Source organism: Anguilla anguilla, chromosome 19 (genome assembly GCF_013347855.1).
Source record: "Anguilla anguilla isolate fAngAng1 chromosome 19, fAngAng1.pri, whole genome shotgun sequence".
Lineage (NCBI taxonomy): Eukaryota > Metazoa > Chordata > Actinopteri > Anguilliformes > Anguillidae > Anguilla > Anguilla anguilla.
Genome location: NC_049219.1, coordinates 4,541,442 through 4,685,620, shown reverse-complemented (window position 1 = coordinate 4,685,620; position 144,179 = coordinate 4,541,442). Strand labels below are relative to the sequence as shown.

At 49.1% G+C, this 144,179-nt stretch overlaps 1 protein-coding gene across 1 annotated transcript; it reads right to left on the bottom strand.

The window, feature by feature from the left end:
* Nucleotides 1-40,729: 40,729 nt before the first annotated feature.
* LOC118219128 (semaphorin-3A-like) lies at nt 40,730-88,233 on the bottom strand. Its single transcript, XM_035402044.1, has 17 exons — nt 87,617-88,233; nt 69,961-70,121; nt 67,861-67,923; nt 63,249-63,368; nt 61,344-61,437; nt 59,411-59,530; nt 56,347-56,489; nt 54,338-54,452; nt 54,180-54,249; nt 52,412-52,556; nt 51,634-51,853; nt 50,587-50,678; nt 48,651-48,692; nt 47,213-47,370; nt 44,252-44,319; nt 42,625-42,770; nt 40,730-41,409 (listed from the first exon to the last, which is right to left on the bottom strand). Exons 1-17 carry the CDS (start codon nt 87,729-87,731, stop codon nt 40,939-40,941), a joined length of 2,343 nt encoding a protein of 780 aa, XP_035257935.1. The 5' UTR covers nt 87,732-88,233; the 3' UTR covers nt 40,730-40,938.
* Nucleotides 88,234-144,179: the final 55,946 nt, after the last annotated feature.

Genomic DNA, 144,179 nt, shown 5'->3' with positions numbered 1-144,179 from the left:
ATGCTACATGGTAATAATTACTGTTTGGACAAGAACTACACATAATATACTTACAGCTGCAAAGGACCAAGTTGTACAGATATAAAATGTTTACATTGGCCCCAGAAACAAAGCTCCACGAGAGGTCCTTCCCCAAAGATGCTTGCGGGAAACACTGAGCTCACCTGCTTACGGTTACGACGTATCATCTTTCATTAAAACAACTTTATTGAATTTCCTTCAATGAAATGAACAAAATAAATACGGGTAATCCATACCACCTGAGCGTACCGGCGCAGCGAGCGACCGAAACGCTCCCAAAGCATTCCCGGTCCCGGTAACGGCGGACCGTTTCCACGATGCGGAGATACGGAGTGTAGCACAGTGGGTAAGGAACTGGGCTTGTAACCGAAAGGTCACAGGTTCGATTCCCGGGTAAGGACACTGCCGTTGTACCCTTGAGCAAGGTACTTAACCTGCATTGCTTCAGTATATATCCAGCTGTATAAATGGATACAATGTAAAGTGCTATGTAAAAGTTGTGTAAGTCGCTCTGGATAAGAGCGTCTGCTAAATGCCTGTAATGTAATGTAATACGGGTGTGAGGCACGTGACCATCTCTAATCGGGCTTATTAAGCCTGGGGCTGCGGAATTTAAAGCCTGTGAGGTCACCGTGCGGCGGGGCGGAGTTTCGGAGGTTTTGGAGCGCGTGTGGGAAATGACCTGGGACGCCGCACAGCGGGTGACGACCTTTGACCTTTGATCTTTGACTTTGGCACGCCGGCAGCCCCGTCCTAGCTGCTGGGACCCCGACCCCCGGTCCCCAGCCTCCCTCATTAGCAGCGGCGATGGCAGCGATGGTGCTAATGGTGTTAACAGCGCTGATGGTGTTAACAGCGCTGATGGTGCTAACGGGCTAACAGCGCTGATGGTGCTAATGGTGCTAATAGTGCTGATGGTGCTAACGGGCTAACAGCGCTGACGGTGCTAACAGCGCTGATGGTGCTAATGGTGCTAACAGTGCTGATGGTGCTAACGGGCTAACAGCGCTGACGGTGCTAACAGCGCTGATGATGCTAATGGTGCTAACAGCGCTGACGGTGCTAACAGCGCTGATGATGCTAATGGTGCTAACAGTGCTGATGGTGCTAACGGGCTAACAGCGCTGACGGTGCTAACAGCGCTGATGATGCTAATGGTGCTAACAGCGCTGACGGTGCTAACAGCGCTGATGATGCTAACGGCGCTAATGGCGCTAAGGGTGCTAACAGGGCTCGCAGTCCCCTTCCCTTGCAGCTGTAATCACTGCGGTCGGTGTCCACAGTCACCATAGTGCAGCCATACCGTTATGATCACTGCCTGCACCCACACCATTATGATCACTGCCTGCACCCACACCATTATGATCACTGCCTGCACCCACACCATTATGATCACTGCCTGCACCCTCACCATTATGATCACTGCCTGCACCCACACCATTATGATCACTGCCTGCACCCGCACCATTATGATCACTGCCTGCACCCGCACCATTATGATCACTGCCTGCACCCGCACCATTATGATCACTGCCTGCACCCGCACCATTATGATCACTGCCTGCACCCGCACCATTATGATCACTGCCTGCACCCGCACCATTATGATCACTGCCCGCACCCACACCATTATGATCACTGCCTGCACCCACACCATTATGATCACTGCCTGCACCCTCACCATTATGATCACTGCCTGCACCCGCACCATTATGATCACTGCCTGCACCCGCACCATTATGATCACTGCCTGCACCCACACCATTATGATCACTGCCTGCACCCGCACCATTATGATCACTGCCTGCACCCTCACCATTATGATCACTGCCTGCACCCACACCATTATGATCACTGCCTGCACCCTCACCATTATGATCACTGCCTGCACCCTCACCATTACGATCACTGCCTGCACCCACACCATTACGATCACTGCCTGCACCCTCACCATTACGATCACTGCCTGCACTCTCACCATTACGATCACTGCCTGCACTCTCACCATTACGATCACTGCCTGCACCCACACCATTACGATCACTGCCTGCACCCTCACCATTACGATCACTGCCTGCACTTTCACCATTATGATCACTGCCTGCACTCTCACCATTATGATCACTGCCTGCACCCTCACCATTATGATCACTGCCTGCACCCACACCATTATGATCACTGCCTGCACTCTCACCATTATGATCACTGCCTGCACCCTCACCATTATGATCACTGCCTGCACCCTCACCATTATGATCACTGCCTGCACCCTCACCATTATGATCACTGCCTGCACCCACACCATTATGATCACTGCCTGCACCCTCACCATTATGATCACTGCCTGCACTCTCACCATTATGATCACTGCCTGCACTCTCACCATTATGATCACTGCCTGCACCCTCACCATTATGATCACTGCCTGCACCCACACCATTATGATCACTGCCTGCACCCTCACCATTATAATCACTGTCTGCACCACCAGCTCTCTGTTCCATACACACTGCGCAAAACAGCAATAGAAATATGGGCTACTTTCACACCATTTATGCAGAGGGAAAATGTCACAGGGGTTTGAAATAAATTACATTTTCAGCGAGGTCAGTATTTTGCAACACCGTCTACCCATACTTGGGATATTGTTTCGTAAGTGACTTAGGTGCATTAACTGTCTTAACGACTACCTGTATTTTTTCCATAGACTGCGTTGTTGCCGTTCTCGTTGTTAGTGTTAATCAGTTTAACCATCAGGGTCCAAGTTGAACTATGCGGTTGTTCCCTGCACTTGGACCGGTACTTCTCTCTAGGGTTTTCGACACACTTGTTCCTGGTTATGGTTATACACTTTGTTGTACGTCGCTCTGGATAAGAGCGTCTGCCAAATGCCTGTAATGTAAATGTAATGCAATGTAATATTGTTGGCCATAAGCGATATTAAAATACACATACGGTAAGGACCCCACCATGGCTTCATCATCAAAACCAGCTGCACTTCCCTTCAAACGCAGAGCAGAGACGTTGCGTCGGAACGGAAAAGGGGCTGAACGTGCTCGGGCTGACTCGCAGCAGGTGCAGTAATAACAGCGATCGAGTTTAAAAGCGCAGCCCTGGAGCCAGCGCCTGGGGGGAGCGGGAGCTGTCATCTGCTCCCAGGCGCATCTGGGAAGCGAAGATCTCTCCCTCTCCTCTTCCTCTTCACTCTCTTTCGCACGTCCTCCAGCGGTGCGCATCCAGACCTTTCCAGATAAAGCGAAGTACCGGTTGAAACAGCGCCGGTCGAATCCTGACATTTTCAGGCGCTAGTTTCGCATTTAAAAACTGCCGTACTTAAAAAGGTTTTTGAAAGGTTTTTGTTCATCGGCTATTTCGCGGTTATAATAACGCTAAATTAAACGGCGACGGAGAAGAGAGATGTCACGAGTCGGCAGAAGGCCTATGAAAGTTCCAGAAGGTTCCTTTTCCTGAGGACCTGATGGAAATGGATGCACTCAGATAAATTACAGGTTTTCCAGAAGCCATTTTCATGATGGTGGTATAATTAAATGGAGATTTCCTCAGACGCACATTCGCAATGAAATCTGAAATTATATATAGAAATACCTTTTCATACAAATTCTCATATGCACACACACTTATATATTACAGCACATTATTATTAAATTCTTACCACCTGTGATAAGACTCGTTTGATGTTTCCTACCTCCACAAGTTCTTTCATTTCAATGGTATGCTTGGCTGCAACAATTAAATTCTCCCTAGATACAACACTCGCTCACTACACTTCACACAGAACATCACTTTTCACATATAACCCTACTTTACACTTATAATCACAACAATCACACCAATACAATGGAGTTACTGTATATTTTGTATAATTGTGTATTTAATAGCTTTACATTTTATGAATATGCTTTAAAGCAGCCTGAAGTCAATCAACATTTGTCCTTTGATTAACAATGAAATACCACGTTTGTTCTACATGAACACAATCCACAGCAATCATCGAAATGAACTGGCCAAACTGTGATGCACTTATGAAGAACTGCACTTATTTATTTTTACATAAAAAAGTTAAAGGAAAATGTTGAATGAACTCAGGACGCTATATTTATTGCAGCCAAGTCCAGGTCAAAACATGAACATATTGCAAAAATGGCAATAATATATTATATAAATTAAAAAATGAGTACACACAGGATATATCATTTGAATTTCAGTATCACTTAAGGTGAACTTTGAAATATGACTTTGAAATATAAACACAAGAATGTCTTGACTTACAGTATAACAGTAAACTTTCATTTCATGAATTTCAGTGAGCATCACACCCAGTAAAATCTGACAAGCCAAGGGTGTGTAAGGACAAAGGAGCCCCATACTTGTTTCTGAACACACACACACACACACACACACATTGCTCAGAAAGAGAACTTCAAGCTTCATTAGCTCAAGAAAGCCCACATTGACATATGACCTATTTGGAATGTTCCCTCACAGCACTGAGTCAAGCCAACACCAGAACGCATCAGAAGGGTGTCTGCTTTCATAATCTGCTACGATTTAGCAAACTGATTTCGGTTAGATTGGAGTTTAGATGGAGATGCAGTGCGAACGTTAATATGGGAAAATTTAAAAAGTCATTCCCCAAAAGAGACGTGACAGCTGTTGTTATACATGAAGACAGCCTTATTTCAAGTAATAAAAAGATTTATTATTTACTTCTTTTATGTAAACTACTGTTTCCAGTGTTGGATGCTGAAATGGGGCCTTCTGTGGGAGGGTACCAGGCGTTTTCGCCACGCGCCCTTCTGTGAAAAACGAAACCGTGACGCGCCCCGTTTGCGTTCCAGAAGCGATCCCCGATCGCCCCCATCGCGTATTTTTCTAACTTGCAGCGTGGGTTCCCGCTTCTTTTTACTTTTTCTGGGAAATCGTCCTGAAATACAGGCCTTTTGCTTTCCGGCTGTTCTCAAAAGCAAACGTAAGCACGTTTGGACTGAGCGTTCACACACGTTACACCTAGGCTTACGGGATACCTCTGGTGCAGGAGGACCGAACGGCTCATTTTTACACGCCCCGGAGGGGAAAAATAAAGCGTGGCTTACTGACGCTCTGCGTCTCTGCGGATAACCATCTGGGTGTCAGGCACAAACATCGTCTTTAAGCTTGTGGTCACGGCCAGAGAGAGTGTGACTGCGGAGGTGATGAGGGCCAGCCGGGGGGGAGGCACACCAGCGCACCCTGTGCATCCATCAGGCCACTGATCATACTCTCACTACCTCTCACTAACTCTTACTAACTCACTCTAACTCTCACTAACTCTTACTAACTCTCACTGACTCACTCTAACTCTCACTAACTCTTACTAACTCACTCTAACGCTCACTAACTCACTCATACTCTCACTAACTCACTGCAGCTCTCACTGACTCACTCTAACTCTCACTAACTCTTACTAACTCACTCTAACTCTCACTACCTCTCGCTAACTCACTCTAACACTCACTAACTCACTCATACTCTCACTAACTCACTGCAACTCTCACTAACTCTCACTAACTCACTCTAACTCTCACTAACTCACTGCAACTCTCACTAACTCACCCGAACTCACTCTAACTCTCACTAACTCTCACTAACTCACTCTAACTCTCACTAATTCTCACTAACTCACTCTAACGCTCACTAACTCACTCATACTCTCACTAACTCACTGCAGCTCTCACTGACTCACTCCAACTCTCACTGACTCACTCTAACTCTCACTAACTCACTCTAACTCTCACTAACTCACTCTAACGCTCACTAACTCACTCATACTCTCACTAACTCACTGCAGCTCTCACTGACTCACTCTAACTCTCACTAACTCACTCTAACTCTCACTGACTCACTCTAACTCTCACTAACTCACTCTAACTCTCACTAACTCTTACTAACTCTTACTAACTCACTCTAACTCTCACTAACTCTCACTAACTCACTCTAACTCTCACTAACTCAGGGCAGCTCATACTGAACGGGACTCTCACTAACTCACTCTAACTCTCACTAACTCAGGGCAGCTCATACTGAACGGGACTCTCACTAACTCACTCTAACTCTCACTAACTCACTCTAACTCTCACTAACTCACTCTAACTCTCACTAACTCAGGGCAGCTCATACTGAACGGGACTCTCACTGACTCACTCTAACTCTCACTAACTCACACTAACTCACTCTAACTCTCAGTAACTCAGGGCAGCTCATACTGAACGGGACTCTCACTAACTCACTCTAACTCACACTAACTCACTCTAACTCTCACTAACTCAGGGCAGCTCATACTGAACGGGACTCACTCTAACTCTCACTAACTCACACTAACTCACTCTAACTCTCACTAACTCACTCTAACTCTCACTAACTCAGGGCAGCTCATACTGAACGGGACTCTCACTAACTCACTCTAACTCTCACTAACTCACTCTAACTCTCACTAACTCAGGGCAGCTCATACTGAACGGGACTCTCACTAACTCACTCTAACTCTCACTAACTCACTCTAACTCTCACTAACTCAGGGCAGCTCATACTGAACGGGACTCTCACTAACTCACTCTAACTCACACTAACTCACACTAACTCACTCTAACTCTCACTAACTCACTCTAACTCTCACTAACTCACTCTAACTCTCACTAACTCAGGGCAGCTCATACTGAACGGGACTCTCACTAACTCACTCTAACTCTCACTAACTCACTCTAACTCTCACTAACTCAGGGCAGCTCATACTGAACGGGACTCTCACTAACTCACTCTAACTCTCACTAACTCACTCTAACTCTCACTAACTCACTCTAACTCTCACTAACTCAGGGCAGCTCATACTGAACGGGACTCTCACTAACTCACTCTAACTCTCACTAACTCACTCTAACTCTCACTAACTCAGGGCAGCTCATACTGAACGGGACTCTCACTAACTCACTCTAACTCTCACTAACTCACTCTAACTCTCACTAACTCACTCTAACTCTCACTAACTCAGGGCAGCTCATACTGAACGGGACTCTCACTAACTCACTCTAACTCACACTAACTCACTCTAACTCTCAGTAACTCAGGGCAGCTCATACTGAATGGGACTCTCACTAACTCACTCTAACTCTCACTAACTCACTCTAACTCTCACTAACTCACTCTAACTCTCACTAACTCAGGGCAGCTCATACTGAACGGGACTCTCACTAACTCACTCTAACTCACACTAACTCACACTAACTCACTCTAACTCTCACTAACTCACTCTAACTCTCACTAACTCACTCTAACTCTCACTAACTCAGGGCAGCTCATACTGAACGGGACTCTCACTAACTCACTCTAACTCTCACTAACTCACTCTAACTCTCACTAACTCAGGGCAGCTCATACTGAACGGGACTCTCACTAACTCACTCTAACTCTCACTAACTCACTCTAACTCTCACTAACTCACACTAACTCACTCTAACTCTCAGTAACTCAGGGCAGCTCATACTGAACGGGACTCTCACTAACTCACTCTAACTCTCACTAACTCAGGGCAGCTCATACTGAACGGGACTCTCACTAACTCACTCTAACTCTCACTAACTCACTCTAACTCTCACTAACTCACTCTAACTCTCACTAACTCAGGGCAGCTCATACTGAACGGGACTCTCACTAACTCACTCTAACTCTCACTAACTCACTCTAACTCTCACTAACTCACTCTAACTCTCACTAACTCAGGGCAGCTCATACTGAACGGGACTCTCACTAACTCACTCTAACTCTCACTAACTCACTCTAACTCTCACTAACTCACTCTAACTCTCACTAACTCAGGGCAGCTCATACTGAACGGGACTCTCACTAACTCACTCTAACTCACACTAACTCACTCTAACTCTCAGTAACTCAGGGCAGCTCATACTGAATGGGACTCTCACTAACTCACTCTAACTCTCACTAACTCACTCTAACTCTCACTAACTCACTCTAACTCTCACTAACTCAGGGCAGCTCATACTGAACGGGACTCTCACTAACTCACTCTAACTCTCACTAACTCACTCTAACTCACTCTAACTCTCACTAACTCACTCTAACTCTCACTAACTCACTCTAACTCTCACTAACTCAGGGCAGCTCATACTGAACGGGACTCTCACTAACTCACTCTAACTCTCACTAACTCACACTAACTCACTCTAACTCTCAGTAACTCAGGGCAGCTCATACTGAACGGGACTCACTCTAACTCTCACTAACTCACACTAACTCACTCTAACTCTCACTAACTCACTCTAACTCTCACTAACTCAGGGCAGCTCATACTGAACGGGACTCTCACTAACTCACTCTAACTCTCACTAACTCACTCTAACTCTCACTAACTCACTCTAACTCTCACTAACTCAGGGCAGCTCATACTGAACGGGACTCTCACTAACTCACTCTAACTCACACTAACTCACTCTAACTCTCACTAACTCACTCTAACTCTCACTAACTCAGGGCAGCTCATACTGAACGGGACTCTCACTAACTCACTCTAACTCTCACTAACTCACTCTAACTCTCACTAACTCACTCTAACTCTCACTAACTCAGGGCAGCTCATACTGAACGGGACTCACTCTAACTCTCACTAACTCACACTAACTCACTCTAACTCTCACTAACTCACTCTAACTCTCACTAACTCAGGGCAGCTCATACTGAACGGGACTCACTCTAACTCACACTAACTCACTCTAACTCTCACTAACTCAGGGCAGCTCATACTGAACGGGACTCTCACTAACTCACTCTAACTCTCACTAACTCACACTAACTCACTCTAACTCTCAGTAACTCAGGGCAGCTCATACTGAATGGGACTCACTCTAACTCACACTAACTCACTCTAACTCTCACTAACTCAGGGCAGCTCATACTGAACAAAACTCCAAACGAAACTTGTGTTTCCTTCTTCTTTCTAGTTTCAGAGACTTTCTTTACAAACCTTCACTTACTGAGGGTAAAATCCTCAAAGACTTATTCTCAGCAAAACTAATCAATGGCCTATACCTTAAGTTATACATTCAGACACGTTATACATGAATTATTGCTCATATTGCATGCAGTGTACCTATACAATATGCATACACACTGTATATATACTACATATACTATATTACTGTATGCTACGTTATTATCACAAGAGGGATGCATGTACAGAAATGTCTCTGACACTTTTGTACATGCATGCACCGACACCGCTTCATTTGAAACGTTTTTTCAAGTTTTATTTTACGGTGTGTATTATATATATATATATCTTTACTTTTATTCCAAAGCAAAATTCAATACAATAATTCTGTGGCATTCCAAAATGGCATCTAAATAGACCTCACATGCATTACATTACAGGCATTTAGCAGATGCTCTTATCCAGAGCGACTTACACAACTTTTTAAATAGCATTTTTACATTGCATCCATTCATACAGCTGGATATATACTGAAGCAATGCAGGTTAAGTACCTTGCTCAAGGGTACAACGGCAGTGTCCTTACCCGGGAATCGAACCTGCGACCTTTCGGTTACAAGCGCAGTTCCTTACCCACTGTGCTACACTCCGTCCATGCATGAACAAACCAAAAACTTTGACGGTTGAAAAAAAAAAAACAAAAAAAAAAAGCGGGCTTGTCGAAGCTCAGCGAGAACCCTCAACGCCCACCGAGCCCACGATCCTCTCAGGTAAAAGGGGGCCACGCGGTCGCCACGCCGACCGCACACTTACGAGAAGGCGGGTTCCGGACAGGGGAAGGCGCCTTCGCTCCGCGAACAGCCCGAGGCGCTTGCTTACGGAACGGAGATGGCCTTGTGATGTCACAGTGGCCGAGAGGGCCGGACGGATTTGCTCTGACAGAGGCGCGGTTTAAAAGTGCAAACGTCAATTCTGTTAGGTTAAGGGAGCTGCCACTCAACCGTCGAGGGTTTTAGAAATATTCAGACCTTGTGAGGGGGCTGGCAGGAAGGCTGTCTGTTTGGCTGTACTTGTTGGGGTCTGTTTGGCTGTACAATTGCTCTGCAACCACTACGCACATTGATTTCCTATGCAATCACTGCAAGAGAGTGCGGTGCATTCATTTAACCTGGAATAATAAAGCCAAAATAAAATCCACTGAATGCATTAAACAAGCTTCAGAGAAGCATCCCATACAGGTGTAAGTGTACCGGAATGGTAGATACAGGTGAGTAAAGTGCACCCCATACCTACATACATCACAGCAGAGAGGGAAATAAAACAAATCCTTCACAGGCAAGACCAGAGCACCTTAAAATCACAGGAAATTAAAATATGTTCATTCTTATCTGACTTTTAGGGAATTGTTCTGTAAAATAGTGGTTTATAAACCCACCAACAGCGCTGCTTTACTTTTCATTTTTAAAAAGAGCTTCATTTTATGACTTAATTTCTGCTCTCGTTCGTTCCAGGAACGGGGCCCTTCCAGAATTTGTTGTGCGTAAGTATTCCCGAGTACCCAAAAAAACATGAAAGATGTTCATTTCAAGCTCCAAAAACTATGAAGTCAACTGTTTGGCCAGTAGTGTTGCCAAACAGCTGAGAAGCATTCTACTGGGCAGGGCTGGACTTACTAACAATGAACGGCTGTACTCCGCTTCTTCGCTCTACTCAATCGCTTCATTATCAAAGATACCAGTTAGAGGGCATATCGCCTTCCATTAAATTTAATTAAATTCAATAAAGCTCTGTGGCGCACTGTGATCGTAGCCTTTCCTAATTGGTTAAATGTGTCTTACGTTACCAAGGCACATTAAACAGCATCCGACAGAAGTGCGTTTGACCAAAGTCACTTCTTGTGACAAAATTTTTTAAAGTGTGTGAGAGTGTAAGAGTGTGAGAGTGTGAGAGTGTAAGAGTGTACCAGTGTGAGAGTGTACGAGTATAAGAGTGTAAGAGTGTGAGTGTGTGTGAGAGTGTACGAGTGTAAGAGTATGAGAGTGTATGAGTGTGAGAGTGTAAGAGTGTGAGAGTGTAAGTGTATAACAGTCGGAGAGTGTGAGAGTGTAAGAGTGTAACAGTCTGAGAGTGTAAGAGTGTGAGAGTGTACGAGTGTAACAGTCTGAGAGTGTGAGAGTGTAAGAGTGTAATAGTCTGAGAGTGTAAGAGTGAGAGTGTACGAGTGTGAGAGTGTAAGAGTGTAACAGTCTGAGAGTGTAAGAATGTGAGTGTGAGAGTGTAAGAGTGAGAGTGTACAAGTGTAAGAGTGTAATAGTCTGAGAGTGTAAGAGTGAGAGTGTACGAGTGTGAGAGTGTAAGAGTGTAAGAGTGAGAGTGTACGAGTATGAGAGTGTACGAGTGTAACAGTCTGAGCGTGTAAGAGTGAGAGTGTACGAGTGTAACAGTCTGAGAGTATAAGAGTGTAACAGTGTGAGAGTGTGAGAGTGTAAGAGTGTAACAGTCTGAGAGTGTAAGAATGTGAGAGTGTGAGAGTGTAAGAGTGTGAGTGGCTGCAGTTGTCCCCTAATGCAGAGGCCAGAGGGAGGCTGCCTTAGCAAACACAAGGCTTGGCAAAGAACAACCCAGAGACTCCTGTGTGTGAGCACCCACGCAAGCGCAGCAAACAGCTTTCCCAGGGGCTCATTCCAACCACTTCACTTATCCATCCTCATTTCCTCAGTCCTAGGAACTGACTGAAGCCCACCATCTTTGAAGACATTCCAGCCTGTCGAATGCTCCTCGAGTGCAGCCTTTCTTGGACGTCTGTTTTTGGAACGCGCGGTGCACAAACGACACACCTGCGGATCCACCCCTCCCCATCCGCCTCGTCCGCGATCCAGGCGGCTTCAGACGGACGCCGGGACGAACGAGGACGTCGAGTTTGCTTGACGTCGTCCGTTACTGCGTCCCGTTTGTCCTCGATTTGCGTGGAGCGAGGAAAGGACGCGAGGAAGAGACGTGAAGGAGTGAAAATGAGCGACCGGGGGGGAGAAAAAACCCCTCGTGAAACGCAAACCCTTTCTGTCGACGCAAAGCCTGGGGTCTGTCAACACTTGTCCTCAACGTTTTACCGACAATCCAATGCAAGTGTTAGCACTTACCGTTCACCGAAGTGCACCGAAATGAACCTGCCAGAATGTGCATTTGTGAATAAAAAATTAACCCTTTTGCTGTAAGTCAATCTTAAGGAGAAATGTTGATTGAAAACAGCGAGTTTCACAGAGTGAATAGAGATATCTATGCCCTGGAGAGTGGATGACATTGGCTGTGATGTCTAATGAAAAACAGCTTGCTTGCATCCTTAAAGTGCACATGATGTTGTGCAGAGCCTGTGCTTTGTGGCTTATCAGAGCAGCATGAGGAACCCGCCCTACTGCCGTTTCTTATGCTCTGTCAGAAACATTCCCTCACGCTCTCTGTACGCACAGCACCGCATACATTTCAGTCAATGGACCCGGGCCAAGACCTAAGCAATGAGCAGACCAAAGCAAACGATCTGATATGACCAATAATATGGTCCTCGTAAACAACCTCACAAAATACTGCACTTCCACATGTACTGCCTCTTATTAAAGCGTGGTATTGAGCACCATTGTAAGAAATATTTTTGAAATTATACAAATGGCTCTTCAAAAAAATCATAATTTTTCCATCCACTGGCTTATTTAAATGGGTATATTTCAAGCATTCTGCACATTCTTCCAATGCCACAGCACTTATTCATCCCGTTTTGAGCACTGGGTCTAAAGCCACAGCCATGCACAGAAACATCCTACTCTAATGAAAGCTCTGGCTCGAGTCCCTTTCACAAGGCTGGAAAGATGGCTGTAGTAATGTTAGGAGGACGGAGTGTGGCACAGTGGGTAAGGAACTGCGCTTGTAACCGAAAGGTCGCAGGTTCGATTCCCGGGTGAGGACACTGCCGTTGTATCCTTGAGCAAGGTACTTAACCTGCATTGCTTCAGTATATATCCATATATATACAATGTGACTTGTGCTATGTAAAAAGTTGTGTAAGTCGCTCTGGATAAGAGCGTCTGCTAAATGCCTGTAATGTAATGTAGCCTCGTTACAATAGTCCACCGTTCTTCCCTATCCCAGCGGTTCTTTAACTCTTCCCTGAGCTAATGGCTGAAACCAGACGCTGACAGGACAGACGCGCCCGGCAAGATGTTTACGCCGCAAAATAATCTGCTGAAGAAAACATTTTGTTTTGGCTTTCGGCTGCTTCGGTGTCGTGAGTGGAAGAAACGAAGGAATGCCTGAGAACAATGCTCAGCTCTGAATGGGTTCCAGCCTGCAGAGTGCTCAGCGCTCAGCTCTGAATGGGCCCCAGCCTGCAGAGTGCTCAGCGCTCAGCTCTGAATGGATTCCAGCCTGCAGAGTGCTCAGCGCTCAGCTCTGAATGGGCTCCAGCCTGCAGAGTTCTCAGCGCTCAGCTCTGAATGGGCCCCAGCCTGCAGATTTCTCAGCGCTCAGCTCTGAATGGATTCCAGCCTGCAGAGTGCTCAGCGCTCAGCTCTGAATGGGTTCCAGCCTGCAGAGTGCTCAGCGCTCAGCTCTGAATGGGCTCCAGCCTGCAGAGTGCTCAGCGCTCAGAATGGGCTCCAGTCTGCAGAGTGCTCAGCGCTCAGCTCTGAATGGGCTCCAACCTGCAGAGTGCTCAGCGCTCAGCTCTGAATGGGCTCCAGGCTGCAGAGTGCTCAGCGCTCAGCTCTGAATGGGCTCCAGCCTGCAGAGTGCTCAGCGCTCTGAATGGGCTCCAGTCTGCAGAGTGCTCAGCTCTGAATGGGCTCCAGTCTGCAGAGTGCTCAGCGCTCAGCTCTGAATGGGCCCCAGACTGCAGAGTGCTCAGCACTCAGCTCTGAATGGGCTCCAGCCTGCAGAGTGCTCAGCGCTCTGAATGGGCTCCAGCCTGCAGAGTGCTCAGCGCTCAGCTCTGAATGGGCTCCAGCCTGCAGAGTGCTCAGCGCTCTGAATGGGCTCCAGTCTGCAGAGTGCTTAGCGCTCTGAATGGGCTCCAGTCTGCAGAGTGCTCAGCGCTCAGAATGGGCTCCAGCCTGCAGAGTGCTCAGCACTCAGCTCTGAATGGGCTTCCACTAATCCACTGCTCTAACTAGCTGAATATTTCCTTGCCTGACGTGTTGGACTGAATGTGTGCCGTTGTCAGCTGGAGCTCCCATGCAGTACGCAAGGGGCAATCTCAAAGAATGTAAAAAAAAAAAACAAAGAACGTAAGCAGCCAGTTAAATGGCTCTGGGGGGGGGGGGTTGTTGCTCTCTGTTGACTGAGAAGGGATGGGAATTCAAATGTTTTGGATGGGCATTGGCGTGGAACATGTATTCAGTATTCATGTATTATAGCCTACCCCACTCACTCACTCTGTCTCTCACATACACACACTCACACACTCTCTCACACACACACACACATACACACACTCACACACTCTCACACACACACACACACACACACACACATACACACACACACTCACACACTCTCTCACACACACACACTCACACTCTCTCTCACATACACACTCACACACACTCACATACTTTCTCTCACAGACACACACATGCACACACACACACACACATGCACACACTCACTCACACTCTCTCTCACACACACATGCACACACACACACACACAGCTAATCCACTGCTCTAACTGGCTGAATATTTCCTTGCCTGACGTGTTGTGTGCTGTTGTCAGCTGGAGCTCCCATGCAGTACACAAGGGGCAATTGCAGTTCCATCACTCAAACATCAAATCCTGGAGCCACACAATATTTGGATGCCCTGTTAAAGGAGACGCCTGGTCCCTGGTGTGCAGTGACAGAGGCCTCTGCGTGCAGTTCGCATCTCCTGCTCCGCGTCTGGCTCATACATTACATTACAGGCATTTAGCAGACGCTCTTATCCAGAGCGACTTACACAACTTTTTTTTTACATGGCATTTTTACATTGTATCCATTTATACAGCTGGATATATACTGAAGCAATTTCGGTGAAGTACCTTGCTCAAGGGTACGACGGCAGTGTCCTTACCCGGGAATCGAACCTGCGACCTTTCGGTTACAAGTCTAGTTCCTTACCCGCTGTGCTACACTCTGCCATACGAACGCTATGTGGACTCATCAGTTGTCAAAGGGGATCACATCTAATCCACTCAGCTCAAGCACCTCGGGGCCTCCCGTAGAAGGAAAGGGGGCGCTTCGGAGGCCAGGACTTCAAAGATGCCTTGGGCCCGCCGCTGTCTGTGACCCCCCTGTCCGAGCCTCGCCCGAGTTCGCAAAGAGGTCGCCGTCTGAATTCGCCACCTCGAACGCGCCGCCGGCAACGTCTGGCGACCGCGACGGCTCAGCCGAGCCTCGAGACGCACAACTCAATGGAAGTCTATGTTTATTTTTACAGCGCGTCGCAGTCAGACGCGAAGCCCTCCCGCCAATTTTGTCGACCGAAGTCCCTGCTCGCGGTTTTCGGGTCAGCGTCGATTAATTTTGCGATTCGAAACAACGCCGTCGTTCGCGACGGATCGCAGAGGGGCGAAACGAATCTGACGGCCAAGCCCCGTAAAGGAAGACGGACTCTGACGTTTCCGCTGTAATTAAAACATTCCGCATTTGTCTTCAGCGTTCAATTACAGATCACCGCAATCGCGTCGTCTGGGAGAGAAGAAATTAAACTTCAGTCTTCTTTGCAGTCTGAACTCGCGATGCATTTCTGCGGCTTCCAGGGTTCTGTCGAACCCTCGCAGATAACATTTACAGATAGTTAGTCTCGGCTTTCAATTTCAAAAAGCGCTATGGAATTTTTAAATGGGGGGGGGTGGCTTGCCACAGTGAATGTCCTATGTTAGCGATCCGGTACTTATTTTTCCTGTCAAATAGAAGGAAAAGATGAAAGCCAGTCTACTTCGTTTCCATTTAAATGCTGGGTACGGCAGTATCTCCATAAACAAACGTTGTGGCCGCTGTGTTTAAAACGTAACCCTTATGCTAATGCGCCCTACCCCTCGAACTGAAGCCACAGAACAGAGGGGAGAGACTTTAAAGAATATCCAAAAGTAAAGTCCACGCGCTTTCAGCCAAGCTTTCAACGAAATGGACGTTTTTAGGTGCTCGACAGTAGAGGACGATATATATATTTAAAGAATATATTCTGGCGTACTGAGCCCATTTCCAAAAGCAGTTACTCTGACACAGTCCCAACGAGTTCGGCCGGAATTTGAAAAACAAACTTTACTGAGTTGAGAGAGAGAGAGAGAGAGCGACCTTTGACCCCAGGGATACCCTGGTGAGCAGCGCGGTCCGCCCCCCAGGGCGACGCCCGCGCCGGGGATTACGGGCGTGTTAAAGGCGGCGGTGAGACCCCCCCCCCCCCGTCCCATTACCCCCCCCCCCAACGCTACAGCCGCGCGCGGAGACTGAACGTGCGGTCGAAAGGACGCCCCGGCCTATAAACGCTCACGGCCCTTCTGTCGCCCTGCCGCGGCGCGACTCCTTCCGCTGTCTCGTTAAACCTTCGGTCTGGATAATTAAAAACCTTCAATTAGGAAGCGGCTTTGTACAGAGAGAACGGCTTCCAAATTCATAACAGGCTGCACTGAAACAATTCGACGTAGATATTACAAGCGGCAGGAATGCCATTAGGAAATAAAAGCAGAACGTCTCCAGGACCGCAAATATGCTAGTGAAACGAATCCATCGAATCCAATCCGTTTCACAAATGTGTCCGTGGCACATTTGAAATTGTTTCAAATGACGTGCAGGAGGAATTCACCCAGAAATGAAAAAGATGTTTTTTATAACTGCAGGCATTAATACGAACGCCCGTAGTACGATACTTGCGAGACCCTGTTTGGCAAAGTAGCACTCTTCAGACTAATTGCTCCTGATCACGCTGGGTGGAATACCTGCGCTCCTGTTTGGGTACAAAAAAGTGCACACAGGTGCAGCACTTGTCAAACTGTCAACGCACTTTTCCTACGTTTAAGCTTCATCCTGAAAGAGAACACTAGAGCTGCCATTTCTGAATTTCTCTGATATTTCATTGCAAAAGCCTTCATCTATGTCCGACTTGTTGCTGAAATACTTGAGTTGTATTACAATGCCAAGTTGGAAGACTTGATTTTGCACCGGAATAAAAAAAAAATAAATAAAATAAAATAAAAAACGTTTCATAATCTAAGAAAATGAATCATGCTCAACTTCAAAATTAATATGCACATGAAAGCACGGCTCTGTTCTGCAGCAGGGACGACAAAATTCTCAGGCTGCTATCACGCGCCTCATCTTTATTCTGCTTATTTATTTAAATTAACTCTTCATTTCTCTAATATGCACAACAGATGGGACGGCATTTGCTCTGAAACGCCAGGCGTCCTGTCATAAGGGGTGAGGGGGCTTCTTTTTCGATCGCCGCCCTCTCCGTGTTATTAATCAGATAAAACCCAGACTGTTTCTCTTGACGTCGCATATCTGAGTCGGCGCGCAATTAAGTCGCCGTGGTTACTCAAAGGACTGGGGTCGCGGGCTCCAGGCGTTTGCTAAGTCATGCTAAGTTGGTAAAGCTGTGTGCAATGAGGCAACGGCTCACGGTTTTGCATTGGAGTTGACTGCGGAGTGTGTGAGAGTGGAACTGCTACCGAGAGAGCAAAGTAACGTATCTTCTCCACCATTGCTCAGCCGCGCCGAGCCGAGCCGAATCAGTTTGAAACGGATTTGTGCGCTAACCAGACATTACATTACATTACATTTACTATTCACACACTCACCATAGAAAGTGCATGCGGAAAGCTATTCACACACTCACCATAGAAAGTGCATGCGGAAAGCTATTCACACACTCACCATAGAAAGTGCATGCGGAAAGCTATTCACACACTCACCATAGAAAGTGCATGCGGAAAGCTATTCACACACTCACCATAGAAAGTGCATGCGGAAAGCTATTCACACACTCACCATAGAAAGTGCATGCGGAAAGCTATTCACACACTCACCATAGAAAGTTCATGCAGAAAGCTATTCACACACACTCCATACAAAGTGCATACTCCATACTCCATACAAAGTGCATGCAGAAAGCTATTCACACACACTCCATACAAAGTGCAAGTGGAACGAACTCCCCGTCCCTCTCCGAACCTCCCCATCACTATCCATCTTCCGCCGTGGCCTGAAGACTCATCTCTTCAGACTATACCTAGAATAACCACCACCATGCTGTGTATATATATATATATATATTATAAAAAAAAAAAAAAAAAAAAAAAAAAAAAAAAAAAAAAAAAAACCTTTTTCCTTGTCACTTGTTACATGTTGCCCCATCCCTGCACTTCTTGGTAAATTGTATTTGTCCTAATACTCCAGCTTAATCTTCTGCCTAGTTTGGCTTTGCAGATGTTAGACCAGGATAGTGTTCATTGTTCTCAGCTAGAAATGGCTGTACAAAATAAGTAATTGTACCTTACTGAACCCGTGTTCAGCAGTTGTCTACGATCATGAAAATGCACTTCTTGTACGTCGCTTTGGATAAAAGCGTCTGCCAAATGAATGTAATGAATGAATAATGAATAATGCATGCAGAAAGCTATTCACACTCACCATAGAAAGTGCACGCAGAAGGAAAGGACATCCCTCTCTCATTACATTACATTACAGGCATTTGGCAGACACTCTTATCCAGAGCGACGTACAACAAAGTGTATAACCACAACCAGGAACAAGTGTGTCGAAAACCCTAGAGAGAAGTACCATTCCAAGTGCAGGGAACAACCGCATAGTTCAACTTGGACCCTGAAGGTTAAACTGATTAACACTAACACAAACGAGAACGGCAACGACGCAGTCTATGCAAAAATACAAGCAGTAGTTAAGACGAGTGCATTAACTAAGTCACCTACGAAACAGCTGCCTAGTTACAACCCTAAGCTTACAGTCATTTAAGAGACTACAGGGAGGTAGGGAGGGATGGGGAGAGGTGCAGCCTGAAGAGGTGAGTCTTCAGTCGTCACTTGAAGAGGGTCAGTGTCTCAGCTGTTCTGACCGGGGGCGACATAGCTCAGGAGGTAAGACCGATTGTCGAAGTGTCCTTGAGCAAGACACCTAACCCCTAACTGCTCTGGCGAATGAGAGGCATCAATTGTAAAGCGCTTTGGATAAAAGCGCTATATAAATGCAGTCCATTTACCATTTACCTCCACGGGGAGGTCATTCCACCATCGTGGGGCCAGAGCAGACAGGGGGAGTGTAAGACCACGTAAACCACGCCGCACCTGAGAACCCGCGAACCCCAAAGCGCACGGAGCCTCGAGCCAGGAAGGCGGCTTCGCTAGCAGAACGCGCGCCGCGCCACATAATGGATAAGAGCGTCTGCTAAATGCCTGTAATGTAATGTAATGTAATGTAATGTAATGTAATGTAATGTAATCTCTCGCTAACGTAAAGCGGGGAACGCCGAGCGCGCCGGCGGGCGCTAACGGAAATTAGCGCCGGCAGGGGAAATTCAGATAAATAGCCGCCCGTAAATATGCGCAACGGTTCCCTCGTTCGCCCGCCAACCCGCCGCATGAGTCACGTGACGACGACGGGGCACCAAACCGAACCGAACTTCTGAATGAGTAGACCCGTCTGATTTCTTTGTCTTTTTCGGGGGAAGGTTGATAAAAGCGTTTTCAAAATTGACCTTTTAAAATCGCTAGCGTTGGGGGATTTCACTTTGAAGACAAAGACTCTTTTCACAGGGGGTGAGGGTGACAGCGTCACTCAGAAAGCGGTCAACGGACGTCAGCTGTGACTCGAGTTCCCTCTCCGCGACGCCAGCCAATGCTCGTATGACGAACTTACGCTGCCTTCTCCGCGGCCTGCTTTCAACCTACACACAACCGGACGCACGTCAGAACGCTAAAACGTGACGTGCTCCAGAGAGCAACGTTCACGAAAAGTGCCGAGGGAGAGAAAATCGACTCAGTATCCGACGAAAAGAGCATTGGGCACTGAATCTTCAATATGGTAAATGGACTGCATTTATATAGCGCTTTTATCCAAAGCGCTTTACAATTGATGCCTCTCATTCGCCAGAGCAGTTAGGGGTTAGGTGTCTTGCTCAAGGACACTTCGACACGCCCAGAGCGGGGTTTGAACCGGCAACCCTCCGACTGCCAGACAATCGGTCTTACCTCCTGAGCTATGTCGCCAATAAGATTCGGATTTCGGCGTTTCCCTTCGCCCCCCGCGGCCGTTTCGCGTCCCGTCTCTTCCCTTCGGGTCACTCTGCCGAGAGGGGCGAGAGCGAGGATCGGACGCGCGGTCGGAAAGCGCCAGGGCGTTCTCTTCGAGAGCGCAGCTGCGGAAAGCCTGAAGCTCCAGCAAGGCACAACTCCTCCCGTACGCGTCTGCTCGTGATTAACGTTAGCCTAAAACAGGCGGCTTTACGTTAGCGAGAGATTACATTACATTACAGGCGTTTAGCAGACGCTCTTATCCAGAGCGACTTACACAACTTTTTACTTAGCATTTTACATTGTATCCTTTTATACAGCTGGATATGAACTGAAGCAATGCAGGTTAAGTACCTTGCTCAAGGGTACAACAGCAGCGTCCGCCCTACAAACTGCAGGGGAAAGCCGCCGTGATTGTCATAAAGCTGCTTCAAATCCCCAGTCGTTAAAATTTCCGTAATAATCCGCTAATGCGTATCGTGTGTAGCGCAGTCGTTCCAATGGCCTTCGGCAGGCGCTTATTCTACATCGCTTTTGGATAAAAAGTGTAGCACAGTGGGTAAGGAACTGGGCTTGTAACCGAAAGGTCGCAGGTTCGATTCCCGGGTAAGGACACTGCCGTTTGTACCCTTGAGCAAGGTACTTAACCTGCATTGCTTCAGTATATATCCAGCTGTATAAATGGATACAATGTAAAATGCTATGTAAAAAAAGTTGTGTAAGTCGCTCTGGATAAGAGCGTCTGCTAAATGCCTGTAGTGTGTGTGTGTGTGTGTAATACAAATGTGGTTACTGCACATGACTAATTACGATACATGAACCATTCCATCCACTGTATATTAGTATTTACATGGTGGCAGTACTTTTTTTAAAGGTTTATTCTACATTTGCCTTTCCTCTCTGAAATGTATTTTCTCTATAACGTTTGTGACAAACTATATGTAACAAACCCAAATAAATGCATACAAAAATGAGCCAAAATGGCGGCCGGTGTAAGCCTTTTCACAGGTGAACCAGAGGTGTAACTCGTACAAGAGGCAAGCACGCTGTATTGCGTGTGTATGACATGCTGCCCGCCCCGGCCCCACAGCCAGTTAGACTCCCTTCTACAGAAGCACACACAGACGCAGTCTGCTCAAGAACGCCATCCAGGTCAGCTCTGGGACGGCTTAGTTCTGCACCACGGGACGCATGAGCCAACAGTGCAGTGTCAGACACTCACCACTAGGGGGGGGGGGTGTGTGACCTGGTCCACACTCGGGCGGACCGCAGTGTGAAACGGAGAACTTAGCGAGACAGGAAAAAAAATCCCGCACCCCGTCAAAGTCAAGTTTCCCTCAAACGTCTAGTCTCGCGCCCGAACCTGGGCGGCTTTCCGTCCCGCGTTAAGCGCCCTTTCCGCTTCGCGGCAAAAGCCGAGCTGAAGCGCGGCGGCAGCCAGGTTAAACAGGGCTCGAACCCGCCCGTTATCAGGAGAGATGAGAGCAGTCGGTTCGTCGAACAGCGCTCGGACGCGCGGCGCCGCTTTCTCTGAGTGTGAGGCTGCGCGTTGGGGCTTGGCACTGCCGAACCGCACGCGTGCGGCGACGCTGAGCCTGCGCGCTGGGGAGAAGGCAGAGTGGTGGGCGTGGCCTGCAGCCGGGCCTCTGGAAGCCATTAAGAGCTCTTTCCTGCTTTATTTCATACCCTCCGAAGCGCTGGGGCTTTTGTGGGCTGGAGTCACGAGCCACCCCCCCGCCCCCCGCATCACGCCCCAAACTGGCGGGAATCCACGAGATGTCATTTTACCTAGGCGTATACTGAGCAAAACGCATCGACCCCCCAGCACCTCCACCCCCACCCCCCCACCCCCCGCCGCCGTTCCAGCGCAGAATGAAGGGCGGCCGGGGCGCGGAGTCACCGCGCGCGTGAAGGCCTGATAGCCGCTAGCGCCGAAGCTAACGCTCAGCCTCTAGGGCAACATAGCTCAGGAGGTAAGACCGATTGTCTGGCAGTCGGAGGGTTGCCAGTTCAAACCCCGCCCTGGGCGTGTCGAAGTGTCCTTGAGTAAGACACCTAATCCTTAACTGCTCTGGCGAATGAGAGGCATCAATTGTAAAGCGCTATATAAAATGCAGTCCATGCCTCTGGGCGCACAGCAGCCTGACCGCACGCGCTCGTTAACGGGCGCCCCTCTGGTGACACTGCGGCGGCGCGGACGCGTGAGAGAGCGCACAGGGATGAAAGGACATCGTCCGTCCCTTTTCCCACACTGCAAAAACGTTCGGTGTAAATTCAACTCAGAGTACAGTGGCGTGAAAAAGTCTTCGCCTGGGCCCCATCCTGATTTCTTCCGTTTTTGCATATTTGTCGCACCGAACGGTTTCAAAATATAATAGTCGACAAAAGGAACCTGAGTAAACACGAAACACATTTATTGAGTTATTATTTCATTTATTTAATGAAAAAAGGAATCAAACACGAACATCACCCGCGTGAAAACGTTAAAGCAAACACTTCTTCGCGGCGCTACATATGAGTCCAACATGTACTCTGTCGGAGTTGATTCGACACCGAAAGCTTTACTCTGCAAACAAACCAAACGTTCCCAAGCCACTTGGGGCGTGGCCCGCCTGATTGGCAGGGGGAATCCCGGGCTGCGGTTGGCCAGCGAGAGGCTTGGGCCAGAGCTCTGCCAGTCAGGGAAGAGCCCAGGATCTTCGCTCTCCGCCCCGCCCCCCCCCCGACGAATAAAGCATCGACTGCTGTCCGGCCAACGCGAGCACCCGTAACCGCCACCGTGTCCAGCGCCCGGGGGCAACAGCAGCCCCCCGCGTTCACAGCAAGGCCAGAACAACGGCTAAACGGAACTGCATTTATATAGCGCTTTCATCCAAAGCGCTTTGCAACTGATGTCTCTCATTCACCAGAGCAGTTAGGGGTTCGGTGTCTTGGTCAGGGACACTTCGACACGCCCCAGGGCGGGTGATCGAACCGGCAACCCCCCGACTGCCAGACGACACGGCTCTTACCCCCTGAGCCATGTCGCCCCACACGGCTCACGTTGTCCCATAAACCGGCCTCCCGAAACTCCGTAGCCGTTTGCTAGAAGACGACTACCGGAATTGTCCCGGGTACCGTTTTCACGGGGAGAAAAAAATGCGAGGCTATTTTCAATAACTTTCTTCCGGGACCAGTGTAAACGTCTCCGGCTCTAACCTCAGCTGCTGACGGATGCACGCAGACAAATATGCATTCGCGAAGCACAATCAGCAGGGTGGAAGTGCTGGATGCTTCGCAGTTGGCACATAGAGATGTAAACTACGCAAAAATGAGCAAACTGCAGGACATATGAAACGCATATGCGTGGAAATATAGATCAGAAAAACGTGTGTGATACGTGTGCTGGCCCATGCCTCGATATGTCCACCAAAATGACCAGAAACGTACGTGTTAAAAAGCAACACGCAAATACTTTCAGAATACTTGGCGGCCTCCCTTCAATAGTGCATGTTAATAACTGCATGTTTATTGCTTCAACTCATAACCATGGAAACCCTCTAAAATGTCTTGCATATTAAATAGCACTCCATTATGAGCTGAAGGCAATAGACGTGGAATATAAGATATGCAATGATGATTGGAGCATAACCTCAGAATAGTGACAGTACATTTAGGAGGATTTTAGCGCTGAAAATCTCAGCGGTTTGCACGCCTTCCAACACAAACAGCTGCCTTATGATGATCTGAGCAAGCCGTACAGACAGTTTAATTACCGACACTTAGACTGTGAAACATTTTAAAGGCACAAAAATATTCCCAGCAATGATGACTAACTGAGCTGATTTACAAATGAACAATCAGTGTCCTACAGCCAAAACAAAGGCCCATAGTCTATGAGCCATGCACTACAGCGCAAAACTGTGCTATAGGGTTGCAGTGTAGGGTTTTAGTGCGCTATAGGGTTTCACTGTATTATAGGGTTACAGTGTTCTATAGGGTTACAGTGTTCTATAGGGTTACAGTGTGCTATAGGGTTTCACTGTGCTATAAGGGTTACAGTGTACTATAGGGTTACAGTGTTCTATAGGGTTACAGTGTGCTATAGGGTTACAGTGTGCTATAGGGTTACAGTGTTCTATAGGGTTACAGTGTTCTATAGGGTTACACTGTGCTATAGGGTTACAGTGTTCTATAGGGTTACAGTGTGCTATAGGGTTTCACTGTGCTATAGGGTTACAGTGCACTATAGGGTTTCACTGTGCTATAGGGTTACAGTGTGCTATAGGGTTTCACTGTGCTATAGGGTTACAGTGTGCTATAAGGTTACAGTGTTCTATAGGGTTACAGTGTTCTATAGGGTTACAGTGTTCTATAGGGTTACAGTGTTCTATAGGGTTACAGTGCGCTATAGGGTTACACTGTGCTATAGGGTTACAGTGTTCTATAGGGTTACAGTGTGCTATAGGGTTTCACTGTGCTATAGGGTTACAGTGCACTATAGGGTTTCACTGTGCTATAGGGTTACAGTGTGCTATAGGGTTTCACTGTGCTATAGGGTTACAGTGCACTATAGGGTTTCACTGTGCTATAGGGTTACAGTGCACTATAGGGTTTCACTGTGCTATAGGGTTACAGTGCGCTATAGGGTTACAGTGTGCTATAGGGTTACAGTGTTCTATGGGGTTACAGTGTTCTATATGGGTTTAGTGCGCTATAGGGTTTCACTGTGCTATAGGGTTAGTGTGCTATAGGGTTACAGTGTTCTATAGGGTTACAGTGTTCTATAGGGTTTCACTGTGCTATAGGGTTTCACTGTGCTATAGGGTTACAGTGTGCTATAGGGTCACACTGTGCTATAGGGTTACAGTGTTCTATAGGGTTACAGTGCGCTATAGGGTTTCACTGTGCTATAGGGTTACAGTACAGAGGTGCATTCGGCAGTGAGGACCGATTAAAGCAGAAGCTGATTTATATTTTTACATTAAAAACCTCAGCAGTCAGCACTGTTTGATAACATCAATACTCACACAGTTCTACTGGATTTGTTTTCATTTAATTTATTGAGTTTACTGATTGCATAAATCCCTGAGATGCAAAGGATTTATAGATCAATGTGCTGGTCATTTCAATGAACCATATTAGGAAATGCCTTTGATTTGCCATGGTAACGCCCCGGAAATGACATTGATTTGCCATGGTAACACCCCGGAAATGACATTGATTTGCCATGGTAAATAATTACAGATTAAAAGCCACCGGCACCCAGCGGTGTCAGACAGAGTTCAGACTACCTGGGGTCTCACTTTGGAGCTCATCACGAGAGTCCTCGGCGTAGAGTAGACAATACACAGAGGCGTACGCGAGTTCACGTCAGGGATAGAGTCCTTCTGAAACATCCGACATTTTAGACAGCCAATGTCTGCAGAAGGGCAGAATCCAGATGTTCCGGACCAGAGACCCGTCTCTGCTTCCCCCCCCCACCGCTCTTCGAACAGACCCGTCGCCTGCAGCGGTCCGTTAAATCAGACGCGGGACGCGTGGCGCGCCTCGCCCCCGGCCCGGGGCTGGGAGCAGTCAGAGGCGTCCCTATAGTTACACGGTGATGAGCACCTGGAAACTATGTCTCCATCATTTTTCAAGTACTACGTGTGAGGACTTCCAGGGGTCTTTGAGGAGCACAAAGACATCCCATTGCAGGCACACGAAAGGGCCTCCAGGTTGTTCTGCACTGAACGCACTTACAGCAGCCTTCAGGGGTTCTCATAACCGGTCTCTATGCCTGGACCATCGGTCAGAGCAGACAAACCTGAAACTAGCTGAACGTGTCTGTTTCTCGCAGTACTGGGCCACACTAGGGCCAGCTCCCTTAAGAATGAAGACCCTCTCAGCATGGCATTAAAAAGCTTATATAATAATTAAGTAATGTGAAAGGTCAAAGGTGGAGGAGTTGTCGGGCCCGGCAGTCCAGCCAGCGCTGATCCGTGACCCTGAATAAGACACGCTTTGGGAGCGACCCCCCTGAATCGGACGCGCCTCAAAAGCGGCCTCCCTCCCCGGCAGCGGTACTTCCGGCTTGGTCAGACGTTCCTGCGAACACGATTGGCTGTGTTCGAGGGTGGGAAGCCGGTGAGGGGTATGAGTCCTGATCGCTGCATTAGCGACTCCCACTGGTTGGTCTGTACGCCTGTTCAGCAGGGAGGGGATCTGGGAGAGATAACGTGAACATGTGGTAGTCTACGCCCTCCCCAGACCAACAGGATAGCGCATCGACCAGGACTGTGATACACACAGGGAATTGGTATAATGACTAAATTGGGGAGAAAATGGGAGAAAAATGGCAAAACAATTTTTTTAAAAGAGCGGCCTCCCTGAAACGGACGCACCTCGAGAGCGGCCTCCCTGAAACAAACGCGCTTCGGCTCCCATCAGGCAGTTCACCAGTAGGAAGTTCACCCGCGCACGCAGTTCACCAGCAGGAAGCCGGTCCTGCGTTTCCCCATCCTGTCACCTGCTAATTTCCACGCATTACTGAGTGTCGGTTAATACGCACATGATTACAGTGCTGAGAGGGACACAGCTGAAACTTGAACGGTGCTAGAGATCCAGGTGTCTGGCAGCGTGAGTGAATGGGGCATATTTACATATCGAAATGATGCCACATTGTCGGTAAAATACTTGCAGTTCAGCTGTCAGCCGAGTCAGTGGCTCTCAAACTCGGTCCTGAGGGAAACCCTGTGCACGATTCGTTTTGGTTACAACTGCAACTGCAATCCCAGATTTTTAAGAAGCTGTTCAAGTTTACTTAATTAGACCTTTCCATGTTTTAAAGGGATTATTTACCTTCTCATGAAATAGCAGTGCACGCCACGAAGACCAAAAGTCCCATATTCACATTGTGTTTTACTGCAAATGCTGAACCACTGACTGAGGCGAATCAACAGGCTCCTAACTGGTGAAAGTGTGGACACCTGGCCACTGAAACTAACCATTTGGAAGATAATGAATAATTCAATGACAGAGCCACTGATAACAAGCCAAACCTGCATTGACTTAATAAGACTAAAGAAAATTTTTTTTGAAGAAACAGCCTAAACACTTGTGGTCAACACCCTTAATTGAGCGAGAAATTGGTCGTAACAATAGCCAGAATGCATAGGCGTCCCCCAGGACCGAGTTTGAGAAGTTACAGACTGGCAGTAAAAAAAAAAGCCATGCCTACATAGCACTGGGGTTTAGTGCCTTCCAAGCAGCAGTATACTGTATTACGCTTCCTTCACAATATTACTGGGGCTGCACTGATCCAGCTAAAACCTTCTATCCGTGTCCCCTACAGCCAGGGGTACCTGAAGCTGCGCGCTCAAGAGCATCTTAAATTCTGCCAGCAGGTCACTCCTGAAAAACTGCAGGGCAGGGCTGCCCAACCCTGTTTCTGGATATCTACGGTCCTGTAGGTTTTCACTCCAACCCTAATGAAGCACACCTGACTCTACTAATTAGCAGCTCAGTGAGATCTCCAGCTGTTGAATGAGGTGTGGCTTTGTTAGGGTTGGAGTGAAAACCTACAGGACAGTAGATCTCCAGTGACAGTAGCAGTGAAAACCTACAGGACAGTAGATCTCCAGTGACAGGGCCGGAGTGAAAACCTACAGGACAGTAGATCTCCAGTGACAGGGCTGGAGTGAAAACCTACAGGACAGTAGATCTCCAGTGACAGGGCTGGAGTGAAAACCTACAGGACAGTAGATCTCCAGTGACAGGGCTGGAGTGAAAACCTACAGGACAGTAGATCTCCAGTGACAGTAGCAGTGAAAACCTACAGGACAGTAGATCTCCAGTGACAGTAGCAGTGAAAACCTACAGGACAATAGATCTCCAGTGACAGTAGCAGTGAAAACCTACAGGACGGTAGATCTCCAGTGACAGTAGCAGTGAAAACCTACAGGACAGTAGATCTCCAGTGACAGTAGCAGTGAAAACCTACAGGACAGTAGATCTCCAGTGACAGGGTTGGGCAGCCCCATGGCAGAGGCACGCTAAGATGCTTGACGTGTGCTTGAATGGGAGATATCAGAGGGTAACCAGATCGTATGAAATTGTAATGATGGCCAGTAGGGGGCAGGTTTCTCTCACCCGACTGCCCCAGGAGGTGCTTTTGGAGTGCTGTAGAACCTGCCATGAGTTCCCCAGCTTGTTTAAATTAAGTCCTAGGGCCTCCAAGTGCATGCTGGGTTTTGTTCCTGCTGATTTATTTGTAAATTAGTGGGTTTTTTTCCTTCTTTTTCTTCAAAATAAATAGCATTCCCAAATTATTTTACTTAAATTGGTTTAACATAATGCATGCATGCCTCATTTCAATTTGCTTTGTCTTTGAAATGTAAAATGATTTAGATTCAGGGAACAGGTGTTAACACCCATTTCAACAAAGGTCCGCGCTGATTTTTCCTGTCGCACTATATTTTAATCGATTAATAATGTAACATCTTTATTAAGAAATCGTCAGCATATGTTTGAGAAGTGATCTAACATGCATTCTTCATGACATACGTAAAAGAGGGTAAACAATTCATCATTAGACATTTAAAGTGTCTAACTATGAACAATGAACAGCTCATTGCAATTAAGGAGTGGAATTTGGACTGAAAGCAATGCGGTTGCTCAAGAAGTTTAAAATCCCCTGCTCTAACCAAAGAAAATGTACTCAAAAAATGTTATTTTAGGTAACTGAATACTTGATGCCCAAATAATGTTACATCAAACGGCCACTAGAGGGAGCTACAGATTTGCACCTGGAAACTATCCCTCCAGATGTCACGGTATTTCTTCTTTTTGTAGCCTTCCTCATATTCCTCATAAGGGGGAATCAGGGCTGCTAAAATACTGCCTGAAAACAGACACAATCTACAAATCGAGGCTAAGAAAGGACAGGACCACACAGCCTTCATTTCTAATCGGAGAAACGCACAGGTCTTCTTCAAATGTCTTGGAAGAGTCCTACATTAACCAGAAGAGGGCAGTCATGTTCCATTCGGATTTTGCTGAGCAGACCACAGACAATATAACTGTAAAGGAGCCTAACAATCCCTGAAAAGAAAATATTTATGCTGGGTTGTCTTGCTATTTCTCATGTCCATATCCCCATATTTAAATTCCTAATTTCCTATTTTTAAATGTATTATCATATCCCGATACCCTCAATAGCATTAAACCACGTCTCTGAAAAGTATATTGGCTCCTTTGTGTACTAACATTATTCTATTCATTTGACATGCAATAATTCAATTTAACTGCTGTTCTAGGTTGGACAGTCCATTTCTGACATTTGAATGTTGGAATGATGCTGAACATACAGTCAGGTCCATAAGTATTTGGACAGTGAAACAATTTATCATTTTGGCTGTGTACGCCACCACAATGGATTTGAAATGAAACAATCAAGATGTGATTTAAGTGTAGACTTTCAGCTTTAATTTAAGGTTTTTGTCAAAAATATTGTAGAACAATGTAGAAATTACAACCATTTTTATACATAGCGCCCCCCCCCCCCCCCCCCCCCCCCCCCCCCCAATTTTAGAGGCTCAAAAGTAATTGGACAAACTAACATAATCATAAATTAAAATGTCATTTTTAATACTTGGTTGCAAATCCATTGCAGTCAATGACTGCCTGAAGTCTTGAAACCATAGACATCACCAGACACTGGGTTTCTTCCCTGGTGATGCTCTGCCAGGCCTCTACTGCAGCTGTCTTCAGTTCCTGCTTGTTCTTGGGGCGTTTTGCCTTCAGTTTTGCCTTCAGCAAGTGAAATGTATGCTCAATTGGATTCAGGTCAGGTGATTGACTTGGCCATTGCAGAACATTCCACTTCTTTGCCTTAAAAAAGTCTTGTGTTGCTTTCGCGGTATTCTTCGGGTCATTGTCCATCTGCACTGTGAAGCGCCGTCCAATGAGTTTTAAAGCATTTGGCTGAATCTGAGCAGACAATATAGCCCTATACACTCCAGAATTCATCCTGCTGCTTTTGTCAGCAGTCACATCATCAGTAAATACAAGGGAACCATACATGCCCACGCCATAACACTACCTCCACCATGCTTCACAGATGAGGTGGTATGCTTTGGATAATGAGCAGTTCCTTCCCTTCTCCATACTCTTCTCTTCCCATCATTCTGGTACAAGTTGACCTTTGTCTCATCTGTCCATAGGATGTTGTTCCAGAACTGTACAGGCTTTTTTAGATGTTTCTTGGCAAACTCTAATCTGGTCTTCCTGTTTTTGAGGCTTACCAATGGTTTACATCTTGTGGTAAACCCTCTGGTGAAGTCTTCTCTTGATTGTTGACTTTGACACAGATACACCTGCCTCCTGGAGGGTGTTAGTGAAATGGCCAATTGTTGTGAAGGGGTTTTTCTTCATGAGGGAAAGTATTCTTCTGTCATCCACGGTTTTCCGTGGTCTTCCGGGCCTTTTGGTGTTCATGAGCTCACCAGTGCGTTCTTTCTTTGAATGTACCAGATAGTTCATTTGGCCACACCTAATGTTTTTGCGATCTCTCTGATGGGTTTTTTGTTTTTTTTCAGCCTAATGATGGCTTGCTTCACCGACAGTGACAGCTCTTTGGACTTCATATTTAGAGTTAACAGCAACAGATTCCAAATGCAAATGCCACACTTGAAATCAATTCTAGAACGTTTATCTGCTTACTTGTAAATTAAATAATGAGGGAATAACACACACCTGGCCATGGAACAGCTGAACAGCCAATTGTCCAATTTTGGTCCCTTAAAAAGGGGGGGACCACATATAAAAAGTGCTGTAATTCCTACACCATTCACCCAATTTGGATGTAAATACCTTCTAATTAAAGCTGAAGGTCTGCACCTTGAGCACATATTCATTTATTTAATATCAACTCCAATGTGCTGTGGTAAACAGCTAAAATAACAATAACTTTGTCAATGTCCAAATATTTATGGACCTGACTGTATGGACCATGGTGCGCAATGCGGACCATTTCTTATTGACACAGGCTGTAATGTTAACCTGCAATAGTAAAGAATGACCACTGCACAAACAATAGCTCCCCAAATAGGTTCTGAAGACCCACTTTGCTTTTTGTTAGCACCATCTATTGATCGGTGCATTTCAGTTCTGCTGTGTATTTTTATTTTATTTCCTTCCAATAACATAATTTAACACAGTTGCATGCTTGGCTTCTTGTCATTTGCTTTGCCTTTGAACTCTTCATTGTACACACATTGGTTAGTTTCAGTGGTCATCTGTCCACAAATTAAACCCAGCTGATTTCACCTGCTCAAATAAAAACGTAACCTCTTTCGACATAAATAATCTCTCATATGGTTCACTGCAGAAAATGAAGGCATTGTTTGCTCACTGATTAAAAGTCATGGATGTGAATACAGAGCATCATCACGTACTTAGATATTTCAGAAATAATATGGCCTTAATTTGCCCGACTAGCATGACATGTGACTTACTAAGAATAATAACAATTGGAATGAAAACCACCAGCATACACTGGAGTGCCCCATGAACGACTTTTGGGAAACACTGACTGATTGCATAACGTTTTCACACGAACTTCTAGTTTGCCCTGTAAAACACGAGTTCATTCCGTAACATTACCCTATAAGCGCCGCTATAAAATGTACCGAACAAGTGCATAGCTTGGTATTTATTTTTATGTAACCTTCATTTCCACGGGCTTGCCTCTCTGAGACAAAACATCTCTTTTTCAATACAAGATAGCAGCATCAGTAACAAAGTTAAAGTTGTTTCCTAACTCTTCTTATTATGGCAGGCCTATATGAACGCGGTCAATAGGCTTGACTTTTAAATTACATGTCCAATTTATTGTTAGTTTTATTTATTTATTTATTGTTAGTATTTATTTCAATATCATACAATCTGTCTTAACAGCTTAACAGCTATGCTATGAACTTACATGACTAAAAACTAAGTAGCTATAATGCTAACATTTCACATTGTTTGTTTACCTTCAGTTAGTAGCCTCGCCTATAAACATTGAAAAAGTCACACAAAACCAAAGGAAACAATTCATAAAATATTAACTTCAACTCGTATGTACGCGTCGTACCACTGTGTCTCAAAAAGAACACGTAAATCATTTCAGAGTATCCTTTCAATTTGTTTATTATTTGTCAAAATGTTCTTACCTTTCCCGAAGCACTTCACGGTTTCTTTTGATTATGCACAATTGTTGCTGATGTCGTGCACGTGCTGAAGTGAGGCTAAAAGCGTCCACTTAGATGCACCCACGAAGAGAGAGAGAGAGAGAAAAAAAATACCGCAATAACCATATACCAAAAAATTCACTAATGAAGTAGTGGTTTCTTTATACAATACAATACTTCGCCTTAAATGGCTGGGAACATAGTTTCACTGTAACTTACAACATTTAATTACATTTTTAAAGACAAAAGTTACTTTCTGCCATTCCTCTTTCTGGAAATTGTACCGCTTTCCGCCAACTGTTGTAATAATGTAAATCTATAGTAAATGAATTGACATATGAAACATTGAGTCAAATATTTACGTAATCTAGTGGAAATGTCAACCCACTGTACCTGTGTGTGTATGGGGCGCCGTTTAGGAAAAAAAAAATCTATATTGTGTGAAAATGTAATGGTTTCTTGGCATATATATATATATATATATATAGATTATATATATTGATCATTTTTCATTGACGGATCTGTCGGTTTGTCATTTCCGTTTATATTGGTTTGTCACTGATGCATTTATTACTTTGTTATTTATACATATCGGTTTGTAATTCGTGCGTTTATTGGTTTGCTTGTCATGCATACCAGTTTGCTTTACATGCATATTGGTTTCATACAGGCATGTATGGATTCAGAATCCACACATATATTGGTTTGTTGTTTACATATGTACAAATGTATTGGTTTGACAGTTGTGCTTGTATATTGGTTTGTTATTGACACATTTATTGGTTTGATTGTCACAAACATTGGTTCACATATATACTGGTTTGCTATGAGCATGTACTGGTTAGTCATTCAATCAATTCATGTTGATTTCGTATGTACGTAACACACACTGACTCAGAACAGATAAGAACCCACAAGCACGACACAGGAGCGATCAGGTGAGAATTCAAGGAGGTTTAATCCAAAAAACAGGCAGGGGTCAGAACCAGGAGACCAATCAGCGAAGGCAAACTTAACAGACAGGGAGCAGGCAGAGAATCAGAGTCCAGGTAATCAGGCAGGAGATCAGACAGGACAGTACAGAAATCAGGTAGTAAATGCTGGCAAGCTCAATGCAATGCAAAAGACAATCTGGCAAGGAACAGGTGGAAATGGACCGGTATATATACTGAGGGACTAATGAGGGAATGGGCTGCAGGTGGGGAAAACCAGGTGAAGGGAATGAGGTGATAGCATGGCATGTGGGAGTGGCAGAATCTGAAACGACAGGAGAGTCAGTGACATGGCATGAGGGAAAAAAAAAAAAACCCAGATGAAGAAACTAAGAGTTAGTAACCATGTAAACAAATGAGTAAACTGAATGAATGAATGAATGAATGAATACAGGGAGATCAGGAAGGATTCATGACAGAACCCCCCCCCCCAAGGACGTCCCCTGATGTCCCACAAGGCTGGTCTGGGTGGTCTCGGAGGACGTCCTGGATGAGGGACGGGTCCAGGGTGGCTCGTGCAGGGACCCACGATCCCTCCTCAGGACCGTATCCCTCCCAATCCACCAGATACTGGAAGCCCAATCCTCTGCGCCGAGACTTCAGTAGGTGACTGACTGTGTAGGGCAGGAGCCCCATCGATCCGGGTGGGCGGTGGGGGTCTGGAGGCAGGCTGAAGCGGGCTGTCCTTACATGGCTTGAGTGAAGGAGCGTGGAAGGTGGGGTGAATGGGGAGAGATCGGGGAAGGTGGGGTGGATGCGGAGAGATCAGGGAAGGTGGGGTGGATGGGGAGAGACCGGAGAAAGTGGGGTGGATGGGGAGAGACTGGAAAAGGTGGGGTGGATGGGGAGAGATTGGAGAAGGTGGGGTGGATGGGGAGAGACCGGAGAAGGTGGGGTCGATGGGGAGAGACTGGAAAAGGTGGGGTGGATGGGGAGAGATTGGAGAAGGTGGGGTGGATGCAGAGAGACCGGAGAAAGTGGGGTGGATGCGGGTGGGGTGGATGCGGAGAGATCGGGGAAGGTGGGGTGGATGGGGAGAGACCAGAGAAGGTGGGGTGGATGCAGAGAGACCGGGGAAGGTGGGGTGGATGGGGAGAGACCGGAGAAGGTGGGGTGGATGCAGAGAGACTGGAGAAGGTGGGGTGGATAGGGAGAGATTGGAGAAGGTGGGGTGGATGCGGACAGACCGGAGAAGGTGGGGTGGATGCGGAGAGACCAGAGAAGGTGGGGTGGATGCAGAGAGACCGGGGAAGGTGGGGTGGATGGGGAGAGACCGGGGAAGGTGGGGTGGATGGGGAGAGACTGGAGAAGGTGGGGTGGATGGGGAGAGATTGGAGAAGGTGGGGTGGATGCAGAGACCGGAGAAGGCGCAGGTGAACAGCTGCTGGGTTGACGATCTTGGATATGGGGAATGGGTCCTACAAAGCGTGGAGCCAGTTTTAGGGATTCAACCCGGAGGAGTAAGTCCCGCGTCGAGAGCCAGACCTTCTGTCCCAGAGTGTAGGCGGGGGCCCGGGCTGCGGCGACGGTTGGCTGACCTCTGATAGCGGTCAGCGGTGCGGAGTAGAGCGGCACGGGCCAGCCGCCAGGTGCGTCGACAATGACGGATGAAAGCTACTTTTTAAAATATTTGCAATTGAAAAACTGGATAACAGAAAACTTTGACCTTGGAAATAGAGCTTCAACTGAGATAGGGGAAATTATAAATAAAAGGGATAAAAAGAGACGATTATTAGGTGCTGTATATAATAACCTTACCAAAGGGGGCGCCATAGCTCAGGAGGTAAGACCAATCGGAGGGTTGCCAGTTCGATCCCCCGCCCTGGGGGTGTCGAAGTGTCCCTGAGCAAGACACCTAACCTCTAATTGCTCCCAACAAGCTGATTGGTACCTTGCATGGCAGCCTTTCATTGTTGGTGTGTGAGTGTGTGTGTGAATGGGTGAATGAGAGGCATCAATTGTAAAGCGCTTTGGATAAAAGCGCTATATAAATGCAGTCCATTTACCGTTTACCACAGCTGAGGGCAAAGAAGAATTGCTACAAAACACGTATAACAAATGGAATAAAGATTTTGGTATGGTAGATGCAAAAAAAAAAAAATGGAAGGAATGTTTACAACTCAATATAAAATTACCGCTAATGAAAATGTACATTTAATTCAGTATAAATTAATGACAAGGATATACTAGAATAGAGACAAACTTCATCAGCTCCTCTGATAGATGTTTAGAGTGTGGCACGCAGAGTGACTCCCTCATACATGCCTTTTGGTTTTGTGAGAAAATTAGAAAGACTTGGTAAATGGTAAATGGACTGCATTTATATAGCGCTTTTATCCAAAGCACTTTACAATTGATGCCTCTCATTCACCCATTCACCCACACACACACACACACACACACACACCAACAGTGAAAGGCTGCCATGCAAGGTACCAGTCAGCTCGTTGGGAGCAATTAGGGGTTAGGTGTCTTGCTCAGGGACACTTCGACATGCCCAGGGGAAGGGATCGAACCAGCAACCCTCCGACTGCCAGACAATCGGTCTTACCTCCTGAGCTATGTCACCCCCTTGGGAGAACATTGAAAGATGGATTTCAAGAACTTGTCATTATAAAGTTGCATTTTCACCAATTATCTGTCTCTTTCAAAATGTTGGGATTTGCCTGAATTTCGTTGTATGCAACAGTACAATGACAATAAAGAAATTCTATTCTATGAGATACCCAACTGGATGGCAAATTCCTTTTCCGTCATTAGTTTATAAGAACCTAATATTGCAAAACTGGAAAAATAAAGAAGCACCTACACTTCAAAAATGGAAAACATTAATGAAATATTACTTGAGTATTGAAAGGACAATGTCGGAGGGCAGTAACAAAGAGAAACAATTTCCAAGATGTGGAGCTCAATTTATGAAGCTCTGTAGATTGGAGCAGGAAAATCACCCAGCATCCGTACATTTTAAGGAACCCTGTGTTTCGTCTTTATTTTGTTCTGTTTTGTTGTGTGTGTGTCTGTGTGTGTGTGAGTGATAAGTGTGTCTATGTTTGTGTGGGTGGGGATGCAATATTACCTGTGACTGTATGCGACTGTATGGTACTTGTGGATGAGCAACTCAAACAGGGTCAAATCATGTAACTTGATTTCTTCAAGAAATTATGATTATGTATCATTTGTATTGTATTCAGACCCTTACTCACTCAATAAAAAATAAAAAAGCTATTTGCATCGTATTGGTTAGTCATTCATGCATATATTGGTTTTCTATTTGCATATCAATTGGTTTGATTGTCATTTACACTGGTTTGCTTTATATTTATATTGTTTTGCTTTTCGCATGTATTGGTTAGTCATTCACGCATATATTGGTTTTCTGTATCTATTTGTTTCATTGTGATGTATATTGGTTTGATACAGGCATGTATTCATTAGTCATTTTCGCATATGGTGGTTATTATAGCCAATATACATCGCAATCAAACCAATAGATAAATGGACTGCATTTATATAGCACTTTTATCCAAAGCGCTTTACAATTGAAAAATAGATGTGTAAATACCAAACCAATATATAAACAACAATTTCAAACCAATATTTGCGTGAATGACTAACCAATATGTGTGTCTATCAAACCAATGTCTATGTGAAATAAACCAATATAGATGACAATCAAACCAATACATGTGTACATACAGTGTACATACAAAATCAATATGTGCGTGAATGACTAACCAGTGCTTATAGCAAACCAATATATATGTGAAGCAAACCAATGTTCGTGACAATCAAACCAATAAATGCGTCAATAACAAACCGATATGCAAGCATAACTGTCAAACCCAGGGCCGCCAACACGGGGGGAACACGGGGTCAGTTGTCCTGAAGCAAATCGCTACGCATGACAAGCAAACCAATAGACGCACAAATTACAAACCGATATGAATAAATAACAAACCAATAAATGCGTCAGTGACAAACCAGTATAAAACGTAAATGACAAACCGACAGATGCGACAATGAAAAGCCAATGCATATCATATCAAACCAATATATGTATGCCAAGCAACCAATAGGCTACATGTTTACACAATATGGATTATTTTTTTCCTAAACGGCGCCCCATGTATGTGTGTGTCTGTGTGTGTGTGTGTGTGTGAGTGAATGAGTGAGTGTGTGTGTGTGTGTGTGTGAGTGAGTGAGTGAGTGTGTGTGCGTGCGTGCATGCGTGCGTGCCCATCCTCATGCCATACTTGCACCCAATACAAAATGTAGGCTACCTAACGCACGGTCCATTTACCAAGGGCGGTTGAAAACATGAAAAAAAAATTTTTTTTAGAAGAAATGTTTATTTTAACAACTGATTACATGCCGAAAAAGTCTAATTTACAGCAGCAGGTATTCATTCACATCCAGTTCCACCGAGAGTGTCACAGGCGCGTGCCGAGTGGCCGGGTGAACACAGCCATGCTACCCGACAGACACCGTATTGCGTTGCGTTGAGAAGTCAAACAGCCATCCTCGGTTCGCTGTGGGAAAAGCACGATTGTATACTGTGCAGTATCAGTCCAAAAAGTGATGCACAACAAATTGGAATTGCATACCAAAAGATGCCATTGCTTAAGACTGTGCCTTTGAGGGAAAAAAAATATTTACACCTTTGAAACGGGTAAATGTGCTCTGCATTTGGAAGGGCATCTGTTCTTTTGTTTCGTTTACACACAACATTAATAGATACTAAATGATATAGAAAAACTAATGCACTAAAATAGCATTCACATGCAATTTGTACATTGTCTTACTTGTTGGACCATGACGGGATTTTGCTTATTCATTTATGTATTCACTTATTTATTTTCAAGAAATTCACAGCTACTTTTAAGGGAATATATTATCTTGCAAACAATACCAAATACATAGCAAATATTCACTTTTGTGCATTTGAAATTGACACACGAGTTTACGTTATCAAAGTGATGCAGAAAATGATGACCGATCTCAATTGCCTTTGGCTGTATATCCTTGGTGTTCAGCTCTTTTTAAGGGCTTCAGCATTAAAGGGTCAGGAAATAATTTTCACACTGTGAAATGTACAATGCATTTTTCCTTTAAATTCCCTCCAAAAATGTCTATGTCGAAGCAACAACCTAACCATCCGACTGGAAATGTGTGTGAGCAGGGTATACTTGTTCGTGAATGGCGATCGCGATACAGTCGTCCAAAACACCTGTAAGGACGTAAGAAGTTAGCGTTGCCCCTTACATAAGTTCCTTCTCCTTTAATGTACAGACACCATTGCTTCCGCACATTAGTTCACATATTATAGTATATTTTTGTATCATGGTGTTAGCGAAGCTGCGTGAAAGGACGCGGCTTTCAGCCCATGGAAAGTAGCAGCTCAGATGGCTGGCGGTGGCAAACTCGGAGCTGTGACCCTACATTAAGCTCTCGGCGCTTTTCTGCCATAATGCGATCTGCTCGGCATAATGACAGCCGGAGCATTTTACAGCCGGAGCATCACACACGTCCTCCTCGTCCCCCCAGTCATCCACTGAGGCCGAGTCGCGGGGAATGCACTCGACGCTAGCCGCTCTCAGCTGTGTAAATGCATTAGGTGTTTTTTTTTTGTTGTTTTTTTTTTTTTTTTTTAGATTAGTGGCATTAGATTACGACAACACGGTATGTGTTTGTGGGTAGCTATTTTGTCAGGAAGAAAGTGTAACTAATGTATTTGAAACATAAATTAAAAAATGTTAAAAAACCTCCCTTTTTCCTGCTATTTTGGAGTGGGGTAAATGCTACATTTTTTGTGTGAGCTATGAAGCTATAAAGAGTGGATCCAGTACTAGTTCATTTTGTCATATTATGTGAATGTTTTTCTGTAATTGTTTTTTTATAAAGAAACTGTGCTGTTTGTTACAAACTAATCTGTTTGCCCAAAAAATCAAAACAAAACAAAAAAATAAAAAATACGGAAGTGGCTACTGTGTTGGTTTGACAGTGCAAAACTGCATAATTGGTCCATCTCACTGACAGATATGTAACACATATTAATATTGTAGCTTTTAGTATTGATACTTGAGTGACAAAGCACTGTTATTATCTTTTCAATATGAGCCTTTCCACAAAACAATGAGGAATAAGTTACACAATGGTGTTTGGTTTGATAGATACAATAATGTATATACACACACAAATAACAGTATACTTTTCAAAGACAGATTACCAATATACATGTGTTGGGAACAACACGCTTGTGAATATACCGCAGAATTTTCTCAGAAAAGATAGAACATATCCAAAATAACTTAATAATTTGAACATTCTTTTTTTTTTTTTTGAGTGGCATGTGTAAGAATGTTGAAAGCTATGACCACACAAGGACGCAGTAGCCGTCTGACAAGGAAAGGAAATGCACAGTTAAAATACAAGTTAAACTCTTCCAGAAATTTCTTTTAGATAGAACTCTGTTGACGTAAAAAATAAAACATTCCTTTTTTTTTCTGAGTCTGAAGTTTGAGCAGCTGTTCCGACTCGGAAGAGCTTATTCCCATCAGGGACACAGATCCCCCCGCTCATCGCACCAACCAACCGCGTCTGGCCATCGCTTGTCCCGAGGGTAAGACCTCGGCAGAGAGCTCGGAATCGTCGGCTCTGAAACGCGGGACTGTGAGGGGGTAACAGCTCCGTGCCCGACGACAGCGACGTCTCATTACAAATACTGACGACGACGTTACGGATGTGGACGGGTTGCTTTTGTCAGGTTTGAAAGTCTTTGTTCCATGCTGCATAGAGCCTGTTTGGTGATATATACAAGGTTCAGGACTCAGGCCCTTCTTCTGACCGGGAGAAAGACGAGCACGCGGGACTTTGTTTAAAACTAGGGCGGCTGAACACCCGGATAAAATGGAACTCCCGCAGTGATTTTGGCCTCAGAGTCTCTCTCCGTCTCGCGACTACGCGACGCGCTTTTCCGATCGCGGAGGTCCACCTCGCCAGGTTCCGCTGCAGTGACTGGCATCTGTTCGGGCGATAGTGGGTTCGGGCGAACTCCTACCTTCAGTTAAAACAACCAAACGATGAACAAAACTAAACTAAAGTCCCCAAAGCAATGTCTGGTAGTCTATTTACATGGTCCGGTTGACGTTTTGTCTTCTAATGCTCCTTGAGGGAGGTTAGTCAGAAAAGGGGGGGGGGGGGGGCTGGGGTGTGGTTTCTGGTGGTGATGGTGGTGGTGAAGGGGGGCGCGCGGGGGTGGGGGTGGGGGGTCAAGTGTGATCGCGTCTTTACCGCCAATGCCATTGTAAACATCTTCAAACAAGCGAACCACTTTTTGGAACGGGAGCGTATCGCATTTGTTTCCAGTTGAGTTCTCTTTTCAGTCTGCTCGGAAGGAGTCCTGTCTTTCGGTGAGGGCGGGGGAGGGAGTGGGGGAAGGGGGGAGCGGGGAGGCGAGGGGGAGGTCAGACGCTCCTTGGCGCCCTCTCCAGCTCGTGGGTCCTCCTGTTCCGGCCCTTCTTGTTCTCCTGCAGGTGCTTCCACTTGTTGGCGTGCGCCTGGGCGGTCTGGACCCTTTGCCTTCGCTGCTTGCGCTCCCTCTTCCACACCTGCTCGCAGAACTCGTCCATGCTGTTCAGGTTGGGGTGGTTGATGAGGGACATGAAGTCCCTGTACCACAGCTTCTGCCCCGCCCCGCGCCCCCCTGCCTGGGCCTCCCTGGCCCGGCCTCCGCCGCCCCCCTCGCCCGCCTCCTCGTCCCTGTGCAGCAGCTCCTCCAGGTGCTCGGCGTCGATGACCTCCAGCGTGACCTTGAGCAGGGTCTGGATGAAGCCGTGCTCCACCGCGTGGCAGTAGTACTTGCCCGAGTCTTTCCTGTGGAGGCTGCGGATGAGCAGGCCTTGCTCCGTCCGCACGAACCTGTCCTCTGCCTTTATCTGCAATGCAGACGGTAAAGGGCAAAGGTCAGAGGTCAAACCAGGTCTCCACTCTGTGTATACACTGCTGTGGATTTGAGGCTCTGTGTTGTCGTTCAGATTATATTAAAATAAAGTTCTGGTTTATGTGTTGTGATCTGTAATTCATGATTCGACAGTGAGCCAGCTGAGCATATAATGATCCAGCCTGATTATCTAACCAAACGTGTGAAGGTCATTTACTTATGGTCATTTAGAATAACCACTCCTTGTGTTTTCAGCTGTTATAAATTCTTCTCTCGGTGTTAAATCCATTGAGTTAAAAAAATGCAATGGTCATAGTAAAGTAATGGAAAGACCCCTGTTGTGAATGTATGACTCACAGCTAAGATGCTGTCAGAAGTAGATTAATTTTCTGTTGACAACCAGACAAAAACATTCCCAACCATATCAAGAATGTGAAAAACAGGCCAGAAAAACAGAATCATGGACTCTGTACTTGAATTGAAGACCATCTATTGTACACCTGCTTATGAGTAGCTTCAGTGACTAGCTATGATCAGCCATTTTGATTATGGACCAGTCCACTGTCATGAGCTATACAGCTACAACCAGGGAGCACAAATGCTCAGTATTTAAACATTTTGGCTTACAGGTGCCGTAGACTCACTTCTGTAATTACATATCAAATCTTCATTTTTTTCCCCATCCATTATGGCTGTGACAGCTAAAGATTTAGCGATAAGTTAAACGAAATGCAAGATGTTCCGAAATGGTTAACAGGCCATTGTGGTGCACACCATCCATTACATTACATTACAGCCATTTAGCAGACGCTCTTATCCAGAGCGACTTACACAACTTTTACATAGCATTTTTTTACATTGTATCCATTTATACAGCTGGATATATACTGAAGCAATTTCGGTCAAGTACCTTGCTCAAGGGTACAACGACAGTGTCCTTACCCGGGAATCGAACCTGCGACCTTTCGGTTACAAGCCCAGTTCCTTACCCACTGTGCTACACTCCGTCCAGCTGCATAAATGGATGCAATGTAAACGCTGTGCCAAAGTTGTGTGAGTCATCCTGGATAAGAGCGTCTGATAAATGCCTGTAATGCAATGCGATGTGCACTCCAGTGCTGTGGACAGACTCAGTCGGTGAATGAGCCCCATTACGGCCAGCACAGGTGCCGGGGGGGGGGGGGGGGGGGGGGGTCAGAGCCGATCGTACCTCTTGCTTCCTCTCCTCGTTCTGCTTCTGGAGCTGCCAGTGCACCAGGGCGCGCTGGGACTTGGGGCTGCACTCCAGGAACGTGCTGCTGTTCTCCACGCCGTAGACGACCTTGTTCTCCACCAGGCCCTGGCCGTTCATGTCCTCTTATCGGGGAAAGAGAACAAAAAAAACAAACAAAAAAAAAACAAGACGTGTCGTGAGTGCATTGCTTCTCCTGTGGAAGCCTGGCTGGAGCGTGCCTGAGGACTGAAGACATCACGCAGGCAACACTGGTTCAGGACGAAATGTAAGGAAGCACATTCATACGTGTGAATTAAACAGACACTGCTCATTTTCTGTTGTTGTTGGCAAGGGTTATATCCTCCTGAGACCCAGCAGAAAAAAATATTTTCATTTTTTTTTTTGGATAATTTGCAAGTGTCTTGGTTGGCTCTCCATTTCACTATCTTGCTGCTAAAGCTTGATACGCACTACACTGCTTCCCACTGCACCACAGTTAACAGCCGTTCAAATCGAATCAGATGTATTCATATAGAGCATTTCACCAAAGGTCTACTACAAGCCAAACTGGCAGCAGACCCAAGCCTAAACTCACACAAAAGCTAGCCTAGGGGAACAGAGGCCTGGGAGACTCAACAGACGGAGCCCCTCCTCCTCTGGCAGGTTCAGGGAGTGACCAGCCAATCAGGACAAGTCTAAATCAGTCTCTAATCAGGCTGTTCATCCAAATAAGGCTGTTGCCAGGCAGTGGCATGTAAAAGGTGGTGAGCTGCTCGAGTGCAAGACAGCTGGTAGGTAGGTGGAAGTGTTGCAGGTAACAAACATCACTTAAGAATTAAGAGTTTAAGTGGGGAGTCAAGCAGCCTGTCACCACCCATCACCACGGTCCATACTGGATTGAGAAGTTCTGCCAATAACAGAATCTAACCACTAGAGGCATCAGAGAACAAAAAGTAAAGCAAAAAGTGAGAAGGGTATTACTAGCGCCAGGAGGAGCTCCAAAGGGGAGTGGTCTCACTCCAAAGGGGAGTGGCCTAGCTCCAAACGGGCGGAGTTTAGTCTAACCCTAACCTTTTCCCTAACCCTCTTGTTTGGATGTAGGCCACGCCTCTTTGGAGGCGGGGCTCTCCCGTTTGGAGGCAGCTCCAGGCCACAGAAGTACGTACTCGCAAGGCTTTGCTGCGACTACGAGCAGCGTCCGCCCGGTTCTAGCAAAGCGCGCAATTACCGTGGCGACGAGGAAGCCGCTCGCGCGCTCCCGCTTTGAACTGAACCCTTAACGATGGCGCTGAATGAAAGGAGAGCGCGCCATCCGGAACACAGCAGACTGCTCGCGTCCCTGAGGGATCCTAAAGACCATAATTAAAAGCAGATCAGAAAATAAACTGCGCAGCGCAGTCACACCGGGAACAGAGCTAATTGATTCTCTCGGCGGATCCCGTTTCCTTCGCCGCACAAGCTGACGCTCCGCTCCGGAGACGTTACGCGAGCGCCGGCAGGAAGCGTTTGCGAGATGTTCCGAAGGACGCGCCGGAACCGCGTCGTTTACCGACGCAAAATCCAGCCCCCCCAACGCAGTCCTTCCGCAGGACAGGGGACCGACCGAAGCGGCGCTGGGCCTTACCGTGATGCTGCAGGTCCGAGCACTGCGTCAGAGGGTCGCCGTTCCTGATGTCCTGGCGTCGGGTCCGCCTGCCGCGCACAAGAGGACAGGGGGAACGCCATTCATACTCAAGACCTCAAAGGCATACCATGCAGGATCTTTAGCCTTGCCAAGGCCCTGTGTTTACAATCAAAAAAGTCTCCTCCCCCGTCTTTAATCCCGCCCACTCACCCCGAGTACCTCACCTAAAGTAGCTAGCTGGATAGCTATAGAGGTAAAGCTAGTACAGGGAAATGAGCGGTCGTGAATGACAGTAAGAAAGCAGATTTGATTGTTGTTTAATTAATGCCATTATGTCAAATGCAACAGTGAAATCTGATCCCAAGCCACAGGCTCTGTACCCACACCCACCCTGCCGCACACAGAAAAGAGCGCCACGCCCAGAAACATCCCAAACACATTTTAGAATAACAAACACAGTTTAAGGTGCAGGAATTTGGGCGAAAGATTGCCATCATAGATATGCTTTAGAATGGTTATTTTATAATATCATTAAGATAAAAATTCTGCATAGTATGCCTTTATGCACATTACATTATGTGGGCACGACATGGATTGCAAAATCAAAACACCACGCTCCTCAAGACAGAATATTTTATGCAAACACATTTCATATACTCGTTTCTACTGACTACAGGAAGTAGTTTGCCGCTCATTCGCGCAGAGGGGCCAGTGCAGTAACGATGGTCTGTGCGCCGTGCCTTTCGAACCCAAGGTCAGCGGGCCTCCAGCGCCCGCGGCGCAGTTTGGCCTGGCTCGCGCGCTCCGCACCCTCAGCGGACCGGGGCGAAGGCTCGGGGACGCGATCGATAAACGGAACCGACGGCCGCCACCGCCGCCTTCCTTCAGAGGGCAGAGCGGCGAGCTCCGGCGAGCGCTGGATGAGGAGCGGCGGTCACGCCGAGCCAAAATCAATACCGCGACCCAGAATCCTCAGCAGTAACGCCACTTTTATGGAAATGCCCAACGTGCTTTCCTTGGTTTCACCTCCAGAAATACTACAGGGAGGTCTGCGGAGTGACGTTCACTGAAAGCACAATGCTCTTGGTACTGCTGGGTTTTTTTTAATACTGGCATGAGGCCAACAGCTACCGTTCCTCTTGTTTTCAGCGTCTTTTGGAAAGCTGGTGTAGGTCACTTGGATACTGAAAGCCTGCTAATGATAATCTCCAACCCTAACAAAGCAGGCTCCACTCAACAGAGAGACAACATAGAGAGAGAACACAGAGAGAATATAGAGAGTACATGGAGAGAACACAGAGAGAACACAGAGAGAACACAGAGACAACATAGAGAGAACACAGAGAGAACATAGAGAGAACACAGAGACAACATAGAGAGAACACAGAGACAACAGAGAGAACACAGAGACAACACAGAGAGAACACAAAGAGAACACAGAGAGAACACAGAGACAACATAGAGAGAACACAGAGAGAACATAGAGAGAACACTGAGAGAACATAGAGAGAACACAGAGAGAGCACAGAGAGAGCACAGAGGCAACATAGAGAGAACATAGAGAGAACACAGAGAGAACACAGAGAGAACACAGAGAGAACATAGAGAGAACACGGAGAGAACACAGAGAGAACACAGAGAGAACACAGAGAGAACACAGAGTACACAGAGAGAACACAGAGAGAACACAGAGAGTACACAGAGAGAACACAGAGAGAACACGGAGAGAACACGGAGAGAACACAGAGAGAACACAGAGAGAACACAGAGAGAACACAGAGAGAACACGGAGAGAACACAGAGACAACACAGAGACAACACAGAGAGAACACAGAGAGAACACAGAGAGAACAAAGAGAGAACAGAGAGTATACAGAGAGTACACAGAGAAAACACAGAGAGAACACAGAGAGAACACAGAGAGAACACAGAGAGAACACGGAGAGAACACAGAGAGAACACAGAGAGAACACGGAGAGAACACGGAGAGAACACAGAGAGAACACAGAGAGAACACAGAGAGAACACAGAGAGAACATGGAGAGAACACGGAGAGAACACGGAGAGAACACGGAGAGAACACAGAGACAACACAGAGACAACACAGAGAGAACACAGAGAGAACACAGAGAGAACAAAGAGAGAACAGAGAGTATACAGAGAGTACACAGAGAAAACACAGAGAGAACACAGAGAGAACACAGAGAGAACACAGAGAGAACACAGAGATCTCACTGAGCTAGTGATACAGGCTGACGCTCTGTGGCCCGTGTGCGGAGTTAAGCCTGAGAGCTACTCAGGCTTAGGCTGAGAGCTGCACGTGAAGGGTTAAAGCGCTCTCTCTGAGTCTGTGCTCTGCTTCACTTCCCTGCAAACACCCCTCCATCTGCCCCGTGTGTGTGACGCTGGCCCGCTCGTCTGCTTCTCATTTCCTAGCTCAACAAAGCACATATTTGAGGAGGTTCTGGGCACCTTCCGCGGCCTCAGAGTAGCCTGTTCACAGAAGGGGGAGCAGGGTGGGGTGGGGTAGGATGGGATGGGATGGGACAGGGTGTATTGTGGAGGGGCAGGGCCAGGCAGGATGAATCATGACGGGACAGGGCAGGGTATGTCATGACAGAGTGGACATGTTGGGACAGGGCAGGGTATGTCATGACAGAGTGGACATGTTGGGACAGGGCAGGGTATGTCGTGACAGAGTGGACATGTTGGGACAGGGCAGGATATGTCATGACAGAGTATATATGTTAGGACAGGGCAAGGTATGTCATGACAGAGTGGACATGTTGGGGCAGGGCAGGGTCTGTCATGACAGAGTGGACATGTAGGGACAGGGCAGGGTATGTCATGAAAGAGTGGACATGTTGGAACAGGGCAGGGTATGTCATGACAGTGTGGACATGTTGGAGTAGGGCAAGGTATGTCATGGCAGAGTATACATGATAGGGTAGGGACTCCTACCTCTTGGCAGTGGGGAAGTAGCGGGAGCACTGGGTACCATCCCAGGCGCAGTAGGGGTCCCGCGCCAGGCAGCACTCAGCGCACGCCTTCCCGTACACATCACACCGGTGCAAAGGCATCTGGGATACACCGATGGCCGAGCCCAGGTACAGCTGTTGCTGTTGAAAGGAAAGGGAAAAGACACCCGCCAATCAATCCTCCTCTCCGCCTCCTCCACATGACAGCAGTTTCGACGATTTGAGCTTTGCTCACCAGCTACAAAACCAAAGCTTGGAGACAAAGCCCAAAAACTGGGAGTCAGCATCAGTTTTCAAAAATGCATCGCGCAGTGAAATGAATCACTGGGGTCTGAGGCACGCTCGCAGCCAAGCTAGCACTGTTTTATTAGGGTCATTTACTTTAACAAAGGCTTCTGCACACAGCCAGAGAAGCAGCGACTTTCACACTCCAGACATTTGTTCTGGCACGGCCTTGCGTGACGAGCGAGCCTCTTCTCTCAGCGCAACGCCCTGCCGATGGCCCACGGTCCAAAAAACCAAAAACACCTGGGACGCAAAGCCCCCCGGCTTAGCTTGATGTTCCTCCAGCTCTGAATCATCACTCACACTGGGGGGGTGGGGGGGGGAGGGCTATCTGGTGAACGCCCAGCCTGGAGACAGCACAGTCCCACTGAATTTATAAGCCCTAACGGGTCTTTGGCTGAGGATGAGTCCCCCCCCCCCCCCCCCCCCCCCCCCCAGCTTTACCCCATTTGAGCCCGTCTGGTGGGGGGCATTCTAGGGGGGGGGGGGGGGGGGGGGGCGAAATGTACATCTGGGGTGGGTCTGTGGATCCAGGACTGGCTCAGCACAGCTCAGTAAATCTGGGCGGAGTCCGTGCGGCCCCGCAGGACCAATAAGGCTCTTCCTGAGGCGTGACATCAGGACTACATCCTGGCTGGCAGGTATAAACCACAGCCACCAAGCGTTCTGTCTGCTGTAATTCCGTGGTGGAAAGGGTACAGGAAGCAGAGAAGAGTATTAAAATAGCTTTCAGTCACTCCCTGCCTCGATGCAGTGCTTTTTCCACAACAGACGGCTGCATCTGCTGTGGCTCGCAGCAGAAATCCGTAATTTGCATGTACACTGAGCTCTGAAGCGAGACTATTTGATTTCTGTTTTTCTGGGGCGATCGAGCATTGCGATTTACATTCAATCATTTTCACTCAACGAAGGGCTGTTACTACTTATCTCTACTCACCTGCTCTAAAGCAGCCTGATAGGTTCATCGGTGAACCACTGCATCAGGGAAACACTGACCAATAAGAAAAGTATTTGGACTTGACCTTTGACCTTGTACAATGTATAACTGTCATAATTTCAGTTCTTGTCTGCAACGTACAGTGGAGGAAATATAAAACCATGTAAAGCGGTTTAATGCCAGGAGCCCTGAGACTTACCTGCTTGGTGGAAATGTCCATAGCGGTGATGGCGGTGGGTTCCTGGAAGGAGAGACACAGGGGTGAAGTGGCAGTAGGGATGGGGAGGGTGGGGGTTAGTCTGAACCCCTCCCCTCTGTGCTGGCACAAGGCGGTCTGAACCCCTCCCCTCTGAACCCTTCCCCTCTGAGCCCCTCCCCTCTGAACCCCTCCCCTCCGAAGCCCTCCTCTCTGAGCCCCTCCCCTCTAAACCCCTCCCCTCTAAACCCCTCCCCTCTGAGCCCCTCCCCCCTGTGCTGCCACGAGGCGGTGGTGCTGGGGGTAGTCCTAACCTCAGCCGCTCGCTGGAAGGTGCGCACCCCAGCTCAGCGCTTAGCGGGAGGGAGAAGCGCTTCCTACGCGTCCGCGCTACCATACTTCCCACCCGCCGCTCCGCTGGCCACGCCCCTACAGGCCACACCCCCACAGGCCACACCCTGCAGGTCATGCCCCTGCCGGCCACACCCCCGCAGACCACGCCCCTGCAGGCCACCACGCCTCCACAGGTCATGCCCCCGCAGGTCACGCCCCCGCAGGCCACACCCCCGCAGGACACGCCTCGCAGGTCACGCATTATGTCTGGGGTTAACTGCAGGCGCCTGAGATGAAGGTCATATACTTACTTTAAACACGCTAAGCCAGGACTGCCCGACCCAGCTCCTACCGAGATCTACCGTCCTGCTGGTTTTCACTCCACCCCTAATTTGACACACCTGGCTCTACTAATTAGCAGCTCAGTGAGAACTCTAGCTGTCGAATGAGCCGTGCTTACTTAGAGCTGGAGTGAAAGCCTACAGGTTGGGCAGCCCTGCTTCAAGTCCTTGACACTCTTTAAACACTTGAACTCTTTTTATTAGAGACAATTTTTTAAAATAACAACATTTTTTACCAGTATTAATAACAAAATACTCTACTTTCTCTACTCTAAACTTCTTTCTGTGATTACACAGCTTGATTAGTCACATGATTCATATTCACACATTCACAGGGCTTCCGCAGGACCTGGTATCTGAAGAGTTAAAGTATTTCACATAATTTATTTAACCCCTTTTTTATATTACAATTTATTTCAATTCAGTAATTTAGCTGCTATTGTATGCCCGTGGAGCTGCTCTTCTGTAGGAGTAGCCATCTGCCATTTTGAAACACTCCAGAAAATCAGTTTGTTAACCGCAAAGATAGCTCTCCTGATGTTTTATAAAATAGCAATAATTTGACCCAGGTTTGTTTATATCACAGTGTTGCTGGTCCCTACAGCCCTTGATTAAGCTACTGCATTACCTTACTGGTCTGTATCTGACACACAGAACAATAACTCTTTATACTAAATGTATGCAATGCATAGTACACTTAAATGTCAATGCAATATACTGCAATATACTACAAATAAGTGCATTTACTGTAAAGAAATACATATATTTAAGTGGCAGAGATTTGTATATTTCTATAACGATTGCGATATGTTTATGCAATATTTTATATTTTCTGAATATTCAATTTATGTAAGGGCAGTTCACAGTTGAGTCAGTTTATGATATCATAATTACATCTTTAAAAGTGCATTACTTCATCAGTAGGTTGTCTTTAAATAATTACTGTACTTACTGTATCGAGCTGAGTCATGTTAATTAGTCATAAATATATTTTTAGGACAAATTTTGACTTGATGACAGTCTTGTGTATACTCAGCAGTCTTGTAACCTGAAGGTCGTAGGTTCGATTCCCAGGTAGAACACTGCCGTGGTACCCTTGAGCAAGGTACTTAACCTGCATTGCTTCAGTATATATCCTGCTGTATAAATGGATGCAATGTACATGCTAAATTGTGTAAGTCGCTCTGGATAAGAGTGTCTGTTAAATGCCTGTAATGTAATGTAATGGAATGAGTATGTATAGTGGTGGTTTGAAATACACATACCCTGAACACAGTCATCTCCTCCAGGAGCACCTCCTCCAGGTCGTGCCACGACTCCCGAGGAATGGACACCACCTTCAGAACCGTCCCCACGTCTTCAAGAGAACCAAACACAGCACTGTCACTCAAAGCAACTGTCCCCAAATCTTCCCCCGTCTTCAAAAGAGAACCAAACACAGCCCTGTCACTCAAAGCAACTGTCCCCACGTCTTCAAGAGAACCAAACACAACCCCGTCACTCAAAGCAACTGTCCCCACATCTTCCCCCGTCTTCAAAAGAGAACCAAACACAGCCCTGTCACTCAAAGCAACTGTCCCCACGTCTTCAAGAGAACCAAACACAACCCCGTCACTCAAAGCAACTGTCCCCACATCTTCCCCCGTCTTCAAAAGAGAACTAAATACAACTGTGTCACTCAAAGCAACTGTCCCCACATCTTCTCCCGTCTTCAAAAGAGAACCAAACACAGCCCTGTCACTCAAAGCAACTGTCCCCACATCTTCTCCCGTCTTCAAAAGAGAACCAAACACAGCCCTGTCACTCAAAGCAACTGTCCCCACATCTTCTCCCGTCTTCAAAAGAGAACCAAACACAGCCCTGTCACTCAAAGCAAGCCAACAAAGTGCGCTTTGGTATCAAACGTTGGTCTGCGTGCTTAGCGTTGTGTTATGAATTATTTATCCATGCTGTTTTCTATATCCTGGATCAGACATCCACTGTAAAAGAGATTCTTTTCTTTTCAATGTGCTAGTCTGGTTCTCTTAGATCTGGGCTGCCCAACCCTGTTCCTGGAGATCTAGCGACCTGTAGGTTTTCAATCCAGCTCTAACAAAGCACATGTCATTGAATAGCTAGAGTAAATAGTAGAATCAGGTGTGCCAAATTAGGGTTGGAGTGAAAACCTGCAGGACAGTAGATCTCCAGGAACAGGGCTGGGGAGCCAGGCCTTGGATGAATGTCAAAGCAGGAAAAAGGCCACTGATGTATATTTAAGGCTTTGAGTCCTTGCCATTCCAGCAGTTGTTTTTGACCTACGGCAGGGGACGCACCCGTTCCAATGAACATGACGTCATACTGGCCGTCCTCCGCCTCCACCCTGTCCACCACTATCTGGGAGAACTGGTACTCCACGTCCGTCTTGACGACGATCGGCCGGTTGTTCACGGGGTTGACGGGGTTGAACATGGCCGGGTGCCCCCTCGCAAAGGTGATGACGTCGTCCGGGAGATCCTTCGTCGAATCGAATCCGCCGAACGTTTTGCTCGGACACTGAGAAGCCAGCAAAGAAGCATTTGTTTATTAAGACTGACTCCACCAATCATGACAGAGAAATGCCACTGAAGCATTTGATTAACTCTGCCTCCACCAATCACGACAGAGAAATGCCACTGAAGCATTTTATTAACCCTACCTCCACCAATCACGACACAGAAATGCCACTGAAGCATTATATTAACCCTACCTCCACCAATCACGACAGAGAATTGCCATTGCACCAACAAAATCATAATATATGAACATAACACATTCGGACGTTCCCACATTTATATTATGGCTGAACGGAAACCACCGGTAACAACTTTTTTCATCTCAAAACAGCAGTTAACTCATGAACGGTTGCTCATAATTATGAGAGAGAAGTTCAGAGATAACGCTAATTAAAAAAAGCTTTCTTGACTCAGACTAATCTCATTTTACTTTATCTCACATAAATAAAATTAAAAAACAATGAAAAAGACAGACTTCCTTGGAGAGAACACTCGAGGTGAATGTGAAGGACAGTTTTAGGCTGTTCTCCTGTATGAGGTGAGAGGGAGCGGTACTGACCGTGCCGGGGCGGGGGTAGGGCACCCTGGCCTGGAAGGGCACCCACTGGTAGTTGGGCCCGTCCCTGTGGGCGTAGGGGCCCAGGAACACCCTCCTGACGTCGGCCATGCTGTACACACACACCGCCGAGCCCTTGAAGATGTTGCTGCGGACGGAGAGGAACGTGAGCCAGGCTCTGTTAGATTAACCACCCGATTAACCGCCCAATAAACCACCCGATAATCCACTCGATTAACCACCCGATTAACTTCCCAATAAACCGCCCAATTAACCTCCCAATTAACCACCCGATTAATCACCCGATTAACCTCCCGATTAATCACCCGATTAACCTCCCGATAATCCACCCGATAATCCACCCGATTAACCTCCCGATTAATCACCCGATTAACCTCCCGATTAATCACCCGATTAACCTCCCGATTAACCACCCGATTAACCGCCCGATTAACCACCCGATTAGCCTCCCGATAAATCACCCGATTAACTGCCACGCCCCGCGCAGTAGCCGCCGTATTGACCGCGGCTCTGAGACAGACGGAAGCGTTCGAAAAAGATCGATTAAATCAAGCGCTGGTTGCCATCGCTCCCGCGCACGTTAGCATCGGCGCTGGGAAGGAAAGCAGATGTAACACAGGAACTCATTTCTCATTTTTTCCCCCGCACATTTGTCATTCCACCCTTGAAGAACTGTAAAAGTTAATTTTATGACTTGGAAATCACCATTTTTGATGTGCTTTTTCTGTTACTAATCAATGTCGGCATATGCCATCTACACGGGAACCAGTATTCAAAGCGCATCATCACACACTGAAGCATAAAACATCATGCATTGTACATTAATGTATTGAAGCATATTAAAGTGACACAGCATTAAGCTTTAAATTAATTATCATCTTTCCAGCTTGCCTAAAGGGGGCAACCGCACTCCGTCAACTTTGATTGGCTAAACAATGCAGATGCCTCTGTGTCTAACCGTATGGAAAATCAGAACTCATGTGGATACACACATGCTTACACCTACACTCACACACTTACACTCACACCTACCCACATGCGCACACACACAACACACACACACACACACACACACACACCACACTCATGCACACACACACTCATGCACACAGACACTCACACTCTCACCCACCCACAAGCACACTCACTCACACACATACACACACACACACTCACGCACGCAGACACACTCTCACACTCACACACTCACACACACACACTCTCTCACACATACTGTCTCTCACACACACTGTCTCTCACACACACACACACACACACCTACTCTTATGGACGTGGATGATTTGAACGAATGACACCCGCTACTTCAGTACAACAGTGCTAAAAACCTCCTTCCAGGGCCCTTGACTAGCGAGGTCAAGTGAGCAGAAGCCACGGGTGTATATATGAGAATAAAACATATCTGGGGCTTATCCTGATGTCCCTGGGAAATTGCAACCATTACTTCCTGTGTTCGGTTTGAGGGGTTCGCTCACAGTGTACTCTCACAGCGAGCGAACCTGCACTGGATGCGCTGGTTTTCGGCTTAAATCTGAACCCATGGCAACACATTTGGATCAAATGCTAAGCTAAATATGCACGAGGAGCAAATGCACTGTGTGTTCTGCTGCACAGTTAGAGAGCGGGAATACGCAGGACTGTGGCCCTTCTGTCTCGGGGCCAGGCCTCTTAACCACCCCAAGCACAGCCTTAATTCTGTGGGAAAAAAAACATGCATAACACATAAATTTACCTGGATGTTGTGAAGACTGCATAAATGACTGGGTTTTTGGGATCCTTGGAACTCATGAGAAAGATGTCCTCTAAAAAAAAAAAAATCAAAAAGGAGAGAGATGAAAGGTAGCGAAGACGGCGTGTGAGAGCTCATTGGTCGGGGATCCTGTCACTCACGCAGCTCGTCGAAGTGCGTGTCGATGCCATTGGCTCCCGGCACCGAGCACATCAGCCGCGCCTTCAGGAAGGTCGTCCACTTGTTCACCAGACTCCGGTGGCCCCCAAAGTCGTTCTGTCACACACACACACACGCACACACACACAGACACACAGACGCACACACACACACAGACACACACACACACAAACACACAAATGAACAAGGAGCGAATAGGAGTCCGGGGTTACGCCTCCTTCCTACAGCCAAACCCTCCGCACACTGTGTGCTAAGCAGACTCCGCTATCCCGGGCACTCATTATCAATACATAAAGATATAAAGACACGTCCCATTTGGCTAGCAATCCGCTACGCTCATCGAGGGCACAACACACGAGCCCCGTTTCGGAGAACGAAACCTGCTAAAAACCCGCCGCGCTATTTGCCGTTCGCTCTCGCGCCCGGGTTCGAGCGCTAACCTGCCTTCGTTACGCGGGCCTGACTTCAGTCGACTCTGTTTCCCGCGTAGACGCCACGAGCCTTACTTCGATTTCTCTGCTGAACGAAAGCGTGCCGCTGTTGACGCGTCCGCGCGGCCTCGCCGAGCTGCGGCCGCACCTGACCGGGGGCCGGCGCCCGCGCGCCGCTGCGAGCGGAAGCTAAAAGCAGGAGCCAACCGAATCCGGGGGCGAACGAGGGCAGCGTGCGCTCGGTCCCGGGTCGCTTTTAGACAGACTGAGAGAGAGGGAGCGTGCGTGCGTGCGTGCGTGCGGCACTGTAGAGTAAGGGGAACGGGGGCGAAAGAAAACGAGAAAATAGAGAAAGACAGAGAGAGGGACGGAGAGAAGACGCGGCCGTCGCGGCCCGCCTGGTGGGCGGCTGATTTACCGCGCAGAGACGCCGTGCCTTTCAGTAACCGGCACCCCGGCACACTGAACACCGCACCCGGCACACTGAACACCGCACACCCCACACGGCACACTGAACGCCGCACACTGAACACCTCACACCGCACACCCCACACGGCACACTGAACGCCGCACACTGAACACCTCACACTGAACACCGCACACGGCACACTGAACGCCGCACACTGAACACCTCACACTGAACACCGCACACTGAACGCCGCACACGGCACACTGAACACCGCACCCCGCACACTGAACACCGCACCCCGCACACGGCACACTGAACACCACACACGGCACACGGCACACTGAACACCGCACCCCGCACACTGAACGCTGCACCTCGGCACACTGAACACCGCACACGGCTAACTCCACACCACACTCACCATCCTCGCAAACCAATTAAGCTTTAATGCCTTTTTAATACATGCAATGAGGGGCACTAGCGCGCCAAATTAATTAGCTCTTCAGAAACATTTAAAAGGACCTGGATTCCTGAAATGCGGAGATACCAGGGGAGCTGAAACAGAGGGTGCTCTATCTCTCTCACGCCATAGCACCTAGCAACAGGACCAAGATAATGCTCTTTTGTCAAATAGTACTTTGATTTTTTTCATCACTGGAAAGTCCAAGGCGTTTTTCAATTAATAACTGTCTTTCTGGACTGTTTGAAACAAGCACATTAAGTTAAAAAAAACAAGTTAAACTTTGAGAGTCTTCTGCAGGCTGGCCCACGTGTTGAGCACTATCCTTAGCTTTCACAAACTTAAAAGTTTTTTCTGTTTTCTCGTGTCTATTTCTTACTAAAAGTCACCATACAGTGGGAACTTTAACACTCGCTGCCATTCATACAGTACCAGTGTCACAGAAGAACAAGAATATAACTCTTTGTTCAGTCGGTTACTCAAACTGAAGCACAACGCACACTGCAGTGAGACTAAACAAAGTTCAGGAGCTCTACTGTTATTTTCATTAAAAGCCCAACGTATCGGCAAGCACCAAGGTTGCCATTCACATGTTGGCTGGTGGGATAAGCAGGCCAATGAACAGCATGGAAAAGGGGGGCACGTTTGAAAAGCCGAAAGTAAAGGTGTCCTTTGGGGAGGGGCCGTCACCTTACAGAGCTGTCCGATCCTGGAGTGCGTGGCCTTCCCAGAATGCTCTCCGTCCATGGCGCTCTCCCGGAAGAACAGGTAGATCTTGTCGTCCTCCGGATTGTCGCTTTCAGGGATCAGGTGCACGCTTACGAACCTGGGGTCTGCGAAGGGGACACAAGGGGAAATGGGTCCCTTGAAAAAACACAGGGGACCCGTCGCACGGAGTTCATATATTCTCCCTTAGGCAATCGCGACTCAAAGCTCTAGAGAGACGTGAATTTTTCTGTTTTAGCACAATATTCTATTTTCTACCCTCCATGGCCAAAAGTATGTGGACACCATACGTCCAACACGTCCATTTTCTGCTGTAACAACCCCCACTCTTCTGGGAAAGCTTTATATTATATATTGGAGGATTGCTGCTGGGATTTGTTTACATACAGCCAGAAGAGCATTAGTGAGGTTGGGCACTGATTGGGCGATTAGGCCTGGCTCGCAGTTGGCTTTCCAATTGATCCCCAAAGGTGTTGGATGGGGTTGAGGTCAGGACTCTGTGCAGGCCAGTCAACTTCTTCCACACCATTCTCGACAAAACCAGTTCTATACGGACCTCACTGTGTGGGACAAAGGGAACTAGCCCAAACCACGAGTGTAGCCCACAACCTTACAAGCTCAAAAAAACAGAGGTACGGATGAACTCACTTGTGGTTAGATTAAATGGACTGCATTTATATAGCGCTTTTATCCAAAGCGCTTTACAATTGATGCCTCTCATTCGCCAGAGCAGATAGGGGTTAGGTGTTTTGCTCAAGGACACTTCGACACGCCCAGGGCGGGGTTTGAACCGGCAACCCTCCGACTACCAGACAATCGGTCTTACCTCCTGAGCTATGTCGTTATCTGGGACTTTAGAACACAACGACCATGGCTGAGGCATTTAGGTACAACAGAAATGTTTAATACTATTATGCGTGAAAGCACAGCAAAATATGTATGAAATAAGCGTCAGCCATCTAATTCTGTACAATTTTTGTAGAGAGAAAAGTATACACAGTAGATGTAATGCAACCTTACACTCGCAGCAACAACTGAGGTAATACACTTGTAGCAGGCTCTGTTTTCATGGTCTACATACGTACGGAGTCACAGAGCCTCCCAGTGATTGTGCACGCTTGTCTTCTTCACTGCCTCTCATACACGACTTCCTGCGTGCAAAATGGAGGACGTCCTTCATGTCCACTCATGCCCGCGGAAGCCTGTCCGACGCCGCTCGAGCGCGCTTTGAGGAGCGAGAATCGGCGAGCTTCGGGACCGAACAACCCGACGTCGCCCCCCGGGGGCCTCGCACGACATCGTTTCGTTTTGGGTAACGTCTGGAATTTAAGCCCGGCGAACCGGAACCGGAACCGGAACCGTTCCACGAGGCAGCAGGATACGCCCCGACGGAGACGCCGCGCCGCACCGCGTCGCACCCCCCTCGTCAGGCTCGGAGAATTTCGTTTCGGGAGAAAACCAGACCCGTACGTGAGATTTAAGCCCTTTTTTTATTTTTTTTTTATTTATACATTTTTAAATCCGCTGAGTCGGTGAATTAGCCACGCTGAATCCATTTCGTTCTGTTTCCGTTCCGTGCAATCCCTTCACCGTTTCGGTCACAGGGGTGCACTTCCGAGCCGTGAGGACGCGGCCGAAGAGATTTGCGGGCCAGGGCTGAACACTGATTTATGAAGAGGATAATCTGTCGGAGACCTCCCTCTCCCTCTCTTTTCCCAGACTTAAAGTGCGCTATTTGACCTCTGTTCCCGCGCGTTTTAAGAATTAGATGGAGAGAAGCTGGCAACCCCGAAAGCTATTTTATTTCACACCAGGGCCGGGCAAAGCTAAGCCTGTTTCGGTAAACTCTGCTCCACGGGGGTTGCCAGACCGTGACCTCTTCTGCCACCCGCTAATCGGATTGTTTTTACACTCGAACAACTGGCGGCCCTTAAACGAGCGAACGGCGGTAAGTCGTTCGTTTGCAAACAGGGCCACTTTTTTTTTTTTTTTTTTCAAACGCATTAATCTTAAGCAGCCAGGTCAGCACAGACAGACACGCCACCCACAGACAACGCAGTCGACCCCGGGGTCCATCGCGCACCTCCCTCTTAACCCTTTAAGGTGTGAGATATAGCAATTAGAACGTTCTTAACTGAACATTCTAACGCTGATGTCACAATCACCGCTGGTGACTGAAAGCAGCGGAGTTCTAGAACACTGACTTGGAATTTTAGAAGAAAAAAAACATTCCAAACAAACCTACTCTACGGAGGGTTAATCTCTGGGCTGGACGCACAATAGCACATATGCGGTAGAAGCCGGCATTAGGCAGTCATGGGTAAATCCCTGTTGAATAGGGGAGGACTGAAAGAGCTGAGCGGCACTGAGGAAATGGGAATTGACAGGGGAAGCGCTAATTAAAATGAGTTTAGCAGGAGAACATCATCCTCCCCCAAGATTACAACAGGTCAGCTTCTCGGCATCTAAGCTCCTCAGCAACTTCCCCCAGTAATACAGATGGATTGCCAAGGGACGCTAAACATATACAGTATCGTAAATGTGCCTTGTCTCTGCAAATTAGTGAAAAGTGCTCTCTTTTTTTTTGTTGCTATGGATATGACCAGGATGTTTGAAACAAGGCCGCGTAACATGCATGGAATTTTGACAGATAAAGCAGGCTGGCCAGCTTAATCTTTCACAGGCCATCTGTTTTGACTGGCATCTAGGTACAGCATGCAGACTTGGCAGAGACTAAACAAAAAAAATGTCATCCGTATGGGATCACGCAGCTCCATAATCCCCAGAGTGCATTATCCCAGAATACAGTATCCCAGAGTGCATCATCCCAGAGTACATTATTCTTGAAATTGTCATTTCGAGAATTTAAAAAGAACTCGATAGTCAATGAACAGTTGAGGAATTTGGAATCAACAGGGACAAGGCCTACAGTAAGAACGCTAACACACTGCACCCAAAACAGGCGAAGCCCGGTCCCGAAACGCTCGGATATAGGGCCCCACACCCCGATCGAGGGCCCCGCTCGTACCGTTCAGCCACCTCGAGTCGTGCTGCTCCGTCCTGATTGGGTGATGCTGTCCCAGCGTGCGGAAGATGGCGAAGTCCCTGCCCATGAAGTCCGCCGACGTCCCGGAGTAGAGCTCCCCGTCTGCGCAGAGAACAGAGAACGCTGAGCGCCCGCCATTTTGTTTTATCCGATGCCAAACCCGCCATTTTGTTTCTCCGATGCCAAACCCGCCATTTTGTTTTATCCGATGCCAAAACCCGCCATTTTGCTCTCGGGGGCCGAGGGGGGGTACTTCCGTGAGGAGGTCCCTCTCGGCGAGCAAAGGAGGAACGAGAGCTGGCCAGAGGTGTGAAATCTGGGCGGGGCCAACAGTGAAGAGGACAAGAAGGGCCAGTAGCATGACCGGAGAGCAGCTAGCGAACGAAGGGCCCTCAAATGAAGAGGCTCAGCCGGAGGCGGTCAACACTCCGTGTGTAATTCAGACACTCAAGGCTAATCACACAGCCTCTTCACTCTCTGCAGTCCATGACATTCCCGTCAACCAATATTGGCCACGTACCGTTTATGGGCATGAAGGGTGTACGTCTATGCGCTGGTAGTGCCATAAGAAGGCAATCACACTAATCACACAGGGGCACAGAGGCGTCAAGTATTTTTGTTCGCTATGTTTACTGTGTCTGCATACAAATGGGCAAGAACTTTTTTTAAGAGAACCCAAGTCACATGATGTACAGTACGGAAAGCATCTCCCATCCACGGCATCTTGCACACATTTTTTTTTTTAAAGACTGACTCAATAAATCACATCCTTACGCATATTTGCATACAGCCTACTGTATGGCGCGTGTGATGTCATCGCAGAGACCTCATCAGATAAGAAGATGGCCGCCGTGGCTTTCTCAGCGCTCCGAGCCGACGGGCCCGTTGAGGCTCGGCGTTTAACCGCTCTCCTCGACGCGACGGACGAGGAGCCGGGCGCGCAGGAGCTGACGCAGAGAACTTTCCAGAAGGCCCTCGTCAGCGCTGGCTACCTGCCGACGCCTTCGGGAGGCCGGGGGGGGGGGGGGGGAGAGTTATCTAATCGGGGGGGAATCTGTCGGGTTCGGGCGCTCGACTCGGCGCCGATCGAATCGCGCCCAAGGCTCCAAGCGCCGTTTCGGAAAAAAGCAGGAAAAGAAGTGCCAACAAAAAATAATACATTCGGATGATGAAGTCGTCCAACGATGACTGCGCAAATATAAAACAGGCTTACACCGCGGTACTTTTATATCATGATATGTGAGGGTCCATTCTGACATTCTGCATTGCTCCCCTCAACAAAAGAGCAACTGTTAGATTAAATCCGTTAGATATTTCAAGTAGTAGCATGCTAGCTGCCGAGTCTTAGCCAGCAGCACTCACACCACTAGTCAACTTGACTCTGCATTCTGGGCGAGATATGAATATGACTCTAGCGTGTCATTACATACGGTACAGCGCATTTTATAACACGTTTATAAAGCTCATAACCCAAAACAACTTAATCTATTAGGAGTCTGAGGACAGAGTTCTGTGTGTAAACTGCACAGGACCCATAGAGCTACCTTCTCGTAGGAAGGGACCTGCTAACGGTGGTGATGTCAAAACATCTAGGCCACCGGGTTCCACCGTGTGCACTGTGCTGGAAGATATTGTACCGCGTCTTCTCAAACACGGGCCTGTATGGCACTGTGAATCCCATGCCCCACTCTACGTTTATCCACAGGGGTACAGATAATTCTGCTTGGCTGAATTTCACCCGCGCATAAAATCACAGCAAACTAAAGGAGGAGCACCGCCCTCTTCACATGCAGGAGTCTTCCCTCAGGTTCAGTCCGAGACAGAGGGGGATGGATGAATCCCACATGGTTTTCAGGCCTCTGTCCTATCAGAGTTCTCCGTTTTAGTCACGTGACCGGCACGCGGCGAAACTCACCAATCAGGAGAGAGGCCGACAGCATCTTTGGATCGTACGGGCTCTTTCCCCGCCCGTTCTCAAAGTGCGAAGCCTCCAGCCGGAAGATGTTGTCCTAGTTCAGGAAGTAAAACAGAGTATTTGTGAGAAAATGTCCAAAAATAATTACACTGAATATACTGTGGAAATCATAATCAGGGAATAACATCATTAAATATCACTAGGCACAATGAGAAATTTCCCCTACTGTAATTGTTTCTGGATGATAGGTCTAATGGAGTTGAAATACACGCACAGTAATTCATCCGCATGAATCTTTGGCATTTTGTAGAAGGGAACAGAAATTCCGTTTCCGGAATGATGGATTAAATGTCCCCTGAAACAATCCAGATTTTTCAATTTTCTACTTCATTTGCTGGATGGAAGCGTTTAAAGGGCAATCAGCATTCCACAGACAGTCGTCTCGGGCGACCAGGGAAGAGCAATCCATAATATTTAACAGCGCTCTGGTAGAGCGTGCTCTCCAAAAAAAAAGCATTCTCCTTCCAACCCCTTATCAGCCCTTCGTTAGCAGTGCGGAATAGCTCTGTAGACTTTCTCTGTGATGCCGTAATTAAAAGATAATTCAACTTAGGGAAACTCAAAACCGCACATTTTTCAACGTTACTGAACTTTTGCACATACGCGTGAATACACACACACACACACGCAAGCACTAGGGGCATGATTTAACACATTGAGTCAAATTAATACAAATATGCGGATCTCTTGAAGAACACGCAATGCCTTTACACGAGAGCAAGACGGTACAGCACACGGGATATCACCCACGCCTCTCATTAAAACTAGAATATGACCGAGCTCAAGCGATGCATTGCCTGTTGAAATATTCCACCTTTAGACTGCATAATATATGAGGGCACGCTTCATTTAACAAACAGAAGGAACTCCATAGTAATGCAAATACAACAGGGGAATCCTATACATATTTAATGACACCGCACACTTAAGCATCAGTCTTAAAATATCTCCAGGCGAAAGCTAATATGTATCTTGGACACGTTTCATAGGAACTACACGGAAATAAATTATATTAAGCGCTGACATTTTAAAATGGTTGCCAAACGCCATAATTTCCTGAACGAGCAGTTTAGGGGGGCCGACCTTACTGCTTCACCTACCTTTTCATCTCGCGTCGCGATAGGGTCTGTCTTTACACAGGAGTAACCTATGCTGCCCCGTGCATTTAGAAGATAATGAGCAATTCTCCGTAAGTCAGCGCTATAGTAAACATAATTAATAACGACTACTATTTAATGAGAAACGGAAGCCTCGATGAAGTGGTTGCGGATCATGCATAATGAAACAGCTTAAATTAAAGAACACAATCTAAAGACAAAGATAAATTTCAGTCGGGTAGAAACTTCAGCCCTAACTGTTTGCTGTTGAGCAGAGATGTAATAATGCGCTCCTCACACAAATGAATAAACAGAAAGCAGCCACCTTCGAACCGCTCAGAGTGAATATTTATCGATTTACGGAGGAGCTAAGGCTAACGATTGCTTATAACGCATTAAATAACTCAGAGGAACTTGTGTGCACACAACACAGCCGCAGAGTCCGCATCTGATCTGATTTCTCACCACTGACACGTGAATGAATGCTCAAATAAAACCTCCTGTAGTCCTTTCTCTTCCGGTTATCCCTTTCGGATTTTCCCCACCTCCCGCGACGTTCCCCGCCGAAGCGCTCAGTTTATTTTATTTCTATTTTTATCTTATCCTAACACCTGTGCTACTGATTCCTATTGTTTCTCTTGTAAAGCACTCTGAGCTGCATTTTATGATTCGAAATGTGCTATATAAATAAAGTTTATTATTATTATTATTATTATTATTATATGGTGGCGGCTGATCCGTGCCTTACCTCCGGCCGCTTCCCCACCTCCAGGTAGGCGCAGATGGGGTGGAAGGCTCCCGTTCCGCACGCGTACAGGTGCGTCTGATTAAACGGCTGCAGCACTTTGATAAAATTGGAGCATTCTTTCTGCAGAGGAGAAGAAGGAGACGTAGCGTATGAATGACGATCAGCCCGCCGCCCTCCTTGAGCTCCTTTTCCCAGAAGTCCGAGTCGAAAGGAATCCCAAAGAGCGCTCCGCTCAGCGCGGACGCGCTCGCATAAATTGTTGCCACCTGCTTCCGTCCTTTGAAGCGAAGGGTCGTCGAAGTGCTCCACAATAACCGGCTAAAAAAAAAAAAAAATCGGGGCCTTTTTTTTTTTAGCAATAAAGCCGGCCGCTGACAGACGAAGGAGAGGCATGAGGTTCCATCGGATCGTTTAAAACGATCACGAACGCGTGAGAAATATTCATTTCGCCCTGGTGGCGCATTGGGTAGCACTGTCCTGTCACCTCATAGCAAGGAGGTTGTGGGTTCAAATCTCGGCTTGGGGACTTGCTGTGTGGAGTTTGCATGTTCTCCCCGTGTCCGCGTGGGTTTACTCCGGGTACTCCGGCTTCCTCCCACGGTCCAAAGACACGCAGGTAGGCTAATCGGAGACTCTAAAATTGCCCATAGGTATGAGTGTGTGAGTGAATGTGTGTGCCCTGCGATAGATTGGCGGCCTGTCCAGGGTGTATTCCTGCCTCTCGCCCAATGCACGCTGGGATAGGCTCCAGCACCCTGCTCAGAATAAGCGGGTATAGATAATGGATGGATGGATGGATTTAATTCTTTAAAGAGGCAAACAGCTCTGAGAGCGCTAACTTGTTGCGGGAGGAATATCATTGGACGCCTTGGACCGAATGTCACCAATGAAATCCAAGCTTTTCACTGGCGCACAGAGGGCTGGCAGCACTGGCGATAAACACCTTCGTGTCACTTCGGGCCGGCTGGACTGGGACTGGGCGTCAGCCCGACAATCGGCTGCAATCGGTCCCGCCCCTGCGCGGCGATTGGCCGATCAGTGCACAAAGGTCCCGCCCCTGCGCGGCGATTGGCCAATCAGTCCACGAAGGTTCACCCCCCCCCACCACCACCCGTTGAGTAGAAAAGTGCCACCCAGACCGTTCCGGCTTTAGTGTGAAAATAAACGGAGACCATCTGTGCAAACAGGGATGAGAACGGGGCCAGGGCTATGACGTCATGCACTGCACCTCCTCTCCCCAGTGCATTAAAGGCACCACAGACCGGTGGGGGCGGGGGGGGGGGGCGGCGGGGGCGGGGCGGGGAGGGAGAGGGGCGGGGCCATCTGGGCCCCAGATAAGCCGGGAAATAATTTGAATTTTTTTTTTTAAGTCACAGGGCCACATTGATTGTCACTGTCAACAAATTCAACTTATTTCGGATTTGGATCCGGTAGAAGGGCCAGATTTGTGTCAAAGTCAACTCTGTCACATCGCATGCGTCTAGATTCTCTTTCTTTATCCCAAATCGCAGATAACTCCAGAAATCCAGATAAACCAGAAAGAACGTGAAGCAGTTTATTTTCTGCGAGCACGTAGCAACAAAAATATCTGAGGAATTCCCTTTGAGCTGCCGTAACTGTCTGAAAAGCCTCTTAGTCGTGAAGGCAATGTTGTGGGCTTCTGTTCCTACTGTTTCCTCTCTCTCTCTCTCTCTCTCTCTCTCCCCACTGGTGCCTCAGAGATTTGGCCCTTTTCCGTCACGACATGACAGCTCATTACGTCCGTTTTAATATCAAAGGGCCCGGAACCTGATACTGTTCACGCTCTGCCGCGCCACGTCTTAGCCGGTTCTAGCTTTTCTTCCGCACCTAGCTGCCCAGACGAGGAGGCGCCGTCGAAGGGGAGGAGGAGCCGCGGGAGCGCGCGCCGAAGGGCCTCTTCCACCCCCCTCGGGCCTGCCTCCCCCCCCCCGGGGGCCGCTCTCCTGAGCTCCCAGACCGGCAAAACCGCGCTTCCGCGCGATTAATGCCGTGATCCGTTTCGCCGCGCTTCCTTCATCCTCGCGCCGAGAGAGACACTTCGCCGTTGCCGTGCAACCGGCTTCGGAGTTTCAGCCAATGAAAACTAGCGCCGGCAGAACTTTCGCGGTCTAACAGAAACACTTCATTAATCTTCGGATTTTTTCTTTTTTAAACCACAACGTGCAGAACGTATTACACTGTACTAAAAATACATAAATATAAATATGGCCCCTTGCTGTAAACAGAGTGAACAGGCTCATATCACGCTTGCCATAAACAAAAGAAAATTATATTTGTTTAAGCAATCCAGTGATTATATCTACCTAAACAGATGGTGTGCATGTGCGCTTAACAGATCAGCTGTGAAGCACGTTTGAAGCAGTGCTCCAAATGAAGGTGTGTGCGCAGTCCTGTTCCTGACATTCGGACGCCCTCAGAAATAAAACAAAAAAAGCTCCAAGATGTTATTGGCTCCATCGCTGAGAGCAGCCAATCCAATGACTGGCTCCCGCTTGGCGGCTGACCCTCGGCTTGGCAGAGTCAGCGCTCGATGACGAGATGACCAGTAGGGGGCAGTGTGCATTTGAATCCAAGTAAAAAAAAAACAAAAAACAATAAAACCACCCCCAATGCAGTGATGCAGAAAATGTTCTGATTTACCCTGGCAATTAACTGCCCTTTGAGGTATGCGATCACAAACATGTGATCAGAATGTTCTTAACTGAACATTCTAATGCCGATGTAACGATCACTACTGGTAATCAAAAGCAATGGAGTATTGGAACACTGACTAAAGATTTTGGAAAAAACATTCCAAAAAACCTACTCTTCCAAGAGTTAAAAAAAGTCCTCCTGTGTTCAGCATTCCAAAATCTGCTTCTGTTTGTCTGGTTACACAATCATCGCCTTGTGTAACTGGCCAGGGCCCTCTCCACCTCAGTTAATGTGAGTAGCTCCTTTTGCAAAAGGTGTAATATAAGCACAGCCATATATCATTATTATATATTTCGCTTCCTACTCACCTTCCATATACCCAATTTAATATAGATATATACTAATTTATGTAACATCCGCACGATCTTAAATGCACATGCTGAAATGTTAGGACTTTTAACTGTTAAGCAGACGTCGGTACGGACGTGGAGCGTTTAATGCTACTGTGTCCGCCGCGCATATTTCTGGAACGTTCTGGACGACCGCCCTGGCGTAAGAGGCGTTCTTCCGAAACCGAGCGCTCGTTCGGCGCCGATGAACGGCTGGGACGAGGCGTGGCGAAAGGCTAACGCTGGGCCTCGCCCGCCGCTCGGAGTGCATCCAGCGCGCGTAGGGACGGGGGAGCCATTACATTACATTACATTACAGGCATTTAGCAGACGCTCTTATCCAGAGCGACGTACACAACTTTTTTTTACATAGCATTTTACATTGTATCCATTTATACAGCTGGATATATACTGAAGCAATTTCGGTTAAGTACCTTGCTCAAGGGTACAACGGCAGTGTCCTTACCCGGGAATCGAACCGGCGACCTTTCGGTTACGAGCCCAGTTCCTTACCCGCTGTGCTGCGCTCCGTTCCTATTTCCGTAAATAGCCGTTTCGATGGGCTCCTCCCGCGGCCCGCGCTTGAACCCGGCGGGCGCTAGCCTCTCCCGCTAACTCCGAAGAGCCGGATCGCGCAGTCACAACGCCTCGGCCCGGCTAGGATCGACGTTTAAACTGCGCTGCTCCAGAAATCGCGGGAGCGTTTTTTTTTTTTTTTTTAAGCGCCTGAGAGACAGGCCCCGGGGGGGGCCCCGAACGGCCCTCCGGCCGCAGCTCTGATGGGCCGCGGGCGCATCGGGCACGCCTGGGTCCCGCGCGCCGAAGCCTGCTCCTCGTTTAAGGAGTCGGGGGGGCCGCGTCCCGGCGTCCATCTCGAAAGCGCCGCTCGTCGAAAGCATCCGCGCGAAGCTCAACGCCAGGAACTCGCGTAGCGTTCGCACACGGCGTTAGCGCAGGCGACCGTCGTAATTAAAGCGCCGAGAAGCGAGTTTTTTAAAAAAGCGGAACCCGCCCGTCCGATTTTTCCCCGGGGAAGAAACGGAAGAGGCGAAACGTCTTCGCGTGACCCGTGTCGAGCGAGACCGAATGGAAACCGAAAAAGAGTTAAAACGGGCCAGCGTTCCCCCCCGGTGGAGGGGAGGGGAGGGGAGGGGAGGGGAGTACGGACGCCGACGCCGCGCGAAGCGGGCCGCTAAACGTGCTAAACGTGCTAAACGTGCTAAGCGTTTGAGATTGACTCGGCGCTGAGGGCCATGCTCTGAGAGTGAAGCAATTTTCATATACCAATACAGACGAGCATTACATTATAATAGGGTTGTAACTAAATTAATAGTACTGGTGAGAACTGTGAGTGGGTGTCAGTGTTGCAGGGCTGGGGAAGGGGGTGGGGTAATTATATATATATATATATTATAAATAAATGATATATTATATTATAAATATTTTTTATTCTATATTCATTGAAACCTTGTTCCATGCCTATGATCGCGGGAATTGAAGGACATATGTCGAAAAACAGCGTCAGTTGATTCACTTGAGTCCACAAATTAATCCGTTCATCGACTTACCAAGATGTCCTTCCCAGCCCACTTGCACTCGTCTCTCTTCGCGGGAGCAGGGGGCCACGCGATCTGCACCAATCCAAAAAGCAAAAAAACAACTTCAGTCCTCGTCGAGAATTTAATTCCCAGGGCAAAGCGGCGATAAATCACAGATAACACCTAACGGTAACAATGCATTCGATTAAATATTAAAGGTGTTAAAATGTCCTGCAAAAGTGTGGCACTTTGGATCACAAGATGATTTTTTTTTTCCATTTCTCGTGCACAAAAAAACACCATATTTACTTCGTTTCAGTGATAAGGCTCATCCAGTTAAAAATGAGACAATGCGTATCTTTCCCAATCACAATCTGTTGCAGGATAATACATTATGAACTGTTTTCTTTTTCCTTTGCAAACAGGGTGTACGCCCAAAGTAAGCATCAGAGCAGAATGGTGCACACTACTGAACTGCCAGTCAGAGAGTGTGTATGTGTGTGTGTGTGCGCGTGCGTGTGTGTGTGCGTTCGTGTCTGTGTATGTGTGTGTGTGTGTGTGTGTGTGTGTGTGTGTGTGTATATCTGTGCGTGCATGTGTGTGTGCGTGCGTGTGTGTGTGCGTGCGTGTGTGTATGTGTGTGTGCGTGCAAGTGTGTGTGCACGTGTGTGTGCACGTGCATGTGTGTGTGCGTGCGTGCATGTGTGTGTGTGTGTGTGTGTGCGCGTGTATGTGTGTTTGTGTGTGTGGTTGTGTGCGTGTGTGTGCCTTTGTGCGTGTGAGTGTGTGTGTGTGTGAGTGCATGCGTGTGAGTGTGTGTGTGTATGTATGTGTGTTTGTGTATGTCTGTGCGTGCATGTGTGTGCACGTGTGTGCGTGTGTGTGTCTGCGCGTGTGTGTGTGTGCGTCTGCTTAGTAGGCGGGTAACTCATTTGTGCTCGCATTGTTCCAGTTTTCCCATTCTTGCTCAGACAGGTATATATAGCCAGTGCGTGACATGCACAGTATCACTATCTGTCTATCTGTTCCAGCTGTGAGGGTCCTGAGTCAGCTCCACCTTTAACTATTCATTGGCTGCATTTCCGTGGAAACGCACGCGGTTCCCGGGCGATCAGGCCTAGCCGCTCGGCGGCGCGGATACCGGCCGCGGGAGACCGCTTCCTGTCTTCCCGCCTCGTTTCCGTGGCGATCCGCATTATCCTTCCCGAGACGGACGGCTTGTCAAGTCGCAGGGGTCCCGCCCCTCAGGCCTTTCATTCTGATGGTCTCTCGCGCACCGCGGGGATTTCGGGACAATGGCTGAATTTGGGGAACCGGCGACCCGACCTCAGAACCCGGGCTGTGCGTCAGTAAACCGGCTGGGCCCGCTTTCCCTCCCTCCCTCCCTCCCTCCCTCCCTCCCTCCCTCCCTCTCTCTCTCTCTCTCTCTCTCTCTCTTTCCGCCTCGCGCCTCTTCTTCGGTACGTTCGCACGCCACATGGCGTGTTTTTTTTTCACGCGCGCGGATTCTCTTCCTGTCCCCGATTCGGCCGAGCCTGTCCGTGGTGCCCGCCGAACGAGCGGAAGGACGCCCACTTAAACCAACCGGCTAAAGGGTTTGTTTTTAAATGCTCCACCTCAGGACACTCCCCCCCCCCCCCCTCCTTAAAGCAGTTTTGGCCAGTTGTCCCCAACCCTGCTCCTGGAGATCTACCATCCTGTAGGTTTTCATTTCAACCCTAATTTGACACACCTGATTCATTACATTACATTACAGGCATTTAGCAGACGCTCTTATCCAGAGCGACGTACAACAAGTGCATCAGTTCAAGGTGCAGAGGTGCAGAAAAAACACACTAGAGTGAAGTAAAGATCGTAGTGCCAGAAGTGATTCTACTAACTAGCAGCTCAGTGAGATCTCTAGCTGTTGAGTGAGCCGTGCTCTGTCAGAGTTGGAGTGAAAACCTGCAGGACGGTAGATCTCCAGGAACAGCGTCGGGAACCGCTGTTCTTCAAACAGTGCATTTCAGCGGAAGTGTTAAAAGCGTGATGAACGCTGTGCAGGTTCAGTGTAAGATGCAGAGCACTGAATTGCTGCTCTCATTAAAATGCCTCCATTGAGACAGACCTGTTTATCAAAGGCCGGCCTACCTGCATGTAGTCCTTGTTGATGTTGACCAGGTTGAAGGAGAAGATGTGGTCCTTGGCTCCCACCAGGAGCCTGCCCTTCTCCTCGTCCAGCAGGAAGGTGTGATAGCTGGAGCTGTTCGCCAGGCCGTTAAAGGTGACCAGATTGTTCGAGTCCAGCATCTCTGCGACAGGAAAGAGAGCAAAGATTTAAAAATAAAAGTAAAAGTGAACATTTTTCATTCTGAAAATACTGCACCGTGAAAATGTGACAGAAAGGAGGGCCAGAGAAACCACCCTGCCAGGGATTAACCCTGACGAGGAAAGATTTTTCCTTTGTCAGGCGACATCTCGTATGTCAGCCATATCCAGGACATGGCTACGCATTAGCATTAGCATTAATGCTAATAATGCTCCGTTAGCGTCATTAGCGTGCGCCGTGACTCAGGACAGCACGCGTGACACTGCCTCTGTAGAGCAGAGCCTGCTAGCCACATTGAGCTACAGGAGAGCAGAGAGTGCTACAGGGTAGCGGTACAGGAGAGCGATACAGGTGAGCAGTACAGGAGAGCAGAGAGCAGCACAGGAGAGCAGTACAGGAGAGCAGTGAGCGGTACAGGAGAGCGTACAGGAGAGTGTTCAGGAGAGTGTTCAGGAGAGCGTACAGGAGAGCGGTACAGGAGAAGATACAGGAGAGCGGTACAGGAGAAGATACAGGAGAGCGCTACAGGAGAAGATACAGGAGAGCGGTACAGGACAGCGTACAGGAGAGCGCTACAGGAGAGCGTACAGGAGAGTGTTCAGGAGAGTGTTCAGGAGAGCGGTACAGGAGAGCGGTACAGGAGAGCATACAGGAGAGCGTACAGGAGAGCGTACAGGAGAGCAGTACAGGGGAGCGTACAGGAGAGCGTACAGGAGAGCGTACAGGAGAGCGCTACAGGAGAGCGTACAGGAGAGCGTACAGGAGAGCAGTACAGGGGAGCGGTACAGGAGAGCGGTACAGGAGAGCGTACAGGAGACTGTATAGGAGAGCGTACAGGAGAGCGGTACAGGGGAGCGGTACAGGAGAGCGTACAGGAGAGCGGTACAGCTCCCATCTATCGAGGTCACAGTTACGAGTACTAAGACCTGAAATGCTCACTGTGTTGACCTCTGTCTAAACTGCAACGCGAACAGCTATGAGCGCACGTATCTCTTGACTTTTAAAGGAAATGTGAACAGGGTTTCGGTGGTTTAAAAACACGAAAAGCCTTCATTTTATAGCACCTGCCACGTCTCGACAAAAGTTAAACGTGAACGGTTAATGATTTCCACCCTCCGTGATTCGCGAACCATTCGCGGTGCAAAAATTCCGCGCGTCCCTTTATTCTTCCGAGTTTACCGGGCGTGCCGCACGTCTGATGCCAATCAAAGGAAAAGGCCTTCATCCTAAACAATGGCCGCTCCTTTCCCGTCGCTCTTCACAAAATAATCCGTCCTCTCCCGCTTTGTCACAACAACGTCTGCGGCGCACGGAACTGTCAAGCAAGGCGTAAAACAGCTCAAATGCGATCGCCAGACGCGCAGAGAGGCCTTCCGAGCGCGCTCCCAACCGTGTAATTAGCCAAATCCTTCGCGTGCAATCAGATGTCCCTGGATACCCATTTTCTTTCGGTCTCCCTCAGTGAGGGCTGAGAAGCCGTTCCTGTATTTAATTCTCAAATCCCCCAAATCCAGGACTATTCCTACAAAGGACAAAGATGTTCCACTCAAATACTAGCGGGAGGTACGGGTTGGGGGGGCGCTTTAAGTTTAAGACTAGAAAAATGAAGCCCTCGGTGGATTTAGATTAGTTTGGGAGATTTTTTTCGAGGCGCTACGGGGTCTGAGGAGCATGCCTTGAAACAAACCCTGAGCCTGAAGGTGAACTCAGCTGCGATGATACGGCATCACGTCAGACAAGTCGCAGTTCATTACGCAAACTTACGCTGATCTGATAAAGATACAGAATTCATTTAAAAACTATATTATCTCTTTACTCTGTGAAGGAGAATGACATGAGTATTCTGCTACTTGCTTATGCGAAGTGTCCTCAGCGTTACTACTGTACTACTGGGAGCTGAACGGAAAAGGTTTAATTTTAGGGTAGCAGTGCTCGAGTGGGAAATATTTTTAAATAATAACAATCGTCTGGGTGGTAAGAATAAGGGAGATCACAGCTGGCGTCCCTGTGGAGGAGGGTTGAAATAACAGATGGGACAGAGGGACAGGAGCTTAAATTGGTGTTTAGGATCAGGGACCATCTAGACGAAGGAGGGGGGGGGGCGGGGGGGGGGGCGGTCTCATGTTTAAAAGCACATTGGCGCTGTGCACCTTGTCTTGGGCTCGGACCTGACAGACTGCACTGCCCCAGTGGTCAGCCGTACTCGCCTGATTGGCTCTCCGGCCTTTGGGCGAGACACTTTAACGCTTCATGGTGCCAGATCACAAATATGCAATTAGAATGTTCCTAACTGAACACGAGAATCCGAGAATCTGACTGCCTTCAAGCGCAGACTAAAGACTCATCTCTTCAGGCTGCACCTCTCCCCACCCCTCCCTAGCCTATAGTTTAGCTCAATGTACCTAGTTAGGCTAATACGGTCACATTTTTATTTGGCAGGATTGTTTTTGTCTGATTCTGATTAGGCAAATGTGATTTCAGTGCTAGTTTTGTACTTGGCAGGATTGTTTGTTTGCTGAACAGGTTACTCTACAGGGTTGGATCAGGACGATCTATGTGGTCACTTCTGGCACTACGATCTTTATTTAACTCTAGTATGTTTCTTTTGCATCTCTGCACCTTGAACTAATGCACTTGTTGTACGTCGCTCTGGATAAGAGCGTCTGCTAAATGCCTGTAATGTAATGTAATGCTGATGTCACAATCACTACTGGGTAAACTGACAGCAGTGGAGTTCTAGAACACTGACTTGGAATTTTGAAAAAATTCCAAATAACCTGCTCTTCAGAGCGGGCACGGCACCAGGGAGGAATGAACGGCGCAGCCGGGAGGGCGCTGCCAACCCGAGCCAAGGCCAGCGCGGGCGAGTCGACCTTGGGCGCGGCGGGCCAAGAGGAGCGCAAACACTAGGCTGCCGACCGGGCCCCCGAAGGCTCGGGCCTCGTCGGAGTTTACGTTCACTGCTGCCACTCAGAACGACTTCAACCGGCAGGGGCCGATATTACTACCGTCTTTTTTTTCGACGGGTACGATTACCGTCTTAGTAGGACGGAGTGTGGCACAGTGGGTAAGGAACTGCGCTTGTAACCGAAAGGTCGCCGGTTCGATTCCCGGGTAAGGACACTGCCGTTGTACCCTTGAGCAGGGTACTTAACCTGCATTGCTTCAGTATATATATCCAGCTGTATAAATGGATAGAATGTAAAATGCTATGTAAAAAGTTGTGTAAGTCGCTCTGGATAAGAGCGTCTGCTAAATGCCTGTAATGTAATGTAATGTAATGTCTTGTCGCTAGACTTGCGCCCAGCAGGGTTTACACGAGACCTGGAGAGAAGTACGGGGAAGTGAGAAACCCAAAGCTGCTGGGGCGGAACTCGGACACGGATATCCACCGCGCGCTGTGCTCACAGAGTCTCTGCGCGGCGTGCTGCGGTGCTGAGATTTATGGGATCGATGTGCGAGCGCGACTCCGGGAGAACCTCGCACGACGGCCCTTTTAACCCCCATCTTACTTCCACGCTCAGCACAGAGAGCAGCCACACACAGGCTACAGCCAGACCCCGGTCCTAAGCCAGAACAATAGCATACGTCTACAACAGCCACACACACACACACACACACATCCACATACAGACACACACACACACACACACCTATGCACGCACACACACACACACACACATACACATCCACATACAGACACACACACACACACACCTATGCACGCACACACACACACACACACACACACACACACATCCACATACAGACACACACACACACACACACACCTATGCACGCACACGCACACACACACACACATACACATCCACATACAGACACACACACACACGCACACACCTATGCACGCACATACACACACACACACACACACACACATCCACATACAGACATACACACACACAGACACACACACACACACACTTGAACACACACACACGGACACACACATACGCACAGACACACGCACACCTTCCAGCAAAAACATGAGGATACAATTAGGCAAACTCTAATATGAAATAGCCAAGGTTAGTGAAGAAAAGGCCTGCAAATCAGTCAGAACTCCGCGCATTGTTTCTCCTTCAGTTTCCACAGGTACAGCACAATGGCCCTCTTATTCCGCACATTTATTTATAACCGCCCAAATGCAGAAATAATTCTTTCCAGCCCCGCGGCTGGAGACGGACTGCGTCGTGCCGAGCAGCGGTTCCCAAACTGCGCGCCGCAACCTGCCGGTGTTGAGAGACACGGCGGGTCGCCTGAATCCACGTGGTAAAAATAACCTAAACACGCTACGAGCGCCAAATACGCCTTCCATCAAAACTCCCCACCGGTCAACTTAAACACACTGCATCGGTTACAAATACTGCAGTGGACGTGCCGTTGTTTTGACGTATGCTAAAAACATGCCATTTCACATTTGAACACTGAGCGCAATGACCCTGGAGCCATGACTGCATGTGGCAGCCATGTTTCTGTGTAACTTCTGCAATAGAGACTGAGAGACTCCTCGTTTAGCCAGAGGTAGCTAGCGCCTCCTAGTCTATAGAGACTGAGAGACTCCTCGTTTAGCCAGAGGTAGCTAGCGCCTCCTAGTCTATAGAGACTGAGAGACTCCTCATTTAGCTAGAGGTAGCTAGCGCCTCCTAGTCTATAGAGACTGAGAGACTCCTTGTTTAGCCAGAGGTAGCTAGCGCCTCCTAGTCTATAGAGACAGAGAGACTCCTCGTTTAGCAAGAGGTAGCTAGCGCCTCCTAGTCTATAGAGACAGAGAGACTCCTCGTTTAGCCAGAGGTAGCTAGCGCCTCCTAGTCTATAGAGACTGAGAGACTCCTTGTTTAGCCAGAGGTAGCTAGCACCTCCTAGTCTATAGAGACTGAGAGACTCCTCGTTTAGCCAGAGGTAGCTAGCGCCTCCTAGTCTATAGAGTCAGAGAGACTCCTCGTTTAGCCAGAGGTAGCTAGCGCCTCCTAGTCTATAGAGACTGAGAGACTCCTCGTTTAGCAAGAGGTAGCTAGCGCCTCCTAGTCTATAGAGACTGAGAGACTCCTCGTTTAGCCAGAGGTAGCTAGCGCCTCCTAGTCTATAGAGACTGAGAGACTCCTCGTTTAGCAAGAGGTAGCTAGCGCCTCCTAGTCTATAGAGACTGAGAGACTCCTTGTTTAGCCAGAGGTAGCTAGCACCTCCTAGTCTATAGAGACTGAGAGACTCCTTGTTTAGCCAGAGGTAGCTAGCACCTCCTAGTCTATAGAGACTGAGAGACTCCTCGTTTAGCCAGAGGTAGCTAGCGCCTCCTAGTCTATAGAGACTGAGAGACTCCTCGTTTAGCTAGAGGTAGCTAGCGCCTCCTAGTCTATAGAGACTGAGACTGGTATTGCTAGTGCAGCCGAGGTGTAACTATACAGGTTTATCTAATGGCCTTTTAATAAGCAGTGTTGCCCTCTCAGTCCGATAAGAGTCCTGTTTATCCAGGCTAAGGAGATTAATACTAAGTACCTCAACAAATTTTGATTAACCTCTCAGAACTCAACAAACGGTTGGGAGCCTGGGAGGTCTGACAGGGTGTCAAAGGCTTGTACGTGTGTGGGTCCAATTCTCCTTCCTCCGTTTTGTTTGTTCATCTGTTTATTTTCGTCTTTTATTCTCCCTCTTTTCGTCTCAGTAGACAGCGGCAGGCCTGATGAATTTTTCAGCGGGCTCAGAGGCGTGCCGGGCGGAAGTGCGTTTGTGTGTCAGCGCTCCGGAGGGCAAGCTCCGAGCGCCTGAAGACTTTACCCTCGCAGGGCAGAGCAGGAGCGTGCGGTCAGGGCAGGCAAAGCACCGGCACAGAGAACGCCCTGAGGAAAGCTGACGGAAAGGTCCGGAACTTCTCCGCCTTTATAAGTGCTGTGTTCTACCCAGTGTCCTCCAAACCAAATATCCCACTGCACAGTGTCCTCCAAACCAAATATCCCACTGCACAGTGTCCTCCAAACCAAATATCTCACTGCACAGTGTCCACCAAACCAAATATCTCACTGCACAGTGTCCTCCAAACCTAATATCCCACTGCACAGTGTCCTCCAAACCAAATATCTCACTGCACAGTGTCCTCCAAACCAAATATCCCACTGCACAGTGTCCTCCAAACCAAATATCTCACTGCACAGGGTCCTCCAAACCAAATATCCCACTGCACACTGTCCTCCAAACCAAATATCTCACTGCACAGTGTCCTCCAAACCAAATATCCCACTGCAGTGTCCTCCAAACCAAATATCCCACTGCAGTGTCTTCCAAACCAAATATCTCACTGCACAGTGTCTTCCAAACCAAATATCCCACGGCACATTTACTCGGTTTATGTGACCAAGCATAATGTATGCTGCACAGAAACTGGTTGTAAAAATAAAGATTAACAATCGCACACAATTGAATCATTTATTTTTGGCGGATGTTCCCAAGGTTGTGTGAATATTTTTTCACACAGAGAGTGGTCAATGTGTGGAATAGCTTGCCTGGACATGTAGTGGAGGCAGAAACACTGGGGGGTATTCAAGGCGCGGCTTGATACAATGTTGGATACTATCTAGCTTTTAGGTAAACTAAGCATTAAGTACAGTTTAGTGGTAGGAACAGACGAGCAGCGTTGGGCTGAATGGCCTGTTCTCGTCTTACGTTATGTTATGCTAAGGTTGGCGGTCCCTGCTTTGCCTATCCTGACTGTGCGTCCCTGGAGAAGAGAAAAATTGTCAGAGTACTGGACTTGCTGCAGCCAAGCGGGTCTGGAGTCCTGGGTCCTGGAGTACCCCTGCGTGTGCTGGTTTTCGTTCCAACCACAACTGCAATCCCTGAACCGTTAACTCTGTTCAGGTTTGGCTCGTTATCATTTGCTTTTGTCTCTGAATTCTTCGGTATCTAATGGTTAGTTTTAGAGCCCAGGTGTTCACACTTTCACCAATTAGGACCCCATTAATTCACCTCAGTCTTTAATTTTATCAGATCAAAAAATGTAGCTCTCTTTATGTTTCTCCCCTATTAGTTTGCAGTACGGTACAATGCGATGTGACGTGCGTATAGCTATTTCTGACATACAGTAATATGCTTGAAGTGGGTAAATAATCCCAAAATAATAGTGTAATTAAGAAAAATGAACAGCTTGGATTGCGACTGTAGTTTGACCGAAAAACTGTGTAAACCGGGGTCAAGTCTGAGCATCACTGCAGTAGCACATCCAGCACCTAAGCCCTGGGCTGGGACTCACAGGTTTGAATCCCATGAGGGGTATAATTAGGTTAGGAGCTTTACCTCATTTGTGCTGATAAGTATCCACCCGGATTATCAACTGCAAGCTGCACGGCAGTCTAGAAAAGCACTGCCAGGAAGATAAACTGACCCGTTAAAACTTTAAGATCCTCGTATGCACAGAGCGGGTTGCTGCCCAAATTCAGGGCTAAAGGTATTTGGATCCCTTTGTTGAAAAACGTGCATGGGTGCTGCAGGTGGCCTAGGATACGTGACATCACATACTTGCTTCTGGGAAATTTAGTTTTCCCCAAAAAGATCAAAAGCTGGCGATCATTTTCTTTCAACTCCACAGGCTGTCTTTAATTGTCTGCGGGGCATCCTTAGAAGTCAGGAGAAACCGTAAAACAAAAGGCCAGTGAGGGGGTGCGGAGGGGGGGTGGGGCGTTAAAGCCGGGGGTCTTCCAAACTGACTCCTCGCACGGATAATTCCAGAAGCCCTCGCAGAAGTGCTCAGTGGGGGGGGGGGGGGGGGGGCGATGACCGCACCTGCCAATAGGAGCCCTCAGAAGTAAATACAAACCATAGAGAGGGCCGTACGCCGGATTTAAGGTAATCCTGGATTCCCGGCCATTGGCCTGAGACTAAAGGCTCTTAGTCTGGTGCCAAGTGAACAGGGGGGGTGGGGTATATATCTATTCAGCAAATCCAATTCAGTGCATTCAGCTCCGCGAGTGTCCAACAGCACAACCCAACAGTACAACCTAACAGCACAACCCAACAGCACAACCCAACAGTATAACCCAACAGGAAGACCAAATACCGATGTGTACAAAACAAGCGGAAAGGACCTGCTTGGGCAGCCCAGCAGCAAATGAAGGAGTTTTGAAGTGAAACTGTTTCAGAATGTGTGTGTCATCCACAGGGCTGCAGCGTGAAGGCTCCAGGCCCTGGGTAAAATTATATTATTATACTATTCCTGGTTCCAGTCACAATAATATTTACCAGAAGTTCACAGACCATTGCCCTCCCCCCCCTTCCACCAGAGCCCAGGACAACATATGCGGTTGCCCCCCTCCCGTCCCCCCCCCCCCCCCCTCCCCCCCCCGCTGACGATAGCCTTGGTAATCCACCCTAAGGCCTGCAGTGGAAAATCTGATAAATCAAAATTTAATGACGAATTATGAAGGTGTATGCCTAAGTTTATGAATGTTCTGATCTTGCGCGGAAACCTACGTCGTCACACTGTACACTGGGTTTCGCACATCTGTTTGAAATGTGCCTTTCGAGAGACAAAAACAAAATCGCTTTGCAGCATGTGTTGAACATCGCGGACATCCTGTTTTATCAAAGGAACAACATTAGAGGGAAGAGCGCAAAATCTCCTTCAAAATGACACAGAGCTCACATTCCAACGAAGGGGTCGTGGCGATTCGGAGAGAATCCGTTCCGCTGAAGGGGCGTCTGACCCGCTCAGACGTGTTTCCGGTGCCGTCGCGTGTTACGCCTGTGCGCGAAGGGGCGCAGAGGGTCAGACACGCCCGCAACGGCAGACGGGAAATTCGCTCACAGTTTCAGACGCGAGAATCCTAAAAAAAGAACGGACCTCCACCCGGCTGAAAACGGTCGCGGCGTCGTCCGGGCAACGACGCCGCGACCGTTTTCAGCCGGGTGGAGGTCCGTTCTTTTTTTTTTTTCGAGCCGCGGTCGAATTTTTTCTACGAAACATTTCCGCCCGCTCGAGAGGCTCCGGGTTCCCTTCCGGTCCGAGGGTGATATCTGTACCGGCGCCGCGCGCCGAACGCTGTCCGGTTAACCTTCGAGAACGCGGCCGTCTCCGCCGGCGACGTCCGTCCTGCGATCCCCCCCGCGTCGGCCGACGGGCCGCGAGGTACGACGAACGCGGACGCGGATGATTGCTCCGGCGAGACAGCTGACGTAAAACGGAACGCGGCGAGCGCGCGCCCCGGTGCATCCTGGTCAATGAGGCCAAGCCCAGACGTACCATAGCACGCGGTGAGTATTCACAGCAACATGTGTTATACAAATACTAATACAAAATTGTACAGATTATATATATATATATATATATTTCTTTTTTGCTGCAATACAGCATTTCATCGTGCAGAATTTAGTTTTTTCTTCCCCCAAAATATGTTGAAACCGACCAGTTAATTGCACCGAATCTCCACTTAACATCACTGGTTAGCCGCAGGAGCGGTTCTAAACATCACTCAGATCGTGTGATGTCAGCGTGAGAGGCTAAAAACTGGACTGCTTGGTGCTGGTGCTGGTCTTCTGTTCATTTTTTTCTTTCTTTTTCCTTTACTAAGTGCATTTTCAATTATTTTATTGTTTTATTGCCTGTCATGTGGCTGAAGGCAAGCGAATGTCCCTTTTTCGGGTGAATAAAGAGAGCATCTACAGCATGTGTCTAATTTGAACGCTCCTATCAGACACACAACGTTCGGCAATGGGGTCGGGGTCGTTAATCAGTATAAATGGAAGAGGGGGGGCCCCGCCTTTTGCCTTGAGCTTGCCGGAGTGAGCGAAGATGACGGACGGGCCGCCCCGCCGCACCAAAGTGTGGTCTGTTCCTACCACACTTTGCGTAACCGTGGTGACGGGGTGCGGAGAGGGAGGCCCGGCGCAGGTCCTCCGACCCCGACAGGTCGTCGGCTCGACGACGGGCCGCCACTTCGCCCGACGGTCACGGAGCGATGCTGCTACTGATAGGAGCCCAGACGCCTTCCCGCTCTCTCCTCTCTCTCCCTCATGCTCTCTCTCCCTCTCTCTCTCACACACACTCTTTCTCTCTGTCACCCCATCTTTCTTTTTGACATATTTCAGCATGTCACTCCTCGCCTTAATTTGTGGAGGTTTTTTTGGTTTAACTCTTTGTTTTAAGATGTTTGTTGGTGATACATTGTTCTGTGAAAGAATAATACAGCAACTCAATTTTTCTGGGTCTCACAATTTTATCTCCTTCTGTTCCCTTCCACCTGACTCTCTCTCCCTTTTCATCTTTTTCACTCACTCACTCTCTTTCCTTTTTCATCTTTCTCACTCACTCACTCTCCCTTTTCCTCTTTCTCACTCACTCTCTCTCCCTTTTCCTCTTTCTCACTCACTCACTCTCCCTTTTCCTCTCACTCACTCTCTCTCCTTTTTCCCTTTCTCACTCATTCACTCTCTCTCCCTTTTCCCTTTTTCACTCACTCTCTCCCCCTTTTCCCTTTCTCACTCTCTCTCCCCCTTTTCCCTTTCTCACTCTCTCGCTCTCCCTTTTCCATTTCTCACTCACTCTCTCTCTCTCACTTTTCCGCTTTCTCACTCACTCACTCTCTCACCCTTTTCCCTTTCTCCCTCTTACTCTCACTGTATCTCCCTTTCTGTTACATTGTGCAGATTTGGTCTATCACAACGGTGACAGCCTGGTGCAGTGCATTATGGGGTTAGGGGAGCCAGAATCAGTCATGTTCTGTCTCTGTTAGTTATTCACCACCTGAAGCCCTGCTTTAAGCCTATTTCAGAGTATTCTTCTCTTTCTTCCTCACCCATTACACACGGCCACTCTGTAATGCAGTTTTCTCATTAGGAATTAGCCGTTTTTGTTCTTTGACAAAAGCAAAGAACTTACATAATCCTGGAGACAAGCCTGATGTGTATGGAGACCAAGGCTTCTGTGTATGAACTTTCCATTAGATATCTCCGTAAGTGCTTTAAAAGCCTGTCTGTGCTGAGCCCTGGTTTATTCAACTGTTAACACCACGAGATGGATTCAGTGGATGATGAATGACTTCACTGTTACTCAAACTATGCTGAATGTACACCTATAACAACAGAAAGTACTATGCTGGATGTACACCTATAACAAGAGAAACTACTACACTAAACGTTCACCAAAAATAACAGAAACTACCATGCTGAATGTTTACCTATAACAAGAGAAACTACTACACTAAATGTTCACCAAAAATAACAGAAACTACTATGCTGAATGTTTATCTATAAGAAGTGAATCCGTATGACTCTACCCACTGCAGCCCTCTGCAGCAGAATTCCCAACCCTGGCTTCCCAACGGCTGGGGACTTCACACGGTCCCTCCAAACGCTTCCCAAACGCTTCCCTCCCTCGGAGAGAACAAGCGCCCGGCTGAGGGAGCTCTGCTGCCTCGCTGCCCCCCCCCCCCCCCCCCCCCCCCCCCCGGGGCTGGGCCGGGCCGGGCCGGGCCAGAAACTACCAAAGGCTCAGAAGCCAGGCATTCGTCCCTCCTAAAAGCCGTTTAAATACGGCAGAGGTGGGCTGAGGACCCCGGCTAATTATGGAAGAGACACAGTGATTATCCCGGCTAATTATGGCAGAGACACGGTGAGGATCCCGGCTAATTATGGCAGAGACACGGTGAGGATCCCGGCTAATTATGGCAGAGACATGGTGATTATCCCGGCTAATTATGGCAGAGACACAGTGATTATCCCGGCTAATTATGGTAGAGACGTGGTGATTATCCCGGCTAATTATGGCAGAGACACAGAGAGGATCCCGGCTAATTATGGCAGAGACACAGAGAGGATCCCGGCTAATTATGGCAGAGACACGTGATTATCCCGGCTAATTATGGTAGAGACACAGAGAGGATCCCGGCTAATTATGGCAGAGACACGGTGAGGATCCCGGCTAATTATGGTAGAGACACAGAGAGGATCCCGGCTAATTATGTTAGAGACACGGTGATTATCCCGGCTAATTATGGCAGACACACAGAGAGGATCCCGGCTAATCACAGCAGAGACACGGGCAGCAAGGTGACGGGCGCAGGGAGATGGGGATTCAGACTGAAAGAGCTCAGGCCGTTTCTAAGGGCCATCTGGAGTCCCGGATGAGCAGGCACACATTTGTGATCTCACACCACCAAGGGATGAAGAGAAAACGTGCTTGTGTGAGGGGGTGAATTGACAGCTAATCAGCTAATTGACAGCTAATCAGCTCCTTGCACGGTCAGTTTCACCGCAAACCGACCCCATTATAAGACCACTGGCGGACCCAGGAGATTAATTTGGGGGTGCACCGGATTTAGCATCTTACGACAAGACAAACGTAAGTTTATTTTTGACCACACCCTGGGTTCCACGGTGCAGCGGGCCCGATTCTGAAATAGGAAAAGGGAGCCACACCTGAGGGAAACCCCCCTCCCCCCTCCAGCCCGGACGGGTCCTCAAGCCAGCGGCGAAACAGGATCCCCGAGAACGTCCCGTTTTAGAGAAGGGGGCGAACGGGATCCGCTCAAAGAGCCGCGGCTGAAGGCTGTACTTAGGGAGTGCGGCCCGCGGCTTTTTCCGAGAACAGCTCCCTCCGAGGAGACGACGGCGACGAGGGCGAACATCGTTTCGGAAGGGGGGGGGGGGCAGGGGCGGCGCGGTCGGGCCGCCGCCTTGCAATTAACCCACATCCGCCTCCTTCGCTGGAATTCGTCCAATCGGGAGTCCCAGAGAGAGAGCAGGCCTATTATGGCGGCGTCAGACGCAGACGGTGCGGCTCAGCGGTCTGGGCGCCCGGGGTGTCTATTTCGAAAGATTCACAGCGGAACGACCGCGGCTCGTAGTTGCTTTCGCGGGGGCCCACCCTCGCGAATAGATGCCATTTTGTTTCGGAGTGTAATAAAGCTTACGTGGATTGCAATTACCCTGTTGTTAAATGGCACGTTAAAGTTCTGATCTGAGCTATGTAGCTCAGGAGGTAAGACCGATTGTCTGGCAGTCGGAGGGTTGCCGGTTCAAACCCCGCCCTGGGTGTGTCGAAGTGTCCTTGAGCAAGACACCTAACCCCTAACTGCTCTGGCGAATGAGAGGCATCAATTGTAAAGCGCTTTGGATAAAAGCGCTATATAAATGCAGTCCATTTACCATATTTTCGCTGACAGATCCCATGTCCTGCAGACATGTACACGCACGGTTCGCCCTCAAGGGGTCAGCGTTCCCCGTACTGAAAACCTACGCGAACCTGGTAAACCGTCACAAAAGTTGCAGCGTCGCAGTGAAAACCGGGGCAGATAGATCACCGTTTAAAGCTTTGGGCAAAGCTGAACTAGTTTATCACGCGTTTCACTTGCTTTCCCTTAGCAACCATTTTCAGCCTGAAAAAAAATGTATCTGGTTTACAACATTGTATCTGGTTTAAATGCCACTATGCTGACACCAAACACACTGTCCCTTTAGTGAATGTATTTCATTTTAAAAGACTACACACACACACACACAATAAGGGACTGACGCACCGCAAAGGCAATGCTAAATGTATCTGGTTTACAACATTGTATCTGGTTTAAATGCCACTATGCTGACACCAAGCACGCTGTCCCTTTAGCGAATGCATTTCATTTTAAAAGACTACACACACACACACACAATAAGGGACTGACGCACCGCAAAAGCAATGCTCAGAGACAGCCTCACACACACCAGGCTGAATTGAGGGGCACCTCCCGCTCCACACAATCACGCAGCACAGGGTCTGTGCAGACTGTGCTCCTCTCTCTGGGACAGGCTCTGTGCAGACTGCGCTCCTCTCTCTGGGACAGGCTCTGTGCAGACTGCGCTCCTCTCTCTGGGACAGGCCCTGTGCAGACTGCGCTCCTGCTCTCTGGGACAGGCTCTGTGCAAACTGCGCTCCTGCTCTCTGGGACAGGCTCTGTGCAGACTGCGCTCCTCTCTCTGGGACAGGCCCTGTGCAGACTGCGCTCCTCTCTCTGGGACAGGCCCTGTGCAGACTGCGCTCCTCTCTCTGGGACAGGCCCTGTGCAGACTGCGCTCCTCTCTCTGGGGCAGGCTCTGTGCAGACTGCGCTCCTGCACTCTGGGACAGGCTCTGCGCAGACTCCACTCCTCTCTCTGGGACAGGCTCTGTGCAGACTGCGCTCCTCTCTCTGGGACAGGCCCTGTGAAGACTGCGCTCCTCTCTCTGGGACAGACTCTGTGCAGACTGCGCTCCTCTCTCTGGGACAGACTCTGTGCAGACTGCGCTCCTCTCTCTGGGACAGGCTCTGTGCACACTGCGCTCCTCTCTCTGGGACAGGCTCTGTGCAGACTGCACTCCTCTCTCTGGGACAGGCCCTGTGCAGACTGCGCTCCTCTCTCTGGGACAGGCTCTGTGCAGACTGCGCTCCTCTCTCTGGGACAGGCTCTGTGCAGACTGCGCTCCTCTCTCTGGGACAGACTCTGTGCAGACTGCGCTCCTCTCTCTGGGACAGGCTCTGTGCACGCTGCGCTCCTGCTCTCTGGGACAGGCTCTGTGCAGACTGCGCTCCTCTCTCTGGGACAGTGCCCTGTGCAGACTGCGCTCCTCTCTCTGGGACAGGCTCTGTGCACGCTGCGCTCTTCTCTCTGGGACAGGCTCTGTGCAGACTGCGCTCCTCTCTCTGGGACAGGCTCTGTGCAGACTGCGCTCCTCTCTCTGGGACAGGCTCTGTGCAGACTGCGCTCCTCTCTCTGGGACAGGCTCTGTGCAGACTGCGCTCCTCTCTCACTCACAGTAATTACACGGCCGAGCCCACAGAACCAAGCCACGCCAGGGCCGTCCCGCAGGAGGCTGCTCTCCGCCTCGGGGCTTCCGACGCCCTGACGGCGGCGCGGGGTGTGGGGGGGGGGGGCATGCTCTCCGACAGCCATCAGGAAGGGCCCCGGGGGCCCCGACACCTGTGGGACTTCTCACCTGCGCTCCCCATAATTTACGGCCCCCCCCCCCCGTTCTCGGGCAGCCATTTGTTAGAGTCCCCCGCTCTCCTACCGACACGTTCCTAACGGCTGGAACAGGCGCGTTTGTCTCTGGGTCAGAGCCCCTCCGGCGCGTGCCGTCGGGAAGCGTGCCGACCCCTCTTTCACAGGTCACCGTTTATTCAGCACTGACCCCCCCCCCCCCCCCCCCCGTTCCCCCCCCCCCTCCCCCTCTCATTCTCCGTCTTCAAAAGGTTTCTTTTCTTTATAGCACATACAAACATAAAGCAAACGTTTTATTTAGCCCCCACGCTACCCGTATGTAAAATACCGGTTCAAGAAATGTTACTTGCTTGTCCGATCGATGTCGATGTCAACGCCTGCGATGCTTTGACTTCATTTCTTTATGCACGCGGTATAATGAAACATATTTGTACACATACGATCAAAAATGAAAGCCAGCTACGTGTGAAAATATTCGGACAGCTGCGATAAAGCATTGCGTTCTTTTTTGAACTGCGGACGAGACGTATTTGTGTTAGGAAAGGGACAGTGGGGTGTCGGAGCGTGTCCCGGTGACAGAGCGGAGAAGCGGTGTGTGGAAGGGGCCCCGGAGCAGGGTAGGGGAGGTTTACGGGACGGGCTGAGATGGGCACACGGCATCCGGGGCCAGCCCCGGGGAGAGACGGCGCACCGAAGAGGAGCGGAACCCTCACCCTGAACACTGAGCATTAGGCTGAACACTGAGCGTCTGGCTGAACACTGAGCGTCTGGCTAAACACCGAGCGTCTGGCTAAACACCGAGCGTTAGGCTGAAGCCCGAGCGTTAGGCTGAACACTGAGCGTTAGGCTGAAGCCCAAGCGTTAGGCTAAACACCGAGCGTCTGGCTGAACACCAAGCGTCTGGCTGAACACAGAGCGTTAGGCTGAACACCGAGCATTAGGCTGAACACAGAGCGTTAGGCTGAACACTGAGCGTCTGGCTGAACACTGAGCGTTAGACTGAACACTGAGCGTTAGGCTGAACACCGAGCGTTAGGCTGAAACCCGAGCGTCTGGCTGAACACCGAGCGTCTGGCTGAACACCGAGCGCGTGCAGTCCTGCTCCCGCTGACGCTTAAAGCCTTGAACATGTGGAGCTGATCTGCGCGGTAAACACCGCGGCCCGTTCCCGCTCCCTCCACGGAACCGCCCCCCCCCCCGCACTCCCTTTACGAAAACACCCCGGCAAAGCGCTCGTCCGTCAGCCGCGTTCTCCCCGTCGCCGTCGACCCCAAACAGACGTTCCCGCGCGTGCGAAGCAGCGCTCGCCGCCGGGGGGACGGCGAGCGCGCGGGGCGAAGAGCGGCGCTCGGATTCGAGAAAAGGTCAAAACAAGAAGAAACGAGACGACGAACCAGGACGGGGCTGAAACGATCCCACGGGACGCCAGCGGGCCAGAAAAAAAAAGAGCGCAAGCGTTCGCAACCGGAGAAAGAGTACCAGCCGCTTCATCGCAAACAAAACGATCTTTAACCACCGCCGTTAAGGGCGGCAGCGTAGCACAGCGGGTAAGGAACTGGGCTTGTAACCGAAAGGTCGCAGGTTCGAATCCCGGGTAAGGACACTGCCGTTGTACCCTTGAGCAAGGTACTTAACCTGCATTGCTTCAGTATATATCCAGCTGTATAAATGGATACAATGTAAAAATGCTATGTAAAAAAGTTGTGTAAGTCGCTCTGGATAAGAGCGTCTGCTAAATGCCTGTAATGTAATGTAATTAAGGGTCAAAATGAAACCCATTGACATTTTATCCCTGTTGGCTCACCGCAGTGTCAGTAAAGATGCAAACTCAAAAGACCCCTACTTTTATAGTTGCTTTATAGCACTGCATCAACACAAAAACTAAAAAGAAAGTTTAACGGCGTCCATAAATACATTTTCAACAAAAAAAAACCTAATTCGCTAAAAAGAGCCTCATCTTTCAAACTCTCTGAAAGGCACATGTAGAAAGCCGGATTCTAACCGACGTCAAAGATGAAAGTTTGGCACGGCTTTAACTTTAGAAAGAACCAAATGTTGAGGCTGTACACCCAGAGAATTGCACGGTGCGCGTTTGCTTTAATAAGAGAGATCGGCAGATAGGAAGTTCGGAGACGCTGACGCTCAGGAATTTAAATTCACGGCATAAAAAAGATGCCAAGCCTCGGAGTGCTCAAGTCCTCAAGCACTTTTTAGTATACTCATTTAGAAACAGTACACTCACGGAAGGATAGTGAAATTAGTACCAGGGCCAGTGATATCTCAGCATCGATTCACCACAGCCTTCAAATCGACAACACGTGCGATAAAACAACACCAATAATACGAACAGCAGGCACTGCTCATGTGGCACTACAGGATTACAAAGCACATCTGATACCTCCTTGAAACACTGTCAAAACACAAGCGGACAAAAAAACAACGGGACTGAATTTGTTTTCGCAGAAGGAAGCGGAGATGTTGAAAACGCAGCCGAGGCGCAGGAGCGCGGGTGACTTACCCGTGTACGAGAGCTTGAGTCGGGGAACGTTGCCCCTGGGCTCCGGATAGCCCGGGGTCGCGGACGTCGCGGCCCCGCAGGAGAGCAGCAGTACAATCCCCAGGAGGTAGTCCATGTCCTTCAGCGCGCTCGTCCAGCGGTGCTTCCCCCCCCCCCCCAAAAAAAAAGAAAAAAAGAAAAAGCCGTCGATGAAGAAGATGAAGAAGAAGAAGGTGGACGACCCTGGCTGGAACCTGCGGGCGAACGGCCGGCGACTCGAGTCAGCGTCGGCGGAGGCGAGTCCCGCGGGGAGGAGGGGAAAAAGGGGGGGGGGTCTCCGGTGCTGGGCTCACATCTCTCCTAAAATTCAGGGGGGGGAGGGGGGTCCCCAGCGAAACTTCAGTCTGCGGTGCGAGACGCTCGGAGGAAACCCGCATGGGCGGGGGGGGTCCGGAGGCTTCCGCACGCGAGAGGGGGTGAGAGAGAGAGAGACAGAGAGAGAGAGAGAGAGAGAGAGAGAGGGGAGGAAACCCAGCCTGACCTACTGCTAGCCTGACCCTGCTTCTCTTCACACTGAGAGCCGCGTGCTGCTCTGCCTTCCTCCCGCGAGCGCTGGCAGCGACTGATCCCGTCCGCGACTGTAGCCAGACTGAGCACCGCTACAGGGGGAGGGAGAGAGAGCAGCTGAGAGAGGGAGAGAGGGGGAGGGAGGGAGGGAGGGAGGGAGGGAGAGAGGCAGAGGCAGAGAAATGACAGATCTCCTGGGAAGGCTTTTCTCCGGCTACTCTTTAATTCTTTGCTCTTTTTTTTCATTCACAACCCCCCGCGCGGACGCAGGCGCGCGAGTAAGTATTTCGGTTTGAGAGCGCGTGCCTTTCTGTGTGACAGCGAGTACGCGCACGAGCCTGCGTTCGAATGTTTGCTTGTGTGAGTCGGTGCATGTGTGAGTAGGGGTGTAGAAGGCGGCAGTGTAGAGGGTGTAGAAGATAAGGAAGGCGGAGAAGGTGAGGGCACAGATGGTGGGGGTTTATAGGATGAGAGCTTAGAGGGTGTAGGGGGTGGATTTGGGGTGGAGGGGCTGTAGAAGACCTAAATGGTAGAGATGACTTCTATCCCCTCCAAACCCCACCCCCAGCCTCTCCACCACCTCTATAATCTACACCCTCTAAACCTCTCCTCCACCCTCTCCACCACCTCTATAATCTACACCCTCTAAGCCACTCCTCCACCCTCTCTACCACCTCTAACTTCCACACCCCCTAAACCCACCCCCACCCTCTCCACCACCCATCGGTTCCACCCTCCAAACCCCACCCTCTTCACCACCTCTATCAACTACACTTTCTAAACCCCACCCCCACCCTCTCTACCTCATCTATGTTCTACACCCTCTATACCCATCCCCACACTCTCCACCACATCTATGTTCTACACCCTCTAAACCCCACCCCCACCCTCTCCACCACCTATATCTTCTACACCCACCCCCACCCTCTACGTCACCTATTGTCTACATCCTCCAAACCCCACCTTCTCCACCACCTCTATCTTCTACACCCTCCAAACCCCACCCCCACCCTCTCCACCACCTCCATCTTACACACCCTCTAAACCCCACCCCCACCCTCTCCACCACCTCCATCTTACACACCCTCTAAACGCCACCCCCACCCTCTCCACCACCTCCATATTACACACCCTCTAAACCCCACCCCCACCCTCTCCACCACCTCCATCTTACACACCCTCTAAACCCCACCCCCACCCTCTCCACCACCTCCATCTTACACGCCCACTAAACCCCACCCCCACCCTCTCCACCACCTCCATCTTACACGCCCTCTAAACCCCACCCCCACCCTCTCCACCACCTCCATCTTACACGCCCTCTAAACCCCACCCCTACCCTCTCCACCACCTCTATCATCTACACCCTCTAAACCCCACCCCCACCCTCTCCACCACCTCCATCTTACACGCCCACTAAACCCCACCCCCACCCTCTCCACCACCTCCATCTTACACACCCTCTAAACCCCACCCCCACCCTCTCCACCACCTCCATCTTACACACCCTCTAAACGCCACCCCCACCCTCTCCACCACCTCCATATTACACACCCTCTAAACCCCACCCCCACCCTCTCCACCACCTCCATCTTACACGCCCTCTAAGGGGGGTGGGGGTGTAGGGGGGGTCCCTCCCGCACATGCTCCCGGAGGCGTGTCCCAGTCGCGGAACAGCGGCTCATATCCAGGCCTGGGGAAGCTCCAGCGGCTCATATCGGAGTGTAGCACAGTGGGTAAGGAACTGGGCTTGTAACCGAAAGGTCGCAGGTTCGATTCCCGGGTAAGGACACTGCCGTTGTACCCTTGAGCAAGGTACTTAACCTGCATTGCTTCAGTATATATCCAGCTGTATAAATTGATACAATGTAAAATGCTATGTAAAAAAGTTGTGTAAGTCGCTCTGGATAAGAGCGTCGACTAAATGCCCTTAATGTATTGTAATATCCAGGCCTGGGGAAGCTCCAGCGGGGCGGCGCTGGTATATTTTTAGCGGGCGTCGCGGCCCAGCGCTCGCGGCTGGCCCCAGAGGAAACGAGCGGGAAAGTGACACGCTGTTCTGTTAGCGCCCTCGGCGCTGACCCCGCCCCCTCCGAACACCTCACAGCCCCGCCCCCTCTGAACACCTCACAGCTCCGCCCCCTATGAACACCTCACAGTGCAGGCCTGAGGGAAATGCTTCCCACACACACACACACACACCATTTCACACACCAACGGGCTGCTCACCTCCTTTATTCCCCTGCTTAACGCTTCACGCTTTATGTCTCTGTGTCTCCATGAGGCTACCTACACCAGGACCGTATAAATTATCCTTGACAGATTTATTTTGGAGGTATTTTTGTCAGAAGATACATTCTCAAATAGCCTGCTTTTACTTTTGTAGAATGGCAGTAATGATTCTGTAGAGTAGTGGTAAGGCTCTTGAGCAATGTTGGGTCAGTCCAATGTTGCAGACACAGTCCTACAGTGTTTTCTTATTAAACAAGTCTCTAGTTTTAAAGCGGTTGGTTTAAAAATCACAGTCTATTACTAGTTATATTTCAGCTTTTAGCATTTATATCAAAGTTTCAGATACTAATCAAACACACACGCACGCACGCACACACGCAGGTACACACACACACACACGCATGCACACATGCTTGCACACACACACATGGGCACACACACTCACACACACAAACACACGCACACACACACACATACACACGTGGGCACACACATACACTCACACACTTAACACACACACACACGCACACACACGTGGGCACACACACAAACACACACACTCACACACACAAACACACACACAGCCCTGGCAAGCAGTAGCACAGCTCACATCCCTGATTCTCAGTCTCCTTCATCTGTTTCACTGTTTCCTCTCTCTGCGACCCAGGACCTGTGAGAGCTGCGCATTTCCGTACAGCAGGACGTTATCAGGTCACACCCGCTTCGAGGCCCTCCATCATCAGCAACCCTCTGTGCCTGTTAAAACCACTGCAATGTGAAGTTCCTGTCTCGCTCAGGTAACTGGAGAACGGAGTGTCTATCCGCCGGCCTCGACTGAAGGCACCAAGTACAGGGTCTCGGAGCACAAAGCTCAAGCCCGACTTCATAAAGCGATTAGTTCAGGATAGACAGAGGACAACACTGTCACCAAAAAAACGCTATTATAAAAACAGAAACCCGCGAGAGAGAATGCAGGAGAGCGAGAGAGAGAAAGAGAGAGCGATAGACCCACCTTTTGCCCTGAAAATGAAACGATGACATGACGAACGCGCTCTTTAACGAGAAGGTGATGAACCCCGTTCCTCAAAACTCCCCGGTTGGAGTTCCCTCTCCACCAAGTTCACTTCCTGTGGCTTTCCCTGTATTTCATCAAATGAACTTAAAGGTCATTTTGACAGGGGGGGGAAAGTAGTAGAGGTGGAAAGTCCAGGGGTCAGGAACTAAAAATGTGTATGCTGTGTGTTTCTTCCACCCATGAACTCAGCCAGCTGATTTCACTGATTAGCTCTACCGCCTGGCTGAAGAACTGTGCTGATTAGCAAATCCAGGCGGTTGGAACAAAACACCGGGGAGGACTTTTACTCCTTGAACCTGGACTGGTCACCTCTGGAAGATAAAACATTCCCCTGGAAACGGGTGAAACGCTGACATCATTCCCGGAGGCAACTCAAGACAGAGATCTGTGACACGTTCTTCCTGTTTTCGGATCAAAAATATACCGACAAATTAAGTACAGTAAGCCGTGCATAAATCTTTAAAAAGGCCACCATGGAAGATACAATGAAGACGCATTAGGATTTTCCCTAAAGCAAAGGTAAGTGGGGGGGGGGGGGGGGGGGAGTCTGTTTTCTCAACCCAGGAAGAGGATCTGTGACTAAGTGGTACAAGGAAAAACTAACAGGCTCCAGCTCGCCCGACCTCTCGAGCTTTCCCCCGACCCCGACGACACGTCTGCATCCCTCCTTATCTCCCGGAGCATCATGGGACTGTTCTCCTCCTCCAGCGCAGTTGTCGGCCTCTTTCTCAACCGCTTTCCCCCCTCGCTCGGCGCTGTCCCGGCATCTGTTTTCTTAAATCCCTGTGGGGGGCTAGCAGAGCGATGCCCGTTAGCTCTGGGGGGGCTATCAGAGCGATGCCCGTTAGCCCTGGGGGGGCTATCAGAGTGATGCCCGTTAGCCATGGGCGGGCTATCAGAGCGATGCCCGTTAGCCCTGGGGGGCTATCAGAGCGATGCCCGTTAGCCCTGGGGGGGCTATCAGAGCGATGCCCGTTAGCCTTGGGGGGGGCTATCAGAGCGAAGCCCGTTAGCCCTGAGGGAGGCTATCAGAGCGAAGCCCGTTAGCCCTGGGGGGGCTATCAGAGCGAAGCCCGTTAGCCCTGGGAACCTAGCCACACGGGAACCTCCCTCAGCAGCGCACAGTATATATGCAATCCCACCGCACGCGGAAACCTCCCGCAGGAGCGACTGCAGAGGTCACCCGCTGTACGGTGGGGTCAAAGGTCAACGACGGGGCCTGCTCTGTGCTCCTAGCGAACGCGGCGGGGCTAACCAGACCTAGCGCCAATGCCGCCTCACATTCAGACTCTGCCTTAAATGAGGAGACCAGAGCCTTGACTACACCAGCTTCCATTCATTTCAAGCTTTACATTACAAGCATTCAGCAGACGATCTTATCCAGAGCGAGGTACACAACTCTTTTGTTTTTATGACTTTATTACAATTTAAAAAAAAACATGAAATCCATTTATACAGCTGGATATATACTGAAGGTTAAGTACCTTTCTCAAGGGCACAACGGCAGTGTCCTACCCAGGAATCGAACCTGTGACCAGTCTCTTACCCGTTATACGTTATATTACACTGCCACCCAAGTTTCGTTTCAACACATCGTAGTATGTGCTGAAACATATACGCACCAAAACTGTTGAATGCACCAAAACTGCACGAAGCAGAACGGCTGTGTATTAGGTGTACATGATCAGATTTGGGGTTAATTCTATATCGACATCCTCAGACCAGGAAATGTACAAATCCTTTCGACTGTTTCTTAGAAAACGCAATCCATTTAAACTTCAATTAGACATTGAACGAGGATTGTCGAGCCGCAGACTTTTTTTTCCGATGGTATTCAGCATGGCCTAGAGGGAGGTCTTACAGCGCAGATACAGTGTGTATCCACCCCTGCCTGGAGTGAATGAGAGAGCAGTGAGCGGACGCTGGGTGAGATAGCACTGGATAAATCCGTAAATATTCAAACTAACCAGAGAGGTTAAATGGGGCCTCCCATGCTGGGCTGGTCAATGCTGGTTCACAGTGGCTCAATGTTTTCTTTTCTCTTTCCTTCCCCCATCCATCCATCCATCCCTTCTTTCTTTCCATCCGTCTCCCTGTCGTCCCACCGAGTGACTCCCACAGACAGGCCTCCTTCTCCCGCGGAGGACACGGACCTCGCCGGGACAACGAGAGAGGAGATAGCGAAACGCTGACTCGTGTGCGGCTGAAGCGTGGGCGTTGGCCAAACTAGCCTCGAGAGGTTAGCGCAGAGTGGTTAGCTTCGGGAGGTTAGCGCAGCGAGGTTAGCCTCGGGAGGTTAGCGCAGGGAGGTTAGCCTCGGGAGGTTAGCGCAGGGAGGTTAGCCTCAGGAGGTTAGTGCAGGGAGGTTAGCCTCGGGAGGTTAGCGCAGGGAGGTTAACCTTGGGAGGTTAGCCTCGGAAGGTTAGCACAGGGAGGTTAGCCTCGGGAGGTTAGCGCAGGGAGGTTAGCCTCAGGAGCTTAGCGCAGGGAGGTTAGCCTCAGGAGGTTAGCGCAGCGAGGTTAGCCTTGGGAGGTTAGCGCAGCGAGGTTAGCCTCCGGAGGTTAGCGCAGCGAGGTTAGCCTCGGGAGGTTAGCGCAGCGAGGTTAGCGCAGGGAGGTTAGCCTCGGGAGGTTAGCGCAGCGAGGTTAGCCTCGGGAGGTTAGCGCAGCGAGGTTAGCACAGAGAGGTTAGCCTCGGGAGGTTAGCGCATGGAGGTTAGCCTCGGGAGGTTAGCGCAGGGAGGTTAGCGCAGCGAGGTTAGCCTCGGGAGGTTAGCGCAGGGAGGTTAGCCTCCGGAGGTTAGCGCAGCGAGGTTAGCCTCGGGAGGTTAGCGCAGGGAGGTTAGCCTCGGGAGGTTAGCGCAGGGAGGTTAGCCTCCGGAGGTTAGTGCAGCGAGGTTAGCCTTGGGAGGTTAGCGCAGCGAGGTTAGCGCAGCGAGGTTAGCCTCCGGAGGTTAGCGCAGCGAGGTTAGCCTCCGGAGGTTAGCGCAGGGAGGTTAGCGCAGCGAGGTTAGCCTTGGGAGGTTAGCGCAGCAAGGTTAGCACAGGGAGGTTAGCGCAGCGAGGTTAGCGCAGGGAGATTAGCGCAGGCAGGTTAGCCTCGGGAGGTTAGCGCAGGGAGGTTAGCCTTGGGAGGTTAGCGCAGCGAGGTTAGCACAGGGAGGTTAGCGCAGCGAGGTACCGCAGGCACGAACCGGTGGGGGAAAAAAAGATATAAAAAATTACCGCTTTTTGTTTTTTTTTTTTCCCAACCACGGAGCAAGAATGCCATCAGTTAAAGAGAGGATGAATCAATTTAGGCGTGTGACGGAAGAGAGGCATCCTAAATGGGTATTAACAGGCACATCAGAGGGAATAAAGGCTCCTCAGTCGGCTATTGAGGCCCAGAACTAATCCCCCCCAGCTCCAAAGCATTTAGGCCTCATGTATATGTAAATGTGAGGTGGCATTTGGAGCTGTGGAGACAAGGGCTTAGCTCCAGATCGGCCCGAGACAACACAGATGCTTATTATTCCCCCGCGTAACCCAACCTTAAACCACAAGCTTGCGAAATCCTCTTGTCAAGGTGAATCAGCCACTCGAAATCCTTAAAGCGCATTAACTTAAGTATAAAACGCGGCCTAATCAGAAGTGGTGGTCATGTTCTCCAGAGTTAATGATTGGAACCCCCCTTTAGGTAGCTTTTAAAGCTTTACTTCAGATTTGCTTCGTGAGACAAATAACATTTAAAAAAATGTTTTGGCAAAAACCTAATACACAGTACTACGATGAAGCAAAACTATTGGGGCAGTGTTGTTCTTGTTCATTTGGCTCCCCTAAAATGGAGGGACCGTCTATTAAAAAGGGTTGTAATCCCTACGCGAATCACCCAATATGGATGTAAATATCCACAAGTAAAAGCTTGAGAGCGTGCTCTTTAACCTCATGTATATCCAATGTGCTGGAGTACAGAGCCAAAGCAACAAAAAAACTGTGCCACCCTCAAGCCAATACTTTCGCATTTAACTGTACATCAACTACATCCCATTACATTACATTACATTACAGGCATTTGGCAGACGCTCTTATCAGGAGCGACGTACAACAAAGTGTATAACCATAACCAGGAACAAGTATGACGAAACCCCTAGAGAGAAGTACCGGTCCAAGTGCAGGGAACAACCGCGTAGTTCAACTTGGACCCTGAAGGTTAAACTGATTAACACTAACACAACGAGAACGGCAACAACGCAATCTATGCAAAAAATACAAGCAGTAGTTAAGACATCCCAGCGCAACAACAAATGTTCAGCACCGTCAGTGCCGGCTCCTTTAATGCACTGCTTTGGGGAATGTCATTATTGCTCTCAACTACCCCATTCACAAAGGTCTGTAAATGTATACATTTATAAACAACCAGCCAACCAAACAACCAGCCAACCAACCAACCAAATTCAGCGAACGTGCGCGACCCAATGGATCAGCGAGCGGGCAGAAAGGCCGCAGCCCGAATCGAAGGCCCCGTTTTAACGAATCCCTCTCGGCCGCAGCGCGGTACGGGCGCGGCGGGGAAGGCCGGGCCTTTGACGCGGGCCGGCAGCGCTGACCGGACGCTGGGAGGACGCGAGCCCTCCGCTCCCGCGCCGCGTCGCCCGCCGCGTCCGCGGGGCTCGCCAATCCCCTTCAGATCCATTTAGAGATGACTCTAAAAACGTATCTCTAACCTGCGATCGAAACAGTGGAGGCATTGGTTGCTTTGCAGATGGCCTAGGGGTGTATGCCTTTCATAAACAGAGGCGAACTACCTGTACCTTACATTACATTTACATGGCAGATGCTTTTATCCAGTAGCAAAAAGCAGCAAAATATTTTTGTTACCTTTTGTTGTGTTTTTTTCTCCTCCCTGGTACATGAAGCGAAAAGGGGCACATGCAGTGGCTTTGAGCTTCACTGCTTGATTTGGAAACCCGTCTGGATTGGCTACACCCCCCCACCCCCCACCCACCCCCCCCCCCCCCCCCCCCCCCCCCCCCCCCCCCCCGCCTACTCGCCCTCCTCCCAAGACCTCCCCTGACCCCCCCCCCGGCCTGCTCCCGCCTGACCCTCCCGCCCACATTTGGGCGATCAGGCCACGCCGTCCACTTCCACAGGTTCTCCAAGCCCCGGGGAAAAATATGCAATAAAAGCCGGGAATAGCTTTGGGAATCCAAGCCAGAAGTCCAGTACAGCAGGTCTACGGCCGATGCTACCGTTCGGTGCTCCCGCCCGCCATTTTGATGACTAGCATGGAAACCTGACCCTTATTTTAAGCGTAAAACAAATGAATGTAAATTGGCCTGATTTACTGAAGACCTTTAGCACATGCTAAACCCTTTTTAGCCACACCCAAAAACCAACGACGCGACCGACCGCTGGTCACGGCATCTGTCCTGCGCCAATCGCTGGCTGCGTTATTAGTTCTAGCGTGCGCTAAAAGGTTTTTGCACATGCTAGAGGTCTCGGTAAATCAGGCCCGAAATGCGTTTTCCCCTCCACAGTAACCACGCAAAGGGGACCCCTTATAAATCCTTCGAAGTGATAAACGGCCTTCCGTCTCGGGGGTAACGTGAGAAACCCCGAAACAAAGATGGCGTTTCGTTCAGCGACCGCGACTTCATTCAGGGAACGAGCCCGGCGTTCTCACGACAAGACCATCACGTATTTTCCCAGAGAGATGGGGACCAGCCGCTGCGCAGGCCAGTAACGGTAAAAAGATCCCGTTTCGCCCCTTTTATAAAGCGAAGAGAGTCCCATAGCGGGGAAAGTGCGGTAGACTATTTGTTAGCATTACTTAACGCCGGCTATTCGTCATTAGCAAAGCCAACCGGAAATTACAGAACGTAAGCAGAGCACTTTCGTCAAAACATAATTAAATGGTAAATGGACTGCATTTATATAGCGCCTTTATCCGAAGCGCTTTACAATTGATGCCTCTCATTCGCCAGAGCAGTTATGGGTTAGGGGTTAGGTGTCTTGCTCAAGGACACTTCGACATGCCCAGGGCGCGGTTTGAACCGGCAACCCTCCGACTGCCAGACAATCGGTCTTACCTCCTGAGCTATGTCGCCCCTACAGCTGGATATATACTGGAGCAATGCAGGTTAAGTACCTTGCTCAAGGGTACAACTGCAGTGTCCTACCAGGGAATCGAACCTCTGACCTTTAGGTTACAAGACCAACTCCTTAACCATTATACTACACTGCCGTTTACTTTAATTATGCATCTCTGTTTATTACAAGAACACCTTCTTAGGTCAACAGGATAATATTTATCTGTTGTATTTTCCCGAGGTGAGGTCTGACCTCCAATGCAAAATCAGAGTTGAATCGTCCCTCCTGACCCAGTGCTCAAACAGTACCGTCTGACTCGGGTCGGAGAAGATAATCGAGCTGCGTTGGAGTTCGCAGTGGTCAGGCACTATAACAGCCAACCCCGCGGAGGACCCCGCCGGGCCTTCGTCCTGAGCTTGTGATGATGAGGGAGCCTGACGTGTTTCAGACTTCCCCATTAAACAACCCGAGCGCACAAAAAACAACAAATCCATTTTAATCATTCATAGCGAAAAGTGTGATGATTTTGAGCCTGCAGCCTATTCATACCGCATCTATATCTGCGGAACATTTTCAGTTTGAGACACGCTTCTGTGTTTGTCAGTGCGTTAAATAGTGACTGCACTGCAGCCAGTAGTGGTTGCTGGATAAGCGCGTACGTAGGTCAACTGCTTTCTCGAGCCACTCACTGTAAAGGACCGTGAGATGTAACATTAAAAACCCCCTGGACTAACTATACTCTCCGATTGGTCAATGTACCCTCATTAGGTTTCCCATTCCAGCCTCCGTGCCACGACAGAACCGTGGAGGCAGAAGCCTCCGTGCAGTATTTATGACCAAATTAAGCAGCTTGGATGTGAATTACTGGTACCGTATAAAAAATGGATGAAAACAACACAAAAAAAAAGGCCAGCTGCAGGACTATGAATAAATTAGCTCAAGCGGTACGTTCCTATTGGCTGCACAACCGCTCTCACCACTGTGAGTGATAATGTCGTCCAGCATAACCTCCCATCCAAAATTCATTCCCAGGTTTTGGAAGATATTCCATTTGTAAGCAATATGTAAAAAAACATTATAAACGATATGACATATACTATAAACTGAACATTAAAAGTGTCATTTAATTAAATACCAGGACCTAAACTGATGCCATATGAGCTAACAGGAAATGTGTTCAGGATGTTAAGGACGTAGCAAACCTTAAATCTTAGCTATCGGAGCACATTAGGGACCTCTAAAAATGCACTGTTTCCATTTAAGCATGGTAATGTAACCTGTCCCTTTGATCTCATTCCGGCTCTTTGTAAATCACATACAACTGACGGATTAAGGCTATGAAATTCGAACGCGCGCAATTACGTAAAAACCCATTAATACAAAAAAAAAAAAAGACAGAAAGAAAGAAAAAATGTACACACTGCAAGTCGGATTGTCTTTCACTTCAGGTTAAAAGTAGGCCTTGCAGGCAGCTGTTTGAGCTCTTCCCCATATACTCCTGTGCCTGGCGGGAGATTAGGTCTGCAAACTGACACTGGCATAACGGGCTGGTTAATGTCAGTCAGTTAGACGGTTGGAAATAGGCCTCATAATTAAACCCTGAATGGAAATGTGATGACCCCCCCCCCCCCCCCCCCCCCCCCCCCCCCCCCCGCTGGCACTGCCTCTGGTTTCTGAGCGGCGCGGAAAGCGGTCCCACCCGCGATAGCCGCCGTATCGCGAGCGTACTTCAGGGCGCCTCGATGTTTCACCGGCTGCATCGATGTTTTAATCGGCTGCATCAATGTTTTAACCGGCTGCATCGATGTTTTAACCGGCTGCATCGATGTTTCACCGGCTGCATCGATGTTTCACCGGCTGCATCAATGTTTTAATCGGCTGCATCGATGTTTTAATCGGCTGCATCGATGTTTTAATCGGCTGCATCAATGTTTTAACCGGCTGCATCGATGTTTCACCGGCTGCATCGATGTTTCACCGGCTGCACCGATGTTTCACCGGCTGCATCGATTTATCCTGGGCAGGGTCCATCCATTATCTATGCCCGCTTATCCTGGGCAGGGTCCATCCATTATCTATGCCCGCTTATTCTGGGCGGGAAGGGGGGGGGGTGGGTGGTGGAGCCTATCCCAGCATGCATTGGGCGAGAGGCAGGAATACACCCTGGACAGGCCGCCAAACTACCGCAGGGCACACACACCATTCGCTCACACGCTCATAACCATGGGCAATTTAGAGTCTCCAATTAGCCTACCTGCATTGGGACTGTGGGAGGAAACCGGAGTACCTAGAGGAAACCCACGCGGACACGGGGAGAACATGCAAACTCCAGACAGAACCCACAACCTTCTTGCTGCGAGGCGCCAGTGCTACCCACTGCACCACCGTGCCGCCCCTCCGCCATCGATGAAAAACAGAAAGCTGCATTTAGTTTCAGATCTATTTCCATAGGTACTGCTGGCTGGGAGGCATTAATGAGTCCTACTGTACACATGTGCAGCACTAAGGATCCTTATTCTGCTGAACACACTGGCCAGCAGCGCACAAAGCTGCTAACTACAGGCCAGTGTCACTGCTGCAATCGGAATTTTATACCGATGTAATTGATGGAATTAGCCAGGTCAAACACGCCAGACTTGTTTCTCTTGTAGGAAATAAAACACTAAGAATAAACTTGCATATATTTATATAACCATTCCCAAATGCAAAAAACACAAACTGTTGAGTGTTAGCACTTTGAAGAAAATTGTGAAAAAAGGGGTAACAGATGGGATCGTTCGCTCGGAAAACAATGCTCCAAAAAGTGGTTGATATTTCAACTTGATTAAATAAATACCCAGAGATTATATTTACTTTACATGAATCACGCTGGATGACTCATAGGCTACGTTCTCTCATCTTCACAGCACGCCGAGGCTCTTAAATAGAACACCGGTCGTCTAATTCAGTAAAAAAAAAAGGAAAAGAAAAAGGACATTGGAATGCATTGGTGCGTATATTAAAGGGGGGGATCATAGGTTGTCACTGTGCTGGTATTAACTCAGGCATGATTACTGCAGTAGCATTAACTTCTGCTTTACTGTTTTTTTTTCCTTATTCGAATCCTGCCTGTTCAACCTGACAGGGCAAGAAAAGCCTGCCATCGAAGATCCATCGCACGATACATGATACGGATAAAACTAGGCTACAAGCCAGCTCACACAGTAATACACAAACCATACAAAGTAACTGTAACTTTTTTTTTTAAAGACACAGTCACCACACACAGTATTAAAAGTCGGCCGTGGAATACAAAACAGTCTCTTAGTCGACGTTACGGGATCGACACCGGGGGCGAACAGCGTCAAAGTCAGACCCAGCCGGCACTCCTTGGCGAGGGATCAGTCACGTCCCCGTCTCGCTACAGGGAGACCAGTCAACACCGACAACAGGGGCAGACCCTCCCGCAGGGTTAACTGCGCTGTCAGTTTGCGTCTTTCATCTCTCCGTCCGTCTTAGGTTCTGGCTTGGACCACCGTTCCTGTTATATTACATTACATTACAGGCATTTAGCAGACGCTCTTATCCAGAGCGACTTACACAACTTTTTACATAGCATTTTACATTGTATCCATTTATACAGCTGGACATATACTGAAGCAATGCAGGTTAAGTACCTTGCTCAAGGGTACAACGGCAGTGTCCTTACCCGGGAATCGAACCTGCGACCTTTCGGTTACGAGCCCAGTTCCCTACCCACTGCGCTACACTCCGTCCTGTCTGAGCGGGACAATAACGATTTGCCACTGAAAAGCGAGCCCGTCTTCCAAAAGATGTAGGAGGTAAGTAATGGAGAGGGGGGGTTTTTTTTTTAAAGTTTTTTTTTTGTCTTTCGCTTATGTGCACAGATACCCCCGCAGAAAGAAGGCAGTGTCACGGGACGCCAGCGCGCGCCTTCCCGCGAATTTCCCGCTCTTCGGACGCGGAAGACCGACTCGCCGACGCTCCCTCGGGCGACGGGAGCGTCGGACGCTTTTCGACCTGCGTTTTTTTTTTTTCGGCCGGCGAATCGCCTAGGAAACGACCGAATGGCGGAGACGCGGTTCTGTCGTCGCCTCCGGGAAGCTTCTCGGCGGGGGCCTCCTCTGCGGCTGAAAGGAAACGAAACGGCCGTTCCTCCTCTTCGGGCCGCGATCCCTGCTCTGCTCTCTCCTCTCCTCTCTCGGCGGCAACAACAACGGACGCTGCCAACCGTTCTGCCGAGAACTTTCTGTGCTCTCTTTCAGCATGTGGCCGCCACTCTCTCGCGCGTTACGCTGCTTTCCGGTCCAGCGTTGGCTCGGCGACCGTCTGAAGTCGTCTCGCACGCGACCTCCGTCCCCCCGACGCCGCAGAGACGGATTGGAGCGCGCCTGCTCCTTCTCGGTGGGTTTATTTTTCCACGCTGTGTTTATGCTGTAGTCCTCCTGACTCGCGGTGCTGTAGGTCAGTGTCCTGCGGTTGGCTCTTGAGGAGCTCTCGCAGGTGCATTCTGGGAAGCCCGAACACCAGATTCTTTTCTTTTCCCGGGAACAGGCATTGAAAACGATGTAAAAGGTCAGGTGGTTTTTCAAAGGCAGGAATAGCGGAAAGTGCATGTAAGGGATATGTACCATTACACCGCATCGCGTATGAACATTCAAACGTGATCAGAGCGCCAGCATAATTCCTGGAGAAAGAAGGACTTGAGTGTGCCGTTGTTCTTTTCGCATTCCTTTCGGCCTTTTCGTTTCACAAAGGCATCCGCACGTTACACGTCAGGCTTGACTTTCCGACCTAGTGCGCTCACGACGGGAGCTTAGCCAAAGTGTAATACTTTAAAAATGCACTGGACTACCGGCTGGAGTTGCACTTTCTGAGGGCTTTTGCTGCAGGTTGCGGCACAGTAGACTTGTAGCAGATCTGTAGCTCATCCAGAACAGAGTAAAGAGGGCTTTACTCTATACCTATCCAGGATTATACTAAAATAACATGTGTCAGAATGGAAATGCACCGCTCAGTAATGCCAAGACGAGACACAGCCTTTACAAACACACCTGCTGCCAGCAAAAAGCATGACACACACACACACACACACACACACACACACACACACACACACACACGCACACACACGCACACGCACACACGCACACACACACACACACACGCGCACACGCACACACGCACACACACACACGCACACACACACACCCACCCACACACACACACACACACACACACACACACACACACACACACACACACACACACACACACACGCACGCACACGCACATACACGCACACACACACATGCACACACACACACACACGCACGCACACGCACATACACGCACCCACACACAAGCGGTAGTATTAAACAAACACAAACACACATGTACACACATACACGCAAGCACGCACGCACACACACACACACACACACGCACGCACACACACACAACCAGTAGTATTAAACAAACACAAACACACACATGCACACACACGCACGCAAGCACGCACACACACTCACACATGCACACATGCACGCACATATGCACACATGCACATGCATGACACACACACACACATGCATCACACACACACACACACACACACACTACACACAGCTGATCTTAGGTCAGTACTGTTCCAGGTACATTACATTACATCAGATAATATGAGATAGCACAAGACAGGGGCACAAAAAGGACTCACTAAACTTGAGCTACCTATAAATTGTCATTATTTCTGAAGCTGTTTTCAAATGCATCTTCATGCGAAACACTGCAGATGGTACGACTGCATGCTGCATTCATGCATTCAAACTGATGATGGGCGGGGTCATTAAGCCCGAGGGACCTATGGAAAGCGATGAACATGATGAATGACTGTTTACACAGCCATCTCTGCGACACTGGCATGTGAATAACTGCCCCAGGCGTGTTCCAGCTCTGCTTGTTAGCTACGCGTACCAGAGAGCTAGCGAGCCAGAGCGAGCGCGTCAGGGAAGGGTTTGATCAACTGCGACTGACAGACTGTCTGCAGAGAGAAGACGGGGAAGCTGTTCTGCACGTACATCAGAAAGCGTCCACGCTAGAGTACACCTGCACAGAGAGTACCCACGCTAGGGTACACCTGCACAGAGAGTACCCACGCTAGAGTACACCTGCACAGAGAGTACCCACGCTAGAGTACACCGGCACAGAGAGTACCCACGCTAGAGTACACCGGCACAGAGAGTACCCACGCTAGAGTACACCGGCACAGAGAGTACCCACGCTAGAGTACACCGGCACAGAGAGTACCCACGCTAGAGTACACCTGCACAGAGAGTACCCACGCTAGAGTACACCAGCACAGAGAGTACCCACGCTAGAGTACACCTGCACAGAGAGTACCCACGCTAGAGTACACCTGCACAGAGAGTACCCACGCTAGAGTACACCTGCACAGAGAGTACCCACGCTAGAGTACACCTGCACAGAGAGTACCCACGCTAGAGTACACCTGCACAGAGAGTACCCACGCTAGAGTACACCTGAACAGAGAGTACCCACGCTAGAGTACACCTGCACAGAGAGTACCCACGCTAGAGTACACAGGCACAGAGAGTACCCACGCTAGAGTACACCTGCACAGAGAGTACCCACGCTAGAGTACACCTGCACAGAGAGTACCCACGCCAGAGTACACCTGCACAGAGAGTACCCACGCTAGAGTACACCTGAACAGAGAGTACCCACGCTACAGTACACCTGCACAGAGAGTACCCACGCTAGAGTACACCTGCACAGAGAGTACCCACGCTAGAGTACACCTGCACAGAGAGTACCCACGCTAGAGTACACCGGCACAGAGAGTACCCACGCTAGAGTACACCGGCACAGAGAGTATCCACGCTAGAGTACACCTGCACAGAGAGTACCCACGCTAGAGTACACCGGCATAGAGAGTACCCACGCTAGAGTACACCTGCACAGAGAGTACCCACGCTAGAGTACACCGGCATGGAGAGTACCCACGCTAGAGTACACCGGCACAGAGAGTACCCACGCTAGAGTACACCTGAACAGAGAGTACCCACGCTAGAGTACACCTGCACAGAGAGTCCACCCCCCCCCCCCAGACTGGCACTGCTGGACACTACAGAAGTGGGAAGGGCAAAACATTTTCACTGGACATAAAAAAATTAAAAACAGGAAATCTTTTTTTTTTTAATGGAGGAAGTGGGATGAGCCTTTGAACCTTGGGCAAGATTTGCAAAAGTGTGAAAAAAAACATGCATTGATTACGTGTACGTTCAGTCTTCCTCAAGTATTACAGAGGAGTATCTCCTTCAGTCTTCCTCAAGTATTACAGAGGAGTATCTCCTTCAGTCTTCCTCAAGTCTTACAGAGGAGTATCTCCTTCAGTCTTCCCTGAGTATTACAGAGGAGTATCTCCTTCAGTCTTCCCTGAGTATTACAGAGGAGTATCTCCTTCAGTCTTCCCTGAGTATTACAGAGGAGTATCTCCTTCAGTCTTCCTCAAGTCTTACAGAGGAGTATCTCCTTCAGTCTTCCCTGAGTATTACAGAGGAGTATCTCCTTCAGTCTTCCCTGAGTATTACAGAGGAGTATCTCCTTCAGTCTTCCCTGAGTATTACAGAGGAGTATCTCCTTCAGTCTTCCCTGAGTATTACAGAGGAGTATCTTCTTCAGTCTTCCCTGAGTATTACAGAGGAGTATCTCCTTCAGTCTTCCCTGAGTATTACAGAGGAGTATCTCCTTCAGTCTTCCCTGAGTATTACAGAGGAGTATCTCCTTCAGTCTTCCCTGAGTATTACAGAGGAGTATCTCCTTCAGTCTTCCCTGAGTATTACAGAGGAGTATCTTCTTCAGTCTTCCCTGAGTATTACAGAGGAGTATCTTCTTCAGTCTTCCCTGAGTATTACAGAGGAGTATCTCCTTCAGTCTTCCCTGAGTATTACAGAGGGCACAGAAACAGCTGCACACTCACTGGCACACACAGTGGCCCTGGCAGCGCTTGGCCTCCGCCTGTTTTCACTTTCACGCAAACACGTCGGAGAGAGAGAGCTCAGGCCCGGAGATAATCAGGGGGGACTCACTGTCTTAGGAAATGATTAAAGCCACATCTGGAGTCGGGGCGAGGTGAATCCCACGCTCTGATCTATCTTTCCCTCCCGACCGAAACCGAGCGGTTCGCACGTTCGTTTGACTTTCTTAACTTTCCCGTTCCGTGCATCGGGCTCGAAAATCTCGTCGGTCGCCCTTTTTCCCCCTCCTAGATAGCCGCCGTGGCTTCAGCCCGTTCTGTTATCCGGATTCAAACCGATGTCCCATCATTACATTACATTACATTACAGGCATTTAGCAGACGCTCTTATCCAGAGCCACTTACACAACTTTTACATAGCATTTTACATTGTATCCATTTATACAGCTGGATATATACTGAAGCAATTTCGGTTAAGTACCTTGCTCAAGGGTACAGCGGCAGTGTCCTTACCCGGGATTCGAACCTACGACCTTTCGGTTACAAGCCCAGTTCCTTACCCACTGTGCTACACTCCGTCCATATAAAACCCATCAGGCAAGCTTGTCGAAAAAATAATTACTTTTCTCATTTCCAGTTGAGAGAAAAGGTTGCAGAAAGATCGGCGTCTCCTCAGGGACGACGACGACGCGGCGAGCGCGAGTTAATTAATTTAAATTCGCCGACGGAATAACGAGCGCGCGGAGACTTGCTGTTTCAAATCCGTCCCTTCTCTCCCTTCACGAGCCTCGGAGAGCCGTTCCACAGCGTCGTGCAAAGACGCAACGAAGTGCAGGAACACTTCCCCTGGTGAAAGAAAGGCTTAAGGCCCCATAAGTATTATGTTCCTATCATTTGTGCTGTTATCGTTGATGCTGCTTGTCTTCTTTTTTCCTTTTGATTGTATATTCTTACTGTAGTTGATTGCTGTTGTCACTACGCTTTGGCAATATGTATTTTTAAATATGTCATGCCAATAAAGCATTTGAATTTGAATTTGAATTTGAATTTGAATTTGAATTTGAATTTGAATTTGAAAGGCAGTGAGTCAGAGCGAGAGGGTTTTATTAGCGTGTTTCGAGGATGTGGAGCGTTGTTGGAAGGACGCAGAGATGGCTGTCTATCTTGAAGCTGCTCTGAACTTGCACCGTGTCCGACTCGTATTCATGAGGGGGAAACGGAGCAGGGAGAAGACTTTCCAGTGCCGCAGGGATCATGACTACCCCCTCGTTGTCAAAATGAAGTGAATTACTTTTGCTGCAATACGTGACTGAAATCATTTTGCATCTTAAAGTTTTTTAAAAAAATCATCTTCGCAAGCGTGAATTCTGAGTTGCGTCCCTTCCCCGGGTTGTTTCGGTCGGGGGTGCGCTCGGTCGAAGCAGGGACGGCGGCGCTGGTCCGAACGCTCATTCCAGCCGCTCAAACTGCAGTTCCTGAGCGTGTGACGCCCTTGACCTCTCGCTGACGGCGTCTCCTTCAGCGCAAAGCGTCCGAGAGCGCCCCGCCAAATCCCCCTGCTTACCGCGACGCGCCCTGTGAAGGGTCGGACTCTCACTGGAGGGCCACTGTAATCCCACTGGAGAGGGTCAGAGAGAGGAGGAAGGGCCCCTCACCATCACCCATGCGCATTGTGATGAACAGTTTAAAAAAGTCTGTTGAGTTTTTTTTTTCTCTTATTATATTCTATTATCTATTCAATTCAATACTTCATTGTCATGTCAACACAGTTAATAGGAATTTGCCTCAGTGCAGCTCTTCAAAACCCTAACAAAAACACAAACATTAGTAAATAAAGTAAATTCTGTTGAGTTTTTTTTTCTCTTATTATATTCTATTATCTATTCAATTCAATACTTCATTGTCATGTCAACACAGTTGATCGGAATTTGCCTCAGCGCAGCTCTTAAAAACAAACAAAAACACAAGCATTAGAAAATAAAGTAAATCCTGTTGAGTTTATTTCTTTTCTTATTATATTCTATTATCTAATCAATGGAGGCTGAAAATGCCGTGTAAGAAACGAACCAAATATAAATAAATAAAGAAACGAATCGTACTGCGTTGTTGAAGTATTTACTCAATCTTTACTCAAGCTTAAGTTTTTATGTGTGTTATATGTATATACTGTACTGTACGCATCTATGTATTTATGTATCTATGTATTTATGTGAGGCTGCAAGGCAAAAACTGTGAAAGCAAATTTCCCCTGAGGGGACAATGAAGTGTTGTATTGTTGTATTGTATTGTATTAAGGGCAAAAGGGCATTGCTGATTGGCTAAATGAGGCTCAGGGGCAAGAACAGCTGTTATTTCCCTTATCGAAGGCTAATAGAATGGCCTCCCTCTTTGACTTATATTGCCCTCTAAAATAACAGATCAATGCCAGTCTCAGACAGCTTTGATGGTGGTGTGCTTGTGCTTTGGAAACAGTGGGAAAAACGGAGGAGTGTGCGTATAGACATAACAAATAGTTTTTCAAAGCAGCACTCAAGTCATTTAAGCTTCGTGTAATTTCATTCTGAGGATTATGGGAGTATTACAAACGCCTTTCGCCCCGAGAAATCTTCTTTAATTCAGCTAAATCGGGCATGACTCCGCACAAATGCAGCTTCGCCCAAGCATACCTCAGCCGTTTCTGAATTTCACTCAAAGGTACGGTAAATAATCTATACGGACTCAACGACTCAAAGCGTTCGCAGCCGCGATGCATGCTCTTCTACGTTATTCCATCTCTTGCAGAATCTGAAGGAAAGGACCGCGCGGGCGTAGCGGCGAACCTAGAGCCGAAATGGCCGAAATCGCAGCAGCACAAAGAACAGCCTAATCCCCCCCTGAAGTAAAACCCGGTGCAATTACAGCAGAGGAAGGGCTCAGGTTAATGTAAACCGAGGGGGTCTTACTCAGATAAACGAGTCATTGTGCTTTGATCGCGGGCAGCAGAAGCAGGGACCGAGGCCCCGGCTCATATTTCCGTCACTGAGGGATCATTCCAGGCTAATAATGGCGCACTGTGACCGGACGGGGCCCACAGGAAGGGGCTCTGGAACGACTTCCTGTGCGCCGCCGCGGTCCGGACGAAATCCGTTTCCCGACAGCGGTAACCCGGCGCCCTGTGCACCCCGCGTCCCGTCGCAAAGCCACGCCTTCGCCCCCCCGTCCCTGATTCGCCCCGCGTTAACGGGGGGCTGGCTTTAGCTAGCGTCGCACCGTCATTCGAACGGACACTTTCCCGGGGATTTTTCTTTCGTGGATATCGGATTCCAGCGGTGCGCGTGTAAAGTGTTCGCGCTCACAAACCACTCGCCCAAAATGCACACAAAACGAGTCGCTAAGCTGCATGGATGGTATTTGCACGGAAAACGAGTCGTTAACCTGCATGGATGGTATTTGCACACAAAACGAGTCGCTAACCTGCATGGATGGTATTTGCACACAAAACGAGTCGCTAACCTGTCGCTAACGGTATTTAGCTAAGAGTCGTGCTCGCTGCGTAAGGTGAGCCGTACAGCACGTAGTGCACAGCGGGTCTTAGGTCGACGTTTCCTTTATAAGTAACAAAAACATTATCTGGGGATACGCAGTAGGAGGAGTCACAGCGTCACCGCGCAGTATCTTGACGGCGTTAACAGCCTCGGTGAGCGTTCGCGGTCCTGGAGGCCGCGGTCAGCGGGTCTATCAGGACGCACGGTGGCGGTTGGGGGATCACGGCGTTTATCCAGTTGGGTGAGCAGGGCATTTATCTGGTTGGGGCGAGCAGGGCGTTTATCTGGTTGGGCGAGCAGGGTGTTTATCTGGTTGGGTGGGCAGGGTGTTTATCTGGTTGGGTGAGCAGGGTGTTTATCTGGTTGGGTGAGCAGGGTGTTTATCTGGTTGGGTGAGCAGGGCGTTTATCTGGTTGGGTGAGCAGGGCGTTTATCTGGTTGGGTGAGCAGGGCGTTTATCTGGTAGGGTGAGCAGGGTGTTTATCTGGTTGGATGAGCAGGGTGTTTATCTGGTTGGGTGAGCAGGGCGTTTATCTGGTTGGGTGAGCAGGGTGTTTATCTGGTTGGGCGAGCAGGGTGTTTATCTGGTTGGGTGAGCAGGGTGTTTATCTGGTTAGGTGAGCAGGGTGTTTATCTGGTTGGGTGAGCAGGGTGTTTATCTGGTTGGGTGAGCAGGGTGTTTATCTGGTTGGGGCGAGCAGGGTGTTTATCTGGTTGGATGAGCAGGGTGTTTATCTGGTTGGATGAGCAGGGTGTTTATCTGGTTGGGTGAGCAGGGTGTTTATCTGGTTGGGGCGAGCAGGGTGTTTATCTGGTTAGATGAGCAGGGTGTTTATCTGGTTGGGTGAGCAGGGTGTTTATCTGGTTGGGTGAGCAGGGTGTTTATCTGGTTGGGTGAGCAGGGCGTTTATCTGGTTCAGAGAGCAGGGTGTTTATCTGGTTGGGTGAGCAGGGCGTTTATCTGGTTGAATGAGCAGGGTGTTTATCTGGTTGGGCGAGCAGGGTGTTTATCTGGCTGGGCGAGGAGGGTGTTTATCTGGTTGGGTGAGCAGGGTGTTTATCTGGTTAGGTGAGCAGGGTGTTTATCTGGTTGGGCGAGCAGGGTGTTTATCTGGCTGGGTGAGCAGGGCGTTTATCTGGTTGGGCGAGCAGGGTGTTTATCTGGCTGGGCGAGCAGGGTGTTTATCTGGTTGGGTGAGCAGGGTGTTTATCTGGTTAGGTGAGCAGGGTGTTTATCTGGTTGGGGTGAGCAGGGTGTTTATCTGGTTGGGTGGGCAGGGTGTTTATCTGGTTGGGTGAGCAGGGCGTTTATCTGGTTGGGAGAGCAGGGCGTTTATCTGGTTGGGCGAGCAGGGCGTTTATCTGGTTGGGTGAGCAGGGCGTTTATCTGGTTGGGTGAGCAGGGTGTTTATCTGGTTGGGTGAGCAGGGTGTTTATCTGGTTGGGTGAGCAGGGCGTTTATCTGGTTGGGTGAGCAGGGCGTTTATCTGGTTGGGTGAGCAGGGCATTTATCTGGTTGGGGCAAGCAGGGCGTTTATCTGGTTGGGTGAGCAGGGTGTCTATCTGGTTGGGTGAGCAGGGTGTTTATCTGGTTCGGTGAGCAGGGTGTTTATCTGGTTGGGTGAGCAGGGTGTTTATCTGGTTGGGCGAGCAGGGTGTTTATCTGGTTGGGTGAGCAGGGTGTTTATCTGGTTGGGTGAGCAGGGTGTTTATCTGGTTGGGTGAGCAGGGTGTTTATCTGGTTGGGTGAGCAGGGTGTTTATCTGGTTGGATGAGCAGGGTGTTTATCTGGTTGGGAGAGCAGGGTGTTTATCTGGTTGGGTGAGCAGGGTGTTTATCTGGTTGGATGAGCAGGGTGTTTATCTGGTTAGGGGGAGCAGGGCGTTTGTCCGATTGGGCGAGCATGGTGTTTATCTGGTTGGATGAGCAGGTCGTTTATCCGGACGGTTGGGTGAGCAGGGCGTTTATCTGGTTGGGCGAGCAGGGTGTTTATCTGGTTGGGCGAGCAGGGTGTTTATCTGGTTGGATGAGCAGGGTGTTTATCTGGTTCAGAGAGCAGGGTGTTTATCTGGTTGGATGAGCAGGGCGTTTATCTGGTTGGGCGAGCAGGGTGTTTATCCGGTTGGATGAGCAGGGCGTTTATCTGGTTGGATGAGCAGGGTGTTTATCTGGTTGGGCGAGCAGGGTGTTTATCTGGTTGGGCGAGCAGGGTGTTTATCTGGTTGGGCGAGCAGGGTGTTTATCTGGTTGGATGAGCAGGGTGTTTATCTGGTTCAGAGAGCAGGGTGTTTATCTGGTTGGATGAGCAGGGCGTTTATCTGGTTGGGCGAGCAGGGTGTTTATCCGGTTGGGTGAGCAGGGTGTTTATCTGGTTGGGTGAGCAGGGCGTTTATCTGGTTGGATGAGCAGGGTGTTTATCTGGTTGGGTGAGCAGGGTGTTTATCTGGTTGGATGACAGCAAGAGAGAGAGAGCGGGATGACAGCGTGAGAGAGAGAGCTGGGATGACAGCGTGTTGTTAACAGGACACTGCAAACACACAGTTCCGCACCAGGACTGCATTTTATTTTTTAATGCGCATGACTTTGGAGTTTTGAAATTTCATCTCTACGTGTTCAGGAGAAAAGCTAGGACAATATCTGACAATGAACCCCAGGGTGTTTATATAGTGTACAGGGATGTACAGTACCCAAGCTAACGGACCTAATAAGGCTTGTTTATAAACACTTGGTTTGTTAATGCAACCACATTCCCTGGGGTGTATTCTCCTCACAGTACCTCTCTAGCAGGTGCCTTTGTAGAGAGTGTGTGTGTGCATTTAATTAAAACCCAACCCAAGACTGAACTGCTTCATGGCCAATTATATATGTATGTAGCAGCATTCTGTGGCTTTGTATGTACAGGACCCACTGGCTCACATTGCTGGCTCTGTTAACCCTTTAAAGGTGTGAGAACACAGATGTGTGATTAGAATGTTCTTAACTGAACATTCTAATGCTGATGTCACAATCACTGCTGGTGACTGAAAGCAGCGGAGTTCTAGAACACTGACTTTGGAAGTTTGAGAAAACATTCCAAAAAAAAAAAAAACCTGCTCTTCAAAGTGCGTGTCAGTAGAGGTACTGGTGCGGGGGTGTAATCACCCGTCTTGTGAACGCTCTCGGGTTGAAGAGGCCTCTGATTGGTCAGCCAGGCCGTGAACACAGCAGAGAGCGGCGAGGGCTGAGTGGCGAGCGGTCGAAAGGCAGAGAGGGGAAACGAACCAAGGTCGGATTCCTCAAACTGAAAAAGAACAAGGCCGTTCTCAGGCCCGCTTATCAGCATCCCGCTTCCAAAATGCCAACCGGCTCTTCAGCCTGACCCTCTGCCAACTCCCCAGAGGGCTCTTAAAAAGTCCATTCCAAGGCCCTGATAAGATCGTCGCGCTTGGATCTCTGGTCTTTTGAACAGCACATCACAGCGACTGTTTTTTTTCTCCCCCCTTTAAACCAAATGGGTTGTCAGACCCTCGTTAAACACCGTGCCAACGAAACCCTGGTCCCAGGTAAACATCAACAGGCCGTCAAAGGAAAGGCCCCGGGCCAGCCCTGGAGAGAAATGATTTCCATCCATCCATCCATCCATCATCTACACCCACTTACTCCTGATCAGGGTCACAGGGGGGTGCTGAGGCCTAATCCCAGCATGCACTGGGCGAGAGGCAGGAATGCACCCAAATCCACGGCAGGGCACACACACCTTTCACTCCCACCCCGATCTGAATGTCTTTGGAGGAAACCAGAGTACCTGGAGAAAAACCCACGCAGGCACATGCCAGCTCTGCACAGAAAGGCCCCAGATTCAAACCCAAGACCGACAGTGCTGCCCAGTATTATTAATAAATAATGATTATTTCTATTAGAATGGCAATACGCGTAGTACCATTCTGAACCCACGCCATCAGGCAGAGTCATTAGCCTGAATCTGTGCAATGCTGAACCAGCACCCTAAACCCTATACCCTAACCCTACGCCAAGCATACTAACTACAGTTAGTCCCACTGATTAGTGCAAGACTGACTCCCAGGTAAAAGGAGGTTGGACAACCAGCGGATCTCAGCCAATCGAGGACCATGATTTGAGTAACAGGGCCCCAGCACCCTAAACAGCCCCTCCCAGCAGCACAGCTTCATACCGAGATACTGAAAACTGTTTTTGCATTTGGGCAATATGCACCCTATATGACCCTAACTCTAACCCTATAGTCAGAACGAACGCGGTCATATTTACTGGCAAACACCATAAACACCCTATATGACCCTAACCCTAACCCTATAGTCAGAACGAACGCGGTCATATTTACTGGCAAACAACATAAACACCCTATGTGACCCTAACCCTATCCTTATAGTCAGAACGAACGCGGTCATATTTACTGGCAAACAACATAAACACCCTATATAACCCTAACCCTATAGTCAGAACGAACACGGTCATATTTACTGGGTTTCCTGTAGCTATTGAGTATCTGTTTTAGATCCATGTGGAGCGCTCAATAAGTATTGCTGCTGTAAAACATGCGCTGGAGATCTTTACCTTACAGGAAGGCTTCCCATTTCAGGCGGCTTTTAAGCACTAAGCAATATTCATGAATACAGCACCCACCCCCCCCCCAGGTACAGACACACTGGGGGGGACAGAATGACGGATGTTCCTAAATTACTGTCACGCCCCTGCATGTGCACACAGCACACGGGGGGGGGGGGGGGTCTACGCCACTCTTGCGGGCTCCAGTGACCCCACCCCGCCCCCCCCCCCCCCCCCCCCCCCCCCCCCCCCCCCCCCCCCCCCAGCCAAGACTACATTACTGACGCAGCGGGTCACTGCTAATTCGCAGTTGCACTCACTCTCGCTGTAGCTGCGTCACTGTAAAACACAGAAAGGAAAACCTTGTGGATACGACTATAGGCATGTCCCAGCAACGATGAATTTCACTCATTTAAACTGTGTTCGAAATGTTTCTTATTTACATTTAATTATTACATTTAAAAAAAAAATTTACATTGTCCAAGTGTTCACATGTTTAGGTCTGTATAAGCTTTTTATCTGTTAACATAAAGGAAGGGCGCAGCAGAGCACTTTCCTTTGTAAACTGAAGCCGATTCTCCGCTTTAACAAAGGCATTTCCCAGCATGCCGAGCTGCACCGGCATGACAGATCTCTTTTTTTTCTCTCCCGCCCCCCCCCCCCCCCCCCCCCCCCAGGGGAGAATAAGGAAGCCGATGTAACAGACAGTAGCAATTTTCTGCTAATTGGACCCCAGGAAATTGCAGCTCGTTTGAATTTACGACGCAGAGGCCACAAGGATCTTTTTTTTTGTTGTTGTCCCGAAACCAGTCCAGGTGTTGCCGGTGCACGGCAGTCCGGAAACGTCTCCACTCTGCGGCCGACGCACACAGACACTACCGCCCATGCGCTATCCTGCCTAAATATTAGCCTTTTCCCGAGCTGGAATATACTCCAATGTATATGGTAAATATACAGACTTTTAGAAAACGCAATGCTAACAGATGACAGCATATGTTGTCAAGGGTAGCGATATCTTTTCTGATGGCAATGTTATACGTTATTGAAATTATCCCCTATGTTCCAGATCCTGAAGGGATATGAACCACACCATCATTGACCCTTCGCTTTAAACAAACATTTCAATTTTTACATCACTTACATACATTGCTGGCTTCTTTGCAATGTAAAAATGCGAGGACAGGAAGTTAGAGATATGCCGATGCATATTCCGCGGGGAGTGGTTTGGGAAGCGAGCTCGTACCCAGGAGCTGGGCAGTGCTGTCCCGTGCTTCAGCAGGGCCACTTAACCCAATGAGGTTAGGGCCTTGGCGAAGAAAATAAATGCCGTAGCGGTTAGGGACCCCGTCACATGACAAAGGGCCAAATACCGGGCGGGGTTAGTTTTTGATTGACATCTGCGAAAGCTATATTTCTCTCTTCTGTCATGTCAGCACCTTTGGCAAAAACACTTAAAATGCAGACGCCGTTTCGGCGCTCAGTAAATGTTGTGCAGAACGACGCCCTGCGCAAATGATCTTAAATTTGTTTGCAAATTTTGAAATTCGGTTCTTTTTGTTCTCGTAGGAGCGGCCCAGACGTTGCCGGCTAGACAGAAACGGAAAACAGAACTGCGGTCCTATTCGCTCCTTTTTTTTTTTTTTTTTTTTTTGTCTAGACGTCAAAAAAATACGCTATCGAACGAAAAAGGTCGACGCGGAGATTATCGATGTCGACGCCGTGCCGTTTACCCGAGTCTGATTTTGACGCGGCAGGCTCGCGTCGGGTCGTTTCGCCAGGTTTAAGCGTTTATTGGGTTTAAAAGGCCCCGTCGCTGACGGTCGCGTAACGGCCGAAAAGAAGGACCCCGGAACAACAACGCTTCCAAAAGCAGAAGAAGGAGTATCTCATTATCTTTTTTCGTCTCTGTATCAGTAGGCTTTCTGGGTTCTTTTCCCCAGAGCTGCAAACCCCTGGCCTGAGGAGGGGGGGGGTCAGGGTAAACACAATTAGTTTCCCATCTCTGATTACTCTTAAGATAAGGGAGAGGGGCGGGGGGGGGGGGGGGGGGGCTGCACTTTCTCCAGCGGAATGCGAGGAGAGGGGGGAGGGGGCTTGTCCTGGCAGGGGAGGGGCAGGGGAAGGGGGGTTTGCTGAGGCTACGCTGAGGTTGGGGGTTCAGAGGCTCTTCGGAAGCCATGTTAGGTCAGCTGCCCTCCCTGTCGGCGCATTCCGGCTGTTCTCAACGCGGGGCGGGGTGTGGGCCGGGGTGTGGGGCGGGTTAGGGGGAGGGGGGGGGGGGTGGTTAGCGAGGGGTAAACCGCGAGCTCCTTCGCCCGTCACAGCTCGCCGCCAGCTCGTCAAAACAAACGCGGGCTCACCCGGAGTCGCGCTCGGTCCGATGCGGACGCCCGGTTTTTTCCGACGCCCCCCCCCCGCCCCCCGCCCCCCCCCACCCCCGACCCCCCCGCTCCTCCCCCCAGGCCTTACTGTACGCGTTCTACCCCGCTGTCCCATTTAACTCTGGCCCGCTATCTCCGCAAGGGGGATGAGGCGGAGGAGGACCGCCGTTGTTGCTCGGCTGCGCGAAACGGACGGCAGACCCTTGCAGGAGGGCGGACCCTCGAAGACAGCGGACCAATCCCGCAGCCTCTATCGGTGATTGACAACAACGGGGCCCCAAATCACCATACAAAGAGTGCTCTAAAGATCCACGTTCTTCCATGTCAGCATCCAGTTGGACCCAATGGACCCGAACATGAAAATGTCCAAACACATAAACCCGATTATCACTAAGGGGTTTGCCTGGGGTTTGTTCGAATGTTTGTGAAGCATTCATTTGTTTCCACTGGAGAGGATTAGTCCTCCCAGAGCACTAAACATGGCTTCCCAGTTCCCAAATTTCTGAAGCTCATTGCATGTTGTCCCTCTGGCGTAACCAACCAGTCGGAGGGTGAATTTATAGCTCAACAAAATACCGACGAATCGCAACTGTAAATTTTTTTTTTGGGGGTGGGGGGAGTTGTTTTTGTTCTGTCCCTTTTGCGCTAGCCGCACTTGTTTGACACAGTCCGACGAACTCCGCTCAGAGCTGGCGTGTGCCTGTGAGCTGCTAAATGGGTCACAGCAGTCCTGAGGCCTCGCTGTTAAAGTTTGACTCACTGACGGCAGCGCGGCTCGCTCACGCGAAGGGACCTATACCGTGTTGTTTCTTGCTACGGTAGAGAGTCTTCGGAGGCCTGCCCGTATCCCACTGCTGGGCAAAGGCACAGCAGGCGATGAATTTTAACGACGCATCTCCCAAGTAAATGCAAAAGGCACTAAACGCGGTCTATTGGCAGTCTGAACCGCTTGACCCAGCATGTAGTAAGAGGTGAAATCTATCATAAAAACCAATGGGATCTGACTTTTTCAAACCATAAACTTTACGTTGTGCAACCTCAATGATTACACTAAAATCGTTTACAGATCACAACGCTTGAAATGGAAATTGATTCAAATGTCCCTGGCCCAGAGCTCCAAACGCAAATACGTACCAAGTGTTGATTTAAACCCTTTACATTACAATTTCATTACGGGAATTTAAACATTTACTAAGATGGATCTATTCCATACCCCCCACCTTGTTCTTCGTAAGATTGGAATCTTACAGTATATCACATTTTCTATTTTTTGTGCAAATAAAAAATAGCGTTTTTATTTATTCTTAATTCTGAGTCATGGATTTAAGCGAGATTTACCCCTCCGCTGCAGCATACTGCATCAGCCAGTTGCAGAAAAGCATGAAAATTCTGAGAAATAAAAATATTTTTCCTCAACTTTGACTTAACAGTGCTAGTTGCCCCCTAGTTCTCTAAATTTATGTGCGAGAGTAAATCACGGACAAATGTTGATGGAATTGTTCCCTTGGCTACACAATTAAGGACAAATAGCATTATTGTTGGCTTGGCGGATCCAGTAATCACTATTCATACATCATTCCTCAGTTGTACAGGCCGTGGCTGAACGTCCACCACGCTGGAGCTAGTAATTGACTTGCGTGCGGGTTTTATTGTCTGTGCAGACCTGGTAATGTCTCCACGTGACCGGAGTCACCTTTGCTTGGACTTCATTAATATTGGATTGGCTGTTTATGTATTGTAAGCCATTTCCATAATGAACCGGTGCCTGCCCGCGGCAGATGGGCTCCCCCTCTGAGTCCGGTTCTGCTCAAGGTTTCTTCCTGTTATCAGCCAGGGAGTTTTTCCTTGCCACTGTTGCCCTAGGCTTATTCTTTGGGGGCCGGTTCTCTGTAAAGCTGCTTTGTGACAAAGCTCCTTTGTTAAAAGCGCTATACAAACAAAACTGATTGATTGATTGATTGATTGATTTAACCAGTGCTACAACACAGCACCCCTCTGTCCATCTAGCAAAGCATTTCTTATAGCATTTCTGCTACATTCCATTCAACCGCTATTTTACACCAGGCTGGCCCGTGGAGGAAGGGCTCCCCCTCTATAGCCGGGTTCCTCTTGAGATTTCTTCCCATTGGGAAGTGTTTTGAGGGTTTTATCCCCACTGGGAGTTTTTGTTTTATACCTCATGTGCTTGCTATTTGGGGGTTCAGGCCTGGTGTTTGCTCTTTTTTCGCTCTGTCTCTTGCCTTGCTACTCTGTAAAGCATCTTTGTGACAGTTCTCTGTAAAAAAGCGCTAGACAAATAAAATTGAATTGAATTGAATTAAAGCGTCTGCTTGACCAGGGCCTTCTCTGGGATGTACACAGTCCTGCCATTTGGGCTGGTTACCCAGCAGTCTGGGCCTTCTCTGGGATGTACACAGGTCTGCGATTTGGGCTGGTTACCCAGCAGTCTGGGCGTTCTCTGGGATGTACACAGGCCTGCGATTTGGGCTGGTTACCCAGGAGACTAGGTGCTGGACGGTAGCCTCCTCAGGCTCTTCTTGAGACGCGATAGATCCAGCAGGAGGAGGGTTCTCGTCCCTAACATCCTGCGAGCGTCCCCGGGACTCCTCGAACCCCGCTCGTTAGCACGGCGGCTACGCGCCGGCGTCCGTTTCCAAGGGAGACGGGCGGTAGCGAACGCGCGATCGCGACACCGCGGGAACAATGGGGCCGGCTTGCCTTTCACGCTGCGAATTGCGCTGTTCAAAATCAGTCAGTGGTAATTATAAATAAGGGAGGAAAAGGAGGGAACTCAAATGCATAACTGTGAGTCATCACCTAATGATGTCCTTATGAGGCTATTACTAATGAGCTATAATTATGCTAATAACACCATCCGTATTACTTAATCTGCTGTTCGACATTCACACAACTCAATCTAATTGACACGGTTAAACCGTTTTATTTAACAGCTTCTAAGGAAATGCTGCACAGACAAGAGCCGGCGCCTCATCTCGTAGACTGGACTACCATCTCAAAGTTCTATCTGTTCAGGCATGCACTAGATCCAACGTAAGACTGCAGCGCATCAAGTGGCCTGAATCCGCGAAGGAAAATTTCAGTACACACCGCCGTGCCTCACGCTTTTTCTCCAAGTGCGCATCGAATGAACAAGGAATGCAAACAGATTGCATGCTTCAGGTCCCCGCAAAGCACATCTTTTCGCAATTTGATAACGCACACAACACACGCATAAATGCGCACGCACGCACAAAGATGTGCGCGCACGCGTACATACCAGACCTGGGTCAAATGCGTATTTGTTTTGGATTCAAATACTTTTCTGCGCTCTGTTGATCTTGCCTGGCGTAACTGAGCCTGTCAATAGGACCAGAAGTCGGGGGGTTTGCACTTTTTGAGAGTATTTCATTGGTTCCAATACACCAGAAAAGACAAACACACACATGCATACCCGAGGTTTGCATTTTAACAGTGAAAAAGCTAATGGACACAATAAGCAGTTCTCCTTTAATTACAAAGTATGGACATTCGAACGCTTTCCCTCACAAGCATTTACAGATCTGGACAGAGGCCAGGAACGGCTGACTACAGTGCACATCGTGCTATGTGTTTATTTATCGTGAGACGCTGCTGCAGAACAGACTGCTCCATTTGAATGGCTTCCTAGAGAGGAACATTACACCCGAAAATAATCCAGAATCCACAAATCATACACGCGAGAAGTTAAATTTTTCAACCGATTTTCGTCCGACGCGTCTCGGGCTGAGACCACATCTGGCAGGCAGCTGCAGCACTCGTTCCGGCATTTTACATTTTCTCCGTTTATTTTTGTCACATCTTCACCTGGTGGTTTGCGTCACAGGGGGCTGACGCTCCTGTGCGAAAACAGGGCCGCGTGCTTCAGCGTTCCAGCGGGTATTACATTACATTACATTACATTTACATTACAGGCACTTAGCAGACGCTCTTATCCAGAGCGACTTACACAACTTTTTTTTTTACATTGTATCCATTTATACAGCTGGACATATACTGAAGCAATTTCGGTTAAGTACCTTGCTCAAGGGTACAACGGCAGTGTCCTTACCCGGGAATCGAACCTGCGACCTTTCGGTTACGAGCCCAGTTCCTTTTCCTCACTGTGCCACACTCCGTCCACATTACAAACGCGTACGTTCGCAAGAGCCGCCGCGTACGCCGCCGAGCGCGTTCGTTTCCTCCTGTCGGAGGAGGCCAGCGCTTAACGTTCCAACGGGGGGGGGGGACTTTGTTCGCCGACGTCGAATTTCATGCCGCCGAGCTGCTCGAGGACCGCATCACGTGGAATAAATTTACCTCAGATTGCCCGTCCGCCTCAAATACTAAAATAACACATCGTGTTATTCCTGCGCGGAACCCGGCCTTCCTACATCCAATTGCCCTCGACTTTTCTTTATTATTTTGGGTATTTTTTAAATTGAATTTTATTTTTTTAAAAGTGTATAGCTCGGCAATAAAATCGAGAGTGGAGACACTGATTCAGAATTTTTTTTCAAATTCGGAGTGCACCTCAAGCTGAAATATTCACTCTCGCTCGCTAATTTTGTTTTTACAAGTGAAATCCCCGTGTAACAACGCAGGAGTTTTGTCTTTCGGTGTTTCGTTTTGTCTCAAGTGACTTTCCAAATCGACCTCACCCGTGGAAATTTTAGCTTCTGAGGCCTTCCTCCAGCATATGGCTGGCCATCAAGAAGAGCCATTCATTCTCCAGTCGCACTTGGTGATGTCAACCTTGCGTGTGTTACACACACGTTTCAGCTTTGTTCCAGCAGCCACGGCCGCAGTTTCCCTTGTAAAGCACTCCTGTAAGTGCATTTCCTATTTTTTGAGAGCAAAAAATACTCTGGATTTTGACACTTCAATATGTTTTTTTTTGTTGTTGTTGTTGTTGTCGTTGCCATAAACGGCCCGCAAAACAACATTGGTCGATTGGTTGGTTTTTATATATAAATCTCTCCTTGGGCTGGTTCCTTCTTATCTGTGTACTTACATGTGTAAAAAACCAAAATCAATATGGCCTGCGTTCTCACGGTATCCTGCAGATGTTGGTTCCCAGAGTCAGGACAGAATTGGGCAAAACAGCTTTTAAAAACACTGCCCCCTTTTTTCTGGAATAAGGTACAGAAGGACCTGAAATTGTCAGAACTAGTTACTATGGGGAAATTTAAGTCAATTTTAAAGGATCGTGAAAATCTTTGTTGTACATCGCTCTGGATAAGAGCGTCTGCCAAATGCCTGTAATGTAATGTAATGTAATAGTACTCTTGGTCATTGTGATTGCTCCTAAATTTTAACTGATATCGTTTTTTAGAAAATTGTACCTGTTTATGTCCTTGGCCTTGTATTGCATTGTAACTGGATATTGTGTTCACTTATTTGTACTGTATGACAAGTTGTATTTGTCTGTTTGGTATTCTTGTGTTATTGTTGTAACAATATAGTTTATGCTGTTTTCTTGGCCAGTTCACTCTTGTAAAAAGGGGTTTTAATCTCAGTGAGACTTTTACCCGGTTAAGTAAAGGATGTACATTTAGCGTCAACCGAACTGCGCGTGACAAAGCTCGTGGCTCCTGGGCTTTCGCGGAGAGGAAAAATGCCAGATACGGAAGTTAAGGGTTTGCCGCGCTTCGAATTCCTTTCCCGTCGATCGCACGCAAGCACGCGTCTCCTGAGGGAGACGTCCCGGCGTCGGGGCCTTAGTCGTAAAAAACCGCGTGCGCCGCGACGGTGCGGGCGCGTGAATCGTCGCAGGTACACGGCGGGGGGGGGGGGGGGGGGGGTTTCGAACCTCGGCGGAATTTAGGACTTCCTTTTACGACGGGGCCGGTGTGCTGCGTGCGCGCGTTTTTTTTTTTTTTTAAGTAAGAAAGAGAGTGTTGAAAGAGAGAGCCAGAGCGGGAGTTTACGAGGGCGATTTAAAGAGGGGGGTGGGGGGGTGATGATTCACTCGCGGGGGGGTTCAGAGGTCAGCTGAAGCCCGAAGCAGCTGTCATACGCGCTCCTGAAGAGCTCTGGCCACAGAGGGGTTAAAACCGTCCCCACGGCAACGCTACATTCACCCAACGCCGCCGCCGCTCTCTCCACCTGCTCTCTCCACCTGCTTTTCACTGATACGGTGAAGCTCTGTAATGTCTGGGGCAAATACGTACCTGTGGCAAACACGCCTGCCACAGGCCACCGAAGTGGCTTTTCCAAGGGGCCCTCCAGCACAGAGACACAGATGGAGATGATGTTCAAATAGTCCACATTTATTTCACGAGGGTTTGGCAAGATGTTACAGCCAAAGTGAGCAGATCTAAAAAGACTGTCATGACAGAGAAGCTTTCCCTTGTGTGGGTGGGGATGGCAGATTTAACCTGTGCGCAGTGATTACCTCACTACGCACAGGTGCAGCCACTCCTGTTCCTGGGTCCAGTTAGCCTGGCCAATTCTCATTCTTAACCAATTATCCAATTGGCCAGGTCTAATTAGCTTGACCCAGGGCAGGTGTGGCTGCTTAAACCAGCCATCCCCACACCACAATACCCTTTCCATGATTTGACGCTACGCAGCACAGCTTTCAATTCGTAATCAAACTATCTATACTCATGCGGTTAAAGTGCAGATTCTCCGCTCGTATTAACCCTCCTGTTATGTTGCGGGTCAAATTGACCCTTTTTAAAGTTTGAAAATCTAGGAAAAATACTTAAAATTATTTTTTCAGTATGAAACTTCTTCTACTGGTCTTAATTAGTGTAATCAACATTTTAAATGAAAATGGTTCATTTCATGTATTTGCAAACCCCCCCTGTATGGGGATTGACCCGGGAACATTTTTGCTGTACCTAAAAAATGAACAGAACAGGAGGGTTAAAGGGTATTTTTCAGAGGCGGAAAGTCCAGGGGTCAGAAAGTGAAAGTCCTGGCCACGTCTTTCTTCCACCCGTGAACTCAGCCGGCTGATTCCACTGATCAGTTCTACCTCCTGGCCGCAGAATTGTGACAACTGGAAGATCCAGGTGACTGGAATAAAATACTGGGGAGGACTTTTACTCTCTCTGGACCTGGATTTTCCACCTCTGGTATTTTTATACATTTTGGTCCCACGGTGTTGAAATTACAGTATTGTATATCTTGAGATCCGTGTGTGAATGAATGGGAAGATAGACCAGACACCAAAAGTGATCACGTTAAGGGGTTTTCTTAATAATACTTGGGTCAAGCGTCAGTTTTTTTTACATCCTGGTCTTGGCTGCTGTACATCGGTCTCCTGGTCTTCAGAACAGCTGGTCTGAACCAATAGGATGCCTTCCCTGTCATTACTGTGCTCTACCACTGCATTGGCTTACCGCACCTGCTGAAAGACTGTAATTCACTAAGAACGAGATTGAAATGGGGCGACATAGCTCAGGAGGTAAGACCGATTGTCTGGCAGTCGGAGGGTTGCCGGTTCAAACCCCGCCCTGGGCGTGTCGAAGTGTCCTTGAGCAAGGCACCTAATCCCTAACTGCTCTGGCGAATGAGAGGCATCAATTGTAAAGCGCTTTGGATAAAAGCGCTATATAAATGCAGTCCATTTACCATTTAGCAAATGACCAAAACTGAATCATTCCCCCATTGAAGCCTAGCTGGCAAATGTGCTAAATCAGCTGCTCATTCGGTCGCATGCGGTTGCCTACAGAACAGAAAAACCCCCCCTTCGAAGGGGAACCTTTCACGTCGCACCCGGGCTGCTCTACGCACACACGTAAGTTTCGTCTCGCCGGACGCTTGGCCAATCGAGTCCGGCGGTTTCTTAAAGGCTCCACCTCCCGCCGGTCGGAATCGGCGCTCGGGAGCGGCTGCAACGACCCCTGACCCCTTTCCCGCAAACATCCGAAAGCGGGTCGGCTCTCATTTCGACGAACCGCGCCCTCGACGCGCCCTCGACCCGCCATCGGCGAGGGCTGTCGCCGTCACCGTCCGGAGGGGAGCGCGAGCCGCGTCTCCTGTCGACGGGTTTCGCGCTTTAGAGTCCGGCGCCGTGCCGCTTCTCTTCCCGTTCGCTCGCACGGAGCGCGCTCGGAGCGGGGGCGGGGTGACGAGAGGGTCATGAGGTCACGGTGCCCAAAAAAGCCCCCGCGGTTGCGGCTCCGGGTCGCGTAAAGGCTGCGGCAGGATGAAGGGGGGGTGGTGTTCGGGCCAGGCCCCCCCCCTAAGAGGGGCTTTTGGAAGCCGCTGGACCCCGTCGCGAGCGGATGCGGCGGACCGGGCGCCAGGTCGCTCTGATGCCCGTGGTCTAACCCGCGCCGCCAGGAGGGGGGGATTAGCCGCCCGCTTCTGGCATTCATCGCGGGAGCTTTAAAGTGGAGGAGGGGACAGAGAGAAAGAGCGAAGCTGAAAGAGGAGGGAGGGAGAGACAGAGAGAGAGAGAGAGAGAAAGAGAGAGAAGGCGCGAAATTGCAAAATAACCCTGGTCTCACGAACACACGATGCAAGATCGGCCTTTATTGTACGTGCATGGACATTTCTCCTTTAACCCGTTAAGGTGTGACATCACAAATGCATGATTAGAATGTTCTCAACCGAACATTCTAATGCTGATGTCACAATCACTGCTGGTGACTGAAAGCAGCGGAGTTCTAGAACACTGACTTAGGATATTGAAAAAAAACATTCCCAAAAACATACTCTTCTAAGGCGCAGGCCAATCGAAAAAAAAAAAAACAACGGCAAAAAATAACAAGGCATGAGTTCATCTGTATCGTTCATAATCGTGAACTTAAGGACTTTATGTGAGCGGCAGTCAAAGCAGCTAGCGCGTGTCGGTAAGTCGTCCGCGGCTAGCATAGCTGCGCGGCCGCCCTCCTGCGGCACAGAGCGCGTGCGGCGGAGCGCGCCGCCGGTCGCCGTAACGACAGGGCCCATTGTCGGGAGACAATGGCCGGCCGAAGCTCCGCCCCCGACCCCGCCGTTCTCTTCACAGGGCGTCGGAGCGGAGGACGGGTTCGCCGACCTTCGACCCTCGCCGACCCCCCTCGGATAACAAGGGGGGGGAGGGGCCGCTAGGGAACCCCGAGGACGAGACTCTTCAGGCCCTTCACTGTGAAACAGGATTCCTTTGACACGCTAACCGGGTGAATTTGCACTTGCACTGCTCATTAATAATAGGAAAAAGCCGCAAACATTTCTATGGTTAATGGAGTTACCCCACCCTCTTCAATATTTTTACAATGCGAGTCTGACACAAACACACCCTCGCACACACACACACACACACACATACACGCACGCACACGCAAACACGCGCTCACACACACACGCACACACACGCACAAGGAATCTATCCAGGTGACTCACATCTGAATAAATAAATGCAGAATATCCAATGCTTAGGCATAAGACACAAATTTGTTTGACTGGCTTATGCTGTCATTCCACAGTCAAAGGGAGGAGATTCCATACGAGATTCCCCTGTTAAACAGACCCAGACACTCAGGCGACGCGCCCGTCAACACCGGACACCTGCTGGAATTATGACAGGAGATGGCACCCCTCGAAACCTGCTGATAGACAGAGGGGGAATGAAGGCCCGACGCCCATAGAGAGAGAGAGAGACAGAGAGAGACGGAAAGAGAGAGGGAGAGAGAGAGAGGGAGAGAGAGGGAGACAGTGAGAGTGAAAGAGAGAGAGATCGAGTGAGAGAGACGGAAAGAGAGCGAGAGAGAGATGAGACAGTGAGAGTGAAAGAGAGAGAGAGAGAGAGACGGAAAGACAGCGAGAGAGAGATGAGACAGTGAGAGTGAAAGAGAGAGAGAGAGAGAGACGGAAAGAGAGCGAGAGAGAGATGAGACAGGGAGAGTGAAAGAGAGAGACGGAAAGAGAGCGAGAGAGAGATGAGACAGTGAGAGTGAAAGAGAGACAGAGAATGCCTGGGAGTGTGTTGACTGTAAACAGTCTGAGTGGCTGGTCGAGAGATGGATGAGGGTAGAGGAATCTGCAGAGGCACATCCAGTCAGACAGCACTACCGCGCTCTGTCGCTAAGACTGACGCACACGCACGCACACACACACACGCACATGCACACACACACACGCACACACACACACGACTGGGGAGCCCATTTAAGCAGCACTTCTCCTCTCTTCAACTTCTCAGGACTGACGGACGTTACATCAGCGAGCACAGAAGGGACAAGGAATAATGAACACACTTACGGCCTAATTTACGAAGACCTAACCTTTTTAGCAAAAGCAAAAACCAATAACGCGACTAACGATTGGTCGGGCTGTTTGTTTTGCGCCAATCATTGGTCGTGTTATTAGTTCTGCACGTGATAAAAGGTCTGGCGCATGCTAAAGGTCTTAGTAAATCAGGCCCTTGTTCTCTGCTCTTCGGGAATATTCCGTAGGGGAGGCCCGTGCCGCAGGAGCGCGGACGGGACACGGAGACGAAGAGACGCGCCGGGTCCTGAGCTGACGGGGGGGCGGAGGAGCGGAGGGGCGGAGCCTCGCGGCGGAACAGAGCGCCCCGCTCGTCCCGCGCCGCTCACGGGGTCCTCAGGGAAACTGTGTCGCGCGAGGCTCCGCCCTCCTCCTTGCCGGCGGCTCCCGTGCGATCTTCAGACCGCCTGTGTTCATTATTCTTTGTCCCTTCTGTGCTCGCTGATGTAACGTCCGTCAGTCCTGAGAAGTTGAAGAGAGGAGAAGTGCTGCTTAATTGGGCTCCCCAGTCTTAGCGACAGAGCGCGGTAGTGCCGTCTGACTGGATGTGCCTCTGCAGATTCCTCTACCCTCATCCATCTCTCGACCAGTTTTCGTTTGGACGTGCGTGATGACTGCTCCTTGGCTCGTCCAATCAAAAACGTTCTCTTGTTTCAATATTCAACAGCTGATTGCTCCCTATTCCCCTACTGCTACAGTCTCCCAATTTCCAGGACAAATCACAGAAGTGCTACACACACACACACGCACACACACACACACAAATGCAACACTTGCTGTGACTGTTTCACTGCAACAAAACACGTTTGTGGAAATCTGATAAATCGTCCTCGTCCTCGGATTTCACCCAGAAACGTTTTTTTTTTTTTCTTTCACAAAAGTTGCAGTTTACAAATAACTCACGCCAGCAGTTTTCCAAAACCTCTCTGCAGAAAGTCACCCGGCCAAACAATAAGAACTTTTGAGTGCCAGGGAAAAAGAATCTCTTTGTCTTAGCATGAGAATGGCAACAGGCACTGTAAGCTGTAAAAATGAGCTGTAAAAATGTGTGGGCTTCATAGAGTACCAGTCAAAGTGTTTAAGTGCCCTTAACAGAAGTGGAGGGCTTTCCATCTCGACAGCGACGGCTTTTTAGGGGGCGGGGGGGGTGGGGTACTGATTGGGGTCTCTTTCACGCACTCCTACACACGTCTTGTGATCTGGCGTGAAAGAGAAATCTAACATCACAGCGCGAACAGGGGGGGGGGGGGGGGGGGGGGGGAACCGAGAAGGTTCCCCCCCGGGGGCCACAGCTTAGACAAATGGCGTTTTCTTGAGCTGCGGCACAGACCCAGGAAAGTCACTCGGACGTCCCAAAAAAAACCCCCGCTTCGCTTCCCAAAGCTCGATGCGTCGGCGTCGTTTCGCCCTCACGCGTTCTCGCACCCGAGCCGGGATTCGCGTACAGAGACGGAAGGACCCGGAACCCGTGGCCCAGTACACAACGTGTCCGTTTCATTCCGTTTCCGAAGTTCTCACGCGCGTACTTGTCTGAAACAGAACAGGTGGCTGGGGGGGGGGGGGGGGGGGGGGGGGACGGTGTTCCCAAATTCACCGTGCTTCAGTAAATGCTGCGCTTTGACCCTCTGAAGAGTAGTCTTTTTTTTTTTTTCGTGTGTGTATTTCCAAAATTCCAAGTCAGTTCGTTCGATTGAGCAAATACCATTCAAAGTACATTTTTATGGGTTAGTGCTGTCCAATTGTGCTAGGTACTTTAAATTAACCTTGGCGATCAATAAAGGCTAACAGCACAGTACCACTTAATTATTGTCACTTCTATCACCACTGTAATGAACTAAAAAAAGGTGACAAACGACTTTTTCTGTGAGAAATGCATTGTTGAGCTCACGCGCATACACTGGCGACATTCTAAAGCTCCGTTTTACCCTCCCTAGCATCATGGCAAAAAAAAAACACATTTCTGTACGGACAAGGAGACCAACTTCATGCAATCGCAACTAAAGGAGTTCAATATCCTAAAATACATGGATGGAAGAAAAACACGGAATGGCTAACTATTCAAAAAAGTTTCAACAATATTGGAGGAAGCAGGATTTATAAGAAGCCTTCATCAGACGCACCTCGGTCAATAAATCGATTCTTTCCGAGTCACGCATATTGGGACGACGATGAATAATCCAATTAAATCTCATCTTTGGCCAAATCAAGCTATTAATATAGATCGATTTCAGCTGTGCATGTAAATGCACTGTACGACATGCTGGCTGTCTGGTAGCTGGTGCTGGAGGAGCTAAATAGCAGGCTTTGCTGCAGTGGCTTCACTTAATATTCCAACTCCTATTCAGTTCTATTACAGGTTCAGGCGTTACTATATGATTCATCACTAAGGAGACAATGCTTACTGTGTTTCATTCCAGGTCATGCTAATGAGTCATGCCGTTCACCCAAGTAATGGGATTCAAAATATTGGTTCCACAGAGGAAGGGACTGAAGAGTGAAAATACAGAAAGTTGACCTTCTTGGTTGTCATAGAGCATCTTTGTGAGGGCCACAGTGTAGTGCGTGGAATTGTCTGGGGAAGGAGGTCCCTTTCCACAAACATCCACCATCCTCATTACTCCGAGCCAGAAGCCACACTGCTCTGTCACTGTGTCAGGGCCTTTTGGCCGGAGGCGAATCTGTAAAAAAAAGGAAACAGCATCCAGAACGTCCTACACCCTGCTGTCGCTGCTCGGCCTCCTGGGAAATCAGATTACAGCAGCCAACCCGGTGGAAACACCCCCTCTGCCCGCCCCCGCTGAACGGAACTTTTAACTGCGTCAGCATCGCTGCGGCTGGTTGTGTATCTGCGCAGCGGACATCGCAGGTGATGAAAGGCTGGCAGCCGAAGCTTGGATATCGTGCTGACAGAACTCCGTAGAATAGTCTTTCATAGACTTGGGGGGAAAAAAATCTTTATTTAGAAAAACTAGCGGAAAAAGACCGTGAACAACGTGGAGGAACGTCCTCCCGTTAACAGAGTCTCTGCTTCTCCTGTCCGTTTGCTCGCACTTCAGCATGCAAACCGTATTTCGGTGTTTCCAAATCCGTAAGATGTGGCATACCGGAAGCCAATAAGTACACGGGTATCTATTTAGGCATTCATGAATTCATTATTCGTTCATTCATTCATTCATTCATTCAATCGTTCAATCATTCATTTCTCATTCCCTAATTGTTCCAGACCGTCAAACCCTCCTATCTGCATTCCTTTCATTTAACATTCTAAGCAATTAAGTATTTTTGAGTAGCTTAGCAAAGCATGACCTTGTTGAACGTGAGCCCAGATACATTTCAGAAATGTAAGCGTCGTGTACATTTTGATTATGTTCCCACCGGTGGAGTTTCCCCTGTGCAATCTGTGAAAGTTTTGTGAAAGTTTTACCCCCATTTCTCCCTTTAATGGTGGTTTTTCCAGCCAAAATCTTTCGTCCACTAGCGCTGGGCTCCTCACTATTCTCTCAAGCTTCAGCGAAGCTTATTCGGTCTAATTCACACTTCCCAGGTAAGAGTGCTTTCAGTTAAATCGATACTGCAATTTTCCACTAAGAAAACCCAATTCCCTGTCATTCATTTTCTCATTTACTCCCAGAAACCCTTTGATTGCTTGCTCAAAACTCCAGCTTCATTGATCCCACGCTGGAAGTACTTCTGCTTCTCGGTCTTCATTGCGGCTTCTTTTTATTCAGACTTAAAATGGCCGCAGAGTGCACACGTGCAAAAGAAGAGCTTTTCCCTCTGCTTGTACCCGATTCCTGAGCCCCTGGAGAGCGCTGCTGCTCCTGGAATGTACAGTCGTGTGGCAGAATGATCGCTAAGCTGTTCTTTTACCCGTCGGGTTGTGTCGACACCCAGGTGTGGCGCTGCCGATGTACCCTTAAGAAAGGTACTTGACCAGAACTGCTTCGGTTAAGTTTCAGCTGTGAAAAGTCAAAGAATCAACCAAAACAAACTGTAAACTGAATAAGTTGCACTGCTAACAAAAAAAACAAAAAAAGCCTAAAATGTCTACGCGGTGACTCTGCGCCCCAGAGCAGGGGGATGCTGATTGGTTTGTGCTGGCCACTGTGTTTCTCAACTACATGATGTCAGAAACCTACTGGGTTTAGTCTTCAGTTAACCCTTTAATGTGTAGGACGACAAGTATGCGACTAGAATGTTCCAAACTGAACATTCTAATGCTGATGTCACAATCACCACCGGTAACTAAAAGTAACAGAGTTCCGGAACGCCGAACACCGTTGAAAAGGCCTTCCAAAAAAAAAGCTACTCTTCAAACGGTTAACAAGCCTAGGCCATTTCCCCGTGGCTGCAGGAGAAATTCACTTCTGTGTGCGCAATTTGGAGTAAGAAAATATAAAGCGTAGAGGTCGCCTCAACGTTTTAACTGGCCCTCCGCAAAGCCACACAGACAGATACTCGCCTCATAAACGAATTCCCACGCAGTCTGAACCGTGTGTGGCGCGGATAAAAATCTTCATGCTTCATGACAAATCTGTTCCTGCGTCTCCCGTTAGCGCTAGACGCTAGCGCGCCTGTTCCTGCGTCTCCCGTTAGCGCTAGACGCTAGCGCGCCTGTTCCTGCGTCTCCCGTTAGCGCTCGACGCTAGCGCGCCAGTTCCTGCATCTCCCGTTAGCGCTAGACGCTAGCGCGCCAGTTCCTCCGTCTCCCGTTAGCGCTAGACGCTAGCGCGCTCTTCCTGCGTCTCCCGTTAGCGCTCGACGCTAGCGCGCCTGTGCCCGCGTCTCCCGTTAGCGCTAGACGCTAGCGCGCCTGTTCCTGCGTCTCCCGTTAGCGCTAGATGCTAGCGCGCCAGTTCCTGCGTCTCCCGTTAGCGCTAGACGCTAGCGCGCCAGTTCCTGCGTCTCCCGTTAGCGCTAGACGCTAGCGCGCTCTTCCTGCGTCTCCCGTTAACGCTCGATGAAAAAGTAAATCTGTTTTAATTTAAAAAATGGTCTAAATGAGATATGGGCCCACGTCCTTTACTGGGGTAAAAAAAAAAAAATACATTTCTGCTTCACAGCAGAATGCATTGTTGGTTATTTGTGTTAAAATGTCTGTTTGAGATTTAAGATGATGAAATTCGGTCACGCGCACAAAGCTTCTTTCGCGAAGGGCCTCGTCATACGACAGGCACAGCGCTGTCCGTCACGCCAACGGCGACGTCGGCGCGGACTTCCCGTTCCATCGCTGACTTGCGAAATGCGCAGGTGCTAGCTCAGGCCCATCAGTAGAGCATCGGCACCTGCTGACAACCGTGCTGCAGTCACAAGGAGCGGCAACGGCTCTCGCGCGGTGAGAGGCTAACGGAGAACGCAGCCGCGGATTAGCAGGCGCTGTCACGGCTACACGCTACCAAAGGCTAGTCATTCCTATTTAATAACACGCGGAATACTCAGGCCTAAGAACACTAACAAGGCCATAGAGTTCTGACATTGGTGCACGCTGCACATTGCAGATCTGCGTATTCGAATGTGTTTTTGTTTCGGATTCAAATACTTTTCTGGTGCTCTCTTGATCTTGCCTGGTGTAACTGAGCCTGCCAAAATGCCCAGAAGGCCGGGGTCTGCGCTTTTTGAGAGTATTTCATTAGTTCCGACAGGCCAGGCAAGATCAGTAGAGCTTAGAGAAGTATTTGAATCCAAAACGAACAACACGCATTTGACCCAGGTCCGGCACATCGTCACCGATCTCATTTCCTTGTTTTTGTCGGCACTGCTTTAACATCATCGAAAATAAACAAATAATTACGTCGAAATACAAGTTTCAGTTGAAACGCAGTTAAGTCCTTTTCCTCAGAGCTGAAGACAGATTAGTACTGAGCGCTCGCAGCAGTATCATTACATTACATTACATTACATTACATTACAGGCATTTGGCAGACGCTCTTATCCAGAGCGACGTACAACAAAGTGTAATAACCATAACCAGGAACAAGTATGATGAAACTTCTAGAGAGAAGTACCGGTCCAAGTGCAGGGAACAACCGCGTAGTTCAACTTGGACCCTGAAGGTTAAACTGATTAACACTAACACAAACGAGAACGGCAACAACGCAATCTATGGAAAAAATACAAGCAGTAGTTAAGACAGTTAATGCACCTAAGTCACCTACGAAACAGCTGCCTAGTTACAACCCTAAGCTTAGTATCAACCCTAAGTATCGAGAGCCGGCGTGCTTAACAGCGTCTTGACGTTCTTGTGCGAAGTCAACTCCCGATGAACCGTTACGCACAGGGGCGCGTTCCATTAAGCCGCAGATCAGAGAATTTTTTCCGGGAAGCCCGTTCGCCCCCGAAGCGAAGCCGAGGGTAAGAGAGGGGGCTCTCGGCAGGACCGTCCGAACGTCGGTCCGAACTTCCGGAAGGTTCCGCGAGCCCCGCGGGGGGGGGGGTCAGCGAAGGGGGGCCGACTCAGGGGCCCGGGACATCTGGTTCGGGTACCGAACTGCGCCCTTTCCAGAGGGCCACTCAGCTGCAGCGCTGTCGTCTCCCCGGGACCCTACCCGGACCGGAGAGGTTAACGATCTGGACCGGGGGGGGGGAGTGCTCGCCCTGAACCCTCGCCCCGAGAGTCGTCTGCAAAGTCTAAGGAGGAGGCGGAGTCTGATCTCGCTGCCACAACGCTGTCTTTCGTCTACGCCGACACATCTGAGCACATTTGAGCACATCTTTCCGTTGTTGAATTTGCTTGGTGCCGATTTTAAGAAGCAGATGGTATTAAACTGAATAAAACTGTTGGGCAAAGCATTGGATCGGTTAGACTGAATGCCCCACGCCCCTCTCCACAAAAAAAAAAAGTAAAAAATAAAAATCCTGAAATAAGTTCTTACATAACTGTTATTTTCAACAACCCTGGGCAGCAATTTGTTCTGTTTATCTCCAAAAAGAACAATTCGGTAAACAGCTACAAGCACGACTGAGAAGTTCGCCGGCTATGTCTTTGTTGTTTAAATGGCACTCAAACAGCAGTCTGATCCACGCCAAACTGCTGACACCGGTACAAACATAAACACGTCACAACATTCTTCCACACAGCTGTGGGGCTGTAAGCCTCACATCTCTTTTCATCTGCATGCACTTTACGGTCTTGGCCTTGCTGGGGTATAGGAGGGGCCGAATTTTACAGGTCCACTTCGTTGAATAAATCCTCTTATCGGATGAAACCAGTGTCTAGCGAAAGGTCAACGTCTACAGTCGCACGTAAAAATGCTAAGGGCACCGCCCTTAAATGCAAAATAGGCAAGCTGTCCATAGCCTAGAGCAAATGAAACAAACATGTCATGATAGCAAACCCACAAATGCATAGCTTCATTTCAATAAGCAGTCGCTGTGATTGACAGATTCGTGGGAATTTGTACTTACTTTCTCTTTCTTCCACGGGTTAGGTTTGCTTCACACTTTGAACAAATCTCTCGTTTTATCCCCCACAGGACGGTTCTGATGCAGATCAGGAGTGAAAAAAAAGAACTCCCACTAGACCTGAGAATAAATAACAGCAGTAAAAAAAATATATATAAATAAAAAATTACCAGGCAAGTCTCTTCATACAGAACATCCTGATCTTGGTCAAGACTGCCTGTCTGGCTGATGCTCAAACAGTCACATGTGCTCACATAAAGAAACGCATATGCGTGCACACACGCAGGCATGCACGAGCAGACGTGCGCACACACACACATACACACCCACACGCACACACAGGCACGCACAAGCAGACGCGTGCACACACATGCACACACACACGCACACATACAAATACAGGCACGCACATGCAGACGCATGTGCACACACACACATACACACCCACATGCGCACACACACAGGCACGCATATGCAGACGCATGCGTGTACACGCACACACACACTCACAGGCACGCACGCACACACAGATGCACGCACACACGCACGCACAGACACACACAGGCACGCACATGCAGACGCGCGCGCAGACACACACACACACACTCACAGGCACACACGCACACACAGATACACACACACACACAGACACATACGCACACACACACACACAGACACAGACACACATGCGCACACACACACACACACACACAGACACACACACAGATGCACACACAGACATAGACACACATGCGCACACACACACACTCACACACACACACACAGACACACATACGCACACACACACACTGGCACACACATGCACACACACACACACTCACACACACACACACACACACACACACACACACACACACACACTGGCACTCCATACCTCTGCAGTACTGTAACTGGAGGGCCGCAGCAGTGTTAAGGGTGTGGAAGCTGCAGCACTGCACCTACACCTGAGCACCATACAGTGCTGTCTGTGAGAGAGACCAGGGAGGGAGGGGGTAGAGTATGTGTGTGTGTGTGTGTGTGCACGTGTGTGTGCGTGTGAGAGAGACCAGGGAGGGAGGGGGTGGAGTATGTGCGTGTGCACATGTGTGTGTGCGTGTGAGAGAGAGAGAGAGGCAGAGACAGAGACAGAGTGAGAGAGACAGAGAGCAGGTATGTCTGTTTGAGAGCACACGTGTGTGTGCGTGTGAGAGAGAGAGAACAGGGTAAAAGAGAGAGAAGAATCTGGTAGGCATATGTGTGGAAGAGCCTGAACGGGGTGAGTGAACAAGTGTGTAAGTGAGGATGAGAGGGTGAGAGAGTGAGAGTGAGAGAGTGAGGATGAGGGGGAGAGAGTGAGAGTGAGAGGGTGAGAGTGTGAGTAAGAGAGTGAGGATGAGAGGGTGAGACTGAGATATTGAGGATGAGAGGGTGAGAGTAAGAGAGTGAAGATGAGAGGGTGAGAGTAAGAGAGAGAGGATGAGATGGCGAGACTGAGATATTGAGGATGAGAGGGTGAGAGTGAGAGTAAGAGAGTGAAGATGAGAGGGTGAGAGTAAGAGAGAGAGGATGAGATGGTGAGACTGAGATATTGAGGATGAGAGGGTGAGAGTGAGAGTAAGAGAGTGAGGATGAGAGGCTGAGTAAGAGAGTGAGGATGAGAGGGTGTGAGTAAGAGAGTGAGGATGAGAGAGTGAGAGTAAGAGAGTGAGGATGAGAGGGTGAGAGTGAGAGTAATACTAGAGGACTGCAATGGCTTCAGGCTTTATTGTGTTTTCATAATCTGTGATTTTTAATGTATGTAATGACTGCAGTGCAGTGTTATATGTGTTTTTTAATCATCAAATAAATTCATTCATTCATTCATTCATTCATTCATAAGAGAGTGAGTGTGAGAGGGTGAGAGTAAGAGAGAGAGGATGAGATGGTGAGACTGAGATATTGAGGATGAGAGGGTGAGAGTGAGAGTAAGAGATTGAGGATGAGAGGGTGAGACTGAGATATTGAGGATGAGAGGGTGAGAGTGAGAGTAAGAGAGTGAAGATGAGAGGGTGAGAGTAAGAGAGAGACGATAAGATGGTGAGACTGAGATATTGAGGATGACAGGGTGAGAGTGAGAGTAAGAGAGTGAAGATGAGAGGGTGAGAGTAAGAGAGAGAGGATGAGATGGTGAGACTGAGATATTGAGGATGAGAGGGTGAGAGTGAGAGTAAGAGAGTGAGGATGAGAGGCTGAGTAAGAGAGTGAGGATGAGAGGGTGTGAGTAAGAGAGTGAGGATGAGAGAGTGAGAGTAAGAGAGTGAGGATGAGAGGGTGAGAGTGAGAGTAATACTAGAGGACTGCAATGGCTTCAGGCTTTATTGTGTTTTCATAATCTGTGATTTTTAATGTATGTAATGACTGCAGTGCAGTGTTATATGTGTTTTTTAATCATCAAATAAATTCATTCATTCATTCATAAGAGAGTGAGTGTGAGAGGGAGAGAGTAAGAGAGTAAGGATGAGAGGGTGAGAGTAAGAGAGAGAGGATAAGATGGTGAGACTGAGATATTGAGGATGAGAGGGTGAGAGTGAGAGTAAGAGAGTGAAGATGAGAGGGTGAAAGTAAGAGAGTGAGGACGAGAGGGTGAGACTGAGAGGTTGAGGAAGAGAGGGTGAGAGAGAGTGAGAGAGTGAGGAAGAGAGGGTGAGAAAGAGAGTGAGAGAGTGGATGAGAGTGAGAACAGTGGGCTCCACTATTGATGCAGAGAGTAGACAGTGCAGTAATTGAACAATCCTGTTTCACTATAAATTTTATGCATGCAAATCACTGACTAATCAAGTCAAGGATGAAACAGGAGAGACGTGTGGCACGCAAGCATAAATAATAAAAATAGTGTTTCTAGAAAACCATGGAAACATGAAAAAAAACAACCATTGACTGCCATTTCACTGCAGTCCTGCGCAGCACAGTATCTGAGACGAATCCAGGACAACATCACGGAAACGTACTCGTCTATGAAACGTCCTTTAACCCTCGCAGTATTCATACGACATGAAAAAAGACCAACGCTACATTTTTGCCCAACTTTGCCCGTAATTTCCAAGATAAAATGCAGCAAAAATGTCAAAAAGACGAGTTTATCCCCAGATTGCCAGTGAGAATTTACATTTTGATGAATAGCAATTGGCCTTAATTGACAATTGACAAATTGAATTGACAAATGCCGTTTTTTGTAATGTGTAAAATTGTGTTGGCAGGATTTGAAATCACTGGGGGAAAAGGGATCGACCGTACAGCCTTCCACAAGACTGTGCAAAACCCATGTCTGCAGTTCACGCTCCACTAATGATTTCCACTACGACGTCGCCATGTCAGAGCGACTTGCGCACTTTGTGGACGGCCCCTACGGTCCCTTTGCTGCTCTTTCAGCTCGTGCACTTTGTGGACGGTCCCTACAGTCCCTTTGCTGGTCTTTCAGCTTGTGCACTTTGTGGACAGTCCCTACAGTCCCTTTGCTGGTCTTTCAGTTCGCGCACTTTGTGGACAGTCTTGGAAACGGGTGGACTGGAGGAGTGCACGCTGTTTGGCTGGCCGCGGAGCTTCCCAGTGTGCGGGCGACGGCGGCTCGGCGCCGACCAGCCACTGGCGGTTTCCTGCAGCAAAAAATGAACACAAGACGATGAGCGTGTCAGATGAAAGCGTGTCCGCCGTCCTGTCTCAGTATGAAGCGCTAAGTAAAGCCAACGCTTCCTGCGAGAGCAGGCAGGCCTCGGGAGCGGCAGGCTGCTCTGGAGGAAGGCTCGGAGAGGGCGGACAAGGCCGGAGGAAGCCGATCTGCAGAGAGGGACGGGGGGGGGGGGGGGGGGCTGCTGTGACGCAGCTGCGGCCCCCCCCCACACACCCCTCATTACTGCACTAAATCACCGAAACACTCATGCCTTATTCATACAACACCTCCACACCCCCGGCCACCCCGCGCCAAAGCTCGTCCATTACGCCTGCCTTCCTAACATTACAGCACACACACACGCACACACACACACAGAGGCACGCACACACACACATACACACACAGGCACGCACACACACACACACACACAGGCATGCACACACACACACACACACAGGCACGCACACACACACATACACACACAGGCACGCACACACACACACACAGGCACGCACACACACACACACACACACAGGCACGCACACACACGCACACACATACACAGGCACACACACACACACACATAGAGGCACGCACACACACACATACACAGAAGCACGCACACACACACATACACACAGGCACGCGCACACACACACACACAGAGGCATGCACACACACACATACACACACAGGCACACGCACACACACACACACACATACACACAGGCACGCGCACACACACACACAGGCATGCACACACACACATACACACAGGCACACACACACACACAGAGGCACGCACATACACACAGGCACGCACACACACACACACACAGAGGCACACACACACATACACAGGCATGCACATACACACACACACACACACACACACACAGAGGCACACACACACACACACAGGCATGCACACACACACATACACACAGGCACGCACACACACACACACACAGGCATGCACACACACACACAGGCACGCACACACACACATACAGAGGCATGCACACACACACACACAGAGGCACGCACACACGCACACACAGAGGCACATACACACACACACAGGCATGCACACACATACACACAGGCATGCACACACACGCGCACATAGACACTCACAGGCATGCACATACACACAGGCACATACACACGCACACACATACACACAGGCATGCACAAACACACACATACACACAGCCATGCACACACACAGAGGCACATACAGACACAATCACACACACACACGAATGCACACACGCATTATAAAAACAGTGTCTCCCTGCATGGGCAAGAGATGTGCAGTATGTGGGGTGAGGCCACAGCCCAGTGAACACCGTCTACCACAGCTCACAGGAAACACCGACATTGAACACCACCACACACACTGAACACCGACACCGAACGGCACCACACACACTGAACACCGACACCAAACGCCACCACACACACTGAACACCGCCACACACACTGAACGCCACCACACACACCGAACACCGCCACACACACTGAACACCGACACACACACTAAACGCCGCCACACACACTCAACTGAACACCGCCACACACACTGAACACCGACACACACACTAAACGCCGCCACACACACTGAACACCGACACACACACTGAACACCAACACCAAACGCCACCACACACACTGAACACCGCCACACACACTGAACACCGACACCGAACGCCACCACACACACTGAACACCAACACTGAACATCGCCACACACACTGAACACCAACACTAAACCCCACCACACACACTGAATACCGCCACACACACTGAACGCCACCACACACTGAACACCGCCACACACACTGAATACTGCCACACACACTGAACACCGCCACACACACTGAACACCGACACCGAACGCCACCACACACACTGAACACCGCCACACACACTGAACACCGACACACACACTAAACGCCGCCACACACACTCAACTGAACACCGCCACACGCACTGAACACCGACACACACACTAAACGCCGCCACACGCACTGAACACCGACACACACACTGAACACCAACACCAAACGCCACCACACACACTGAACACCGCACATACACACACACACAGGCATGCACACACATACACACAGGCATGCACACACACGCGCACATAGACACTCACAGGCATGCACATACACACAGGCACATACACACGCACACACATACACACAGGCATGCACAAACACACACATACACACAGCCATGCACACACACAGAGGCACATACAGACACAATCACACACACACACGAATGCACACACGCATTATAAAAACAGTGTCTCCCTGCATGGGCAAGAGATGTGCAGTATGTGGGGTGAGGCCACAGCCCAGTGAACACCGTCTACCACAGCTCACAGGAAACACCGACATTGAACACCACCACACACACTGAACACCGACACCGAACGGCACCACACACACTGAACACCGACACCAAACGCCACCACACACACTGAACACCGCCACACACACTGAACGCCACCACACACACCGAACACCGCCACACACACTGAACACCGACACACACACTAAACGCCGCCACACACACTCAACTGAACACCGCCACACACACTGAACACCGACACACACACTAAACGCCGCCACACACACTGAACACCGACACACACACTGAACACCAACACCAAACGCCACCACACACACTGAACACCGCCACACACACTGAACACCGACACCGAACGCCACCACACACACTGAACACCAACACTGAACATCGCCACACACACTGAACACCAACACTAAACCCCACCACACACACTGAATACCGCCACACACACTGAACGCCACCACACACTGAACACCGCCACACACACTGAATACTGCCACACACACTGAACACCGCCACACACACTGAACACCGACACCGAACGCCACCACACACACTGAACACCGCCACACACACTGAACACCGACACACACACTAAACGCCGCCACACACACTGAACACCGACACACACACTAAACGCCGCCACACACACTGAACACCGACACTGAACGCCACCACACACAGTTTACTTACACTTGTGGGGAAACGTCATTTCCGGCAGCTTCCATAGCCACCATCTAGATTTCAAGACTTGGGCCAAACTTCCCAGAACAGGGCCTACCCTGCATGTTTCTGACTGTGGGCTATGTGAAAGGATTGTATACAGTACATTCTACGGCACAGACTATCGCAAAAATATATACGGGACCATATGGGACATTAACTTTTCTGCATACTTCAGCCCAAAGCTGGAAAAACAAAATCTCAAGTGTTTGCCCACTCAGTTGGATAACTTGGCAGCTCTGGAACGGAAGTGGGACATGGGTGCTGTATAAAAGAACCCTCTATTCTCTCTATAACAAAATATAAAACCACAAAGGTTCAGCCACACGTCTTTATTACATTCGCTCTCTGTTCATACGGTATATAAAAGCCCTTTGTCTGTTGAGTCCAGGCCGCGTGGCGACCGAGGTGAGTTCCTTCGCCCGGCCGATTAGCGCACCCAAACGGCGGGGTGCGGGTGCGTGAGGGGCCCCAGCGGTGTTTTGGGGAAGGCTTCCCGCCCCGCTTCAAAACGAGCCCCTCGGTGAAACTAGAACAACGGATTATTATATTTCGGGTTATGTCCCGATCCGATCCTGCCTCCGTGTGCGCGTGCCAAACTCCTCTGTGCAGTGTTGAGTGCCCGTGTGCAGTGTTGAGTGCCCGTGTGCAGCACTGAGTGCCCGTGTGCAGTGTTGAGTGCCCGTGTGCAGTGACTCCTCCGCAGTGTTGAGTGCCTGTGTGCAGTGACTCCTCTGCAGTGTTGAGTGCCTGTGTGCAGTGTTGAGTGCCCATGTGCAGTGACTCCTCTGCAGTGTTGAGTGCCCGTGGGCAGTGTTGAGTGCCCATGTGCAGTGACTCCTCTGCAGTGTTGAGTGCCCGTGGGCAGTGTTGAGTGCCCGTGTACAGTCCGCGCGGGCGCAACGCTGCGGTCGGTGCAAGCTCGAGTCCGCCATTGGAAAATGTTCAGAAATCACAGTCTGAAATAACAAAGCGTGAGTAGGCCGTTTAAAGGATGTTGAAAAAACAAAAAAAAAAAAAAACAAGGGCTCCGTTTTCTCTTTTCCTAATTTGAAAGAATTTCCTTGAAGAAAACGCATTTCCAAATAAACATGTCATGTCAGCGTAAATCCAGGCACTGACAAGGCTCGGCACATAAATACACAACTCAGCCACGAACCCGGGGGCGGGTTCTAACATCTCCAAAATTCAGATTCATAATCCAGCGTTTTAGTTCGCTTTATTAAACTCGTTCCCTTGCCCTGTCTGAGCAACTGCTCGGTCGCCCAATTTTGTTCGACGACAGAACCGCGTCGCAGTCCGACAGGCCAAACCTAGGCGGTAAAACCCCCCCCCCCCCTTGGCCTGGCATTTGGTACTTTCCAAAATGTGTCATGCTGGAACACCGCGGAGCCCCATAGCCCCCTGTCGCAGGCAGACCCCGTTTACCGTCTTCAGAGACCCCCTGGGGTTCACCCCCTCTCCGACTGAAACCGAGTCACCCTTCCAGGGACGCGTTTAACACCCGGGGGGGGGGGTTCACCGGGCGTCGCCCAGGGTTCAGATGAGGGCCGCGAATCGGCGGGGGAGCGCCCGGCTGTTGGCACGGCGATGGGGAAGAAGCGCGGAGGGCCGGGAACTTTTCGGAGCACGGCGCACTTCCGGCCATGAACTGCACCCACGGATCAAACTCGTAGCAAATCACCTGCTTTTAATTTCATCTGGTATCAAAAGATCACATTATTTCTTTCCACTAAAGCCTATTAGACTTCAAAGTACATGCAGAAGGATCTTTACTCATAACTGGACGGAGTGTGGCACAGTGGGTAAGGAACTGGGCTGGTAACCAAAAGGTCGCCGGTTCGATTCCCGGGTAAGGACACTGCCGTTGTACCCTTGAGCAAGGTACTTAACCTGCATTGCTTCAGTATATATCCAGCTGTACAAATGGATACAATGTAAAAAAATGCTATGTAAAAAGTTGTGTAAGTCGCTCTGGATAAGAGCGTCTGCTAAATGCCTGTAATGTAATGTAATGTACAGGATAGCCCCAAATATATTACATCAACTTCTCTTCATGTTTTCCAAACAGATAAATGAACCATAAGGGCCCTTTCTGAGTAGTGAAAGCAAACACACACACACACACACTCTCTCTCTCTCTCTCACACACGCACACATATGCGCTCACAGACACACACACGTACAGGCATGCACACACAGACACACAGATACAGGCATGCACACACGCACACGCATGCACTCACACACACACATACACGTACACACACATGCAAACACACACACACACACGCACACACACACACACATACACGTACACACACACACTCAAACACACATGCATACACACACCTATACATACGCACATACACACACACACACGCACACTGGCCCCTCACACACTCCAGTGCTAGCAGCTCTCTGCAGGCTGGGCTTTCTCGTGCAGAGGGTAATTACCCCCGGCGCTCACAGTTGATGCTCGATGTCTTCCTGAGCCACGGCTGCAGTGATTATCTATTCCTGCGTGAAATGCCTCCGCAGTCGGAACGTCGACTGCAGCTGCGGCGGCTTCCCAGGCTCCACGGTCTCCCCGGCGAACGGGAGGCGGGGGCCGGGGGCAGGTCCGCGGGGCGGTGAGCGCGCGACGGAGGTCGAGCGTTCACGGGGGATTCTCGCTCGGGAAGCGTTTCGGGCGAGGCTGGATCATTTTTACCTTGACTTAGACCCCTGTTTTGTCAGGTCTGTTGCATTATCTGGAAGATCATTTTTACCTTGACTTAGACCCCTGTTTTGTCAGGTCTGTTGCGCTATCTGGATGATCATCTTTACCTTGACATAGACCCCTGTTTTGTCAGGTCTGTTGCGTCATCTGGAAGATAATCTTTACCTTGACTTAGACCCGTTTTGTCAGGTCCGTTGCGTCATCTGGAAGATCATCTTTACCTTGACTTAGACCTGTTTTGTCAGGTCTGTTGCATTATCTGGAAGATCATCTTTACCTTGACTTAGACCCTTGTTTTGTCAGGTCTGTTGCATTATCTGGAAGATCATCTTTACCTTGACTTAGACCCGTCTTGTCAGGTCTGTTGCATTATCTGGAAGATCACCTTTACCTTGACTTAGACCCCTGTTTTGTCAGGTCTGTTGCATTATCTGGAAGATCACCTTTACCTTGACTTAGACCCCTGTTTTGTCAGGTCCGTTGCATCATCTGGAAGATCATCTTTACCTTGACTTAGACCCCTGTTTTGTCAAGTCCATTGCGCTATCTGGAAGATCATCTTTACCTTGACTTAGACGCCTGTTTTGTCAGGTCCGTTGTGTTATCTGGAAGATCATCTTTACCTTGACTTAGACCCCCGTTTTGTCAGGTCCGATGCGTCATCTGGAAGATCATCTTTACCTTGACTTAGACCCCTGTTTTGTCAGGTCCGTTGCATTATCTGGAAGATCATCTTTACCTTGACTTAGACCCCTGTTTTGTCAGGTCCGTTGCGTCATCTGGAAGATCATCTTTACCTTGACTTAGACCCCTGTTTTGTCAGGTCTGTTGCATTATCTGGAAGATCATCTTTACCTTGACTTAGACCCGTCTTGTCAGGTCTGTTGCATTATCTGGAAGATCACCTTTACCTTGACTTAGACCCCTGTTTTGTCAGGTCTGTTGCATTATCTGGAAGATCATCTTTACCTTGACTTAGACCCTTGTTTTGTCAGGTCTGTTGCATTATCTGGAAGATCATCTTTACCTTGACTTAGACCCGTCTTGTCAGGTCTGTTGCATTATCTGGAAGA

Coding starts and splice junctions, on each gene's coding strand:
- LOC118219128 (XM_035402044.1), bottom strand. CDS start 87,731: ATGGACTACCTCCTGGGGATTGTACTGCTGCTCTCCTGCGGGGCCGCG. Junction 63,369..67,860: donor GGGCTGGGAAGGACATCTTG/GTAAGTCGATGA, acceptor TCTCCTCTGCAG/AAAGAATGCTCCAATTTTAT. Junction 48,693..50,586: donor AGGAGATGACTGTGTTCAGG/GTATGTGTATTT, acceptor CTCTCCTTCCAG/GAACCCACCGCCATCACCGC.